We start from the raw sequence: 144,179 nt of genomic DNA on the forward strand, positions 1-144,179 counted from the left end.
GGTGACAATATACAGCCTTGACGAACTCCTTTTCCTATTTGGAACCAGTCTGTTGTTCCATGTCCAGTTCTAACTGTTGCTTTCTGACCTGCATACAGATTTCTCAAGAGGCAGATCAGGTGGTCTGGTATTCCCATCTCTTTCAGAATTTTCCACAGTTTATTGTGATCCACACAGTCAAAGGCTTTGGCATAGTCAATAAAGCAGAAATAGATGTTTTTCTGGAACTCTCTTGCTTTTTCCATGATCCAGCAGATGTTGGCAATTTGATCTCTGGTTCCTCTGCCTTTTCTAAAACCAGCTTGAACATCAGGAAGTTCACGGTTCACATATTGCTGAAGCCTGGCTTGGAGAATTTTGAGAAACCCAAACGTCCATTAACACTGGAATGGATGAACAATTTCTACCTGCAACAGCATGGATGAATCTTAAAAAACATTACACAAACGAATACTCTGTTTTCTCTTTTTTAAAATTATTTTCTTGCTGTTGTTGTTTTTAATTACTTTTTGTTTCTTTTGTTTTTGTGAAGTTCTAGAAAAGCCAAATAGGCAAAGAACACAAACTTTGGATAGTGATTGGTGGCTACTGACTGTTAATGGGTACAAGAGAATTTGCTTGGGTATGGAACTTTCCATATTGTACCTATACATACATAGTTGGATATATAGGTAAAAAGTCAGTCAACTGTACGCTTAAGATCTGTGTTTTGTACTAAAAGTCAATTATATTTCAATTTAAACTAGAGAAATAGAATATATAAAGAAACAGAAATTAGAAAATCAAACAGTGACAGGAGTTAAGGGAGAGAGTTGCCAGTTAGCAATATCTAAATTTTTGACCCATAATTCTATTAAATATTCTATCCCATACTGAAGTAAAATGATTTTAAAAATTTATTTTGATTCCAAATGATGTCACCAAATATCACAGTAATTTCCCAGGCTCTTCCTTTTGCTCAGGACCTGGTCAATGTGCTGAGAAGGCTGAATCTGAGCTCTGGAATGTGAGTGGGCTTCCTGGACATACAGCCTATACAGTTACATGGGATAATGAGCTCCCAAAGAGTCTAATGCTCTGCTGTCACAGTCTTGAAATTCTTAAAAATTTTATCTTTGAACTTGTGTTTTGCAAGAGAAATTTGTTGAGACAATGAAGCCTGTGCGTCAACAGAAGAGATATGTACAATAGATGTGTCTGCTACTTGTTGCTGTTCTGTTTGCACATACAATTTGTGAGGCCCATGGTCACAAAATTTCCATGGGTTCACAATGTGTGAACGTTCCATAAGACTCAAACCAAGGGCAAGATAGCATACTGCATCTATGACTGAGTAAGGAATGAAGCCCCCAGAGCCCAGGTTATCTGCTTGAACTGGAACTAGTTTCCAAAACAGGAAAAAAAAAAAAAAAAGGCAGTGGTGTTCTAAGAAACAATAATCCTTGGTTCAGTCACTAAGTCGTGTCTGATTCTTTGCAGCCCCATGGACTGTAGCCTGCCAGGTTCTTCTGTCCATGGGATTTCCCAGGCAAGAATACTGGAGTGGGTTGTCATTTCCTTTTCCAGGGGATCTTCCCAACCCAGGGATCGAACCCATGTCTCCTGCATTGTAGGTGGCTTCTTTACCAACTGAGCCACCTGAGAAGCCCAATTTCTTGCATAGCCAAGTGAATGGTGGCATAAAAGGAAAAGGAAATATAAGGCAACTCATGTTTTCTTTCTCTTTCCTTCTTAGTCATTCCTTATTTATCAGAAAGCTGAAGGTAGAATGTGTTGATAGACTGTATGCAAATCAAGAAGTGAAATACGGGACTTCGCTGGTGGTCCCGTGGTTAAGACATCATGCTGCCAATGCAGGGGGTGCAGGTTCAATCCTTGGTTCAGAAACTAAGATCCCACATGCTGAGGGGCATAGCCGGAAGACTAAAAACACAATGATAAAAAAATAAAGAAGTTAAATAATTGTGCAGTCAATCTAGTTCTAAGACATTTCTATCATTCCAAAAGAACCTGTGTACTCAGAGAAGTAGTCATTTAGTAATGATCTCTTTCTTCAGATTCCGCTGTCATTCTGGCTTTTTATGTTCTACAAGATAAAGTTTTATTTTATTTATAACCAGAAAAAAGAAAAACCAGCAGCACAAAGAGTGGAGGTCATGCTGAAAGCCCACCTGGCGGATTTGAGCCTGTCAGATAAGTGTGTCATCTCATGCTTCCATTCTGTAACTGTTACTCATTTTATATTACTTGGTAAATTATTAATATAAATGTTATAGATGAACTTAAGATTATGGAAACATAAGTATTATGTTTTTGTCTGCACTATTCTGTACTTTTACCATCTCAAAGTTAAAAATGAAACCCCACAATACCTGTTTATTGTTTGAAATCTGGAAGATACAAAATAGTAAAATAATTACTCATAATTTAACCACCTAGAGGTTACTCTTAAATGTCAGTACACATCTCTTCAGTTCAGTTCAGTTCAGTCACTCAGTCGTGTCCGACTCTGCAACCCCATGAATCGCAGCACGCCAAGCCAAGACTCACGTCCATCAAGTCAGTGATGCCATCCAGCCATCTCATCCTCTGTCGTCCCCTTCTCCTCCTGCCCCCAATCCCTCCCAGCATCAAAGTCTTTTCCAATGAGTCAACTCTTCACATCAGGTGGCCAAAGTACTGGAGTTTCAACTTTAGCATCATTCCTTCCAAAGAAATCCCAGGGCTGATCTCCTTCAGAATGGACTGGTTAGATCTCCTTGCAGTCCAAGGGACTCTCAAGAGTCTTCTCCAACACCACAGTTCAAAGGCATCAATTCTTCGGCACTCAGCCTTCTTCACAGTCCAACTCTCACATCCATACATGACCACAGGAAAAACCATAGCCTTGACTAGATGGACCTTTGTTGGCAAAGGAATGTCTCTGCTTTTGAATATGCTATCTAGATTGGTCATAACTTTCCTTCCAAGGAGTAAGCGTCTTTTAATTTCATGGCTGCAGTCACCATCTGTAGTGATTTTGGAGCCCAGAAAAATAAAGTCTGACACTGTTTCCACTGTTTCCACTGTCTCCCCATCTATTTCCCATGAAGTGATGGGACCAGATGCCATGATCTTTGTTTTCTGAATGTTGAGCTTTAAGCCAACTTTTTCACTCTCCACTTTCACTTTCATCAAGAGGCTTTTGAGTTCCTCTTCACTTTCTGCCATAAGGGTGGTGTCATCTGCATATCTGAGGTTATTGAGACTTCTCCCGGCAATCTTGATTCCAGCTTGTGTTTTTTCCAGTCCAGAGTTTCTCATGATGTACTCTGCATATAAGTTAAATAAGCAGGGTGACAATATACAGCCTTGACGAACTCCTTTTCCTATTTGGAACCAGTCTGTTATTCCATGTCCAGTTCTAACTGTTGCTTTCTGACCTGCATACAGATTTCTCAAGAGGCAGATCAGGTGGTCTGGTATTCCCATCTCTTTCAGAATTTTCCACAGTTTATTGTGATCCACACAGTCAAAGGCTTTGGCATAGTCAATAAAGCAGAAATAGATGTTTTTCTGGAACTCTCTTGCTTTTTCCATGATCCAGCGGATGTTGGCAATTTGATCTCTGGTTCCTCTGCCTTTTCTAAAACCAGCTTGAACATCAGGAAGTTCACGGTTCACATATTGCTGAAGCCTGGCTTGGAGAATTTTGAGCATTACTTTACTAGTGTGTGAGATGAGTACAATTGTGCAGTAGTTTGAGCATTCTTTGGCATTGCCTTTCTTAGGGATTGGAATGAAAACTGACCTTTTCCAGTCCTATGGCTGCTTCCAACAACACAAGAGAAGACTCTACACATGGACATCACCAGATGGTCAACACCGGAATCAGATTGATTATATTCTTTGCAGTCAAAGATGGAGAAGCTCTATACAGTCAGCAAAAACAAGACCAGGAGCCGACTGTGGCTCAGATCATGAACTCCTTATTGCCAAATTCAGACTTAAATTGAAGAAAGTAGGGAAAACCACTAGACCATTCAGGTATGACCTAAACCAAATCCCTTATGATTATACAGTGGAAGTGAGAAATAGATTTAAGGGCCTAGATCTGATAGATAGAGTGCCTGATGAACTATGGAATGAGGTTCGTGACATTGTACAGGAGACAGGGATCAAGACCATCCCCATGGGAAAGAAAGGCAAAAAAGTAAAATGGCTGTCTGGGGAGGCCTTACAAATAGCTGTGAAAAGGAGAGAAGCGGAAAGCAAAGGAGCAAGGGAAAGATATAAACATCTGAATGCAGAGTTCCAAAGAATAGCAAGAAGAGATAAGAAAGCCTTCTTAAGCGATCAATGCAAAGAAATAGAGGAAGACAACAGAATGGGAAAGACTAGAGATCTCTTCAAGAAAATCAGAGATACCAAGGGAACATTTCATGCAAAGATGGGCACAATAAAGGACAGAAATGGTATGGACCTAACAGAAGCAGAAGATATTAAGAAGAGATGGCAAGAATACACAGAAGAACTGTACAAAAAAGATCTTCATGACCCAGATAATCACGATGGTGTGATCACTGACCTAGAGCCAGACATCCTGGAATGTGAAGTCAAGTGGGCCTTAGCAAGCATCACTATGAACAAAGCTAGTGGAGGTGATGGAATTCCAGTTGAGCTATTTCAAATCCTAAAAAAAAAAAAAACCCATTTCTTAGTGAAGGGAAAATGGACCAACCATCTAAGCATTTTATGAAGGTTAAAGTGGTGGCATCTGAAAGCAAAATATCAATGACTAGTGAAGTCACTCAGTCGTGTCCGACTCTTAGCGACCCCATACACTGTAGCCTACCAGGCTCCTCTGTCCATGGGATTTTCCAGGCAAGAGTACTGGAGTGGGGTGCCATTGCCTTCTCCAGGGGATATTCCCAACACAGGGACCGAACCCGGGTCTTCCACAATGTAAGCAGATGCTTTTACCCTCTGAGCCACCAGGGAAGTCCAAGAAGGAAAGTGAAAGGGAAGTCCCATCTGACTCTTTACAACCCCACAGGCTGTAGCCTATGGGCTTCTCTGTCCAAGGTATTTTCCAGGCAAGAGTACCGGAGTGGGTTGCCATTTCCTTTTCCAGCGGATCTTCCCGACCCAGGGATCGAACCCAGGTCTCCCACATTGTGGGCAGACGCTTTACCGTCTGAGCCACCAGGAAAGGAGGTTTCAAATCGCGCTTGACCAGCTAGCTGGAAGCAGAAGCTGCTGAAAGTTAAGCTCCTCAGGCAAATGCCCTCCAGCCCCACCCAGTCCTTGGGCACAGCAACACTGTCCTAAAACATGGTAGGGACTGTGGCTTTTGGCTTTAAAATAGGACTCCATTTTCTCTCTCTCCAATTTCATCCACTGGAGACCAGACTCAGCTGGGTTGGCATCCTCCTGCTTGGTAGTAGAAACCTTCCTTCAGCATTCCACCTTGTCCTCCATAACAGGGTGCCAGGATGCATGCTACTGTAGAAAGCTGTTGCTTTGGCAGGTGAGAAAAGCAAGGAAATGGAAGGATTATACAACTTTTTCTCACTGAAGTAGGAACTGAGGTAGGAACTTTACCAAGAAACATTCAGCTGACATTCAGCTGGAGTGGAATTGGTTAGAGGGTTTGGGGGTCAGAGTTGACGAAGATGAGAGAAGCTGACGTGAGAAAATATGCTGCTCCAAGGGACCTGAAACGGAGACAGGTAAATCTGTAATAAGGTCAGTCAGCACGGTTCTGGGATTTTCTGCAGGAGAGTCCCCAAATACAGACAGAGAATCTCCTAAAAGCAAAATCACTGAAAAGGGAGGGTTGAGAACCTGGGTGACTTGGGGAGTTTTAGGCTTCCTCTGGTGGCTCAGATGGTAAAGTATCTGCCTGCAATACAGGAGACCCAGGTTCGATCCCTGGGTTGTGACAATCCCTTGAAGAAGGGAATGGCTACCCACTCCAGTATGCTTGCCTGGCAATCCCATCAACAGAGGAGCCTGGCAGGCTACAGTTCATGGGTCAGACAGGACTGAGCGACCAAGCACACACAAAGCATCTAAAACATAATCAAGATTTGGCTTTCTGTATAAGATGATCAGATGTCAAGATCTTCTCAATTTTTCTAAAAGAAAAATACTACAAAGTGGTTTCTCTTTAATCCAGAAATTCCCCTTAAACTGGAAAGGTAGGAGGGAGGGGGAGGCAGGAACTGAAAAGGCCAGAGGGAGAAGTGGGACTAGATGACCTTAAAGGGCCCTCCCAGAGCAATAGTACCCAAAGGCAGGATAGTCCCCTGAGGGTGAGCTGGAAATTTGTGATAGTGTTTTTTGAGTGTTACAAAGATAGCATTTAGTAAAGCTAAATGTAATCAATGTAACTTCTTTTAAAAGATAAACACCAAATATTTCTTGCTTGACTTTAATGTACGTTGAATTTTCTGGGACTGCAGCTACTGAATACACTGAAGGAAAATTATACCTCCTTTTATGCAGAACGTTACCAAAAAACATTCAGAACTTTTGAAATAATACCAGTAGTAACATGTCAGCTAATGTTTTTTAAATCAAAATAATGCACTTGTTTTAGTGTGCATTTATAGCTTTTGCAGTCAAAAATTCCACATACAGAAACTGTTAAGAAATTACTGAGCTATATAAAAAATTTTAAGTTTGGGCAAAAAATGCTTAGAATTGGGCAGCATCCAATCTAGCAGATAGAAAAGAGCTCCGAGGAGCTGTACAACATGAAAGATTCATCCGTAGAAGGGTGAAGGAACAAGGAAGTTAGAGGAGGCAAAAAAATAAAAGCATTTTGTTTTGTAGGGTTACTTTCCTTCAGTTGATGGCAGGAGTCTGTCAAGCAGTTTACCCAACTGGTGCTGATCAGATGATTCTTGATTAACTAGTTTAAGATTCCATTTCTGGGAGAACAGAAACTGTAATTAGGTTTTGGTTTGGCAACATGGGCCTTGGCATAACTGATTCCATTTTGGGCCTGTTGTCTTATTTTTTAACACTACAGACATATGACGATTCCATTATGCATTCCAGTAAAACTGTGACTAAGCATTTACACATCCAACTGTGTGTTTTATTACAAATTACTTCCAGTTTTTTAAAGTAAAGGGGGTGACACAAAACACTTATTATTTAAAAAGGGAGGAGGGTGTAGATATGTAGAGCTTAGACCCATTAGCCTAGGGTAAGATTTTTTTTTTTTTTTACTTTGGGATCAATAGACCTTTAAGAGCATCATGAAAACCAGGAGACTTCTTATACATTTACATTTAAGCATAAACACTTGCATAAGCACCTTACCCTTTGAATATGCAAATAGATTCATTCTAAAGGGACATTTGGAAGAGGAGGTACTGGATGAATGCGTGTGAATAGTTTACTAAACTATTAAAATTGGACCAGTGTAAACAGAAAACAACCCTTATTCCTTTGCAGCCTTATGTTTAAACTCTACTCCTGCTGCGTGCTAGGTCATTTCAGTCGTGTCTGACTCTTTGCGACCCTATGGACTATAGCCCTTCAGGCTCCTCTGTCCAGGCAAGAATATTAGAGTGGGTTGCCATGCCCTCCTCCAGAGGATATTCCTGACCCAGGGATCTAATCCATGTATCTTATGTCTCCTGCACTGGCAGGCAGTTTCTTTACTAGCGCCACCTGGGAAGCCCCTTCAACTCTCTAGAATGGCCCTTGTCTGTCTCAGTACAATATCTTGGGCAGTATTTTCACTGTCACTTTCACATGAGTTTTGACGAAGTTTCTCTTCTTGACTACATTTCAGCCAGGCACTTCTGAGCCCTCTCTTGAGTAGGCCTCAACCTTGGCCTGCAAAGATTAGAACAAACACAAACATAGTTTCTAACAGCTCAAGGCCATATCCCTAGGATGAGTCTCACTCCCTTCAAGTGCCTCCCTAGAAAACTCCATGCTGCCAAAAGAATTGACTGTTGCGGCCAACACCTGAAGATAGAGCCTTGCCTCCCTCTCTGTGGGAGAAGAGACTTTGATAAGGGCCAACTAACAAACACAGATGGGTTTCACAGGCACCACCCCACCCTTTTAGCTTTTTATAATTTTTCACTTCCCTGACTCTGCTAAGGCCCTCCCCTCTCCCTATTCCATTTTCTCCCCTTTAACTGCCCAGCCACCTCTGCACAAATTCCACTAAAAGTTGGGTTCAGTTTACACTGGAATCTTCTCCCTATGACAATGCTAAGTCACTTCAGTCGTGTCCGACTCTGTGCAACCCCATAGACGGCAGCCCACCAGGCTCCCCCGTCCCTGGGATTCTCCAGGCAAGAACACTGGAGTGGGTTGCCATTTCCTTCTCCAATGCAGGAAAGTGAAAAGTGAAAGTGAAGTCGCTCAGTCGTGTCCGACTCTTCGCAACCCCATGGACTGCAGCCTACCAGGCTCCTCTGCCCATGGGATTTTCCAGGCAAGAGTACTGGAGTGGGGTGCCACTGCCTTCTCCGCCTATGGCAATAGTGTAATACTAATTAAAATTTGTCCTTACCACTTTAACTAGCATCTGGCTTTGTTTTTCTTTGATAGTTTTTAGGATTCAGGCGACCCACCTTTTTGCTGAAGTCACCACACCCTTTTGGGTGATCATCTTGGGCCAAGTCCAGCTCCCTTCCCTACGTCTACATCTGGTTTTGGGGTCACTTATGCACCCCCTAACCCACCAAACTTCAGGTTCAGGCCATTCCCAGCAGAGTTCTCTTGCTTAACTCTGTTGTCAGAAAAGCAGCTCACCACAACACTGAGACCCTCAGGTCTGAGTCAAGTGTCCTGTCCTCCAAGCTTCCTTCTTGGTTGGTTTCAGAATGGCCTAAGCACCCTCCTGGGATTAGGAGAACATCAACACAATGATACAGTGGACTCTTGCTATTCATTTCTCTTTCCTTCCTACAATCAATTTTTTTTTAAAACTCACCTGGTCTTTATTTAAACTTTTTTTTTCTATGTTTTATTGATATATAATTGATACAGGGTGCTCTGTAAGTTTCAGCTATGCAGCATAATGATTTGAAATGAAAACGAATATCAGGAAATGATTACCACAGTAAGTTCAGCGGGCATCCATCATCTCATATAGAAACAAAATTAAAGAAATAGATATATTTATAGATGTGTAGATATATTTTTCCCTTGTGATGAGAATTCTCAAGATTTACTGTCTTATCAGCTTTTATATATAACATACTTTACCAATCCCTGATGGATCAATGATCCTTTAATTTGGGTCCTTTGCCTGGAGTTGTAAATGCCAATCAAAGGAAACGGAGTTTGGTATAGCAGAGCAGAAACTTTATTCATTGACCAAGGAATGGAGAAGAGAGAGTTCATGCTCTAAAAACACCTTCTTCCCAAGGAAATTTTCAGGGGTAGGAGGGAGACCTGTCATCAGGGCTCTAGGAAAGTGGTGGAGATAGATTTCCTTGAGCAGCCAGGGGCAGCTGGGGCTCACACAGTCTTCCACAATTCTTTGCACATGGTACAAATTGTGCCTAGCAGAGAACAAATCCCTCCTTGGGCAGAGATCTTAGCATGGTAATGAAGCAAAGGTAACTTTCGGATACCTCCAGGTCTCATCTGCTCAGGTATGTTTCTGTGATTAAATCAGAGCCAGCTGGTTCAGAGCAGTTGACCACAGCATTTCTCTTAAAGCACAGATGGAAAACATCTCTGTCAAATGCCAGGTGCTTTAGAAACAAACACAGGGATAAATTAACACAAGCATACTTTAGCTCTCAGGGGCTGGTATGGATGACAATGCAGCAGCGTTGATTATGTTTATCATGTTGCACACTACATTGCTAGGACTTATTTACCTTATAACTGGGCGTTTCTTCCTTTTAAGCACCTTCATCCAGTTACCCCTCCCCCACCTGCTACCTCTGATAACCACAAATCTGACCTCTTCTTCTATGAGTCTATTTGTTTATTTGTTTTGAAATATAATTGACATACAACACTATTTAATCCCTGGTACAATATAGTGATTCTGTATTTCTATACATTTCAGTATGATCACCATGACCTTTATACCATATGAGGACACAGTGAACCAGAAAACAGACTCTCAGCAGACAGTGAAACTTCTGGTGTCTTGATCTTGGACTTAGCCTCTAGAACTTGGGTAATAAATTTCTGTGGCCTTCTGGGAAGGCCACCCAGGTGGGCTTCCCCTGTGGCTCAGCTCGTAAAGAATCCACCTGCAATGCAGGAGACCTGGGTTCGATCCCTGGGTTGGGAAGATCCCCTGGAGAAGGGAAAGGCTACCCACTCCAGTATTCTGGCCTGGCGAATTCCATGGACTGTATAGTCCATGGGGTTGCAAAGAGTCAGACACGACTGAGCAACTTTCACTTTGACTACTTTCAGTTTATGGTATTTTGTTATAATGACCCAAACAAACTACCAGGATTTCAGTTTTTCTGTAATTGTTGAAACTTGCCTGTGATCTAACACTAAATGCTGAGGATGGGTGTATTCAGTTGCTCGAGTGCAGCCCACCAGGCTCCTCTGTCTATGGGATTCTCCAGGCAAGAATACTGGAGTGGGCTGTTGTTTCCTTCTCCAGGGGATCCAGTGATCAAACTCACTTCTCTTGCGTCTCCTGTATTGGCAGGTGAATTCTTTACCAGCTGCACTCAATATGCCAGCAAATTTGGAAAACTCAGCAGTGGCCACAGGACTGGAAAAGGTCAGTTTTCATTCCAATCCCTAAGAAAGGCAATGCCAAAGAATGCTCAAATGACTGCACAATTGCACTCATCTCACACACTAGTAAAGTAATGCTCAAAATTCTCCAAGCCAGGCTTCAGCAATATGTGAACCGTGAACTTCCTGATGTTCAAGCTGGTTTTAGAAAAGGCAGAGGAACCAGAGATCAAATTGCCAACATCCGCTGGATCATGGAAAAAGCAAGAGAGTTCCAGAAAAACATCTATTTCTGATTTATTGACTATGCCAAAGCCTTTGACTGTGTGGATCACAATAAACTGTGGAAAATTCTGAAAGAGACGGGAATACCAGACCATCTGGCCTGCCTCTTGAGAAATTTGTATGCAGGTCAGGAAGCCACAGTTAGAACTGGACATGGAACAACAGACTGGTTCCAAATAGGAAAAGGAGTTCATCAAGGCTGTATATTGTCACCCTGTTTATTTAACTTCTATGCAGAGTACATCATGAGAAACGCTGGACTGGAAGAAACACAAGCTGGAATCAAGATTGCTGGGAGAAATCTCAATAACCTCAGATATGCAGATGACACCACCCTTATGGCAGAAAATGAAGAGGAACTAAAAAGCCTCTTGATGAAAGTGAAAGAGGAGAGTGAAAAAGTTGGCTTAAAGCTCAACATTCAGAAAACGAAGATCATGGCATCTGGTCCCATCCCTTCATGGGAAATAGATGGGGAAACAGTGGAAACAGTGTCAGACTTTATTTTTCTGGGCTCCAAAATTACTGCAGATGGTGACTGCAGCCATGAAATTAAAAGACGCTTACTCCTTGGAAGGAAAGTTATGACCAACCTAGATAGCATATTCAAAAGTAGAGACATTCCTTTGCCAACAAAGGTCTGTCTAGTCAAGGCTATGGTTTTTCCTGTGGTCATGTATGGATATGAGAGTTGGACTATAAAGAAAGGTGAGTGCCAAAGAATTGATGCTTTTGAACTGTGGTGTTGGAGAAGACTCTTGAGAGTCCCTTGGACTGCAAGGAGATCTAACCAGTCCATTCTGAAGGAGATCAGCCCTGGGATTTCTTTGGAAGGAATGATGCTAAAGCTGAAACTCCAGTACTTTGGCCACCTGATGTGAAGAGTTGACTCATTGGAAAAGACTCTGATGCTGGGAGGGATTGGGGGCAGGAGGAGAAGGGGATGACAGAGGATGAGATGGCTGGATGGCATCACTGACTCGATGGACGTGAGTCTGAGTGAACTCTGGGAGTTGGTGTTGGACAGGGAGGCCTGGCGTGCTGTGATTCATGGGGTGGCAAAGAGTTGGACACAACTGAGCGACTGATCTGATCTGAAGACACCTGGGAAGACCAGTTGATGATTTTTAGTGATGTTCAGTATATGCTTGAAAAGAATGTGTAATACTGCTTTTTTCAGTATTGCTACTGCTACTGCTAAGTCGCTTCAGTCGTGTCTGACTCTGTGCGACCCCAGAGACGGCAGCCCACCAGGCTCCCCCATCCCTGGGATTCTTCAGGCAAGAACACTGGAGTGTGTTGCCATTTCCTTCTCCAATGCATGAAAGTGAAAAGTGAAAGTGAAGTTGCTCAGTCCAAATTTATATATAAAGATACATACACAAGTAATCTATTACATATAATAGATCACATAATTATGCATTATAATACTAGATTATACTATTATACAATATATGTGTATAAAATATTATATATTACATATAATATGCTAAAAATTATCACCATATTAAACTTAGTTAACATCTCTTACTATACACAGATATTACATAATTATCAACCATATTTCCCACACTGTAAATTTCATACCCGAGACTTATCTTGTAAGTGGAAGTTTGCACCTCTTAATCTCCCTCACCTATTTCTCTCCTCTCCTCAATCCTGCCTACAATCAAACTTTGATTTTTATAAATATAGATGGTGTTATGGGTATCTTATTCCTTATTGCATCCTCAGCATTTAGCCTCTGCCTAGGTCGGAATAGGCTTTATAGGACTTTGTTGTTTGTTTTTAATGGATGAATGATTATGGAATTGATAAATAAATTTTTTGCATGTAAGTTAAGGCAAAGAACAACAAAGAAAATTCTAAATAAGGTTATTTTTCTGTTTCAGTTTTCTTCTCTCTTATCCAGTTTATTTTCTTATTCCAGTTATGCTTTTCTCTCACTCTTTGAGTCACCAACTTTTTCCCCTTAAAGTGATTGCCTTCCTTCACCTATTCCTTTTACACTCCAGAAGTCTGGCTGAATTCATTCTTTACAGTAGAAAAGAATGCTAACTGTAGGGAGACTTCCTAGAGTCTTTCTCAGATGCCCTTTTCATTCTGTGGAAGTGAAAAGAGTGTCTGCCCTGGGTAATAGAGGAAAATTGGATAGGATAAATTGCTTCCTTTTCAATTTATTTTCCACAAAAGAAATCCTGCTTTAAAGGGAAACTTATTTATAGATAGGATAAGTGAATTTGATTCTTCTTTGGGTTAGCCACAGTGTTGACACAAAAGGGAGAAAAACACCGGAATTGTTACACTTACCCCATTGGTGGTTTCAGATGGCCAGTTCCTTTACCAGAAACTGAAGGTCTTTCACAACTGACTTTGGATATCACGGATGAAAGAAAACATTGCATAGTATCAGCCAGCCTACAGGACAAAGACCCTAAATTCATAGACACTCCTAAACTGAAAGTGACAGAAATGTAAAGCAAACTAGTAAAGCAATAAAGAAAATTTGTTTGCATTACTCTTAAACCTAGGGATGGTCATTATTTCAGGTAGGACTAGGTCTAAAGACTGAAAGGACGTTAGGGTTCTGACTATGTTTACCTGTAAGAGCCACATAGTAGGCAGGATGAGAATTCCAGAGTTTCTGCACTGGAAATTCCAGATTTGGCCTCCCTCCGTTTTTAGTAACCCTAATAGAGAATGTTTTCTTGATAGTTCCTGTAAAAAAGTCTCAGAGAAGGTTCTGATGAGTCTAGCTTGAGAGAGGTGCCTCAAATCAGCACTGTGGCCATGGAGATAGTATTCCGATTAGGCAGGGATAGGATCCAGCTTCATACCTGTAACTGAGGGGTGGGGAGGCTAATGGCTAAGGGGTGGGGTCAGCCCCAAATCGTACAACACAGAATGGGTCCCTTTCGGAACAGACATTCTAGAAGTTTTCAAAAGAAAGGAGTACTGGCCAGCCCCCACTCTTCCATCAATATTTTTTTGATTGGTTTCCACTTTAAACTTTTTTCAAGTTTGACACTTAAAAGATGGCAATTTCTTAAAGTATCCTATTATTAATTCCAATATTTAGTAAATTTTTATCAGAAATCATCTCTATTTCCAATCAAGATTACTCATGCTCTAATTTACTTTTTTGTTGGAATCTTGAGAGATGTCAAACTTTGACAACTTTGTTTTAGCGACTTTATGGCCTGGAAAGAGAGAAAATTAGGAAAAAAAAAAGACACAAATAAAACAGATGTAAAATAACTCCAAGAGTGCAGCAGCATAATTATTACTGAGAAAATTGGTAGCCTTAGTTATCATTGGAGTCAGCACGGGGGATTCTGAAATTAACTGGGATATAGGGCTTTTTGTGGAAAGCTAGCTGAGTTCTCATTGCTGTCCACTGGAGTTTGTGATCTGAGATTCAAATTCACAGTAAGTCTCAATCTGAATTGGGATTCCCATCTTCCACCTAATTTGTTTCTCTGCCTTGATTTCATAACCCAGAAAATGCTACCAGCATCAACACAGATGACCAAATTAGAAGCTAGTTTTTACTTGCCCATCTTCACAAACATTTAAACATAACATTTTCTGCATCCACCCTTGAATCTGTTCAAATCTTTCCCTGTCCATTCACCTACTCCACTCACTCAATTCCTCAAGAAATCTTGAGTCCACTGGGCCAGGTATATATCAAATGAATAACCATAAAAATAACTTTAATTTATAGTTATGATCAGTGCTATAAGGGTGAGTACAAGGGGAACAAGGAGCTCAGGGATGACTACCTAAGGAAGTGACATTTAAGTTGAACCTTGAAAGCTTGTAAGAACTGGCAGAAAGTGGGAGATCACCTGTGTTCCAGCCAAGAGGAAGTTTGTGTGATGACCATTTACACAGTTGTGATGTGTTATACGCAGAAGGCAATGGCACCCCACTCCAGTACTCTTGCCTGGAGAATCCCATGGATGGAGGAGCCTGGTAGGCTGTAGTCCATGGGGTCGCTAAGAGTCGGACACGACTGAGCGACTTCACTTTCACTTTTCACTTTCATGCATTGGAGAAGGAAATGGCAACCCACTCCAGTGTTCTTGCCTAGAGAATCCCAGGGACGGGGAAGCCTGGTGGGCTGCCATCTATGGGGTCGCACAGAGTCAGACACGACTGAAGCGCCTTAGGAGGAGTAGGAGGAGGATGTGTTAGAAGGATCGTGGAGAATTACGGGGTGTAGGAGAAACTGAAAAATGGCTGCAGCAATCTCAAGACATCATTGTCTTTCACCTGGATGACTGCCATAGCATTTTAGCTTTTCTCTTTGTGGACTTTGATTTTCCTAATCTCTTCTTCAGAGGATCACAAGGAGGCTCTTTGTAAAGCATGAATCCAACATGTTTCTTTCTTACTTAAAGACTCTCCAAAGGCTTCGGGATAAACACCTAATCTCCCTAGCACAGAGTCAAGGCCCTTGGGATTTGTTCTCACGTATTTTTCTGCCTTCCTCCCTCATGGTTTCTAGCAGTCTATGTGGTGGCAGTTGCTTCATCTGCGTCTTTGGAAATGACTTGCGTGTGTGTGTGTGTGTGTGTGTGTGTGTGTGTGTGTGTGTGTGTTAGTCGCTCAGTCGTATCTGACTCTTTGTAACCCCATTGCTCCGGCTTATTTTCATCCATGTACCTCTGACTGTGCAACAGATTCTAACTAGGAGGCCCTTCCCTCCTGGAATTATGTTCAACTCATCAGACTCAGTTTTTTAAAGGTTTCTTCTTGGAAAGCCACCTCACAGCACTCTGCATGCCTCTAACATAACACTTGGCACAAAGTCTTGTGATCCATTCATTTGACAAATATTGAGTGGTTACTATTGCTAGCACTGTTTTAGGCACTGGAGGATACAGTAGTGAACAAAACAGATATTAGGTCAGCTTTGCCCCTCAGGTTATGAGAATCCGGAGCACTGATTGTGTCTTAATCATTTCTGTATCCTCAACAGATGTACAACAGTGCCAAATATAATTAAATCTGAATTGAATTGAGCTAGTATTCAAGCCCAGGTCTGCCTAATTTCAAAGTCCATGATCTTTCCACTACTATGTGGAATCCAGATGAATCCAAGTCTATTAAAGTAAAAATAGTAACACTATTAAAGAAAAATGGCATGGATCATAAGTAATCAGGACCTGGTTCATTTTAAATGCTCAATAAATAATTTTGCCAAATCGTCCTTTTAAACTACCATCTTTGGCTCAATGAGTCACCCTCTGGCATATTACCTTAATTTTCCAACACTTCTCTCTCCTTCCTCTCCAGACACACTCTCTAAATTCAGAAACATTTATCACTATACAGTTTAATAGAAGAAAAAATTAGATACAATCTAAATGTTCTTCTATAAGGTACTGGTTACATAAGGTAAATTCTTCCAAAGGATTATTATACAATTCTTAAGTTAGCACTAAGTGCAACTGACAAAGAAAGATGACCATATATTACTAAGTTGAAAAAACAAGTTGCAGAATAATGTGTATAGACCAATTTTATTAAAATATATATGGATATGATACATACATGAATAAGAAAAAATCTACAAGGATCATAACTGTTGACAAAATCTTCATTCTGGAGGTACAGTAGGATCTTCTCATTTATATATACTTTTTCAAAACAAACAACTTTTTACTAAAGTATAGATGATTTACAATGTTGTGTTAGTTTCAGGTATACAGCAAGGTGATTCAGTTATACATACGTGTATACCTGTTCTTTTTCAGATTATTTTCCATCATAGGTTATTATAAGATATTGAATATAGTTCCTTGTACCATGTAGTAGGTCCTTATTGCTTATATGTTTTATATATAATAGGGTGTATATGTTAATTCCAAACTCCTAATTTATCTATCCCCTGTCCTTTCCCCTTGGTAACCACGTTTGTTTTCTATAAGTAGGACTGAGATTCTTAGTTTAGAGACACCCCTGACTCTCCTAGAGCTTTGTCACCTGGGCTACGGGGGACTGACTGTGCACCCTCTGACAGAGCATATACCTTTTGCATGTATGTAGAAATGTGCTTTTTTCCCCCGGGGATGGTGTGCATTATCATCATTAGGTTCTCACAATGATCCTTGACCTAAGATACACTGAACCATCTATGCAGAAGACGGATGCTTAGGAAGTCCTCCATGAACGTCTTTTATCTCCATTAGGTTTTTAAAATTTTTTAATGTTTTATTGAAGTATCATTGATTTTCAGTTTTTTTAAGTTTTTGGTACATAGCAAAGTGATTCAGTTGGTATGTATATGTATTTTTGGATTTTTTTCCATTATAGTTTATTATGCAGGACACTCAGCTTTGATCCCTGGGTGGAGAAGATCCCCTGGAGGAGGAAACGGCAACTGGCTCCATATTCCTGCCTGGAGAATCCCATGGACAGAGGAGCCTGATGGGCTACAACAAAGAGTCGGACACGACTGAGTGACTGAACACAAGATATTGAACATAGTTTTCTGTGTTATATAGTAGGAGATGGTTGTTCAATTTATATACTTTTGTATTGTTTGATTTTAGGATAAACTTGTATCGTTTTCATAATTAAAAAGGAAGATAAGGGTGAAAATATAAAAGATGCTCTGATAACATAAACTATTACCATATTAATTCCTATGATTTTGTTTTAAAAGCTGGTTAGTTTGAGCATAGCTTCTAGTCTTAGCAAAGTTGAAGTGATCTAGTACTCTTGCCTGGAGAATCCCAGGGACAGAGGAGCCTGGGAGGCTGCTGTCCATGGGGTCGCACAGAGTCAGACACGACTGAATTGACTTAGCAGTATTACTTAATTCTGAAACTTAAATGAGAAATCTTTAGTTTTACTTCCAGATCTGTTTGACTGACTTTTGACCAGGCCATTTAGCCTCCAGTCTGTATCCCTATATGCTTATTAGGCAATTAGACTTAGTGTTACAAGTGGCATTAACACATTTAGAATTATTTGCTGGGGTGGGGTGGGGGGGGGCAGTGTTGCCACTCATTTTTACTGGGAAGCTATTGATTCAATAAACCTTCTAAAGTACATGATGGATTTCCTTTCACTGAATGAATATTCAGAGCCAAAAGAGGATGGAGCTACCCCAAGATGAACTTGGAAACCTAAGAGGAAAAAACCAGGGAAATTTCATCATGGAGAATATTCCTAAGCAGTTTCCCACATATTGATTGTACCTAGAGTCAAGAGGTAGCAGAATAGCCCAGATCTTGACTCAGTTTCTCTAAAGTCACTCAGTCAGTAACAAGGTGCAGGGGATGGTGGCTATTGTACCACCAGAACTCCTCATGTTTCATTTTCAGAGATCACAGAGGAACATATTGAAATAGATTCTAAGACTTTTAAAAACTCTACAAAGCGTTTTCTTCACTTTATCATCAGTGATTTACATGCATTTACATGTTATAGCTTTAAATTATAGATACCATGCAAGAAGAGTCTGTGTTTTGAAAGTCACATATTGGAGAGAACATTTAAAAATTTTCTTGACAATTGTGCCCAAGCTAATGGTGTTCCTCCATATCTCCTAGAACAAAGAGAGGAACACAGATGTGGAAGTGCCAATTAGCAAAACTGGGCCACCCATAACTGGAGCCCAGAGAATATTTGTCAATTTACATATATGCTTTGAGTAAGGAGTAAGTGGTCAGTTCTCCAGCAATTAGTTCTATGCTCAGACAGTAAAGAATCTGCCTGCAATGCAGGAGACCTGGGTTCGATCCCTGGGTCAGGAAGATCCCCTGGAGAAGGAAATGGCTTCCCATACCAGTATTCTTGCCTGGAGAGTTCCATGGACAGAGGAGCCTGGCAGGCTACAGTCCATGGAATAGCAAAGGGTTGGACATGACTGAGTGACTAACACTGTCACAACTGAAAAACTCATCAAAAGGAGAAAATACATGGTAAATTTAAATTTATAATCATGAATTGAGTGAAACTTAATAGGAGCAGGGACCTTTTCTAGGGAAAGGTAGGTTAGAAAAGTGGCTCAAAAATAATGACCATCCTTATTGTGTTAAAATAAACAGATCATAAAACTAGATATCAAATGTTATGCTAATCCTGAAAATGAACCGTAGACAAAAGGAAGAATTTTTGAAATGTGGGAAGTTTTGAACATATGGAATAAAAAAGGGATATAAAGGTTAGCTTTACATATATGATGATACAAAGACATACTAAGAACAAATCCTTGAAAGGAATACATTAATAAAACTTAAGAACCATTATTTCTGGGTCATGGACTACAGGTAATTTTTATTTCTTTATACTCTTCTGTATCTGTCAAATGTTCTGCATGTACAACTTTTGTACTTAAAAATTGTTATTGGTGGTGGTTTAGATGTTATGTCGTGTCTGACTCTAGTGACCCCATGGACTGTAGCCTGCAAGGCTCCTCTGTCCATGGGATTCTCCAGGAAAGAATACTGGAGTGGGTTATCATTTCCTTCTCCAGAGGATGTTCCCAACACAAGGACTGAATCTGGGTCTCCTGCATTGCAGGCAGATTCTTTACCAACTTAGCTACAAGGGAAGCCCACAAGTATAATAGTATGTGGCAAAAACAAAGAATAAGGCGGGGAAGCCATGCAGTTAACAAATATTTATGCTGTGGCCAAAACTATACTAGTTGCTATGAATAAACATGAAAAACATAATTGCTGCTTTCAGGGACCTTTGAGTTCTGTGGTAGAGACAAGTAAGGAAATCAGCAACTGTAATTATATGTAGAGGGATGATAAGGAAGTTCCTAGACACTTTCCAGGATCAAGATAGAGGTAAAAATGGGTAATCATAGATATGAACACAGGATTGCATAATGGGAACACAGAAAAGGAACACTGGATATAGTTTGGAAAGATTCAAGGTTTCCTGCAGAAATATTTTGCTTCCCAACTGCTTTAGATTTTTGGCAATTAAGTTTTAAACATCAAATTATTATAAAATAGTATATTCAAATAGCACAAAAGTGAATAAAACAAAAAAATCTTGATCTGATGAATAGTAAAGTTATTCTTTCATTATTGCTATATACATACTTTAAAAAAGATTCTGATGCTATATATATATATATATATATATAGTTTTGTCACATACTTTTACCTCTTGACATATTGAATATCTTTGCATATATTGGCCTACCTTATTCTTAGCAGCTGTTTTCTACTATATGTATGCACATTAATTTTTTAACCAGTACTTGGCTGGTAGGGTCTTCCCAGGTGGCACAGTAGTAAAGAATCCTTCTGCCAGTGCAGGAGATGCAAGAGAGGCAGGTTCATTCCCGAGTTGGGAAGATACCATGAAGTAGGAAATGGCAACCCGCTCCAATATTCTTGACTAGAAAATCCCATGAACAAAGGAGCCTGGTAGGCTACAGTCCCTGGGGTCGCAAAGAGCTGGACACCACTGTGCGTGCACTCACACACACATTTGGTTGGCAGACATTTAGGTTTTCTGGTTTTCACTATTACATATAAGTTGGAATGAATACCTTCATTTACACATCATGTATACTTGAGCTAACATTATTTTGAAGCAAGTTACTTAATCTCTTTATGACTAATATTTATAAAATCACTGAAAGAGTTGTCAAATTTATCACTATTTCTTATATAAAGTGAAGCGTGTGTGCATGCTCAGTTGTGTCCCAACTCTTTGCGATGCCATGGACTGTATCCCGGCAGGCTCCTCTGTCCATGGAATTTTCCAGGGAAGAGTATTAGAATGGGTTAACATTTCCTACTCCAGGGTAATCTTCCCTACCCAAGGATCGAACCTGCATCACTTTAATCTCCTGCATAGGCAGGCAGATTCTTTACCACTGAGTTACCTGGGAAGCCCTTATTTCTTATACGGGGATTGGTTAAAAAAGAATTTTTCAAACTATTATAATGCTATGCTAACTAATAAATTAAAATAATCTATTATGTGATAAATCCTTTGTTTACATTTCACTAAATGAATAAAATAATGGAAACCATATTACTGGTTGAAGACAGATTCTTGTATTTTTTTTAGTTAGCTTGTTTTTTAATGACTGGAAAAGTAACACAGGCCCTTAACAAGTATAAAGATTCTCTACCTGGAAATAAACATTGGTAACATTTTGATATCTATTCAGTCAGACAGTCTTTTGACGTAAAGTTTTTCTAGGTGACAGAAAATGGACAGTCCTGTCACTGATTTACTTTTCAGTAATGTCTGCTGTGAACATCTTTTAATGTTATCATTTTTTACAAAAAGTGTATCATCATTTTAAATGGCTTTTGTAATTATAAGCAATTTATCAATGGATATCTTTATAAGTTGTTGGACACCTTTCCTTTTACTAATAAAAATTCTCAGATGTAGAAAGGCTGTTGATACACAAATGCCTATTCCTTATACCTTCATCTAGTTTTTATTCTTTTTAAATCTTTGCCAGTCTGCTAGGTGAAATGTAGTACAGTAGGTCACTATTAGTATTTTTTCATTTTTTCTGATTTTTAGTGAGGTAGAACATCTTTTCATATAATTACTGACACACGACTGGCTTCTTCATGTACTTTGACCTTTTTAAAAGAGTATGGTTGCCTGTTCCTTAATAATTTGTAAGAGCTCTTAATGTATTTATTATGTAAATTAAACATTATTAGATATTTCGAATAGTAACCAACTGTATATAATTAAATATTAACACTTTCATCATCCATGTTACAACTGTTTCTCCATTCACTATTGGGTTTTCAGCTTTATATCTTTTGCCATATGAAAGGTACAATTCGTGTTTTCAAAGCATCAATATTTTCCTTTGTTGAATTGACACCATGCTTAGAAACAGAAGCAGCAGCAGGTCTTGTCCCAATACGTAAGTTATTTCTATGGAAGCAATGTGGTGTGGTGTAAAGAACGTGAATTAAGACCCAAACACATTTGAGTTCAAGTCTGGTACAGCCAAGTGGTGGCACCCACATTCTATGTTGTGTAACCTGAACCAGTTTCCTCATCTGCAAAAAGAGGAAAACAACACCACTTCAGAGACTAGAGTAATAATTAAGTACTTGGCACAGACAAGGAATCCAGCAAGTGTTAATTCTCATTTCTTTGCACTCAGCGAGGCATTATTAATTGCCAAGTGTTCACGAAAACGAAAAGACTGGGAGGTGTAATTTTTGGTGAGTTTATATTCAAACATTCTTTCAGGTAGCTTTTAGAAGCATTTCATTAAACTACAAACCCCATAATGCACATAAAAGAACCGTAAAGTTTCCGTGTATGAAATCTTCATGGCTTGGAGGAGGGCGAAGAGCCAAGGATTTTTTCTTCTCTGGTTTTTCCCTCGTTAAGACACCCTTTCCCCACATACTTCCTAAAGAAATACGGTTACTTTTCTTACTTCGCGATACCCCTTGAAAGGCTGATTTCACAGGTTTCAACGTGAGTCTTCAGTTTCAAGGCAAAAAGGTATCGCGATTAGAAAACGGTGACGCCCACAAAATTCATTATACCGAATCTTACGAGCTGTGAGGGACCGAGACACTGCTGAAATAATCCTACCCTGCTGTAGATTTAATAAAGAGAAAAACGATAATTAACACGGTCATATCCAGTAGCCACTTTTATCCCTGAGAATCTGGGCTTCGTTCCCAACCAGCGAGTCTCGTCTCCTCAGTCACTGGCTTCGCGTATATTATTTATGCCCGACACTCTCGTATTTGCATACGACAGTGAATCCACTGCTTCACGGCGCCGGATTAGTCCTGCGCCAACTCCGCCGGCGCTCCGCCCGCGCAAGGCTGTGTACCGCCGAGCATGTGATCTCTCAGCCTCGCAGGCCTGAGAGAGGTATCCGGCGCCTCGCGCGCGCCGCGGCTCCTCAGAACATCCAGCCAGGGTAGACGCCGCGGCGCGAGCCACTCGAGCCGGGGCGGCCGCCTCCCGAATCGGCGTTCCCCTCTCGCCCTCCCGCAGCCCCACCATCCCAGGCTCCCCGGCGGCCGCGGACCCGGGGAAGGGCGGGAGGAGGGGCTCCTCAGGGAGCAGCGGGGAATTCCCCCTTCCACCGAACGTTCCCGATTGTTCACCATCCTCACGTCAGCAGCAGGGGGTAATCCCCGACTCCAGCTGCTCCTGACGTCACTGCGCGGAGCCACCGCCCCCCGCGCGCCCCTGCCTCCGGGACCTCCTCGAAGCCCCTCCCCTAAGCATAACCACGCCCTCTTCCCCTCCCCCAGGCGCTCGACGTAGCGGGCGGGGCTTCTTTGGCCGAGGCGTGAGCGGTTGCTTAGGCCAGAAGGTTCTCTGGTGGAGACGCTCCTCCTGCTGCCCCGCCCAGTAGGTTTGTTCGCACCGCTTCTTCCACACCCTATCTCCCTCCTCCTTCTCGCCCCGCCTTTCCCCTCCCTTATCCTCAGCCCTTTTAGTTTCTTCCCCGCCTCGCCACCGTCCACGATCTCGCGAGACTTGGCCCAGAACATTGCGGATCGGGTCGGCGCCATTTTGGGACTGAGACTGGTTGTGGGGGAGGGAAAAGCGGCAAAAGGGGATTATTCAAAGTACCGAAAACCTCCTCCCGGGATCGAGCGCAGCGGCACCCCTAGGCCAGGGGCACCTCTGGTGTGGCAGAAGGTAATAGCGTTCTCTGCGCTCGGCGCCAGGGTCTAGGGATGGGAGGGGGTACCCGTGTCGGCGTTGAGGTTTGAGGGGTCGGGAGCGGCGTTGGCGGCGTGAGGTGTGAAGCTGCCCGAGGACGGGGGGAGGGTGGCGGGAGAGCGAGGACAGAGAGGGAAGGACGGCGCGGCGAGGCCCCTCTAGGTATTGGCTTGGTCCGGGTGGAGCGGAGGTGGCGGTTGTGGGAGGGGGTGGGTGGCTTAGCCCGGGCGGCTTGAGGGTGGGGGGTGTTGTTTGGCGGAGGCTGGGAATGGGTCCGACGCCTTTCGTGCTCGGTCTTCCTCCTTCCGGCCTCTCGCAGGCGCCCGCCTCCTTTTGCACCGCTGCCGCTGTCGGAGGGTTGAGAGAGTCGAGGCCGAGTTGTGGCCTTTGGTGATTTCTCAGCGCACCCGCTCAGTCCGCCTCTCCAGGTCCGTGGCTGTGGACCGAGGCGAGCGCAGCCTTGCCCCTCTGAGTCCTGTAGGGTCTGAGGGGACTCGGTCTGGTTGGGGAGAAAAGCACTCTTAACGTGGTATACGAGAAGGGCTCAGTACCTTCCACCCCCTCAGTGTTGAGAGAAACCTGTTTTCTTAATTCAAGGAAATGGGAACCCTCACATCTCGTGGCTGCCGGGTAAGTCTCACCCTCGGGCGAATTTAAGGAATGTTCTTGTCCCACTTCTCGGCCACTTACCTTCCTACTCTGAATGGGGGAAATGTGCCCCTTTCCTCTGGACATTCTGGTTTGGAGGGAGCGTCTTTCTCTTTATATTCCTCATTCGCTAAGTTGCATTTAGTAATGCTCGGTAGCAGCACACCTGTCTTTGCGTTTTCTTTTGGTAGATTTGAATAGAAAATACGGAAGATCTCTTAGAAGATTGTTTGCTCGTTTGTAACATTTACTCAAAGTATAGGAAGGTTTGCTTATATAATCCCTCTACCTTATATCCGCACACCCTTCCCAGTTGGAATCAGCACTTGTCTTCCATAATACCGTTTCCCACCGTTTTTTCTCCCCCTCAACATATTTTGAAGTCCTTTTCATACAGTAGACCTTTTTTGGGTGCGGAAGTGCATTTCTCTCCAGAGGTTGACTGTTGAGGATGGGGATTGATTTTTAGTTCAAAATTAAAATTCAGTGTGTAATTTAAATTTTTTTTTATAACTTTTACAGGTGATTGAATTACTCAGATATGAAGATCATCTTCTAGGTTTTGTGTAAAAGGCCCCGGATATTTCAAGTGGCCATTTTGGAATTACAATGTTTTTGGATAATTTTACCCCAGAAGTTTATTAAAATTGGCAAGAATCATCTCTGAAGTGAATTGATAGTAGTGAACAGTTCTGCAAGCTACTTAAAAAGAGATCCAGGCATTTCTTCAGTATTTTGGTTCAAACGGATTATATAACTGGTTTAAAGTGTTTTCAGCTGGTGGTATTTTTGCCTTCCCCCCAACCCCTCCCCTGTTGTTGTTCTTCAGCCAAAACTGTAAGATATGTTTGATTTGTGTACTGAGTAGTTTCGGCAGTTTCAAATTACTGTTTAAATATTGCTGAAGTTTCATGGCAGTTTATTTTTACCTTTATTAAAAGTTTTAGGAATTTTTGACCTCAGCCCTTTTCATGTCACAATGGGACCGCTTTTCTAAATGAAGACATTGAATGAATACAGAGTTTTTTTGCTTTTATCTTTTATTTACGTGGAAATTTAAGATGTGGCAGTTTCCCAGCAGCATGGTAGTATTGAGATAGCTGTGTGTCTCTTGTTTATGCTGATGTTTAGGAATGCTCTTCAGATGTGAAATTTTCTTTTTGTTTTTTCTTTTTGACTCATAAATTGGATTATTTCATCTGGAGTGGATAAGTACAACAGTGACAAGTACATGGAATAATAAAGAAGACTTTAAAATCTTAAAATCCAAGGAACTTGGCTAATTCTGGCGATAGCCATATGAAAACTTTAAAACAGAAGTATGGGTAGCTGACTGAAGTAACTCTATGTCAAATAGCCATAGGTTAAGTGTCTTCAAAGAACTTGGATATTATTTCAGAGGATACAGAATAAAAAAACAAACTGGAAAACATAAAGATTACAGAGACAAATCCAACACCTTCCTGTGCAGTCCTGTTGGAATTTGTAAGTACTATATGGTGAGCAAATCAGATGTTCATTTGTAAACTGTAATGAGTCAACTTTATCCTGTGTTATTCTTTGGAAGCCTTTCAGTTTCTTGCAGTACGATTCCTTGGCTTCAATTTCCTGGGCAGTCTGAAAAGAACTGTTAAGTAAATTGAAATGCAGAAAGAATTGTTAAGAATATTTCAGATGAAACTGTTCACATTTGAAGTTTTTGTACTTCTGAAGTAGACAAATCCATATGGTCAGTATGGCTTTATGGATTAATAGAAAGGTAGGAAAAAAATCAACAAATAGTCATTTTACTTCCTAAATATGAGTGTAGATTACATTCTGAATGCAGTTTAGTGTTCCAGTGTAGAATTAGGTAGTTGTTTAAACAAATTACAGGGCTTGACTTTTAATCTGGTCTTTCATGAAGTAAATTGTTTTAAGGGATAACAATTCCTATCCATTACAGAAATTTTTTGAAACACATTTTGAAGTGGCTTTGTATTTCAGATTGTTCCTTAAGTTCCAAAAAGTTTCAAAAAGTCATTACTAGGAACAGAAACTGAGAGGAAGAGAAGGTACACTAAGAACCTTTAACTTTAAAAAAAAAAAAAAAGAGTATACATTCTCTGCCTCCAGAAGGTAATGTTGCCTTAAGTTATAAACAAATCTTGGTTAAAAAAAAAAAGCTGTGAATATTAATTGCTGTAATAAAAATCCTTTGACAAGAGTATCTTTTAATTGTTTATTTGAGGATTGACTGGTATTATGATTTGTTACTGCATTTAATTTTTTTTAGTGAGTCATAGGCATTCAGTAGAAGTGTTTGTTTTTAAAAAATTGACTAAATTTATTTTTGAAGCAGTTTATATTAACAGACGAATGTAGCTAAAGTTAAGGTTATTTTTTTTCACTTAATTATCTCTCTGAAATTAAAAAATACCATAATATTTGCACACTTTGCCAGGATAGCCTAATAACTGGTCATTTGGCTCATTTATTGTCTTGTTGTTGTTATGCTGTTGAATCCTGTTAGCTCCCTTAAAGCAGGAGAGGTAGGAGAGTCCAAAAGATGGTAGGTATTTAGATATACGTGGTATTTTATTTTCTGATACAAAATTGAGATTAGAGTTAAATAAATCTGTCAGAAAAGAATAGGATATTTCTTGTGTTCTTTGTCAGAGCTTTGTGTAGTACTTCTAATTGAGTTTCCACTTTGGTTTATATAAACCTGTGATGAGAACAACCCCCCTTCTGCCCTTTTCTTTGCTTCGGAGAGCCTGTATTTTATATATTCCTCAAACTTAGTGGGTTTTCAAGTTACTTATCTAAGAACATACATTTTGAATGTGATTAAGAATTTGAACTGGAAGTGAATGGCCTTTTTTTTTTTTATAGAAAAGAACCACATAAGATTTACTGTTTGTGATTATTTTTCTTTAAATTTCTCCTGTTGCTCCAAGCAGTAGTATCAGGATAAAGATGACTCTAGTGACCAGGATTTTTAACAATTAACTTTAATCCTTGAATAGTAACATTTGCTTACAGTAGTTGTTCAAGGGCAGCTTTATTCGACTTGAGTGTTTTCATAAATATTTCATTATTTTCTTGGCATTGAAATATACAGTACCAGAGTAATTGAAATAATGGCTGGGTTCTCACCCCTCACCCTAAGTACCTCTATCTCCCTTTCTCCCATTTTTTCCCCTACCTCTGTGCCTGAACAATATATAGGTCTAAAATAACAATTACAATGATTAACATTTATAGATGATGATTGTGTGATACATAGTAGTGTATCGTAGAGAAAACTATTAGTTGTATAGGTGAGAAATTAAAAGTTTTAGAGAGACTGAGACTGGTGTAGGAGTCTTGACCAAGTCTCCAAGCTGGACTAGAGAGACCTAAACTTAATCACTAGCCATGTTTAATACTGTCTTCATGTGGATTTTATGTTTATTAATTCAGTTTGAACATTATCACTGATGTTTTTTTCTTCTCATTTACTGCTTTTCTTTGGTAAACAATGATTACTGGTGGAGCTTGGAGACCAGCTAAAAGAAGAAAAACCACTGTTTTACTATTTGTTAGTAGCTATTTGAGTGCTAACTTTGTTTAGCTAAAAATTAAAATATGGTTTCAGATTATGAAATGTGAACAGAAGAGAGAAGAAAATAAAATTCAACAAGGGAAGGGAATAAGGATGGGAACCTTTAATCTGAAAGTAAAATTACAAGTGAGGATAGAACCTAAACAGGCCAGATTATCTAATTGTCTTTAACTCAACCACTTTTTAATAAACGGGTTTAGATAACAATTTAGATCCAGTTAGGGGTAGTGATGTAGGAAAAGGGTAGTTTTGGGGAATTAGGAGATTTTTGATCTAGGATTTGGAATATTAGAAAAGGGTCTTTGTGACCTTGGGTATTTACTTAAGGGCTTCCCAGGTGGTGCTAGTGGTAAAGAACCTGCCTGTCAGTTCAGGAGACCTAAGAGATGGGAGTTCGATCCCTAGGCAGGAAAGATTCCCTGGAGGAGGGTGTGACGATCCATTCCAGTGTTCTTGCCTGGAGAATCCCATGGAACAGAGGAGCCTGGTGGGTTGCAAAGTAGTCCTTTGGGTTGCAAAAAAAAATAGTCCTTTGGGTTGCAAAGAGTCAGACATGACTGAAGCGACTTAGCATGCACGCACATATTTACTTAATCTCTTGGCTTTACTTTTTTCATAAAAATGATGGAAATAATGTATGTGAAGGCTTTTTTGTTAATTGTGAGGTGTAATTAATATACAGGTAAAGTTTTATTTGTAACATAAAATTCTGTTTAATATATTTTACATGTTAAACTAGTATTATGGGCTCTGAAATTATTTCTGTCTCTTGTTTCTGTTAACAGTATTACCCGCATCCTAGTCACGCTTTCCTCATTTCCAGTTTAATCTGTCGTCCTAGCTTGATCTTTGACTAAGGAAATACCCTACTTTAGTTGAGTTTGTGTGTGTGCGCTTCGTCGCTCAGTTGTGTCCGACTGTTTTCAACCCCATGGACTGTAGCCCACAAGGCTCCTTTGTCCATGGGGATTATCCAGGCAAGAATACTGGAGTGGGTTGCCATGCCCTCTTCCAGAGAATCTTCCCAACCCAGGGGTCGAATCCAGATCTCCCCCATTGCAGGCAGATTCTTTACGGTCTGAGCCACCAAGGAGGTCCTTAGTTGAGTTTACAAAGTCTTTTCCTGTGGCCAGAGAAATCTGCCTAAATTACAGTTCTTGGTTTTGTTACTTTAGCAGCCTTTCAGCTAATGTTTTTGGAATATTTCGGAAAGAGCAAGTTGCAAAGAGATTATCTTATGTCCTCTCCTCTTTTAATGTTTCATGTGTGAGAGGCTCCTAACATGAATTCTTTTTTGGCTATGTGGATGGGAGACTGATTTGAGAAGTCTTTGAAATAGATGTATTTGAAGGTGCTTCCATGTATTTTTTGGGAGAGCAGTTTCAACAGCAGGATCATGAGACACAAAATGTTATAATTACTGATAAGACCTTTTATGATTGGATCTCCTTTTCAGTTTTACCTGCCTGCTTTTCCCCTTTTTGTTAGCTGTCCCACCCAGCAGAATACTTAAAGCTTATGTGCTGTATCTCTTAAAGTAATTGCTGTTTTCTGTGTCTTTTTATATAAGAGATCATACTCAGTTTCTTTAAAAAGTTTTTATTTATTTATTTTTGGCTGTGCTGGTTTTAGTTGCTGTGTGCAGATTTTTTCTAGCTGTGTTGCTTGGACTCCAGAGCACTGGAGTAGCTGCGCTCCTGCTGTGAGGCATGTGGGATCCTCCCAGGCCAGGCCAACCCATGTCCCGTGCATTGGCAGGTGGACTCCCAACCACTGGACCACCAGGGAAGCCCCAGTTTCTTTAGTCATCTTTCTGTTCACAACTTGGGCAGTGCAGTGTTTTCATCTTCATTTCCTACCTGTTAATTCAGTTTCCAGGTTATGTATTTTTAAAATCATATTTAGAAGTTGTTCCATACTTGTTTTTTTTTTTAAGCAAGATCTTAAAAATTCTAGTTAAATGGATTGTTTTGGTTGTACCTTGCAGATGCCTTTAGAAAATTATTCAACTGAAACATTGTCATTTTTTTGGTCTCTACGTATGTATGTATACTAGTAAAAACAGGTTAGCTTTCAGTGAACATAAATAACACAGTTGACTCTTGAATGACACGGGGATTATAGGCACCTGGATGGCATCACTGACTCGATGGACGTGAGTCTGAATGAACTCCAGGAGTTGGTGATGGACAGGGAGGCCTGGCGTGCTGCGATTCACGGGATCGCAGAGTCAGACACGACTGAGCGACTGATCTGATCTGATCTTTGAATTGGAAGATTTGCATATAGTAGGCCAGACGTCTATATCTGACGTTTCTTGATATCTGCAGTTTTGCATGCACAAATTGAACCAGTTTTGGATAGTGTAGTAGTCTAATATTTAATATTGATAAAAATCCACATGTAAGGTGGCCTGCACAGTTCTAATGACTATGTTTAAGGGTCAACTGTATGTTCTTGTTTTTTTCTTTCTAATGTCAAAACTTTTTTTTTTTTTTTTTGCTTAAAACTGTATTCTTTAAACAGGGGAGTTAAAAGAATACTATTGCACGTGGATTTTCTGTGGGTCAGAAATTTGATCGCAGTTTAGCTGAGTGGTTCTGGCTTCTTCTATGTCTTGCATAAAAATCTCAAAGGTTGCTGTCATTTGGAGGCTTGACTGGTGCCTAGAGGATCTCCTTCTAAAAAGGTGTTCCTCTTTGGGCTAGCAGGTTGCTGCTGGCTGGTGTCTAGAGCACTCAATTTCCTTAGCATATGTAGATCTTTAGCTGTTTCCATGGCAGCTGCATTTCCAGAGGAAGTCATCTGAGAAGAAAGGTAGGTAGAAGTGTGCAGTGCCTTTTATGACCTAGTCTCAGAAGTCACTTCTGCCACATTCTTTGCATTAGAAGCAGCCTATTAAGTCTAGCCCACAGTCAAGGAGTGAGAAATTAGGTTCCACCTTGTGTCAAAAGATTTTGTGGACATAGTTAAAAAAAACTAGGGGGTAATTCTTTACAACCTGTTGTTGTCAATATGGGGGCTTCCCAGGAGGCTCAGTGGTAAAGAAATCTGCCTGCCAATGCAAGAGGCAGGGGTGCGTTGGTTGATCCCTGGGTTGGAAACATTTCCCCTGGAGTAGGAAATGGCAGTCCACTCCAGCATTCTTGCCTGGAAAATTCCATGAACCCGAGAAGTCTGCAGTCCATGGGATTGCAAAGAGTTGGATACTACTGAGTGACCGAGGATACCCACATGTTGTCAATATAATTAGCTAAAGTCTTCACCCCCACAAATAGGTTGTTTTAAGTTTAGAGAAGAAAATAGATTCTAAATTTGTATCAGTTTAGCAGGTATAAGTCTTTTCTGCCTTTTGAGCCACTGTATGAGATAGAGAAGTAAAATCTTCGGCCCCCTTTGCACTAATCTCCCAATCTGTGTAATGAGGAACTGTTCTATCATGGTAAACATAAAATTTACCATTTTAGTCATTTTTGAGTGTACACTTCAGTGACCTTGAGTACCTTCACATTGTGCAATTATCACCATCCATCTCCAGAACGTTGTTTTATCTTAAATTGAAACGCTACCCATTAACTGTCCATTTTCCCTTCTCCCAAGCCCCTGGCAAGCACTGTTGTATTTTCTATGAGTTTGACTACTCTGGGTACCTCTTACCTATTGATACTGTACTCTTTGAAACACTTCTTAAATATTTTGAAGGATATCTTCAAGGAAATCAGGTATGTTTATAATAAAATAGACTTTTGGGTTCTAATTAATTTGTGGCAAAATATGCATAACATGAAGTTCAGCATTTCAGTTATTTTTAAGTGTATCGTTGTGTGGCATTTAGGTACATTCATGTTGTTACGCAGTCATTACCAGCACTCACCTCCGGAGCTCTTTTCATTTTGTAAAACTGAACCTCTGTACCCATTAAACCATAACTATTCCTTGCTCCTCCCAATCCTTGGAAATCACCACTCTCCTTATGTCTCTATGAACTTAACTACTTTAGGTACCTCATATAAGTGGAATCATGCAAATTTGTCCTTTAGTTACTGGCTTATTTCCTTTGAATGTCTTTGAGGTTCATCTGTGTTGTACGATGGGTCGATCAGAATACCCTTTTTTTTAAGACAAAATAATCCATTATATGTGTACGTACCACATTTTGTTTATTCATTATCCGTTAATGGACACTTGGGTTGTTTCCACCTTTTGACTGTAGTAAATGCTGCTGTGAACATGGGAGTACAAATATTTGTCTGCATCTTTGCTTTCGATTCTTTTGGATAGATACCCAGAAGTGGAACTGCTGATCATACAGTAATTCTATTTTTAATTGAGGAACCACCATATTGTTTTCCATAGAGGCTGCACCGTTTCTTATTTCTACCAACAATGCACAGGGGTCCCAATTTCCTCAAATTTTTCTCAGCATTTGTTGTTTTCTGTGTATTGTGTTCTAATGGTTGTGAAGTGATATTGTTATGGTTTTGGCTTGGATTTCCCTAATGATTAGTAATGTGATAAGTGATGTCTGGTGTGCTTATTGGTCATTTGTGTCCTTTAGAGCGATACCTATTCAAGCCTTTGGCCCATTTTTAAACCAGATTGTTGTTGAGTTATAGAAGTTCTTTATTCTTGATATCAACATCTACCATAATGGGTGGGTTAATCCATGTTAATGCTTACCGTGTTTCAAGCAGTATTCAAAGCTTCTTAACTATATAAACTAATTTGATCCTCATAGGTGCAGCTTGTGGAAAGGTTCTATTCTCATTTTATAGGTAAGAAAATGAAGTCAGAGGTTTTAAATTGCTTATTAAGGATACACAGCCTATAAGTGGGATTTCTGAATCCGTACATTCTGCATCCAGAACCTAGAACTCCCAACCATTATGGTTCATAATTTTAGGATGACAGTAGGAAGAAAGTAAAATTCTATTCTATTTCAGGAATTTAGAAACTTTATTCTTAAGCAGCAACTAAATTTTATTTTCCTTAATGTGATACAGTTGTGACTTGTTAATAAAATGCTCACATAAGTTCTTTTTCAGGAATATTTTCCTTTAGAATCACCTCATTACTAATGTTTATATAGCAGTTTAATTTAGAAAGTGTTTTCCCCAATTATCATGTAAAATAAATGTTATTTCCGTTCAGTGGTTTAAGAAAGTCAGTCTGAAATTAAATAATTTATGCAAGCTTCTCACTAAGTGAGGGAACCATAATTTGGATTATTTGCATTGTTCTGTTACAATCAGCTTCCTTAGCAGTCTAAGGTTCTAAGTAGTAGGTCTTATTCTATCCAACAGAACTTTGTGAAAAGGTGTAAGATTCTGTGTCTCTTCTTTCAGTATAATAATCACTAGCTATGTGTCATTGGAGAAGGAAATGGCAACCCACTCCAGTAATCCTTGTTTGGAAAATTGAATGGACAGAGGAGCCTGGTGGGCTGCAGTCCATGGGGTTGCAAAGGGTTGGGCACGACTGAGCGACCAACACTTCAAGACTTCATATGTCATTATGGAGATTTGAAATGCATCTAGTGCAGATGTGGATTTGAATTTTAAGATTTGTTTAATTTTTGTTTAAATTTAAATTACAGCCTATGGCCACTAGCTGCCATATTGGACAGCACAGCTCTAGAGCAGTGGTACAGAATTCTGTCAGATTCCTAACCGTTTGTGACAAATACTTTTTAAAGTGCTCCTGAAATAAAATAGCCTATGCATATAGTAATATCACAATGTTATACAGCTGTAATAAGAAAATAGACATTTATGATAATGTATTTGAATGTATAATAGCATAAGTATGATCAGATACCCTCCTCTCTGCCCCCTAATTTCCAGACCATACTCTACAGGTTATTTGCCCTTCTTAAAAAGAAGCAGATGATCTAATAAATACTCTTGTCCTTTAAGGAAGAAAAGTTCCTCAAGTTGATTAATTTTTCCTTTAATAGTATTTACTGCTAGGGTAGTTGAATGGGTAGTTAGCCAACATTAAAGCTATCATACAGTGTAGTAACATGATAAGCATCTTTTAATGTGCTTTGGTGAAGTGTCTATTCAAGTCTTTGATCCATTAAAAGATTATCTTGTTTCATTGTTAGAATTCTTTGTTTTGGCTATAAGTGTATTAGATAATGTATTTTGCAAATTTCTCCCATCTATGGTTTGTCTTCATTTTCTTAACTATGCTTTGGAGATCAAACATTTTAAAACTTGTAGTAAAACTGGTTATGTTTCTTTCATGATTTGTGCTTTTTGTGTCATAAGAAATTTGTACTTAACCCGAATTCATAGGATTTTCTCCTTTTTAGCTTTCTTCTGAAAGTTCTGTAGTTTATATTTTTAGGTCTGTGATCCATTTGGAGTGAATTTTTTTTTTTTTTTACTTGTGAAAGGGTTGAGGTTCATTTCTTTCTTTTTTAAATATAGATGTCCTACTCTCCTGTTTGTTGAAAAGACTTTGTTTCCCATGAATGATGTTGAAATCCCTCTGTTGAATGTCAGTTGACTTTATACATGTGGAACTATTGTGGCTTCTCTGATATATGTCAGTTCCACAAAGCAGTAGTTGATAAATACAAATGGTAGCTTTTGACTTTTTGCTTTATTTTAAAACCTGATTGACATCTTTTATAGGAAATTTGGATTAAAAGGGGAAATTGTTTTTGTGGGGATATGAAATATGACCTGTTGTAAAATAATACCATCTTGAATTCATGGAGCAATTGTCTTTTGAATAGCTTGTGATGTTAGATATTATCTAATTTATACGTAAGCGTACTTGAAAAATAAATGACAACATTTTCATGTGGCAAATGAGAAAGTAAGATACAAGCATATCATCTTATTTATGGTAAAATATTGACTCAACAGTGGATCTGGGATTTTTATTTGAGTGTTAGTCTGTGCTAGAGATGTTTATTGCCTGGTAGATGTTTGTCTGTTATGTGCCTGTACTTTGATTGGTGCTGGGCATTTAGTAGCAAACAAGGTGATAATATAAGATTCCTAAACTCATGTAGTTTGTCTTCTCTGAAGTTCTGTGAATATAGAGTAAACACAGTCCTTAAATTTGAATGCTGATTTCATATCATCTAGTAAATAATAACTGTTTAATGTTGGCCAGGCCAGCCTTTTTAAGACTTTATTTTCTGCTCAGGTAAAACTAGTTTTTTTTTTCCTGTTTCACAAAGTTATCATTACAATCAAGTGAGATAATGAATGTTAAATGCTTTGAAATTGTAAAATGATGGCAACATAGTATTGTTATGGCTGGGCCATATAGATAGTAGTATTTGAGGATCATGTGATCAGCCAGGAGGGAGATTGTAGATAAGGGAAAGTAGGGAACTGAGCAGAAACCAGGTATATTTAGATTGCATTTATGACCTGTTTAAAATTGTTGAGCCATAGTCGTTTCACTCTTCTGAGGTAATTGCTTAACTTGCAATATGGTACCATAATTTTAAATGGCATCTTTATGCAAAAGATCTCAAATTTAAATCTCCAGTCCAGGCCTCCTCCCCATATTCTACGCTTGTAATTTAACCAACCTTGACCTCTTTAACATATCCAAAACTGAACTTGTCTTTGAGTCTTTCCCAGCCCCTTTGTCCCTGCTTCCATTGCTCAATAAATGGATACAGTATCCGCCTATTCAGACTAAATAATCAAGTCTTATGTTTGATTTATTTCCCTCCCATCTAGTCAATTGACTAGATGGGAGGAAGTCTCTTTGCTCTCCCAAATATATCCATTTCTGCTCCACTGTCACTGGGCTTGTTACAAGCCTTGATTTTCTCTTACTTGAACTGCTTGTTGTAGCCTCGTAACTTTGTGTCATTCTTGCATTCTTATAGTTCATTATTCCCAGAGGATGGTCTTTTCATCGGACCTAAGAATAACACGCAGAGGATATAGCCTACAAGCAACTTCATTGTCCCTTCTTTTTCTCTGCAACATTGGTCACTGTCGTCCTAGACCATTGACTTCCGGCATTTTCTTCCTTAAATACACCAGGCATTTTCCTTCCTGTCTTTGGGCCTTTATGCTCTGCCTCTTTTTCCTTTTTTTAGCTGAGTTTTGACTCATATGTTATGTTCTGAATGACTGTCTCTAATCATTCTGTGTGAAGTGGGCAACCCCCTTCCTATAACCTTTGATTTCTCTTGTTACTGTATTACGTTCAGATCAGTCTCTTAATTATCTCCTCTCACCTATCTTTATTGCATAAACTTCTGAGGAGAGGTACCTTGTCTCGTTTGTTTATTGTTATATGCTCCGTGCGTTAATGTAGAGCAAAGACATCTTAGATAATGTAATCCATTCCCCACCTACGTTACCACCCTCAGTATTTTATTGTAGAACTTCTATTTAACTGCCTGGGGGCTAGGTAAAATTTGTTAGGGGATTATTTACAGGTGAATTTCTTTGTTGTCTGACCATTTAGAAGTGGTTTTATCTGCCTGAGAGTAAGTGTTAGTTGCTTAGTGGTGTCTGACTCTGTAACCCTATGGACTATATATAGCCTGCCAGGCTACTCTGTCCCTGGAATTCTCCAGGCAGGAATACCGGAGTGGGTTGCCATTTCGTTCTCCAGGGGATCTTCTGAACTGATGAGTCAAACCCAGGTCTCCTGCATTGCAGGCAGATTCTTTATGGTCTGAGCCACCAGCAAAGTTCTTAATGTGCCTGCTGCTGCTACTGCTGCTAAGTCACTTCGGTCGTGTCCGACTCTGTGCGACCCCATAGACAGTAGCCCACCAGGCTCCGCCGTCCCTGGGATTCTCCAGGCAAGAACACTGGAGTGGCTTGCCATTTCCTTCTCCAATGCATGAAAGGGAAAAGTGAAAATGAAGTCGCTCAGTCGTGTCCGACCCTCAGCAACCCCATGGACTGCAGCCTTCCAGGCTCCTCCGTCCATGGGATTTTCCAGGCAAGAGTACTGGAGTGGGGTGCCATTGCCTTCTCTGCTTTATCTGCCTAGACTTAAATAATTGTTACATGAACTTCTAGTCTGCTTGCTAGATTCAAGGCTAACTTTGGGTTTGCTGTAACCTTTCTGAAGGGACTGCTTGATAAAGACTTCTTTTTATTATAATCCTGGCCTTTTAAAAAAATTTCCATAGTTTTGAAATGTTCAGTCAGAGGGGTTGAAATCTAGTGGAATTGGCCTCTCAGGCTTAAGGAGATAGAACACTTTACATTTCAAGAAGTGACCTTGAAATACGTGGGTAGCCAATTTTGGGCTCATTTTCAGAAATCAGAAAGGCCATGACAATTCATTTATATTAACTGATGTCTTTATTTAAGGAAGAAACATAATCCTTTTACGTTTCGTCCTCAGAGATGGCAAATGCAGATTTATGTCCATAGAGCTTTAATTATTTTTAGTATTGCAGATTTTCTCAGTTTGGTTTTGGCTTTGAATCTTTTAGATCCCTTCCAAGGGGGCTTATTTAATAAAACTCTGGTAGGATGGTAGACTTAAGGCTGCTGTAGCAGATGTCATTAGGTGAGTAATGAAATCATTGCTTCATGAACACTAGCTAGGTTGAAAACTACTTGATTATCAAGATGTCTTAAGGACTTTTCCTATGCAAGCTTAGTTGCCTTAGGGTTTTTTTTTAACTCATAGTTTAGATCTTTCACATTATGTAGTCTTTGATCTACATTTAAAATGAGTTCCTTTTATAGGCACTTTGTGGAAATGGAGAAAAGTGAGTAAAAATGTTTTCACCTTAGTACTTTAAATTAGGGCCTTCCAAGGATTGAATCTGATGAGAAAATGAGTCTTATTTGAAGATAAAGTTGGCTAGGTTAGTGGAAAGCAAGTTGTGACTGTTGTAGAAGTTTAGACTATTTGTCTTCTTTTTGCCACCTAAAAGACTTTTTGTCTGGGAGATTGAGATCTGTATTTTCTATGGTTTGATATAAAGCTATAACTCAAGATGGTGCCTGACAGGTAAGGCAGAAACTTAAAACTCAGAAAATAGAGACTGACTGAAATACTTGTTAAACTTAAAGCTAATATTTTATATAACACACCGTCTCTACCTGATGTACCCTGGGTTATTTACAGTACGTGTAGGGTGTATATAGAGGTTAAGAATTTGAGCTACCACTGATTAGTACTGTGACCCTGGGAACTTCAAAATGTACTTCACATCTAAAAACCTGTTCTTCTTCTTTGAAGAAAAGATAATATCAACCTCCTGGGGATAGTGAGAACTAAATGAGATAATACTTGTAAAATCCTAAGCAGATTGCCTAACAAATTGTGTGCGTGTGAATGTATATATTTATTGTATATTTTGTCTTCATAACCAGTTTGCTGTTGTTGCTGTTGCTAAGTCAGTTAGTTCCTTTAAAAAGTTCCCTGAATTATTTTCTAAAAAATTAATTTTTTACTTTTAGCCATGTTGTGTAGCCTGAGGGGTCTTGGTTCCCTGAGATTGCCCCCTGCAGTGGAAGCAGAGTCCTAACCACTAGACCACCAGGGAATTCCCCAAATCTTTAAATTAAAGATGGATTATATTAAAGTGTTTGAGGAGTCAAGAACTGGTAAAGCTGAGTCAGACTTAAGAGGATTTAAAATTATTTTGAATACATGCACCTAGTGCAAATTACAAATCGTACACGAGTTTTTTTTTTTTTTTTTAATAGAAAAGTCACCTCCTTTTATCCAGCTATAGTTCTTGTCTGAAGAAACTGTTTTCTATGAATTTTTCTAGAGATTTTATAGATATATAAGCACGTGATATTTTTCTTTCTAATACAAGTAGTAGCATGATGTCCACTTGGCTTTTTTTTTTTTTTGGTCTGAGTTGGGTTTCATTGTGGTGTGCACGTTTAGTTGTGCTGCAGCATGTGGGATCCTAGTTCCTAGACCAGGGATTGAGCCTGTGTCTCCTGCATTGCAAGATGGATTCTTAACCATTGGACCACTAGGGAAAGTCCCTCCATCTTGCTATCTAACCTTTTTTACTTAAGGAATTATCTTGGAAGATTATTCCATATTAATACCAGTAGACCACCAGGAAACTCCTGAGAATGAAGATTTTATATATAAGATCTTTTTCTGTGAACTCTTTATATCCTTTTCTCATTTTTCTCTCTTTTCTATGAGTTCTTTTTCTGTTGATTTATAGGAACATTTGTGTATAAAGGTAAAAGACCTTTATATATGCTTTGTGTGACAAGTATTCCCTGCCCTCCTCCAGTATAATGATGTTTTATTTGACATTGATTGTGATTTTCATCAAATAGAATGCTTTTTGAGTTTATATGTAAATATGTTTTTATTCTCTTCTTGTGTGTCATACTTAGGAAGGCCTTTCTTCCCTTTTCTGAGATAATAAAAATTTCTCTTACTTTTTCTGTAATGACTTTGCCTTTTTTCTCCTTTAAATCGTTAATCTGTTTGATTATTTTAAGTAAACTTTGAAGTAGGAGACTTGTCCAGACTTTCCTCTTATACTAAATTTCTGTATGTGTTGTCTATGTGGACTTTTCTTTCTTTCACTGAGGTTTATTTCTGTTCACATATTAATGTTATGGTGCCTTAAAGTCACTGTGACTTTTAAAGTTGAGTTATGTTAAATAAAAAAGGAGTTAAAAAGCCATTTAATCCGTAATTAAGGAACTGCATATTTAATGTTTAATTTTTTATTTCCTAATTTTAGAAAATTGATTTGCCTTTGAAATGGAAATTATCAGGCCCATTATTCTCTAAACAGGACATGAATTCTTCCCTCCCTCTCTCCTGTTCTCCATCCAGTTCTTCATTCATTCCGTACTATTATGTGTTCTTTTGAAGGATGTTCTTTAAAGTGTTGGTTTGGAGTTTTGACTCCCTAGATTTCATTTTTGTTATACGAAAACAAATGTCAGATATTTCTTTATGGGAAGCTTGTTTAATAGAATAGCATATATTTATGCTGAATCTTTTGATAACTTGTGAAATGATAAAGGTTTTTCTTATGAAAAATTTTTATGCCTTTAATCTTTTCTAAGTTTTATTGAGATATAAATTGACATATGTAATTTGTGTAAGTTCAAAGTCTACAACAGCATGTTTTCACTTAACATATATTGTGAAATGATTACCACAGTAAGTTTAGTTAGCATCCATTTTCTCATGTTGTGCATAACATCCTGAGTACTTATCTTGTAACTGGAAGTTTGTACCTTTTGATTATGCTTCTCCATTGGGTTCCTCATTCCATCTCTGTAACCACAAATCTGATCTCTTTCTAGTTTTTTTTCTTTTTTTTAAGAGATTCCACATAAAAGTAAAATCATATAGTATATGCCTTTCCTTGACTTATTTCACTTAGCATCATGCCCTTAAGGTCTACTCTTTTTTGTTGTCACAAATGGCAAGATTTCCTTTTTTTTTTGTACCACATCTGCTTTATCCATTCATCCGTGGATGGAAGAGTTTCTTAGAAAGGTAATAGTTGTTTATCACGTTGAGTTGAATTTTGAATGCTTGATATTTAAAGCACAATTTAAATTATAAACCAGTCTTAATGTATATTTATTTACTTTGCAGTACTGTAGAGTTCATATTGATACTTCCAGTTCAAGTTTAGGACCACTGGGTTTTTGTTTATCGCCTTCTGTCTTACATGTGTATTTTCCTTTTTTCAACATTTAGAATCTTCGTTCTCAAGGACACTTTAGTCTGTGTTGTTTTTTTTTTTTTTAGTAATGGGATGCTTTCATGGTAATTTGTTTAGATTTTCTCTTTACTGGGGATATTTTTAGTAAATTGTCTTTTTCTAAAAATTGTCTATTTCTATATTTTCAGCTTTAATTACATAGAGTTGTTCAGATGGTTTATGATTTTAAATGTTGTCATTTTTTATTTTATATATTTGTGCTAGTAGCTTCTCTACTGATCTGTCCGAACCCCCACCCCACAGCAGTTTTGGATTTATAGTTCTTCAGCTTTTCCAGTTTATTAACTATTGGTTTTGTGACTTTGCTTCTTTTTATTTTGTTTTAAAATTGCACGTGGAAGAGGCTTGATTTTGTTATTTTTTAAGTTTAATTGAATTTTGGTCAGGTAATGTCATTTGTAGGTATGTTTGAAATTTATTAAAGATTTCTTGGTGACCTGAGATGGGTGCTTGAAAAGAAGATATACTTTCTGTGTTTAGGGGTTTAGCATTTGATACATAAAATCTGTTAAAATTTAAATGAGTATGGTTTAAATCTTCTGTATGCTTACTAATTTTTTATCCACTAGGTTTGTATTGGAGTGAGCAAGATGTGTTCAAGTCGTCTGTATTTTTCTTGTATTACCTGTATTTTATGCTTTATGAAAGTGTACCACTGTTATTGGGATCATAAATATTAGAATTACCTTGTTATTGTACATTTCAGTTATAAAGTCTGTCTTTGTCCACTGCTTTCTAGTTTGAATGCTACCCTGTTAGTACACTTACTGATCATTTTCTTGTACATTATCTAATCTGCTGTTAATCCTGTCCAGTGTTTTTCACTTCAGATATTACATTTTTTATTTCTAGAAGCATTATTTTATGTTCTCTATTTTTCCTTTATGTTCCTATTTTCCCTGTCCGTAAATATTTTTATAATAGTTGGTTTAATGTTCTTGTCTGCTAATGCTGTCATATCCATCATATCTGGCTATCTCTTTAAGTAGATTCTTCCTCTTGTTATTGGTAGTATTTTCCTGTGGGGGAGCCACCCCCCCCTTTTTTTTTTTTGCATGACAGATACTTTTAATTATTTTTGTTTTGTTTATTTGGCTTCTCTGGGTCTTCATTGCTGCAAGCAGGTTTCTGGTTGTGGGGAGCTGGGGCTAGTCTAGTGCGGTGCGTTGGCTTTTCATCATCGTGGCTTCTCTTGTTGCGGAACACAGGCTGTAGGTGTGCAGGTTTCAGTAGCTGCAGCATGTGGGCTCCAGAGTGCAGTCTCACTAGTTGTGGCGCACAGGTTCAGTTGCCCCACGGCGTGTGAAATCTTCTCGGACCAGGGAGCAAACCTGTGTCCCCCTGCATTGGCAGACAGATTCTTTACTGTTGGACCACCAGGGAAGTCTTGAGTGACTGATAATTTTTGACTGAATGCTAAAGATTATGAATTTCATATTGTTAAGTGTTAGGTTTTGTCATTGGACTTTGCTTTGGGAAACAAGCTGGAATTAGTTGGATCCTTTCAAGAAAAGTTCTAAGAGGAAATTTATACAAGTAAAACTTTGAATTTTGTGAAAATCCTGTAATAGTAAAATTGAATTGGCATGCAGTTTTTAAATTCTGGCTATGACAGAGTAACAGGTAACCAGATAACCAGATTTACCCACTCATCTCGGAAATTTAAAAAGCCAGACAAAACGTATGTTGCAGGCTTTTATACATTGGATAACAGGAGGTGGTCAGTCTTATAAAAGCCCTCATGGCTTGAAGAAAAGTAATAGGTTATAGCACGGGGCGGGGGAGTGGTGGGTTGAATTCAAACAGTCTGGTGGTCTTACTACAAGTTGAGGAGACAGCTGAAAATTTGGAAAGGTCAAAGTAGATAGAATTTGTGGGGCAAAGTAATAGGAAACTGTTGAGTGGAGAGAGAACTCAGAAGAATCTACTCAAGGCTTGTGACTTACAACTGGACCTGCATGTGCATGTTTGGAAGTGACTGAAGCCAGGGAATACAACCACCAGAAAGGAGTAGGTGTACCAATTCCAAAGATTTACGTAGGGTCAGGAAAAGTTTATGTTTACATCAGCTTCAGTGGAAAACCCACCTAAGATTTGGAGCATAGGCAGTAAGTAGAATATAGGCAAAATCTTCAAAAGGATTAGCTCCAATTAGTGGTGCAAAATTAACTCTAAACTACAAGCTTTTCTGGACCCACTCTAACTGGACATGGAACAACAGACTGGTTCCAAAGAGGAAAAGGAGTACGTCAAGGCTGTATATTGTCACCCTGCTTATTTAACTTGTATGCAGAGTACATCATGAGAAATGCTGGGCTGGAAGAAGCACAAGCTGGAATCAAGATTGCTGGGAGAAATATCAATAACCTCAGATATGCAGATGACACCACCCTTATGGCAGAAAGTGAAAGAGGAGAGTGAAAAAAGTTGGCTTAAAGCTCAACATTCAGAAAACGAAGATCATGGCATCTGGTCCCATCACTTCATGGGAAATAGATGGGGAAACAGTGGAAACAGTGTCAGACTTTATTTTTGTGGGCTCCCAAATCACTGCAGATGGTGACTGCAGCCATGAAATTAAAAGACACTTACTCCTTGGAAGGAAAACTTATGACCAACCTAGACAACATATTGAAAAGCAGAGACATTACTTTGCTAACAAAGGTCTGTCTGTTTTTCCTTTGGTCATGTATGGATGTGAGAGTTGGACTGTGAAGAAAGCTGAGTGCCAAAGATTGATGCTTTTGAACTGTGGTGTTGGAGAAGACTCTTGAGAGTCCCTTGGACTGCAAGGAGATCCAACCAGTCCATTCTAAAGGAGATCAGCCCTGGGTGTTCTTTGGAAGGAATGATGCTAAAGCTGAAACTCCAGTACTTTGGCCATTTCATGCGAAGAGTTGACTCATTGGAAAAGACTCTGATGCTGCGAGGGATTGGGGGCAGGAGAAGGGGTCGACAGAGGATGAGATGGCTGGATGGCATCACCGACTCGATGGATGTGAGTTTGAGTGAACTTCGGGAGTTGGTGATGGACAGGGAGGCCTGGCGTGCTGCAATTCATGGGGGTTACAAAGAGTCGGACACAATTGAGCGACTGAACTGAACCAAGAGTTTTGTAAGTTTGGTAGCTGAGTAGTTCCAGTATTTTAATTTGTTATTAAAATAGCTGGACATCTTTTCCCATCTAATAGTTTTTTTCTTTTTTAATTTGCCTCGGGTTTTTAGTTGCAACATACAGGATCTTTGTTGCATTGTATGTGATTTTTGTTGTTGTGCCTGGGTTTTCTAGTTGTGTGGGGCTCAAGGCTTCCAGGAGTCTTGAGCCACTCTCAGTCTTTAGAAGTTGTGGCAATTGGGTGCTCTAGTTGTGGCACACGGGCTCCATAGTGGACCGGCTCCATAGTTGTGGTGCCTGGGAGCTTAGTTGCTCCATAGCATGTGGGATCTTAGTTTCCTGACCGGGGATTGAACCTTCATCCCCTGCATTGCCAGACAAATTTCTTAACCACTATACCGCCAGAGAAGCCCCTAATGGTTAATTTTTTTTATGAACTGTCCATAAAGTGACTAGAAAATGTTGGTCACTGGTCTTAGTCTTTTTTTCTTTTGGCTGCGCCACACTGCATGTGGGGTCTTAGTTCCTCTATCAGGGATCAAACCTGCACCCCCTGCAGTTGGAACCCTGGAGTCTTAACCACTGGATAGCCAGGGAAGTCCCACTCTTCTTTTTCTTTCCTCCCGGTTGTTAGGAATTGCTTGTCTAAGAATGTATTTATCTGCTTCACTTTTGATACTTTGAGTATAGCTTTCATGATTCAAAATACTTTTTCCCTCAGCACCTTGACTGCCATTTTGTTGTCTTATAGCATGAGATGTTTAAGTAGTTTGATGCCGTATGATTTTTTTCCCCTTCATGTGGAAATGTTTTTATCTCTCAAGAAGTTGTTCTGTATTTTTGGGGTTCTGAAAATTCCATTTTGCTAGTTATTTCTTGAATTATGTGTTTCCTCTGTGTTCATGGTTTTTAGTGGTCTCCTTGCTGTTGCCACTTGTCTTAAAATGTTTGGTTATTACTTCACGTTTAAAAATGATTAAAAAGTTCTTTGGGACTTTATGTGTGTAAACAGTGCTTTTTGAATGGCTGTTATGTTGAAGGACTCTGGAAAGCCAAATATCTTTGTGGTGTTAGTGCCCATTTTAGCTCTTTATTTGGAGAATCTACCCTAATTCCGTTCTTTTCGAGTACTGCTCCATACTCTATGTACATTCGTATACCAAGCAGCAAGCAGTTCTCCAGTTTTTTTTTGTGGATACTCAACTGGGTTTTCTACAATTGAATTCAGTTCGGATTTTCTGACACTTACCACCTGGAGTTAGTTTAGACTGTACAGGTTAAGGGCTCAGTCCCATAGGACTGCCCTTCTGGTCCCACTTCAGATATGAATCTCAAGTACTAGATTTTCAGGTTACCCACACTTCTGTCTGATTTGGTTTTAAAGTAGAGATGCCCATGGACACCCCTCCCACCACCACCAGTTCCCCCCTGCCATCCCCCAGGTTTCATATTTTTCTGTAATGGTTCACGGAATGCAACAGAACACTACTGTTACTGGTTTATTGTAAAGGATATTCTAGAAGACACAACTGAACAGCCAAATGAAGCAGTACATAGGGTGCTGTCTGGAATAGTCCCTTTGGAGTTTGGGGTATACCACTGCCTCAGCAAGTAGGCACATTCAGCAACCTGGAAGTTCTGCAAACCCGTTCTTTTAGGGTTTTTACAGAGGTTCTAGTACCTAGGAGTGAGTGATTAAATCATTGGCCTTTAGTGATTTGCTGCAAGTTGCCCAGTAGTTCTTGAAATTTTTGTTTCTGGTTTTCTGTTGGTAAAAAGTTTTCATTTGTAACACACATGCACTAATGGACACTGCACACAAAATTTTAAGTATGCAGTGTGTTCACAAGTGAACACCCTGTATTAACACCGTTTACCAGCACCCCCAAATGTTTGTGTCCTTCTCATTTTCTAACTTTGAAATGTTTTTCATCTTCCCTTTCTGTCTCCACATCCAGTTTCTGTCTTCACATCCAGTCCTTTGCAATCACCCACCTATAGGTTGTGTTTCTGCAGTCTCCCTCTGTCTCCCCCCCTGCACATCATTTCCATCGTTAATACCCCCTTATTCTTTGTTGTTTTTTTCTTTACTTGAAGTATAGTTGGTTTACATCCTTGTTGTTTATTTTATATATGGTGGTGTGCATCTTTTAATACCGAAATCCCAGTTTATGCCTCCCATTCACCTTTGGTCACTGTAAGTTTTTTCTATGAATCTGTTTTGTAGTAAATTCATCTGTACTACTGTTTTTTAGATTCTACATATAAATGATATATAATATTTGTCTTTCTCTGACTTACGTCACTTAGTTTGATAATCTCTGGGTCCATCCATATTGCTGCAAATGGTATTTCATTCTTTCTTATGGCTGGGTAATACTCCTGTGTGTGTCGGTCGGTACATGTTCTTTATCCTTTCATCTGTATGGATAAATGTCCATGGTTGCCTCCGTGTCTTGGCTATTGTAAATAATCCTTCTATGAACATTAGAGTGCATGTATCTTTTGGAATTAGAATTTTTGTGTTTTCCATATGCATGCCCAGGAGAGGGATTTGCTGGTCATACAGTAACTCTCTTTTAGTTTTTAAAGGAGCGTCCGTACTCTTTTCCACAGTGGCTGCAGGAATTTGTATTCCCAGCAACAGTGTAGGAAGGTTTACTTTTCTCCACAACCTCTCCAGCATTTGTTATTTCTAGACTCTCTGACAGTGGCCATTCTGACCAAGTAAGGTTGATAACTCATTGTTTTGGTTTGCGTTTCTCTAAGAATTATTGTATTGGGCGTCTGTTGATGTGCTTTTTTGGCCATTTGTATATCTTCTTTGGAGAAGAATATCTCTAGATATGGAGGACAAATATCTTATTTAGGTCTTCTGCCCATTTTTTGTTTGGGTTTGTTTGTTTTATGTTACTGAGTTGTAGAAGATGTTTGTGTGTTTTGGAAATTAAGCTCTTGTTGGTCACATTGTTTGCAAATATTTTCTCCCAGTCTGTAGGTTGTCTTTATGGTTTCCTTTGCTGTGTAGAAGCTTATAAGTTTTATCAGGTCCCTTTTGTTTATTTTTGCTTTTATTTCTATTGTCTTGGGAGACTGGCCTAAGAAAACACTGGTACAATTTATGTCAGAATGTTTTGTTTATGATCTTTCCTAGGAGTTTTACGGTGTCACGTATTATATTTGTCTATAAGCTATTTTGAGTTTGTTATTGTGTGTGGTATGAGAGTGTTCTGACTTCATTTATTTGCATGTACTATCTCCTTATTCTTGCTCTCTTTACTTCCATTCTTTATAAGAGAGCTTTGAGTTTGGCTTTTATATTACAGTTTTTAGAAAATTGAAGGAAGCTAGCTCTTTTCCACTGAAATTGGAATTTTTTAAGTAACATCTTTTGAAAGCTTCTGTTATGAGTGAGTGGTAATGGGAACCAATACCTTTCCTCTCAAGGTGATTTTCTGAATCCTCCCTGCCCCCTTTATTTTACAACAAACTGTACCAGATTTGTTTTTTCTAAGCACATTTCCAGACATACAGTTGTAACTTTAAAACTTCTGGGTGCTTCCTTTGCCTGCTGAATTTAGTTCCGATTTCTCATTCCTGTGTGCTGTTCAAGGCAGTACGTAGTGTCCTCAGAGTACTTTCTCTACTTGGTTTTAGATATACTGGCGTGTTGAGTGGTGTTGGTTGACATTTTCATTACTGGGTTGATGTGTTGAGAGTCTATTGGCTAGATTCATTAGTTCAAAGAAGTTTGTAACAGAATGACTTAGTACCATTGAGAAAGGAAACCCCCAGTAGTAGTGGTTGTTTTTTAAATTACTTATTTTTGGTTGTGCTGAATCTTCGTTTGCTGCTCACGAGCTTTTGCTAGTTGCAGCGAGCCAGGGGCAACTCTTTGTTTCGCTGCTCAGGCTTCTCATTGTGGGAGATTCTCTTGTTGAGGAGCACAGGCTCTGGAACGTGGCCTTCAGTAGTTTCAGCACTCGGTCTCCGTGGTTGTGGCCCACAGGGTTAGTTGCCTGCATCATGTGGAATCTTCCTGGACCAGGGATCAAACTCATGTCCCCTGCAGTGGCAGGCAGATTCCTATCCACTGTACCACCAGGGAAGTCCCCCAGTGGTTTTAAGAGACCTGTTTAGAAATATTCTGTGCTTACTCTAAATTATTCACACAAAATGATTCCTTCAGGTTTTTTATTTTTTAGGATTATGTTACTGGCCAAGGTGTGGGGACAGACAAGGAGAAACAGTGATAAATTCCATTTCCTTCCTGTGTCAGTGCCAGAGAGTGTAATTTGTTTTCTGCTTTGTACTTAATTGAAACATGACATTAAACATTATGGTTTTGTGTCTTGGGCTAAATAAATTTGAAGATTTTAAATAACAAGATCTTTAAATCTTAAGGGATGGTAATTTAGAAGCTTCTTGGTAATTATTCTAATTTATAATACCGTTTTTTAAAAATATTCTATATTATATGAAACATTGTCAGTTGTATCTAAGATATATATCTATATTTAACCATAGTTATACATCTTTCTGTTTTTTTTCTCATGTTTATATTCCAGTTGAACTAAGTCATCTTTGGGATTTTACCTTGTTATAGCAGTGTTTTCTCAAACACACGGTTTAAGAAACCTTAAGGTAAACTAATCATCTCTGATCCAAGGTTATTTTAGTTGAATAAGTAACTTAAAATTTTTTATATTGAAACATATATAAAGTACCGTGCAGAAATTTCATGAGTTTGTACAATAGGACTTGAGGACGAGTTGTTTTGGTTACTTTCTGAAAATACATTTTGGAGGGTGCAGGTTTGTTAATTTTGTAAGTAACTTCTGTGGGAAAAAGTTTGAGAAATATACTGATAATGAACAATGAGCATGGTTTTGAGGCAGGAAGATTTGAGTTCATATCGTAACAGGCTCTGTAGTTTTTTTGTTGTTGTTTAGTTGCTAAATTGTGTCTGACTCTCTGACCCCATGGATTGTAGCCTGCCAGACTCCTCTGTCCGTGGCAAGAATACTGGAGTGGGTTGCCATTTCCTTCTCCAGTGGTTCTTCTGACCCCCAGGGATCAAACCTGCTTTCTCCTGCATTGGCAAACGGATTTTTGACTGAACCACCTGGGAAGGACCTAGTCTGGGGGTAAATTATCTCTTCCTATTCTGCGCCCCACCCCACCCCTTTCAGAGAACATATATAAACTGATGCCACATTTATTTTTTAAAGTGTATCTGTTTACTTTATTTGAACTCTAACAATATTGGCATTTTTTTAATGGCAAAACATCATTTTTTTTCCCCTTAAACTGTATATTCTTTTAACAAGGGAGTTAAAATACTTTTGCACGTGAATTTTCTGTGGGCCAGAAATTTGGTAGCAGTTTAGCTGAGTGGTTCTGGCTTCTTCCATTTCTTTCATAAAAATCTCAAAGGTTGCTGTCATTTGAAGGCTTGACACTGCTGCCTAGAGGATCTCCTTCTAAGAAGGTGTTCTTCTTTGGGTTAGCAGGTTGCTGCTGGCTGTTGTCTAGAGCACTCAAATTTCCTTTGCATATGTAGATGTCCAACTGTTTGCCTGGCTTCTGCATTTCAAGAGGAAGTGATCTGAGAAGAAAAGTAGGTAGAAGGGTGCAGTGCCTTTTATGACCTAGTCTTAGAAGTCTCTTCTACCACATTCTTTTCATTAGAAGCAAGCTATTAAGACTAGTCCACAGTCAAGGGGTGACCTGGGTTGGGAATATTCCCCTGGAGTAGAAAATGGTAACCCACTCCAGTATTCTTGCCTGGAAAATTCCATGGACAGAGGAGCCTGGTGGGCTGCAGTCCGTGGGGTTGCAAAGAGTTGGATGGGGCTGAGTGACGAAGTGCACGCGCGTGCGCACACACATACACACACACACATAGTTTGCGCTTTTCTTTGGTTAAATACTTCAGATGGATAATTTGCTTATACCTTAACTTATGAAGGATATGAGGCAGCAACTTTGTTTCCATTTGTTAGCTGTTAAAGAGGGAAGACTGCCCTTTTAAATCTAGTATCTTCAGCAGTGTTTAGTGCTGCTTGTTTTTGCTTACATTGGCTGTTTAGTAAATGAGCTGATTTGAATTAAATTTTATCCTATATAGACCATATTGTTTGCAGTATAATTCTAAATTAAAATGTATCTTTACCAGCCCTTAAAAAAAGATCTCATTCAGGGATGACTTAAACTGTTTAGTATTGTGAGCTTGACAGAGAAGCTCAGTGAGTAAAAATTTGTTTATAGAGTAGGGGTTGTTTTTTTTGTAGTGGTACATTTTGTATGAAAATTGTTAGCTCATTATAAGTTTTGGAGTACTTCAGTTATATTTTGTGTATTAAGCCTTTAGTAATCTAAAATCTCAAGAATTGAAAGCATGCTGTTTCCAGTCTTTTTTTTTCTCCTTAAATAGAATTCTTTTTGTAGGGGTGAAAGTAGCAATTTTCACATGTAGCAATTTAGCAAATAACAATTCTCATAAAATTCTTCTGTTTTGTTTTTTATTTTTATATGTAAGTAAAACAGGTTCTGAGCAACTTAATAAGAGATAAGCTGAGGGAGGTAGGGAACCTAACAAAATTCAAGGTTAAAGCAAGCCAATAATGTGAAGCTTTTTAAAGGATGGAAATTTCTAATACTCTAGATTTCTTGTGAAATTTGCTGATGTTTTATATTTGAGAGTCTAATCTATAATTGAGAGTTTGATAACTAAGAAAAGATACTAGACACTTTGTTTCATAACTGAAACTGCAAAAAACAGTAGAGCAGTAGATTATTTTCCTGTGTTTAGAGGCCATGTTCCTTAGGCAAGAGTTTTTTTCTTGGTAAATATTACAGTACTTACCATCTTTTCCTGATTATCATTACTTAAAGTACTCAAGAATAGAATTCTCAGCCTTAAGAACCGCTGAGTCAGAATCTATAGTGAAAGGATCTTTTACTTTTTATTAGGGAAATCTGGAAATCACCTACGCTTACTAAATGTTAATCAGACTTCATTAGTGGTATTGCAGTAGTGAAGCAGACACAACAGTGGAATAAGATGTCAGAATATACTTTTCAAAAGTTAAAAATATGAAACTTCCCTGGTGGTCCAGTGGTTAAGACTTCACCTTCCAAAGAAAGGGGGGTTCAGGTTCCATCCTGGTTGGGGAGCTAAGATCCCACATGCCTTAGGGCCAAAAAGCCAAAACATAAAACAGAAACAATATTGTGACATTCAATAAAAATTTTAAGAATGGTCCACATCAAAAAAAAGAAAAAAAACTTTAAAAAGTGTTAAAAACATGATGCAAAAATACAGAATAAACATGTCACAGCCTTATCATTTTAGAAAAATGATTTTTAAAAAAACCTGATTCTTGAAGATTTTGAGCTAGTTGTTAGAGTACATACAATGTGTCTCATATAATATCACCGCTCCAGGAGTTGGTGATGGACAGGGAAGCCTGGCATGCTGCAGTCCGTGGAGTCTCTCAAAGAGTTGGACATGACTGAGCAACTGAACCGAACTGAATGTCTCTCAAGTTAGTGCCTCTCCTGTTGAAGACAGGCTGTGCTTTGGTTAGGATATTACAGAAGTGAAATGGTGCCCTGTCTTGCTCATTGGCACACAATTTCAGTTTGTTCTTTTACTGATGATGCTTACTTTGGTCTGTTGATTAAGGATTTCCCAGGCTATGTGCCAGGCCATTTCATTGCAAAACTGTAGTAACCTTTTTTTTTTTTTTTTTTTTGAGGTACTTAGAAATTGTATAAATAACCTCTTCCTTCTAAAATTTTTCAGTTGTATATATATCTGGATTCATAGTGTTTTATTCAGGGGGTTATAATATAGCACATTTATTTTTATGGGGTGAAAGCCATGTTACATGAAATTAACCATTTAAAAATGTATAATTCAGTGTCATTTAGTACATTAACAATGATGTGAAACCAAGTTCCAGAACATTTTCATTACCCTCTAAGAAAAGTCTGAATCCATTTAGCAGCCAGTCCCATTCCTCCTTCCCAGCAGTCCCTGGTTAGGTCTCTGCTTTTCATCTCTGAATTTGTCTGTTCTGGATATTTCATAAAAATTGGGATTGTATAGCATGTGATCTGGCTTCTGGATGTTTTTGGTGGCTTAGCATATTTTCATGGTTAATCATAAGAGAATATGTCTTCTATTGAATACGTACACGGTTTGTTTTTTATTCATTTATCTATAGGTGGACATTGAGATGTTTCCACCTCTGGGCTGTTGTAAATAGATCTGCTGTGGACATCAGCATTCAAGTATTTAAGTATCCATTTTCAATTCTTTTGAATGCAGTGGTATTACTGAGTCATGTGCTATATGCTTTTAGCTTTCTGAGGAATTATCAAACTGTTTCCCCAGCACTTGCATCAGTTTACCTTCCCATTAAAAATGTACCAGGGTACCAGTTTCTTCATATATTTGACGACACTTGTTATTATTTTATATACTTTTAAATTTCATTTTTATATTATTTATATATATATATTTAAATTTATTTATTTTCATTGGAGGCTAACTACAGTATTGTAGTGGTTTTTGCCATACATTGACATGAATCAACCATGGGTGTACAGACACTTGTTTTTTAATTAATTAATTTTTGGCTGTGCTGGGTCTTTTCTGCACTTGGGCTTTCTGTAGTTGCTGCGAGGTGGGGCTACTCTTGCTGCAGTGGGCAGGCTTCTCATTGCAGTGACTTCTCTTGCATTGTGGAGCACAGGCTCAAGGCATGCAGGCTTCAATAGTTGCGGCGCATGAGCTTAGTTGTCCTGTGGCATGTGAAATCTTCATGGACCAGGGATCAAACCCATGTCCCCTGCATTGGCAAGAGGATTCTTAACCACTGGACCACCAGGGTTGTCTAACACTTACTGTTTTACTCTTTTGTTTCCTTTCCCCTTTCTTGGAGGGATGCTGAGAAATGTCTGTTCAGGTCCTTTGCACATTTTTACATTGTCTTCAAGAATTCTTTATATTCTGAACACTGGACACCTGTTAGATAAAATTTGAAAATATTTTCTTCCATTTTGTTGTCTTTCCACTTTCTAGATGATATCCTTTGTATAGAATTTTTAAATTTTAGTGAAATCCAAAGGTGCTGTATCTAAAATTCTATTGCCAAATCCAAATTAGTGAAACCTTACTTCTGTTTTCTTCTGCTAGTTTATAATTTTAGCTTTTGTAGGTCTTTGATCCATTTTGATAGATATCAATAGGAGTTTATTGGGTATCCACTTGTTGAAATCCATTTGTTGTGGTCTTAGCAGTTTGGTTAAAAAAAAAGTCAATTGGCCATACATGTATGACTTTTTCTGGATTCTCAGTTCCGTTCCATTGGTTTATATATCTATCCCTTACACTATACCAGTAAGACATCATTTTGATCATTATAGCTTTGTAGTAAGTTTCAAAATAGGGATTTGTGAGTCCTGTAACTGTGTTCTCCTTTTCCAGTAGTGTTTTGGCTGTTTGGGGTTCCTTGCAGTTCCAAATGAATTGAGAATGGCTTTTCTGTTCCTGCAAAAAGGGTTTTTGGAATTTTAATAGAAGTTATGTTGAATCTGTTATTGCTATCTTAACAATACTTAAGTTTCCCAGTCCTTGAACAAAGCGTGTCTTTATATTAATTTGGATCTTTAAAATTTTCCTGTAGCAATGGTTTGTAGTTTTTAGTGAACAAATCTTAAACCTCCTTGGTTAAATTTATTTCTGGATAATTTTTGAATAGACTTGTTTATTCATTTCCTTTTGGATTGTTACTGCTAGTATATAGAAATGCTACTGAATTTTCTTTGTTGATCTTGTATCCTACAATATTGCTGAGTTTATTAGCTCTTATAGTTTTACCCACAGATACAGAAATCAGGGTTGTTTTCCTTTAGGATTGACTGGTTTGATCTCCCTGCAGTCCAAGGGACTCTCAAGAGTCTTCTCCAACACCACTGTTCAAAAGCATCAGTTCTTCGGCGCTCAGCTTTCGTTATAGTCCAACTCTCACATCCATACTTGACTACTGGAAAAACCATAGCTTTGACTAGATGGTTGTGTGTCTTGGTGTGAATCTTTTTGTGTTTATCTTTCTTGGAGTTCAGTTAACTTCTTGGATATGTATATTTTGTGTTTTTAGCTAATTTGCTAAGTGTTTAGCCATTATTTCTTGATTTCTTTTTCTGTCCCCCTTCTTTTCTCTCCTGAAACTTTTGTTATGTGTATGTTGGTATGCTCGATGATGTCCCACAGGTTTTTGTTCAGTTTTCTTTTCTTCTAGCTCCTTAATCTGGTAATTTTAATTGACCTCTTCACTCTTCAGGTTCTCTGATTCTTCTTTCTGCTGGCTCAAATCTGCTATTAAACTGTGTAGTGAAATTTTCATTTCAGTTAACGTACTTTTTAGCTCCAGAATTTGTTTGGTTCTTTTCTGTATTTCTTATCTCTTTATGATACTGTTTGTTGAGACATTGTTCTGGTTTCCTTTAGCCCTTTGTATTTAAGACAATTGATGTCTGTTTCTCATCAGTGGCAGTTTCTGCTAATGTCACAGCTCCCCCCCGGCCCCCCCCCCCCACCCCCACTGCCCCATGGGCTGTACTGTGTTGTTTCTTTGCATGCTCTGTAATGTTTATTAGAAAATCAAGCATTTTGAATACTGAATCAATAAGTTGGAGACTCTAGGAGTCAAATATTTTTTTCTTCCCATCGTTGGAGTTGCTTACTATTGGGTTGTGGTTGTGTGTTCATTTAGTGACTTTTCTAAACTATTTCTGAAAGTCTGTATTCTTTGTTTTGGGTAGTTTCTGAGGTCTCTGTCCCTCAGATTGTAATCACCTAGTGTTTTGTTGTTTGAGAGAAATAATATTTTAATAAAGTTTAATGCAAAAAGTCCATGGTGAATAAGAAGTTATCAGGCTCAGTATATTGTCTAAAGGTTGCAAATCCTTCACACATAGGCAAGCAAGAAATCAACTTAGTGCTCATAGCACAGCTGAGACAGGTTGCAGCCTTTCATAAGACTTTACTAAAGGTTCAGTGGTTATAGAAAGTAGTTTCAAGGCAATATAATAGTTTTATTTCAGCTGTCCGTAGATATGGCTGTTGTCAGAGCTCTTCAAACAAGAGCCATTGTTACCTTGTCCAGCTTGTGTTTTGTTGCAGATACGTGTCTGGAGCCTAAAGGGAATGAAAATGAAAGAAATAAGAACTCTCCCAGTCATTGTTTATTGGATCTGTGTTAGGGTACTCTGTCTTTCCTTTAAATATTTATTTATTTTTGGCTGCATTGGGTCTTAGTTGTGGCAGGCGGGATCTTTCTTTGTGGTGCCTGGGCTCTTATTTGTGGTATATGGACTCAGTAGTTGTGACTGTAGGCTTAGTTGCCCTGCAGCATGTGGCATCTTAGTTCCTCTGTTGTTCACCCGCTAAGTCGTGTCTGACTCTGCAGCCCTACAGACTGTAGCCTGCCAGGCTCTTCTCTCCATGGGATTTTCTGGGCAAGAATACTGGAGTGGGTTGCTGAGCCTGCCACCAGGGGATCTTCCCTGACGCAGGGATCAAACCCATGTCTCTTGTATCTTCTGCACTGCAGGCGGATTCTTTTACCCCTCAGCCACCAGGGAAAAATTTCTTTTCTCCGTTCCTGTGTTCTCTGGCTGGGGCTCTGTAAATTAAACTGAGGAAAGACATATTAACAAGAGAAAACAAACAAGTTTATTAGCATGCGGTCACTTGGCAGTACCTCTCACCGTGAGTAACTCAAAGAGGATGAGTAGAACTTGGGGTCTGTGTGTATACGTAACTTCACAGGGGGAAAGAATACTTAGTAGAAGAAAGCAAATGATTTTTGAGACAAAATGGATAACGGGGTCCTTAGGCGTTTGTGGCAGTGTCTGAGTATGGTGCTGAATTTTTTTTTTCTTTTTTGTTCTCCCAAAAAGAGAAGATGAGTTGCTCCAGGAGAGGGGATTAATAAATTCTTTTGGCAGTTTCTGCATTTAGGTTGATAAGAAATTTTAGGAACTCGCATGCCTTCAGCTCAGTTTTTCTTATATCAAGGTGGCTTGTTTAGGGGATGGCATAAATGTGATATTAACTAGTATTGCTCTTTACCTTTTTTCAGAACAGGAAAACTTATACCATTAGCTATCTATGCTTTATTATTTAAGAATTGATTTAAATTAGAATTCATAAAGACACACAGAAAGAGATAATAGTAGTGGTGTGTCTCTTAGGAATAAGTTTAGTGTGTAACTTACCATTTAATCTTTGGTTTTCTGTGGTTCCCGGGGCTACTCTCTAGTTGCTGTGTGCAGGCTTGGTGTTGTGGTGGCTTCTCTTGCATAATGCAGGCTCTAGGGGCGCAGGCTCAGTAGTTGCAGCACGCAGGCTTAGTTGCCTTGTGGCATATGGGATTTTTGAGGACCAGGGATCAACCAGTGTCCCCTGCATTGACAGGCAAATTCTTAACTACTGGACCACCAGTGAAGCCCTGCTCATTTAATTATGTAAACATTTTCTTTACCTTAGTGAGTTAACCAGTTTCTGTTTCTTATATCTGACGTTTGTTGACCTTCACTCCGCCCCTTCCCCTTTCCAGTACATTGGATAGTAGAAGTGGAGTTTTTGTGTAGTATCTCGAGAATTTTTATTTTAGGAAATACTTTGGTATGACTTAAATTCTGCCATAGCACTTACATTTGAAAGAATTTTGAAAAAGGATGATTATCAGTAGTATTGATACTTTTGCTTCTTAAAATTTCCCTTTTGAGATTATTCCGCAGTTGTAATTATAAGACATTAGTAAATTTAGACATTAATGTTCAGAAAATTTGATTTCTTCATTGACTAATTTCTAAGCTCTATATTGAAATGAGTACAGTTGCCCAGTTGGCTTCTTCCCCATTTTAAAAAAATCTGTGAATTTACTGTGTTTAGATTGGGCTGGTGACTTGAAATTTTTGGTGCAATTGAGAAAGGCTTCCAAAAAGTTAAATTTAGAATGTAGAAGAGTAGTGGATGCCCATTGTGATGATTGTAATTTTAAAAATCATTTTAACTGTGGAAATTTTCAAATATACATGCAAGTAGAGAGACTACTTAGGTACCACCTTGTACTAACATTTATAACACACGGACAACTTTGTTTCAGTGACTTCCATATTCCTTGTTTTTTTCCCCTAAAGCAAGTTCCAGATACATGGATTTAATTGCAAAGACTTCAGTATATGTCCTTTTATATACAGTTGACCCTTGAATAGCATAGAGGTTGGGGTGCTGTCCATCCACGCAGTTCAAAAGTCTGATTGAGAAATCAAAAAATCTTTACAGTTGGCCCTCCCCACTTGCTGCTCCACATCTTTGGATCCAGCCAACCTCAGGTCATGTAGTGCTGTATTACATATTTAGTGAAAAAAAATCTGTATATAAGTATCTCAAACCATGACAGTTTGAGACCTTATTATTGAAGGGTCCACTGTACCGTCATTGCACTAACAGTTACATCTACAGTGACTAATAATTTCTTAAAGTCATTTAATATTCAGATCATGTTCAAATTTTGGACTGTTTCATAATTTTCACTTTTTGAATTTGGTTGGAATAAGGATCTATGTAAGTAAGGTCCACATGTATTTGATTGATCTGTCTGTGAAATCCATGTATTTGTTGAAGAAGCCAGGTCATTTGACCTGTAGAATATCATGTCATCTCCATTCGATGGGATTACTTCCCTCAGTTGTCCTTTAACTTATTATCTGTGTTGAATTTCCTGCAAATTGGTAATTAGATCAGAATTCAGATTCTGTATGGGCCAGGGGGGAAGAACATGTGCTGTGTACATAGGTAATGCTGTGTGCATCATATTGTGTCACATCAGGAGACACTTTATAACTAGTCTGTTTCAAGACTATTATAATTTCAAAACTAAGCTTCATTGAGGTAGTTTATAATAAAATTATCCAGTTTTAAGTGCATAATTTGGTGAGTTTTAACAGGTGTCTACATTTGTATAATAACCTTCACCACAATTAAGATAAATACCCAGTTACCCTTGAAAATTTCTTTCTTCCCTTTGTAGTCATTTCCCTTCTCTCCAGGCCCTTTACCCTCCACTGTGCTGATCTGGTTTGTCACTATATTTTTGCCTTTTCTAGAATTATAATTGAAATCTTATAGTAGTCAGATCATTGTAATTTAAAGGAGGTATAAGATACTTTGGCCAGGAACTATATAGATCTAATGTTTTCCGCTTTTGTATGACAGGGACTTGCCATGAGGTGTTGAAACCTTGTTTCGCTGAGTTGGAGAGACTGGACCTAAATGGCGCAGCATGACTTTGCTCCAGCCTGGCTTAATTTTCCTACCCCACCATCATCAACAAAGGTATTCTTTCTTGCATCTCTCTTTTCTTTTTGTCTTTCTATCTGCTTTTATTTAGTTCATGTTGTGCACAGATGTAGTTAAACCAAAGCTTAATGTTTTGCAGAGAAACACCTAAACTTTCTAAATTATTTCATATTTAATGTGTTGGTTTATCTATATATGTCAATTTTCAGTATACCATCAACATTCTTAAACCATTTACTTCAAAAGTTATCTTTTGTGCTAAAGTTCTGCATTTTACAATTCAAGCCAGTTAAATACATTGCACTTTACTTTTGCGGCTTACCTCTCTGTGTACTATTCTTCTGATAACTAACTTTGCTTACTTTCCTATAGATAACATTAAAAAAAATCAGAAGTTTTTTAAGTCTTTCCTTAAAACTGGAAGAATTCTTTTTCAAATAATAAGACTTTGGCATATTACTCAGTTTTAGGAGTTATGAGAACATTGCAGTGTTGCTACATATCAGATGACTCACTGATTTTAAAATGTTCATTTTATATAACCGAAACAGAACTTAGTGTATAAGACATGCTTGACATGCTTGAAATTGTCATCTGCTTATAAGCCTTGCTGAGAGGGATGTTGAAATGGATTAGAATCAATCTATCTGGCTCCATACTATCTTCCACTTCGTTTTTTCCATAGTGCAAAGGAATCAAGAGGGAGGTCTTAATCATCTGCTTACCTTTTAATCAGTCTCTACCATGCTAAAGCATTCATCTAGGACCTTTTGGGGGTCCAAGCAGTTCTTATAGAACAGTTTGCTGAAACAGCTTTTATGGGAACAATTTTAAATTTGTAGAGTTGTTCCCCAGTAAGGACTTGTCAGATCATAATATATTGGAAAAGTTGCATTGGAGAAACAGCGTGTGAACTGACTTTATTTTATGCAGATGGATTCTCTGGAAGGCTCATTGACTTGCCTCTTTTCATATGATTAGTGTGAGCCTAGACTAGAATCTAGGATGCATTTTCTATTTTGTAGTATTTTCATTTGTGAATTTTGTAAAATGATTAAACATTTTATTTCATAGATTATAAAATGGGATCACAGTTGTTAGGAAATGGGAAAACCATTTCTTAGTTACAGACTCTGTTTGCCTGCCTTTCCTCTTCTATTTAGGTCTCTGAAATTTGCTTTGCTCTTGTTGTTTATGTCTACCCCACCCCCCTGGTTGCTGTCAGCTATGCTTTTCCTGGATTCAGTTTTTTCCAGACCTACTTCAGAGCCTGGAAGTACATGAATTTCTTGCTCCTCCGTTTGTTTCCCTTTTCTCTTTGAAATGAGTTAAGATTTGTTTTCATTTTTAAACATATCAATAAAAATTATCAGCACCTGGAAAATTAGTTACAAACATTATTGAGGATAATTCTTGTCTTCATTGAAGTGTTGATTAAGGTTGATTAAGATTGACTTTGTTTTGTGTGGTGGAATTCTTAATGTTTTCTAGAACCAGACATTTGATCTGAATATAGGCCCTCATGAAACGAAGTCTTGATTTTGCCAATTCTAAATTTTCAATTAATTCTAATTTATTTTAGCTTACCTACAGAAAATAATGTCACTTTGAACTCTTAGCTAGCAATATTTGAAATTACCTTCTTAGACCTTTCGCAAAGTGGTTTTAACAAATAAATAAATACACACATCATTAGGTGTTAATGCTGTCTGTATCACTCAAAATCACTATTCGTGGGTTTTCAGTTGTAATTCTTGTTTTCTGACAGAGCCCTTTTAATCTTTTCCTGAATAAATGGGATAGTCATAAATAACTGTTGGGTTCTCTTTTTCAACTTTGTGTTAAGTCTTTTCTTTTATTATTTGAAGAGATGATAAGAGTACTTGAATTAAGGGTTAACAATGTTTTCAACACTGCACCTGAGCAGTTTTCTAAGGTGTGCAGAATTTTAGCCCCATCATGTGGTGAAATTTTAAACTGCATGTGGTTGTTTCTGTCTATGAAATAGACATACTGGCATTTGAACTGTTCATTAGGACCCAGTAAGAAATTTTACATCATGTTTTCATATTCACATAGCTGTAACTAAAAAGTCATTTACCTATGTTCTTCTTTCTCTTGGGGTCTTTTTATTCCAATCAAAAAAAAAATGCTAAAAACAAATTGTTACTAATTATGTGTCTTATTTATAATGAGACCTCACCTGCAGTTTGAAAAATAGAATTGTAATTACTTGCCTTCAATAATATAAGTAGTATCAGTTTGCATTGAAACTGTGCTTTTTAAACTTTAGGCTAAGAAAGGATGAGAAAATTTAGACTGGTAGCTGAATTCATTGAAACTTCTTGTTTACTAAGTAGTTTTTAACTGTTGATTCACATATTCTGGGAATCAGAAAATTATGCTATTATTTTTAAAAATTCAGAAAAAGATTTAAAATGTGGTAACTAATATTTCTCAAGTCATTACTGTATACCAGTCACTGTGTAAAGCGCTTTATAAGAAGGCAAACAAAAGCATAAAAGGTAAAATACTGTTCGGCTCTTCCACCACTACTTGCCCCAATCCATGTAAACAGATGGGGAACTGAGGTTGACAGAGACAAGTAACTTGACCCAAAGTGCTTGCGTTAGTGTAGGAACATATGTGTGCTTGACTTTAAATATTTATGTTTAATAACTTCCTTTTTTTGATTATTAAGAAATAGACTAATTTTCAGAAGTGAAATACTGGGATGTTTTAATATATATATATCAGAATATAATTTTATCTTGGTTTGGGTAAGCGAATGAAATTGCTTTTATTTTTCCTTCAAGGGTAGCATCTCCAATAATCTATTTCTGAAAAAAAAAAAAAATCTATTTGTGTAGTTAGTACATGGGTGTCTTCACTCTGCAGTAGCTGTGTACAGTTGACCCTTGAGCAATATGGGTTTGGGCTATTTATGTCCACTTATGTGGATTTTTTCTCCCCAATAAATATATGTACTGTACAACTCCGTGATCTGTGGATACTGATTTTGACCATACATAGAGTTGGCACTCCTAACTCCCTGCATTTTTCAACTGTCAGCCTTAATCTTTTATTGAGTGAATCTACATAGATTAATTGGACCTATTAATGGACTAAGTTGCAGGAATGCTTGGCCATCTCTTGAATGTATTTGTAGGGGAAATTCCTAGCAGCAGAATCTGTGAATTAGGAAGTTTATACCTTTTGGTAGATAGTGCCTAATTGTTGTCTAGAAAGATTGTACCAGTTTATAATCCTATAAAAATTATATGGAGGGGGGCAGATTTTTCCCTATTGGCAATGCTGGCTGTTGCCCCATTTTTTCATATTTGTGAAATTCAATGAAAAACGACACTTCATTGTTTTGATTTGCATTATTTAATTATGACTGAGCATAGTTTTGTCTTACAAAATGTTATTCATGTAATTTATTTCTTAGTGATTTATTTGTAATAGCTCTTTTCATATTGAGGGGTTTGTTGCATATTCTGCATATATTTTCGTACAGTATATTTGTCTTAATAATTCTAAAAGAACCATGTGGATAGTTCTAAAATATTTAAACGTACAGAGAAACATGGAGAATAAGTCACATCATAACATTTTGCAGTTTTATCTTTGTGTCTCTTATGGAAATAAACAATTGAAGTCTGCTGTTGACTTCTTCACAGTCCTTTTTCTGTCTTCGTTTTTTCCCCAGAGATATTCTCAGTGCATGTTCTTATATTGTTACTAGGTATGTGAGTATCAAAAGAGTTTTCTGTATATATAGAACATTAATATAAATGATTAACATTTATATTCTGAACCTTGTTTTTATATTTGTTATTTATATCTTTTAGATTTCCCCCCATGTTGATATCTGCAGATTTGCTGTAATTACCTTAAAAACTGTTCCCGAGTCTCCTACATTTCAGGTGGATTCTTCAGTCTGAACCACCAGGGGAGCCTCAAAACTCTGTATTCTATTTTTTGCCTCTGTATCACACTGTGTTTATCTCATTAAGTTGAGATTGTTTATATCGCTGGGAAGGATTGAGGGCAGGAGGAGAAGGGGACGACAGGATAAGATGGTTGGATGGCATCACCAACTCACTGGACTGTGCTGTGGTTCATGGGGTCACAAAAAGTCGGACATGACTGAGCGACTGAACTGAACTCTATAATGAATACTGTATTGACTATTCTTTTACTGTCTCCTAGCATGCATAGATAAGAATTCTTTAGACTCCTTCTCAGACTTTAATGGCTATGAAAGTAACCTGGGGATTTTGTTAAAATGCAGATTCTAATTTCAGTAAATCTCTAATGGGGTCCTAGTCCTGACAATCTTCAAAGTATTGTTGATTCTGCTTGTCTCTGGACCACATTTTGAATGGCAAGGCTCTTACCTATAGTTAGAAGAAAAATTGCTGGAATTCAGTTCCATACTGCCAAATTTCTTTTCCATCTGGTATACTGATTTATACTCCTGTATGCTGTACATCGGAGAAGGCAATGGCACCCCACTCCAATACTCTTGCCTGGAAAATCCCATGGACGGAGGAGTCTGGTAGGCTGCAGTCCATGGGGTTGATAGAGTCGGACACGACTGAGCGACTTCACTTTCACTTTTCACTTTCATGCATTGGAGAAGGAAATGGCAGCCCACTCCAGTGTTCTTGTCTGGAGAATCCCAGGGATGGGGGATCCTGGTGGGCTGCCGTCTATGGGGTTGCACAGAGTCGGACATGACTGAAGTGACTTAGCATAGCATAGCGTGCTGTACATAACTATTCTTTTTACTTTGTACTCTTGTCAAGACTTTGTCAGATTATCAGGGTTAACATTTTTGCCGGTCTTTGTTATGAAATGTATTTTTACTGTTTCTTGGACATTGGGTTATATTTCTGTGAATTGCCTATTCACGTTCTTTGTTTATTATTTCTTATGGGCTGCCTTTCTGGGGGGAGTACTGGTTTGGCGGGGGAGAGAGAAAGAGAGTGTGTGTGTATGTATGTCTGTGTGTCATCTTTAACTGTTTTACATAAAGTTGCATAGTTCTTTTTCAGTCACCCAAGTATTTCTCTCTCTCTCTCTCTCTACACACACACACATGTACCCACCATATTCAATTGCTTTATAGTAGCTGTTCCTTTTTTTTTTTTCTTTCTGTAAAAGTCTTATTTATTTGGCTGTGCTGGCTCTAAGTTGTGAAATGCAGGATTTTTGGTCTTAGTTGTGGCATGTGTGATCTAGTTCCCTGACCAAGAATGAAAGCTGGGTGCCCTGCTTTGGGAGCATGGAGTCTTAGCCACTGGACCACCAGGGAGGTTCCTATTTGTTGCTACCTTAAATGCTATTTTAAAACGCTTTCTTATTAAGTCTTTCTAGCATATATATTGTATCTTGAAGTATTAATGTTGTTGCTAGCAACATTGGTTAATTTTTACTTGAATGCTTTTGGAATTTTTAATGTGGAAAATCAATCATTCACAAATAATATCAGTTTTCTTTCTATATTTTCAATCCTGTTTTGTGTTTCTTATTCATATTTTACTATGCTGGCTATATGTCAGAGTCTGAAAGGTCTGAAATTTTATCCTGCTTTCAAGATAACTGTAATAAGCTAGCTTGTTACTGTCATGGATGCTGGCAGAAGATGAGACTTCCAGGTCTCATGAGATGAAGTGCATTATTGCTGCTATAAAGCCTGCCACCAGATGCGGCCCTGTTGTGACTTGACATTCACTGATAGGGTTTTGATGATAATCTGCAAGCAGTTGATTTATTATGGTCTCTGTGCAGTCAGGAGTCCATACCTTGTGGCTCAGCTGGCAAAGAATCCACCTGCAGTGCGGGGACCTGGGTTTGATCCCTGGGTTGGGAAAATCCCCTGGAGAAGGGAAAGGCTACTCACTCCCGTATTCTGGCCTGGAGAGAATTCCATGGACTGTATAGTCTGTGGGGTCACAAAGAGTTGGACAGGACTGAGCAACTTTCACTGTGCAGTCAGACCTCTCTGCTAATGGTAATCTGTATTTGCAGATGCTCCCCAGTGCTAGCATCACCATCTCAGCTCCACCTCAGATCATTAGGCATTAGATTCTCATAAGGAGTGTGAAACTTAGGTCTGTTCTGTGCGTGGTTCGTGGTAGAGTTCGCAATCCTATGAGAATTTAATGCTGTCACTGATCTGACAGGAGGTGGAGCTCAGGCAGTAATGTGAATGATGGGGAGCAGCTGTAAATACAGTTGAAGCTTCTCTCACTCACCCACTGCTCACCTGCTTGTGGGTTAGTTCCTTACAAGCCATAGACCTGTAGTGGTCCGTGGCCTGGCGTGTTGGGGACCCTTGTTCCAAGGGATAAGGAGATCATTAATTGTTCTCCTTTGTACCTGTGCTTTCTGGTGTTAAAGATGTTTCTTCTCCCAATTGCTAGGGTTTTTGCTCTCCCTGTATAGCCATGTAATCTGTATGCAGTGTGTCCCATTCCCATAGCTCTAACTTCACTTAAAAACTCTCCTTGTACCTAGATATTTTAATCTAGGGGAACTGGATGTGAGTGGGACAGGGGCATTTTTAAATAATTTTCAGAGACCCCATTTTAAAGATATCTCACCCTCACCTTCGTCTGCTTTGGATACTGTAGGCAGGGACTCTGTGAGAAGTGTACACAAGCAAATGGCTGTTGTCTACATGTCTAGGACCATGCCAGTTCAACAGGAGAATCCAGATGGCCAAACTAGATTTGTTTGAATTTCATTTTGGTTAGCCATCACCCTGTGGGTTGGCCTGGCCTGTAGTTGTTCTTAGGGAAAAGAAAGAAACATTATATCTAGGGATAATCAGAGCAGAATTTTTAGTGTAAGTCTTTTTACTGTCATAACTCTTCCACTTCTGTCATCCTGATTACTACACAAGAAGTGGCCAAGAGGAGATGATCCCCTTTTGGTTATGCTGCATTCATTCATCTTACTAAGATGTGGGAAGAGATGAGGGGTGTAGAGGTATAGTATAAATGGTTCTGAGTTGAATTTTGAGGGGACTGTTAAAATGCTTGTCTATACTTGTGAATAATAGTATGAAACATCCATTGAGTACTTTGAATATTGATTCATTGCAGGATGACCTTTGACAAAAGATGCACTGTTTAATGGACTGTTCCTGGTCTGAATATACCCATTACGTGAATTAATTTCAGGAGACACAATACTGTGACCAGAGTTAGCCCATCAGACTGCAGCAGTAATAATGTAACCTGAAAAAGTTTCAGTAGTGATATAACTCCGTTGAGGACTCCATGAAGAAGTCAGATCTTTGATGTAGTTCCGTGTGATGTGGTGTTCTTTACAGTGAGACAGATGGACCAGCTTTTGGCAGGAGTCACAAGCTGGCATGCAGTAGAGGTTTCTGCATCAGAAAGATAAAGTCCTTTCTTTTGTAACCAGTCTGTGATAGTGGGTGTGTTCCATGTCTGGTGTGATAATGGGTCTAGGTGGTATGCTGAAGATTTGATCAGCATTCTAATTTCAGTCACTCTCAATGCCATTCACTCTCATCAGATAGCAAGCCTTACTGAATCAACATAAATGACTCAGATTGTCTCAGCAGCAGCTGCAGTTTCCCATCATGTGTGACCCCAAGAGATGTTTTTAATTGGCTAGTGATAGATGATGAGGCCATTGGCAACAACACAAGAGTTAGAAAAATATAAAATGTCTTGTCCTTAAGAATATCTAAGGCAGGGATCATAGCTTTATTCCATTGAGGTGATTGGCACTTAACCATTTGGTTTTCCAGAGTTGTTGGGGCTGGGTGGCTACTGTGTGTACCAGCGTCTTTTAACTTAGCTGAACTATCAGTGAACCAGGCTCAGTCATTTAGGGGAACTTTTCTGATTTGAGAGCTTATTGAAACACTGGCTTGTCATGGTGGCAGGAAGGGGAATAAAGTATACTGCAAATTTATGGTTGGCACTTCAAGGGCGAGGCCAGCTGTGTTGTTGAACACATGATTTCCATTTGATCAAGAGCCCTCTTGGGTTCTTTTATTGGTTAGTCCTTAGTTTAAGTTTGCTTTCAGTAAGAGCTCAGCATTATGGCAGGAGCCACATTCTTTTTTTTGGCTGACTAGGGATTGAACACTGAACCTTGGCCATGGCAGTGAAAGCCTGGAATCCTAACCATTAGGCTACCAGGGGAACTCAGTTTTTAAAAGGAGTGTGTACTTGGTGTGTGTGTCAGGCAGATGGTATTGCTGTACTGGAAAATAGTCTTTCTGAATACTGCAGAGCCAAGTCTTCAGCCACATATGATTTTATTTTCTTTCCTTCTGGAAGCTGTACTTTTTATTAGACCATTTTGAAGGGGATGGGAATCATCTTTCAACCTGTGACATTTCCTGAATGGGAGAATCTAGAGCATTTTTAGTACAAGCATGTAACGTTAGCACCAACTATAAAACACACTGGTACATTGAATTGGCCTAGTGGCTCCACCTGCAGGATCACTTTAATTTCCCACTCTTAATGCTGAGATTTTTTCAAATTTTTATCAGCCATGTTGGGATACTAGGGTCCATTCCATTCCCACCATGGGCACACAGACTAAGGTGTTTGTTTATTTATTTCTTTAAATTAATTTATTTAATTGGAGGCTAATTACTTTACAGTATTCAGTGGTTTTGGCCATACATTGACATGAATCAGCCATGGGTGTACATGTATTCCCCAAACTGAACCCACCTCCCTCCCCATCCAATCCCTCAGGGTCATCCCAGTGCTCTAGCCCTGAGCACCCTATCTCATGCATCAAACCTGGACTGACGATCTATTTCCCATAAGGTCATATACATGTTTCAATGCTGTTCTCTCAAATCATCCCACCCTCGCCTTCTCCCACAGAGTCCAAGAGTCTGTTCTTTACATCTGTTGTCTCTTTTGCTGTCTCACATATAGGGTCATCGTTACCATCTTTCTAAATTGCACATATATGCATTAATATACTATATTGATGTTTTTCTTTCTGACTTCACTCTGTATAATAGGCTCCAGTTTCATCCACATCATTAGAACTGAATCAAATGTATTCTTTTTAATAGCTGAGTAATATTCCATTATGTATATGTACCACAGGTTTCTTATCCGTTCGTCTGTCGATGGACATCTAGGTTGCTTCCATGTCCTGGCTATTGTTAAATAGTGCTGTGATGAGCATTGTGGTACATGTGTCTCTTTCAATTCTGGTTTCCTCAGTGTGTATGCCCAGCAGTGGGATTGCTGGGTCGTATGGCAGTTCTATTTCCAGTGTTTTAAGGACTCTCCACACTGTTCTCTATAGTGGCTGTACTAGTTTGCATTCTCACCAACAGTGTAAGAGGGTTCCTTTTTCTCTGCACCTTCTCCAGCATTTATTGTTTGTAGACTTTTTGATCGCAGCCATTCTGACCGGCGTGAGATGGTACCTCATTGTGGTTTTGATTTGCATTTCTGTGATAATGAGTGATGTTGAGCATCTTTTCATGTGTTTGTTAGCCATCTGTAGGTCTTCTTTGGAGAAGTGTCTGTTTAGTTCTTTGGCCCATTTTTTGATTGGGTCATTTATTTTTCTGTAATTGAGCTGCATGAGCTGCTTGTATATTTTTGAGATTAATTCTTTGTCAGTTGCTTTGTTTGCTATTATTTTCTCCCATTCTGAAGGCTGTCTTTTCACTTTGCTTATGGTTTCCTTCGTTGTGCAAAAGCTTTTCAGTTTAATTAGGTCCCATTTGTTTGTTTTTGCTTTTATTTCCATTACTCTGGGAGGTGGGTCATAGAGGATCTTGCTGTGATTTATGTCAGAGAGTGTTTTGGTTATGTTTTCCTCTAGGAGTTTTATAGTTTCTGGTCTTACATTTAGATCTTTAATCCATTTTGAGTTTATTTTTGTGTATGGTGTTAGAAAGTGTTCTAGTTTCATTCTTTTACAAGTGGTTGACCAGTCTTCCCAGCACCACTTGTTAAAGAGATTGTCTTTTCTCAGTTGTATATTCTTGCCTAGACTAAGGAGTTTAGTATGTATATGCATATCAGAGTTACAGTCTAAGCTTTCAGGACCGCTCATGATTTCTTTAGCATGGAATGTGGGAAAGTTCAGGGTGGAGGGGGAGACTGTTCCTTTGGGGGTTGCATGGGTGGCCTGGAGGCTGTTTTCTTTTGTGGCTTCTCAAGCCAAGATTGGTGTTGATTTCTCTTTTATGTACCTCCTGGCCCCAGGAAACACCCCAGGCTGGGACCTTTCATGCCCCCGTGTACCACAATGCCATGGCTTTGCCCTGTATGGAAAAGTTTGAGTTACTCTTGTGCTTAATGCTGTCTCCCCTCCATGGGAGTGGGTAGGATGGTAACTTGGGTACCTGTGTGTAAGAGAACTATAAGAGTTTGTTTCTTTCTTGCCTTAACTTCTGGCGCACACTGACTTTCTTGTTAAAGCAGCTGAGTTTGATGTGGGGAAGAAAGGAGTCAGAAAGTACAAAGAGCACAGAATACATCCACTCCAGAAAGCTAGGCTTTGCATTTTTCTTTGTTTCCAATGTCAGTAGCAGTTTGGCCTTAACAGATTTACTTCTAATATTTTCAGTCTTTCCCAAACTCTCTATTCTCATTGCTGTTCAGCTTTGGTGACCTCTTGACTTCAGCGGCTGAAGCTGTATTGCCTTTCAGATGGGACCCCATCTCATGATAATACATCTCTTCCTTTTACTCAGAGGAGAGTTTCATCATTAAAGCACTATTGGGACTATCTTGTTTCAGTCCTGCCCCTTGCCACTTACTTAGTTGCTAAACAGTGAGGAACCTTTACTTCTACCCATCATTTGGATGAGAACAATTGTTGCCAGGTCCTGAAGAATCTTATCCTGTGCCCCCGTCTGGCCTAAGAGACCCTACCCTTGTTTTTCTAGAAAGTTTTAGCTTTGAGAGCATGGTATCTTCATCACCATAACTGGTAGGGTTGTGAAGTGTTTGGGTTTTTACCCTACTTAAAAGCTTAGCAAGCCAGGTTGTCACTGTTGTTTCATGGATGCTGGTGGAAGACAGATGAAGGGCTTTGTCCTTCATGCACAGAAGCAGCATGAGGATGAAGCCAAGAGCAGTAGGGGAACTTGCACCAGTAAGTCCCACAGTGGCCATGTGGAGGAGCCTAGTTAAATGTAAAGAGTGTGTGCAGTGTGTTTGTATTAAAACTGAGGAGCTTTTCTGTTTGTCCTGGAGAGAATTGTAGTAATTGTTTTTACAACATTCTTCCTTTGACAGATTTTTTAAAACACTTGTTTTGGGGAAGAGCAGTTTGGAAATAAATCTATAGAGAACTTAAAATAGAACTGTAGCTTCATTCACCATAATTTTCTGATCTTGAAGAAAACCTTGAGCTATTTAAATCAAAGAATGTGAAATACACGATACTATGTTTTATTTTAAAAGAAGTGTACTATATTTGTCTTGACGCCTTTACAGTGGCTTTACCTTTAAAGTTTTCTGGTGAATGTAGTTGTTAAACTCTTTAAGAATGGTGCTGTCATTTATCTTAAGTAGAAAAAATAGATGAACAGTGGAATCCCTCTTACAAGTTTTCAGTTACCAAACACATTGAAATAATTATAAAATATTCTTCTTAACCATTTAAAATTCTTGGGAATTAATTAAGCCAATTACTAGTTTCTAAAGTTAGTCAAGTTTTATATGTATGTTTATCTGTATGCTTATACTTTGTTTCAGTCGTCATTGAATTTTGAAAAGCATTCTGAAAACTTTTCATGGACAGAAAATCGTTATGATGTGAACCGCCGACGACACAACTCTTCAGATGGCTTTGATTCTGGTATTGGACGTCCTAATGGAGGTAAGTTGCTAAGAAATAGTAGAGTTTAAGAAGAATTTTGTTCACATTCTTGCAAGAATTGTTTTGATTGTGATTGAGTCTTTAAGAATAACCATCTTTGAATTTGTAATACTTTGCCATTATTTTTCAAAGGTAACTTTGGAAGGAAAGAAAAAAATGGATGGCGTACACATGGAAGAAATGGTACTGAAAACATAAATCATCGAGGGGGATACCATGGTGGAAGTTCCCGTTCTCGTAGCAGTATTTTCCATTCTGGAAAAAGCCAAGGACTTCATGAAAACAACATACCTGACAGTGAGACAGGGAGGAAAGACGACAAGAGAGAACGCAAGCAGTTTGAGGCTGAGGATTTTGTAAGTTGCTTGTAATTTTAATACGAATGAGGTTTCTACAAGTGCTATTTAAGCATCAAATCTCTCAGGAGATTTTATCAGTACATATCATTTTCTCCAGAGATCACACTTGACAGGTTCAATTATTTTTTAATTTTTATTTATTTATTTTGGTTCAGGTATCTTTAGTCTTTACATTTCGTGAGACTTTCTGTAGATAACTCTTTCATTCCCCAATCTTCTTCATTCCTTACATCTACTTATTCCTGTGTCTCACCATGTGGTTTTTTTAAACTTTGGATAAATTTGTCATATTATTCTTCATAGAAGTTTAAATTTCCCTTTTCTAAAGAGCAAACATCTACTAAGCTAATCTTAGAGTACACATTCAGCGCTCAACTCAGTTTCCTTTTAATAACCTGAGCATCACTATTTGAAGTAATAAACTTGTACTTTGCTTTGAGTATGAGCTTGTTAACTAAAGCATTCAGTGATGCAAACCTAACAGAAGAATTAAGGAATGGTCTGATTTCCTCTTGTCTGCTCTTAACCTTATGCTAAGAAAGGATGGTTTCTCATAATGATGCAAAGACTGCATTCTCCTACATTTGCTTTCTTCTTTTTTTTAACAGTTTTTCTTCATGTAATTGAGGATGAGGAGAGCATTTAAAGACACTTACCTTGTTTTTTTCAACTTAGCTTGAGTATAGATATTAACCATTTTAATTGTTACAATAAGTAGAAAGTAAGGTTTATGAATAATTAGTGTTTAGTTGTTAAGAGTTCATTATGTCAAATTTGTCAGTATATTCTTGAGATTACTTTTAAAAGGAATTTTTTTCTTAAATAGGATTAGTTTAAACATTTGTTCTTTTTATTCCACCTTTTTTTTCCCAGCCATCTCTAAATCCTGAATATGAGAGAGAACCAAATCAGAATAAATCTTTAGCTGCGGGTGTATGGGGTAAGTAATTTTTGATCTATTGTTGAGGGGTATAAAATGTTATTTTTAGGTTTCACATTTGTGTTTTTTAAAATAGTAGGCTAGAATTAAACTTTATCTTTTAAATACCTGTTTTTGATGTGCTAAGCTATAAAAAAAAGGTAGCACTTTAAAAAAACAAGATATTGGGGACAGAAGAAAAGCTTGATTTGGATAATTATACATATTAGTACCATTAAATATATTCAGATATGAGTTTTTTTAAAGTAAGTTAAATGTAATGAATTGATATCATTTGGAGAGCAGCTTGATAATCTGTTGAAACAAAAAATTTACTTTAACTCAATTTATAGTTTTTCAAAGTTGAAAACTTAACTGGAAAGATAAGTACTTTTAATCATAGTGTGCTATAAAAATAATTTTTTTACTTAATGAAAATGGTTCTACATAGACAGTATTAAAAGTAATTGTATAAATTTTGCCTAGAACTAGTCTATGTTTGAAATTATTTGCCTTTTTGGTTGTCAAATCTTGACAGTTTTTCTGGTAATGACTCCCTTTTCTTTAAAACTGCTGAAAGTTTAATTTGATAGCATCTACAGAAGATTAAACTGCACTTAGAGTAACTTAATTAGCTTTTTAGAGATTCAAGTGAAGTTTAAAATAATGGAATAATTTAAAATATGAAGATTTGATATCTGAAAAATAAATTTAATTATTTGATACCAAATTCAGAGGCGATGCATCCGCTTTGGAACTTGTACACACGTTCTTGTGTTTTTCTGTTGAAAATAAGCAATTTACCAAAACAAAAGGATCGTGGCTTATGACAGCATAATAGTCCTAATGATAAAGGCATTATTTTAAACTTTGCCACTTCCTGTGCTGTTCTTTATTGTATTTGGGGGTGATATGCTGGGGGAATTATTTTGTTTCTTTTGATCTCCCAATATATTTAAGGGCTTCTTGAGGGTGGGGGTGGGGGTGGTCAGACACTTTTGTTAGAACCATGTGAATGGCATTGTTTTTTCTGTATTGCAAATTAGTATTTCTACCACTCTCCCCAGGCCTACACGCCCAGACACACACATACCCAACCAAAAAAATCTCCCAAGCTCCTCTCTTAGGTATGTTTCCTTATTATTCAGTTTTTCTGGGAACAGCTGATTGCATAAGAATATAGAACCACCTGCAAGGTGTTAAATAAAATCTCTTAAGAAATTAGGAATAATTTGGATTTGATTAAAATGAAAGTAAATAAAATCAAGAATGTTAGTGAGCATTGTCATATAAAACTACCTATAGATACTACTGGTACTGATCCTTGGTTAATAATTTTAGAAATGATTTAGAAATACATTTTTGAAAATATTGAGCATAAAATGTATTAATATAAAGATTTTGGTACTACTGTTTCAGAGTTGGTCTAAGGATTTTGAGCATTAGTTGAAAAGATGTTTAAAAGGACGATGTACTCTTTACTGTGTCTTAGGTAAACTAAAAAGTGTGTCTGCATTAGGAAAAAAAACTGTGACTTGATTAATTGTTAAATTCCCAGTACTTCCCATAGGAATACAATGAAACTTTCACTGTGTTACACTTCACTATTCCTTTCTTAATTTATGCCCTGGGTTCCCAAATATTGTTATCCCCATTGCAACATTTAAAATAGCTTTGTTCCTGAGGAAGACAGAAAATTTTCAGTAGAACTTTTCTAGTGCTACTTCCTTCCAGGTAAGTCAAAATTTAATAATGGAAATGTAATATATATTAAAAACAAATACCACCAGTTTGTCCCTGGAACTGTCCTTTTGTAAATCAAAAATTGCAAGAGTCTAAACATAATATCCCAATTTAAAAAAATAGTTTGAATGAAGTATTAATAGTTAAGCTGTTTAAACCTGTTGTTAAATATGTTTAATTCTACCTAGAACTTAGTTTTATTGGAAACTCCTTGTAGTTTGTAATTGACTTTTGTAGTGTTTTTATCTTAACCAGGATTACTGTTGCTTGATTCATACTAAATTTATCTCCTATATCTAGCAATTTAAATCTAAAACAAAAAATCAAGGCACTTCATTGTTCCTTTGAGAATTTTAAAATAATTTAGCTGGGTGATTGATTTGAGTAGTGAGAAAGAGAGAAAATGATAAGTGTTTGTATGCAGTTTGAGACATTAGTAACTGTCAAATTGACTTGTGTTTTTAGAAGTCCTACTGGCTATTCTGTGTTGACATAATATGTTAGCAACATAGTATTAACAGATCTAACATTTTGTGCTTAAGATACTAAATAATGAAAACCTTTAGTCACTATTAATTAGTTTTGTTGCAACTCAGCATTTACATTTGTGTTTATCCCTTGATAATTTGATGAACTTCCTAATTTTTGCTTGTTTTTGATACAGTACTATGAACTTTATTTGTTTAGCCTTCTAAATTAAAGCAAATTGTTGACCAATTCTTAAAGATGGATTGTTTTCTAGAGAATTCTAATGATACTAGCCACTAGCATACAGGTTGAGTGACATGATAACACTAAATGAGGTTTTAGGTCATGAAAACAAGTGAAGTGTTTAAGGTGACTTTGTAAAGGGATTAAGAGAAGGGAATAATCTTTATCAGATTGCTCTATATAAAAGTATTCTGTAGGTAGATTATATATTGGTATGAGTCTATGTTCCTTCAGTGTCTCTGGTGAAAACAGTTGTTAACAGTAAGAAAAAGGTAACTACAACACATGTTCAAAGTTGAGAAGGGAAAATTAAGAGTTTGATTAGATGACTTGACATAAGTAAGAGTTAGAGTTAGAAATAGTGTTCGTCAGTTAAGTTGTTTTTGTTTTAAAAAGCCTGCTCTTTTTCATATGAGTAATGTGGGTACCTTGTTAAAGGAAAGAATATCATGCCCCTTCTTTGACATTATGTTAGTGAAACTCATGTGACTAAAAGCCTCATACTACTGTGAAACAAAATATTTGTACACTATATAAAATATCAAAAATAGCAATATTCAAATAATATCAATCTATAGAAAAATAATCTTTAAAATCTTTTTGTCTTTTAAAATTAGTGTTCAGATGGCTTTATTGCTATGGTACCGATTCTTATGCTTCTGATATTTGTATGTTATTATGTCTTATGTGATTGAGTTTCTTCTTCAAATTAATGTGAAAACAATTAAAATACTATTTATCCTTCACTTGACTACTATTCACACAGTAAAGTTGCCTCTTATATCACTACAAGGAAGCTAAACATAGTAATTGTCATCACTGTGATGAGGGGAAAGGTGGACCCTGACTTGGTAGTGTACACTTTCAAGCCTCCTATTTTGACCATTCAGTATAGACTTACTAGTAGTATTTTAGTTGAGAATCGTATACATTTTGAACTGTTTGACCTAGCCAATACTCTAATCCATTTTCTCCAGTAATATAATATAGTGGTTAAGTGCATTATCAGATAGTTCTGGGTGCTAACATTAGGTCTTTTACTTTTTAGTTATTTAGACTTTGGGAAGGTTACTTAATCTCAGTGAATTTTCTTGTCTCTGAGATGAGGATGGAGCACTATGCTAATACTAATGAGAAAAGCATTGTTAATATTAAGTTGTCTATTAAATTGGTATCCTTGATCATGTTAACAGCTGTTTAATATGAGTTAGCTAATTAAGTTCAAATCTAGTAAGTGAGGAAGATTCTTATAGATTTACGAAAAGATGAAAAGTGATAGATTCAAAAATAAAAGTGAAAACTGATTGACTCAGAATATAAGCCAACTGTATGGAGAGCATGAAAACAGAAAAGAGAATAAGGAATTGAGATGTCAGCTCTGACTTATGCGTGTGGCCAACTTACTTTGTATTATACGTGGCAGTGTTTTAATTCTAATTTTTCTTCAAAAGATTGAGCCTCTCCCCTCCACTATTGGCTTTGTATTTAAGGAACAAAACTTAACACAACATTCAAAGATACTGGGAGAGCATGAAATAACAAGATGATAAAACAATATTTAAAGCCAGGTATCATCAGATTACAGTTGTTGGTGAGGATAGAAGGAAGTAATGAAATGAAAATCCACAACTCATATTTGCCTTTAGGTATTTTGAAGGCAATTTGAATATTTGCTTTATATGAGCTTGATAAGTAAGCATATATGATTTATAGAAGGAAGTCACCGAAGTCACTAATTCTTCCTTATAAGTGTTACTGTCTTTCATCAATGCATAGATTTTCTCTTTAAAAAAAAAATGAGCAGTTTGAATCTTTTTCAGGAAGTTTACCAGTTGATAAAGTGAAGAAAATATAGAAGGAGTTATTGGATACTGTTTGAATCCAACAGATTCAGCACCTAGCTCAGAAGGTTCATGTCAGGAGAATTTGTAGAGATAATCTATGAATAGATAAGCCAGTTTATAAGTAATAGAAATGATGCAGATTTAAGTTACTAGTGCTGCCATCACCTTTGCTATTGTTTAGATGTGATATTACCATCAAGAACCAGCTTTCCCATTCTTCCTGTTTCCCTTCTTCCTTCCTTCTCCCCCTCCCTCAGACCTCTTCCCCACTCGTCTTTTTGGCTCCTGTGTTCTTGTATTGATGTTTAACACATTAATTTGAGCGCTTATCAAAAAGTAGGGATTCTGAAGTCTGAATTCTCAATTTTGGTCAGCCAGTTTCATGATACCAGCAGTTCAATAACCAGCATCTGCTGCTCTTGGAGAGTCTCCCAGAGCAGCAGGGAAGGCTGGTGGGAATTGCCTGCAGCTCACCCTGAGGACACAGACACTGGTGGCACACACAGTTGGGAACACTTCACCAGGTGAACACCTCTGCTGGCGGCCGCCATGCCATCCTGGCCCATCAGACTAAGGACACATTTCTTGTTAAGCAGGCAGGTTTATGTAGTGTGTTCAGCATAGATATATAGGTTAGTCTTTATTTTGTTTATTTCTGTTGTAATTTTTCTCATCTTCTATACTCTTGTGGTTGTTCAGTTTAAATTTTAGGTTTAAAATTCTTCAAAAAGACACCTTTAATTTGAAATACAGTTACCTATTACAGTGGAGATTGTATATGACTTTTCTGGACATTTTTCTTTAAAGAGACCATTTCACTGTAACTCTTGAGACAAGAACTGTTGTTTTTCATTTTATAGATGAGATTAACTAGTGATGTTGGAGCAGGTATCAAAATTCTGTAAATCTGGTACAAAAGCACATGGTCTTAATTTCTGTACTACTTGAATATGAATGCTTAGTAAGTAAATCAGCACTGTGTCTGCTTTCTTTTTCCTCCCAGTCCCTTTCATCATCTTTTAGGTACATTTATTATCTTTTACTTTACTACCTCTTGTCTGTGATTGATTTCTTAGGCTTCATCTTTCTTTGTAGGATTTCCTTTCATTCTTTGCACCAAAGACCTCTTTGAGGAAACTGTGAAAGTATTTCTTAGGTATCTAGAAATCCAGTTTTAGGAAAGGTGAACTTTGTATTCAGAAATTATATTGAGGCTTAATCATCCCTGCGTGCTTATCTGTTCTCCTCTTCTGTCTTCTATTTTTGATCAGTGATGACTTATGTACAAAAATATTATTTCTTATCTTGTATCCTCAGCCTTCAATGTGAAATCATTTACTTCTCCCTAAAGTGCATTGTTTAGGATTTGCTTTAGTAAAGATTTTACTTTAGTAGATTTACTTTACTTTTCTTGGTGATTAACTTTTGTCTGAAAAGATTTGATTTCCTCCTTTTGCTTTATATGGCATTTCCAAGTCCCACTCTACAATCCACTCTACAGCGGAAATTAGTCTCCTCCTCAGCTGTTGAGTTCTTTGTGCACACACTAAGCTGAAGTTTCTTTACTTTATTTACTCTCTAGAAATATGGGTTGATATCATTCATTGCTGAGGAACCTCCTCCTGTTCTTCATTGCTGTATTTGTTTACTCCCGCATAGTTTGGGGGGCTTCCTGGTAGCTCAGATGGTAAAGAACCTGCCTGCAGGCAATGCAGGAGACCTGGGTTAAATCTCTGGGTCGGGAAGATCCCCTGGAGAAGGGAATGGCAACTCACTCCAGTATTCTTGCCTGGAGAATCCCATGGACAGATGAACCTGGCGGGCTACAGTCCTTGGGGTTGCAAAGAGTCAGATGTGACTGAGCGACTAACACTCATTATGATAATTTTAACATAAGGATCTAAAAGGGAAGGAAGATAAACTTGTGTGCTTAATTGACGATATTGGAATAGAAGTCTTTGCCAGTCATATATGAACTTATTGTGGTGCACAGATAAGACCACCTCCTACTTCAGCACTTGGATTTTTCTGAGATCAGACCTTAGAGACTTAGATTTTTTGCATTTCCCAGCATCAGTCAGTCATCCCTCAGATTCTTGAGGTTCATTAACTTAGATTTTGAGTACTAGACTGTTAAGATTTTCTCTTATATTCTAATTTAAAGAATTGGTAATTTCAGGAGTCTTTTTATTATTTTATTTATGGTGTCACCTTCTGCTTACCAGAAGTAATCGTAAAACTTAAAATTGTTCAGCACTATTTCTAATGTTCTTCATTGGATCTCTGTGTAAGAACATTATTCTTCATTTTCGTTTTGACTTCAGTGTGTTAGTTTTTCAGAAAAACTATATACTGGTGATGTAATTAGTGTCCTTGTGTGCCTGAAAATATTTTTCTTAGCCTTCATATCTTGGGCCTTTGTAGGTAGCTGAGAAGTTGGAATGTTTGCCCTAGTAGATAAACTTTCAGTGTTTAACTTTCAGAAAGATGAATCTTTTCTCAGTTGCTTTAGGTTCTTGGGTGGTATGTTTTTTCATTTGTTTGCTTGTTTTTGCTATACCACAGGGCTTGTGCAGTGAAAGCACTGAGTCCTAACCATTGGACCACCAGGGAATTCTCAGGTTCTTTTATTTTTTTAGCATTACAATAAATGAACTACTTTATCAGCTCTATAGTTTGAAGAGTTAAGTTTCAGAGGGACTTTGAGAATGCCTCTGTATCCCTAGTAGTCCTTGTTTAGTTTCTGAGATAAATCAGTAGAAAGTTTGTTTGATGTAGGCCATCATTATGTACATTTGTATTACTCACTGTTTCATAGGATCATATCTTAAACTAATTTTAATTTACATTTTCTGCAGTTTTGTTTCCAGTTAATTCTTTTCTTCAAAACTCTTCAGTGGCGAAACTGATGGCTTTCAGAGTATTTCTATAGGCAGAAAGACATGTCACTGCCATTGTTGGGAACGTGCTCATTGTAACACCTGTTTAATTACACATTAACTGTTTGGTTACACATTAACTGATTAAACTCTAGAAGTTATATTTCATATTTTAGCAAATTCAGTTGTCTTGAGAAAATCTTTCTAGTATAATCTTCAGAAGCAAAGATTGAGTTGGATCCCCTACAGCTTGCACAATGCCTTCAGTTTAGTTTGGATGGCTAGTAAATATTTGAATGAACTGGTATTGTGAAAACATAGTTCCCTTTTTCATTCGTCATAAATTAAGCAGGAATTTAGAAATAGAGGGACTGTAGATCCTTTCTTATTGGTAGTAATTTTATGAATGAAATAAAAAGAATTAGGAAAACTCTTTTCAAAATAGAAAAGAGGAAAATGTATCTTGTATTTCAAGTCTTAAGAGCTTGTTAGGATGAAATTTATAATCTAAAAATATACTCAAATGTAATTAATTTTGGCTTGGTCATAGCATTCTAGGCTACTATCTAACTGAATTCATCTCTGAATGTTACTTGACATTGCTCAGTTCCTTGCTGTGGTCTGATGATTGTTGAAGCTTTATTTCTCAAGCAAGGATATAATTCATACTTACATAGCTTAGTCATTTTATCCAAGAAGCAGCTGTTATTTTTAAATATAGTAAAGTTTGGAATATGCTTTTCTTTGGTGATTTAATTTTATGCTAAAATCTAAACTGTATAACTGTTGCTCGTGCTTTATTTATACAGAATATCCCCCGAATCCTAAATCTAGAACTCAAAGGATGCTGGTCATTAAGAAAGGTAATACAAAAGACTTACAACTATCTGGATTCCCAGTAGTAGGAAATCTTCAGTCACAGCCAGTTAAGAATGGGACTGGTCCAAGTGTTTATAAAGGCTTAGTTCCTAAACCTGCTGCTCCACCTACAAAAGTAAGTTCTAAATTGTTTAACATGCAAGTTACAGGTTGATATCAACTGAGTTACTTTGGCCAAATGTTGAAAAATTCACATCAAAGTGGGGAGGGTATTGATGGGCTGCTGATTTCTCAGTGGAAAGTGTTGGGCCATTGTGTATCCTTAATTATCTTTTAAGTGGTTTGTGTGTTTGTCTGTGTATGTTTTCTTGTTTTAGTAGTCAGTAGTAAATGAAATCTGTAAATACGTGTTTGCCAGATGGGTTTGCCACGTGTTTAATAATGGTATAAAATGCTGTCCTTCATCTTCAGTTTTAGGCTTTTGAAACTCTCACTTGTGTTCTCTTGGTATTAGGCAAAGGAAACCTAACTTAAGGTTTATAAAAGTTGGAAAAAAGGCAAGGTAGTTAAATGTTTTATCTGAATACCAGATTTTGATTTTATTTGTTTAAAAAAAAGAAGAGAGAACCATGTAGAAATGATTAAGATACAAAATAATTGTTTTTTTAAGTCATATTTAGTCATCTTTATTTTATAGTTATTCATTTTGTTCTCTCTTTGCTCTATGTAATCTGTTTAGATACACATTAATTAATGTTTGTGTGTTTTTTCTTCAGCCTACACAATGGAAAAGCCAAACTAAAGAAAATAAAGTTGGGACTTCTTTCCCTCATGAGTCTACATACGGTGTTGGCAACTTTAATGCTTTTAAATCAACTGCCAAGAATTTTAGTCCATCAACAACTTCAGTGAAAGAGGTATGGCATTTAATGAAAAGTAGTCCTGAGAAGCCAAAGGTATCTCAATCATGGTAATTTAATTAACAGTGAACAAAAGGCATAGATTCATTGAACAAAAGGCATAGATTCATTGAACAAATTCATTAAAGTAAGAGACTTTAGTTCTTCTAGAATTCAGATACTTCTCTCTGTTTGCTAACTAATTTTGCAATTTAAGGAGGATTAATTTAAAAAATTTCTAACACAACGTCCAAATAACCTAAAGTGTAGAAAATTCTATGGTAAAATAAACATGTGTAACCCATTAACCAGAAGGAGTTTTTAAAGTATTTATTTTTGGTTCTGCTGGGTCTTACTGCTGTACAGGCTTTTCTTGAGTTTTGACAAGCGGGGGATACTCTCTAGTTGCAGTGCCTGGGTTTCCCTTGTGGAGCATGTGCTCTAGGGTGCTTAGGCATCAGTGTTTGCAGTATGTGGGCTCAGTAGTTGGAACTCCTGGGCTCTTGAACACAGGCTCAATAGTTGTGGTGCACACGTGTCGTTGCTCCTCGGCATGTGGAATCTTCTAGATCGGGGTGGAACCCGTGTCTCCTGCTAAGTCTGTGTCCAACTCTTCATGACCCCATAGATGTAGCCCACCAGACTCCTCTGTCCATGGGATTTCCCAGGCAAGGATATTGGAGTGGTTTGCCATTTCCTTTTCCAGGGGATCTTAACCAACCCAGAGATCGAACCCACGTCTCCTGCTTGGCAGGTGGGTTCTTTACCACTGAGCTACCAGGGAAGCCCCAGAAAGAGTAGTTTTTAAGAAAAGAATTATGAAAACAGATGTTTTTACTTTTGTCATAAAGTTATGCTATGATGTAGGATTAAACCTTGACTAAAACAGGATTTATATACTCTTCTTTTGGGGATTATGGACATTTTATTAGTATCAACACTCAGGATGGAGAGGAGGAAGAAGAGAGAAAGATGTATATTTACTGACTTTGAATACTTAATAGCTTACACATTTCTTTCTCATTTGGCCAGCTTTCTGAAACTTTTAGATGAGGGACTTTCCTGACCAGTTCAGGGACAAAAGACACTTGTGACTATATTGTAATAACTGAGATTGTTCTGGGTACTATAATGGAATATTATAACCCCTCATTGACTAGTTCTCAGTCATAGAATTTTAGAGCTGTGCTAGAAGGACCCACATTACCAGCTGGTTAATTGTGGCTTCAATTCATTATAGTCTGCAGATGTTATTGCTAAGTTAAGCATTTTGATGTATTCCCAAGGCTTAAAATTCCTGTGACACAGAATTCCAACATTCTCTTTCCTTCTGTATTCCACTCTCAATATATGAAAAATAAAAGGACTCCAATACAAGTCCCTTTACCACGCTCCTCTGCTCTTCCACAAAACTTCCCTTGTGAAATTCTATATGATAAACCCTTAGTGTACCTGTGCATAAATAATTATACTAGTTCGTTTTGGAAACTATTATTAGAACCTTCGAACTCTGTGGAACACAGTTTTAAAAACTGCTTTTTAAAAAATATATATAAAAATATTTAAACAATTTCAGGATCCATTTTATAAAATAGTATTTAAAACTCCTAATTTAGAATCATAGGTCTTAGTATTATCAGACTTTGTTTCTCAGATAAGAAAGATTTTATATTTAGTCATTCAGTGCGATAGATTAAAAATAACAAGGATAGGAGAAAATACAATTTAAAATCAATTTTGTATATTGTGAAGAAAGTGAAATAGAAAGTCATTATAGTTGTGAACTTTATGTTGATATTAGTTCTCTATGTATTTATCAACATTCTAAATTTTTTTCTTAGTGTAATCGCTCAAATTCTTCTTCACCTGTTGACAAACTTAATCAGCAGCCTCGTCTAACCAAACTGACACGAATGCGCACAGATAAAAAGAGTGAGTTTTTGAAAGCATTGAAAAGGGACAGAGTGGAAGAGGAACATGAAGATGAAAGCCATGTAGGCTCAGAAAAGGTAATTGAACCTGTAGTGTAATTCTTGGGCTTGACATTAGCATGTCATTCGAATAGTTGGACAGATATTATTTAGGATCTTTGAATATTTTCATATTTATGAAAGCAAGGCCTAGTTAGCTATTTGCATAAATAATGAATTCCTTTCTTAATAGATTTTTCTTACTCTAGTTGATGTGCAAAAATGAAATTTAAAAGATTGCTGTTCATATTTGTATTTTTGGTTTTCCCCATCTTGCCTGCCTTTGTCCTTTTAATTTTTGGTTGAATAGATGTGAATACTTGAAGTTAGTAAGTTGCCTTCACAACTTAGTTTTACATCTTACGAAACTGTTTTCTACATGATTATATAAACATTACAGTTATGTTTTATCCATGAAAATCTAACCAGGATCTATTAAAGTTTCCTTTTTTAATAACTATTCTCTAATTTTTTTTTAACTCTTCGAAAATCAGGATGACGACTCATTTAATTTGCATAACAGCAATAGTACTCACCAAGAAAGGGATATAAACCGAAACTTTGATGAAAATGAAATTCCACAAGAGAATGGCAATGCCTCAGTAATTTCCCAACAGATCATTCGGTCTTCAGCCTTCCCACAGACTGATGTTCTTTCTAGTTCACTTGAAGCAGAACACAGGTCAGTGTTTTTACATTTTTCTCTACCCAAACTTTTGATTTTACATGGAAAATTGATTTTTTTTAAACAACTTCATTGAGATATAATTTATATACACTCTTAATTTTTTTACTCGGTTCATTAATTTTGGGTATATTTGAAGTTGTGTAGCTGTCACCACAGTCTAATTTCAGAACATTTCTTTCACTCCATAAAGAAACCCCATGCTCATTTACAGTTACACCTCATTGTTACTCTCTTTCCTGGGTAACCACCAGTCTACTTTCAGTAATACTTTCAAGGTTCATCCATATTGTAATGTGTTTCTCTGAAAATTGAGTGCTATTTATTTTCCATGGCTTCAGATTTTCTGTAAATCTCTTGGCGGGGAGCGAGGGGGAGGGCTGTGGGATATGTTTCCGGACCTGGGATTGAACCCAGCCCACAATAGTGAAAGCGTTAATCCTAACCACTAGACCACTAGGAACCTCCCTGTAAACTTTCTTAAGTTACATACATATTTAAGTACTCATGTTGCTTGATTTAAAAAGTTAGGTATCAGTGATACAGTTCTCATGGATGACTTTTTTTGTTCAAATGCGTAAATTAAAATTTAAAATGAAATAATTTGGCATATATATTACTAGTTATTAACAAATTTCAGTATATCATCAAAATATTGAGGATAGTTTCAACATCAGAGAGGTAATTGTTACCTTGTCTAAGTACCAAATGATTTAATAGAAATGAGTGCCAGAAAAATTCAAAGGGATTTGGGGTTAGATAGCATTATGGCTTGAGTACCAGTTAGAAAGTTTTAATTGGGACCTAAATTAAATCTTAAAGGCTGAGACAATACAGGCAAGGGTACTGGGTAGTCATTTTTAAATGGGGGTATGAAAGGATGTTTAGAATAGAATACATGCATGGTTTGTTTTAGGGGTGATGTATAGCATAACTTGACAAGAGTGTGGAGTCCTAAATTGAGTTAGAGATACATTGCAAAGACAGGGTCTTAGAGATCTAGTCAAACTCTGAATGCTTTAGATGAAGAAGGAGCTCTGTCTTATACCTAGTTTTTGATAGAGTAGGATTTGTGACCCAGGTCTTCCACTTCTAGTGCTGTGCTTTCTCTAAGGAATTTGAATTTGTGGTCATTGTGTGTTACGGAGTTTGCTCTTTTAGGAATTGGGGAGCTGTTGAAAATATTTGGCAGAGGATGGTCATTGTGAAAGTGGTATTAGAGTGATTTGATAATAGTTTGAAAGAGAATGAGAAGAAATGCTAATGAAAAGGGACAGTGCAGATCACTGTTATGATCTGTTCCTAAGTGTGGGTTTAGTCCAGAGGCCACAGAGTTTGGTGTAGTGTATATTAACTTGGGAGGCAGAAAACCAGAATTCTGCTTCTTTGCTATCAAGTAGGCAAAATTTTTTACTTACATGATCATGGTTCTTGATCTATAAAATGTGGGTATAGTGTGGTGGTGTTCAGTTGCCAAGTCATGTCCGAGTTCACAACCCCATGGACTGCAGCACTCCTTGTCCTTCACTGTCTCCTGGAGTTTGCTCAAACTCATGTCCATTGAGTCAGTGATGCCATCCAGCCATCTCATCGTCTGGTGCCCCCTTCTCCTGCTTTCACTCTTTCCCAGCATCAGGCAGGGTCTTTTCTAATGAGTTGGCTGTTCGCATCAGGTAGCCAAAGTATTAGAGCTTTAGCAGTAGTCCTTCCAATGAGTATTCAGGGTTGATTTCCTTTAAGATTGACTGGCTTGATCTCCTTGCTCTCCAAGGGACTCTCAAGAGCATTATCTAGCACCACAATTTGAAGGCATTGATTCTTTACCACTCTGCCTTTATCATCCAGCTCTCGAATCCATGCATGACTACCGGAAGGACCCTAATCTTGACTATATGGACCTTATCAGCAAAGTGATGTCTTTGCTTTCTACTGTACTATCTAGGTTTGTCATAGCTTTCCTGCCAAGAAGCAATTGTCTTTTAATTTTATGGCTGCAGTCACCGTCCACAGTGATCTTATAGCCCAAGAAGAGGAAATCTGTTATTGCTTCCACCTTTTCCCCCTTCTATTTACCATGAAGTGATGGGACCAGATGCCACGATCTTAATTCTTGTAATACTGAGTTTTAAGCCTGCTTTTTCACTCTCCTTTACCCTCATCAAGAGGTTCTTTAGTTCTTGTTCACTTTCTGCCATTATCATTCGCATATCTGAGGTTGTTGCTATGTCTCCTGGCAGTCTTGATTCTAGCTTGTAACTCGTCCAGCCCGCCATTTCGCATGATGTTCTCTGTGTATAAGTTAAATAAACAGGATGGCGATAAACAGCCTTATTGTACTCCTTTCTTAATCCTGAACCAGTCAGTTGTTCCATAAAAAGGTTGTAACTGTTGCTTCTTGACCTGGATACAGGTTTCTCAAGAAACAGGTAAGATGGTCTGGTATTCCCATCTCTTTTAAGAGTTTTCTACAGTTTGTGATGCTCCACATAGTCAAAGGCTTTAGGTGAAATTGTGGGTATATTTCAAGTCTCTGAGCACTGATTTTTTATGAGATTGTTTGACAGTGTGTAAAGATCTACAGAGTAGTCAGTTTGTGACAGGTTCAGTTTGAAAAATGAGTTAGGTATAAAAAGGAGTAACAAGTGCTTAAGGGATGTAATTATTAAAAAAAAAAAAAAAAGTAGAAAACCTAATGAATAGCTAAGAACATGACGAACTGTAGTGGCCCTAAAGAAAATGGGGAGGTGTATTGCTTCTACTTTTAGTGTAAGAATTTAGCAAATTTTCTTCAGTTTTTATCCTAAAGAACCTTTTGCAGGTTTCCAGCCTTAGAGAACCTCTTACACCAAAGATAAAGTAATTAGGCATTTCATTCTGATCTTATTATTTAAAACAGTTTATTGGGCATAATCTTACCTATTCATTTTCAGAAAGATATTTAAAGCATAAACCCTAACATCTTTTGTGTGGACTTCGTATAATGGATCATATTTTCTTGCACAAAATATAAAATATAAAAAATGGATCATATTTTCTTGCATATAATGGATCATATTTTCTTGCACATAACATCTTTTGTGTGGACTTTGTATAATGGATCATATTTTCTTGCACATAATATAAAATATGGACTTAATTTGGGTGAAATTCTAAATTAAATGTATTCATTTCCCCTTTCCAGATTGTTAAAGGAGATGGGTTGGCAAGAAGACAGTGAAAATGATGAAACATGTGCACCCTTAACTGAGGATGAAATGAGAGAATTCCAGGTTATTAGTGAACAGGTAAGAACTGAATCATGTAAGCTCACTTTAAAAATAGCCCTTCCTTAATCAGAACAACATATAACTAAGCATTTTTAAGGGGTAAGATAGTTTTATTTAGGGATTTGTTGAGCATCACATTATAGGGCAGATTTGCCTTTGTTTTAAATAGGTCTTCAAGGCTAATTTCTTTAAATCCATGGATCCACAGTACTTAGAAATTAGTGTAAAGAATGTGTCTGATTTATCATTTTCCAGGCATTTAAAAAATGACTTGGTGATAAGTAGAACACAACAGTAGCTTTCTCAAATGTACTTTCACTTTTATCCTTTTCTTGGCACAGGAATTTTGATATCCTATAACATCTTATATATATTTTAATGTCTGCATAGTTGCTTTTTTGCAACTATGTTGTTTAGTTGCTAAGTCGTGTCCGACTCTTGACCCAGTGAACTATAGCCGTTCTGGCTCCTCTGTCCATGGAATTTCCCAGGCAATAATATAGGAGTGGGTTCCCATTTCCTTCTCCAGGTCATCTTCCCAACCCAGGGATCAAACCTGATCTGCTGTGTTGCCAGGTGAATTCTGTACCACTGAGCCACCAGGGAGTGTTTCTTAGATGTATGGTAGAGTTGAGGGAAATCTGAGGGAGTTTTTCAAATTTTTTTTCAAATCCGTTATACTTTTTGAAAATAGTTCTGGTCATACAGAAGTGATTTTCAAGTATTATTAATGTTAATAATCTTCCAAACACTTTTCACATGCTTTGAATGAAATTTTTGAGGAAATTAGTTATATTAGTAGATTCATCATCCTAAAAAAAATTTGTGCCAAAATGCAAATAGCATAAATTTTACCATTTAGATCATTTTTAAGCATACAGTTCTGTGGCATTTAGCTACATTCACATTGTTATGCAGATATTACCACCACTCACCTCCAGAGCTCTTTTCATTTTGTAAAATTGAACGTCTGTACCTATTAAACCATAACTCCATTCCTTGTTGCTCCCAACCCTTGGAAACAACCACTCTGCTTTCTGTCTCTATGAATTTGACTGCCTTAGCCCCTTATGTAAGTGAAATCATGCAGTATTTGTCCTTTTGTGACTGGCTTATTTTACTTAGCAGAATATCTTCAGGGTTCATCCATGTTGTAGCATGGGTCAATCAGAATATCTTTTTTCCGAGACACAATAATCCATTATATGTGTATGTACCACATTTTGTTTATCCATCGTCCGTTGATGGACACTTGATGTGCTTCCACCTTTTGGCTGTTGTAAATAATGCTGTGTGAATATGGGTGTATAGATATCTATCTACATGGCTATAGGTTGATAAGTAGTGTCTCTTTCTCTCTCTCTCTCTCTCTCTCTCTCTACACACACACACACACACACACACACCCCAAAACATTAGAATATATATGTGTATATATATAAATGGTTTGGTATGCTGTAAATGCAGCTCTCCCAAGAGTAGTGATTTATTCCTAGGAAATATTTTGTTATATTGGTTTGATCTATAATTACCTATATAGCTAGTTTTTCAGAAATGATACCATAATCTGTGGAGTTCTATTTACCTTTACTGTGTTCTTGATTATGTTTAATTACTAGAGGATTCTTAGTTTGTAGTAACTCTTGGAGGATAATTTATTTATTCAGTTTATTTTTGTTGATATTTTAGTTACAGAAGAATGGTCTGAGGAAAAATGGTATTTTGAAAAATGGCCTGATCTGTGACTTCAAGTTTGGACCCTGGAAAAACAGCACTTTCAAACCCACTATTGAGAATGACGACACAGAGACAAGTAGCAGTGACACATCAGATGACGACGATGTGTGAAGGATTTCCTAACAGCTTTAGAAATTTTAGTGTGATACATCTCTCATACAGTTTGGGGTGAATTGTAAAAATGAAGAACTATAATTTATGTAGTAAAATACCCCATTAGAAGATGATTTTTTGGGGGACTTCAATATGAAGAAAACCAAGAATGTTGTGTTGGGCTGTGTTGAACATTATTTCTTTGTAAATGAATGTTGTAGAAATGAGGACTTTGGTTGATCCAACATTGACTTTCTTCATCACTGCAGCATTTCTCTGACTAGCAATGTGACGATGTAACAAATGAGAGTTTCTCATTTAATAATAAAAAAATTGTGTAATGTTTTGCAAAGCTTCTGTCTTAAAATGTCCAGGTCTTAAGAAAAAAGGCAGCTTACACTGTTCTGCTTGCAGAGTCATATCTTTTCGTACAATGGAAATCCTCAAGTCCACTTTGTGTGGCGCTGTCCCCAGCCTTCCCCCTCGTCAAAAAAGGACAATGTAGCATGTTGGCTAAAACTGGAGCAAAGTGCACTAAAACGTTAATTTCCTGAACTCAACTGTTGTGCTAGTCACGTTTTAAAACATAAATTGCTCTTTAGCCATTTGTAGTTCAGTAAATATAACAGGAAAGACTTGCCACACTTTCTTCCAAATTTAAGGAGGTGATTTTCAAGAGCTTTATTTGGGTATGTTGTAAGACCAGGATTTTCAGAGTTGATGGAAAAGAGTCTGTGGGAAAACTTATTTTGATAAATTATTACACATGCAGAAAACTGATCACACTGACTGGATCTGTCCACATGGAAAATAAACTGGATTTTCAGAATATTGTCGTTCTCTGTAGTGTTCAAGATATTGGTCTCTAAACACATTGTGGTTTATTCACTTTTTAAAACAAAGTTATACTTTATTTATTTCTTTATGGTGATTACTTTTGAGTTTAGAAAAAGAAAACTACTTAAAATAGCCCTTTTATTATCAACTGCTTAACAAGTTTATTAAATGAATGGTAAAAAAAAAAAAAGACACTTTATTTTTCATTTGCACATTAATTATAGAATTTTCTCTTTACTGCTCACTGTAAGAGTAATTTTGTTCTCCTTTTTTTAGTATTTTTGACTGTTCTAATTTTGTTTACCCACATTTGCTTTTAGCTTCTTCCACCCCGTTTCCATGTTTAAATATATTCTGATTGTAAAGAGCATAATCTGAAAGCAAAAATGTTTAACATCCTCAAGATGTCTTCTCAGAAAGCTGCAGTGTTTTTGCTGTTTTCCATTTTAGAAATCCTTTGCAGGATCCCCAGCTTTCACCAGAAGCCAGATTTTTTGGTTCACGTTGAGACTGCTGGTGATGGGGAAATTGAAACAAAACACAAGTTTCACCCCCACAAAACTTCTGAGGATGGATTAAAGTGGATATTAGTATTAAATATATCTTAAAATTTATCTTTTATAATAGGCTTTTATTATATAATATGCCATAAATCAGTCTAATCACTTAAAGTGAATGGTAGCATTAGCCACAGTGAAACTGAAACAAAGCTTTGTCAGTATCGAATGTTTTTGGAACCCTTAGATTGCACTGTTTGGTTTATGGCTTAATAAAATTTATCAGATGCAAGTTGTATTTGCTAACACAAGCTCGAAGGGATCTGAAAAATGTGGTTTATGTTTGAAATTAATTTATTGTTTTCTAAATAGCTTTTTGAAAAGATTCTATAATTTTCAATTTTTTGTCGTTTTCTGCTTTCCGATAATTTTGCCTTAAGTCTCATTTTTCAGCAGTTACTGTTTATTGTGCATTCACATATTGTGATATTGAATGTTTCCATTGTGGTAAGATACAATGGTATGGTTATTCTGTGTATTTAATGATAGCATTAACCAGTTTGGCTATGGAGTAGATGGAGCCATATGGATGTATTTTATTTTGATAGAATGTTTAAAGCATAGCATGATTTAAACTTGATTTTGAAATATGGGCAGCTGGTAGAGTTTGGACTATATTGTTTGAAAGGGAACCCGTGAGTATTATGGAAACTAGTTAAATTGTACATCTAGTGTGAAATTGTCAAACCCAGGACATGGAGGCCTGGGGGGAAAAGTTACTGCTTTTAATTGCTTCAAACTGTTTCTCTGTGGTAAGTTCTTTTTTACAACCACTTTATTGTGGTATAAATTGGCATAAACTACATATTTAAAGCATATAGTTTATCTTTGCCTTGTGGAAACCATTGCTGGAGTCAGGGTACTGAATATGTATGTCACGCTGAGAAGTTTTATGTTTCCTCCATTGTAATCTTCCCCTTTTACTACTACTACTACCCCCTCTTCCCAGCCTTTTTTTAATGAGCAAAATTCTTACACTAATGGATTTTAAATAGCATTTCCAAAACTGTATCTTGTCTTATATTCAGGATTAGGGTAACTTATTTCCATAAATATATTTTTATTAAAGTTGAAATGAATATAGAAATGTTGAGCTAAAAAAAATCAGATTTGAAAGCATCAGGTATACCTTATTAAAATACAGTATGTTGAAGGGCTTGGTATCTATAAACATTTCAAATTTCTTGGCTAGTGTTTGTACTCTTGTTAGAATAAGATTACATAAGCATTTTAAAATTACTTAAGGATAAGTTTAAATACTAATGTCCTAAATGTCCTAATGTCACTCAGTCGTGTCCGACTCTTTGCGACCCCATGAACCGTAACGCCAGGCCTCCCTGTCCATCACCAACTCCCGGAGCCCACCGAAACCCATGTCCATTGAGTCAGTGATGCCATCCAACCGTCTCATCCTCTGTCGTCCCCTTCTCCTGCCTTCAGTCTTTCCCAACGTCAGGGTCTTTACAAATGAGTCAGCTCTTCACATCAGGTGGCCAAAATATTGGAGTTTCAGCTTCAACATCACTTCTAATGAACACCCGGGCCTGATTTCCTTTAGGGTGGACTGGTTGGCTCTTCTTGCAGTCCAAGGGACTCTCAAGAGTCTTCTACAACACCACAGTTCAGAAGCATCACTTCTTTTGCGCTTAGCTTTCTTCACAGTCCCAACTCTCACATCCATACGTGACTACTGGAAAAACCATAGCCTTGACTAGACGGACCTTTGTTGACAAAGTAATGTCTCTGCTTTTTAATATGCTATCTAGGTTGGTCATAACTTTTCCTTCCAAGGGATAAGCGTCTTAATTTCATGGCTGCAGTCACCATCTGCAGTGATTTTGGAGCCCAGAAAAATAAAGTCTGACACTTGCCACTGTTTCCCCATCTATTTGCCATGAACTGATGGGACCAGATGCCATGATCTTAGTTTTCTGAATGTTGAGCTTTAAGCCAATTTTTTCACTCTCCTCTTTCACTTTCATCAAGAGACTCTTGAGTTCTTCACTTTCTGGCATGAGGGTGGTGTCATCTGCGTATCTGAGGTTATTGATATTTCTCCTGGCAATCTTGATTCCAGCTTGTGCTTCGTCCAGCCCAGTGTTTCTGTACTAATGATGTACTCTGCATATGAGTTAAATAGGCAGGGTGACAATATACAGCCTTGACGTACTCTTTTCCTATTTGGAACCAGTGTGTTGTTCCATGTCCATTTCTCACAGTTGCTTCCTGACCTGCATACAGGTTTCTCAAGAGGCAGGTCAGGTGGTCTGGTATTCCTCTCTCTCGAAGAATTTTCCACAGTTAACTGTGATCCACACAGTCAAAGGCTTTGGCATAGACAATAAAGCAGAAGTGGACATTTTTCTGGAACTCTCTTGCTTTTTTGATGATCCAGTGGATGTTGGCAATTTGAATCCTGGTTCCTCTGCCTTTTCTAAAATCAGCTTGAACATCTGGAAATTCATGGTTCACATATTGCCGAAGCCAGGCTTGGAGAATTTTGAGCATTACTTCATTAGCGTGTGAGGTGAGTGCAATTGTGTGGTAGTTTGAGCATTCTTTGGCATTGCCTTTCTTTGGGATTGGAATGAAAACTGACTTTTTCCAGTCCTGTGGCCACTGCTGAGTTTTCCAGATTGCTGGGTGATTGAGTGCAGCACCTTCACAGCATCATCTTTCAGGATTTGAAATAGCTCAACTGGAATTCCATCACCTCCACTAGCTTTGTTTGAAGTGATACTTCCTAAGGCCCACTTGCCTTCACATTCCAGGATGTCTGGCTGTAGATGAGTGATCACACCATTGCCATTATCTGGGTCATGAAGATCTTTTTTGTATAGTTCTGTGTATTCTTGACACTTCTTAATATCTAATGCTTCTGTTAGGTCCATACCATTTCTGTCCTTTATTGAGCCCATCTTTGCATGAAATGTTCCCTTGGTATCTTTAGTTTTCTTGAAGAGATCTCTCAGTTCAGTTCAGTCGCTCAGTCATGTCCGACTCTGCGACCCCATGAATCGCAGCATGCCAGGCCTCCCTGTCCATCACCAACTCCTGGAGTCACCCAGACTCGGGTCCATCGAGTCAGTGATGCCATCCAGCCATCTCATCCTCTGTTGTCCCCTTCTTGTGCCCCCAATCCCTCCCAGCATCAGAGTCTTTTCCAATGAGTCAACTTTGCATGAGGTGGCTAAAGTATTGGAGCTTCAGCTTTAGCATTCCTTCCAAAGAAATCCCAGGGTTGATCTCCTTCAGAATGGACTGGTTGGACCTCCTTGCAGTCCAAGGGACTCTCAAGAATCTTCTCCAACACCACAGTTCAAAAGCATCAATTCTTCGGCGCTCAGCCTTCTTCACAGTCCCAACTCTCATATCCATACATGACCACAGGAAAAACCATAGCCTTGACTAGACGAACCTTTGTTGGCAAAGTAATGTCTCTGCTTTTTAATATGCTATCTAGGTTGGTCATAATTTTCCTTCCAAGGAGTAAGCGTCTTTTAATTTCATGGCTGCGGTCACCATCTGCAGTGATTTTGGAGCCCAAGAAAATAAAGTCTGACACTGTTTCCACTGTTTCCCCATCTATTTCCCATGAAGTGATGGGACTGGATGCCATGATCTTTGTTTTCTGAATGTTGAGCTTTAAGCCAACTTTTTCACTCTCCTCTTTCACTTTCATCAAGAGGCTTTTGAGTTCCTCTTCACTTTCTGCCATAAGGGTGGTATCATCTGCATATCTGAAGTTATTGATATTTCTCCCGGCAATCTTGATTCCAGCTTGTGCTTCTTCCAGTCTAGCGTTTCTCATGATGTATTCTGCATATAAGTTAAATAAGCAGGGTGACAATATACAGCCTTGGAACCAGTCTGTTGTTCCATGTCCAGTTCTAACTGTTGCTTCCTGACCTGCGTACAAATTTCTCAAGAGGCAGATCAGGTGGTCTGGTATTCCCATCTCTCAGAATTTTCCACAGTTGATTGTGATCCACACAGTCAAAGGCTTTGGCATAGTCAAGAAAGCAGAAATAGAGGCTTTTCTGGAACTCTCTTGCTTTTTCCATGATCCAGCAGATGTTGGCAGTTTGATCTCTGGTTGCTGTGCCTTTTCTAAAACCAGCTTGAACATCAGGAAGTTCACGGTTCACATATTGCTGAAGCCTGGCTTGTAGAATTTTGAGCATTACTTTACTAGTGTGTGAGATGAGTGCAATTGTGCAGTAGTTTGATATCTCTAGTCTTTGCTAGTCTGTTGTTTTCCTCTATTTCTTTGCATTGATTTTGAGGAAGGCTTTCTTATCTGTCCTTGCTATGTAGAACTCTGCATTCAAATGGGTATATCTTTCTTTTCCTCCTTAGCTTTTTGCTTACCTTTTCACAGCTATTTGTAAGGCCTCCTCAGACAGCCATTTTGGTTTTTTGCATTTCTTTTTTTTGAGGATGATGATCCTGTCTCCTGTACAATGTCATGAACCTCTGTCCATAGTTCTTCAGGCACTCTATCAGGTCTAGTCCCTTAAATCTATTTCTGACTTCCACTGTATAATCATAAGGAATTTGATTTATCCTTTATGATTATACGTAGGAAGTGTATATTACTGACTCCCAAAACATAACTAACCTTGACCTTCAGATTCTGCCTAAATGATTCATAATCCCTTACTCTAAAACTTTGTAAAAGATGTTTTATTAAATGTGTTTTATTAGAATTCAGCTACCTGGATTAGAAAAGGTACTTGTGAAATTTTTCATTAAAGTGAGGTTTTTATTTTGCCATATAAATTTAGGAATATATTGCTTCTGCTGCTAAGTTGCCTCAGTCATGTCCAACTCTTTGCAGCCCTATGGACTGTAGCCTGTCAGGCTCCTTTGTCCATGGGATTCTCCAGGCAAGAATACTGGAGTGGGTTGCCATGCCCTCCTCTAGGGGATCTTCCCGATTGGATTGAACCTGCGTCTCTCTCTGTCTCCTGCATTGGCAGGCAGGTTATGACCACTTGTACCACCTGCCCATGCGATTCTCCCGGCAAGAATACTGGTTACCATGCCTTCCTCCAGGGGATCTTCCTGACCAGATTGAACCCACGTCTGTTATGTCTCCTGCATTGGCAGGCGGGTTCTTTACCACTAGCGCCACCTGGGAAGGCCTAGGGATATATTGCTAGGTTTTTAAATAAGAATATCACTAATTGTGAGAGGTGGGTATTATGATTTTTTCTTTTGAAAACAGTTACATTTCTGGAGGTTGTAATCATTACTTGGCTCTTCAGGAGTGAGTGAGCAGGACATTTCAAGCAATAGCAAAATCCATTAAAATCTCCGAGGGCTGTAAAGAAGTTTCCATTATTCTATTTTGCTACTTAATGTAAATTTGCCTTAGGGCTGAATGCTAGAATTTAGAAAAATGATGGGTCTCCCAAGAGAACTTTTGATTATTTTAGTAGGTAGTTTTATTTGCTGACACATGGACCCAAAGTGTTACTACTTAAGGGCTTGAGAATATGTATAACTCACTTATCTACTTTAAAAGGTTTTCTAATTGAAATTCTGTCCTTATGAGATATAAAGTGCAGTTAATCACTACTTGTGCAGTTCATCACTTGCTGACATTTAATTTATCCTGTAGATTTCACTCTACCTATCCATTTATAATCTTTGTTTTGTAGAAACCTAATCTGAAACTGAAATTCATAATGTTAAATCATGTTAGAAGGGCATTACTGTAGCATGTTTAATGGCAGCAGTGTATACCCAACCCTTGGGTATACATAAGACCCCCTGTAATAGTAGTTCTCAAATTTGTCTACACATTAGTGTTACTAGAGAACTTAAAAAAGATTCTAATGTATTGACATGCAGTATGGTAGAGTAGTCACACTTGGATTTGAAACCTGGCTTTACCCTTTATGTGAGCTTTGATCTTAATCCAGATAGTTAACTTCTTGAGATGTTAATATCTCTTCTGTAGAATTACCGTAAGGATGAAGAGAATCACTAACACCTAGTGTAAATCCTGGGTACACAGTAGGTGTTCATGAATTTTAGCTGTTAATCACTACTGTTAATACCACGTAATTCAACAGGATCCCAGTAGCATGTAGTTCAGTCGCTCAGTCGTGTCCAACTCTGCAACCCTGTGGGCTGCGGCCTGCAGGGCTTCCCTGTCCATCACCAAACCCCCAGAACTTGCTCAAACTCTTGTCCATCGAGTCGGTGATGCCATCCAACCATCTCATCCTCTGTCGTCCCCTTCTCCTACCTTCAATATTTCCCAGCATCAGGGTCTTTTCAAATGAGTAAGTTCTTCACATCAGGTAACCTTCAATATTTCCCAACATCAGGATCTTTTCAAATGAGTAAGTTCTTCACATCAGGTAGCCAAAGGATTGGGAGTTTCAAGTTCAGCATCAATCCTTCCAATGAATATTCAGGGCTGATTTCCTTTAGGATGGACTGGTTGGATCTCCTTGCAATCCAAGGGACTCTCAAGAGTCTTCTCCAACACCACAGTTCAAAAGCATCAGTTCTTCAGTGCTCAGCTTTCTTTATAGTCCAACTCTCAAATCCATACATAACTACTGGAAAAACCATAGCTTTGACTAGACAGACTTTTGTTGGCAAAGTAATGTCTCTGCTTTTTAATATGCTGTCTAGGTTGATCATAGCTTTGCTTCCAAGGAGCAAGCATCTTTTAATTTCATGGCTGCAGTCACCATCTGCAGTGATTTTGAAGCATGTAGTACATATTTTTTAAAGTTACATGTTAGATTAAACAGAAACTATTCTAAATGGTTATATGTGGTGTAAAACAACTGGTTGAGTTCTTACTAAACTGACTTCCTTTCTACTTCATTTATTTGACATTATACTCAGTTATGAACTAAACTTGATATATTTTTTTTTTACTCTAAGGAGAAGTTTACCAGTTTTCTGAAATGCAGTCATTAAACTTTAGTGGTAAATCATATTCTTGTCAACTAATTACAAAGGTGGGCTTCAGTACTTTCAAATTTTTAAAAATAGAATTGCATTTAATAGTGACATTTTTTGTAGAAATAATTTTAAGCTGGAGTTTATTTCTCTCAAGGTTTTATCCTTTTACTAGGATGCTAAAGATGATCAGAGATAATGTGGAGAATTTTGATGAGAGGAATATGACTTTTTAAAAGCTGTTTACCCTTAAATGGACACTAGATCATGGGACAAGCTTACTAGGTCTGGGTCACAAGAAAATTAAGATTATAGGTATCAACTTTTAAGAAGTTTATGATTCTGTAATATTTAAAAATTTTTTATTGGAGCATAGTTGATTTACAATGTGTTTCTGCTGAATAGCAAAGTGAATCAGTTACACATATATCCACTTTTTTTTAGATTCTATTCCCATATACATCATTACAGAGCCTTGAGTAGAGTACCCTGTGCTACACAATAGGTACTAATTATGTATTTTATTATAGTGTTGTGTATATATCAACCCAACCTTCCAATTTATCCTTCCCAACTCTCCTGCCTTCCCCCTTGGTAACCATAAATTTGTTTTCTACATCTGTGACTTTCTGGTTTGTAAATAGGCTCATTTGTACCATTTTATTAGATTCCACATATAAGCAGTATATTTCTTTTCTTTGCACTCAGTATGACAATCTCTAGGCCCATCCATGTCACTGCAAATGCCATGATTTCATTCTCTTTTTCATGACTAATATTCCATTGTATGTGTATGTATATATCTAGATAGATATCTATATATTTAGATATAGATCTAAATATATAGATAACTATCTAGATTGAGGGCAGGAAGAGAAGGGCCAACAGGATGAGATAATTAGATGGCATTGTTGACACAACGAACATGAATCAGAGCAAACTATGGGAGTTCATGAAGGATAGGGAAGCCTGGTGTGCTGCAGTCCATGGGGATGCAAAGAGTTGGACATGACATAGCAACTAAGCAGCAACACACACACAGTGGAGTGGACACACACAGACATACAGATACACACACAGACACGCACACGCACTCTGGTTCCAGTCTCTTAGAGTATCTTCCTGAATCTGGTTCTCCTACAGGCAGATTCTTTATTGTCTGGGCTACAGGGAAGACCTATGTATATGTATTTACCATATTTTTTTAATCCATTCTTTTGCCAGTGGACATTTAGTTTGCTTCCTGGCTATTGTAAATAGCGCTGTAGTGAACATTGGGGTACATGTATCTTTTCGAGTTATGGTATTCTCCAAATATATGCCCACGAGTGGAATTGCTGGATCATATGGTAGCTCTTGTTTTTAGTTTCTTAAGGGACCTCCATACTGTTCTCCATAGTGGCTGTACCAATTGACATTCCCACCAACAGTGTAGTAAGGTTCCCTTGTAATGACATTTTAGATATTAGAGTATTTTTTCAGTAAGGGATTTACTTTTGTTGTTACAACTTTAATGCAGCTTTAACATGGTTTTGTAATGCTCAAAATTCTCCAAGTCAGGCTTCAGCAATACATGAACTGTGAACTTCCAGATGTTCAAGCTGGTTTTAGAAAAGGCAGAGGAACCAGAGATCAAATTGCCAACACCCGCTGGACCATGGAAAAAGCAAGAGAGTTCCAGAAAAACATCTATTTCTGCTTTATTGACTATGCCAAAGCCTTTGACTGTGTGGATCATAGTAAATTGTGGAAAATTCTTTTTCTTTTTTCATAATTAATCCATTTTTATTGTAAAAAGAAATATAAGTAAAAAGATCTTAGTTCTTTTTAAATATAAGTCAAAAGTAAGAAATTCATTTTGCTGCTGCTGCTGCTAACTCGCTTCAGTCGTATCCGACTCTGTGCGTCCCCATAGATGGCAGGCCACCAGGCTCCCCCGTCCCTGGGATTCTCCAGGCAAGAACACTGGAGTGGCTTGCCATTTCCTTCTCCAATGCATGAAAGTGAAAAGTAAAAGTGAAGTCGCTCAGTCATGTCCGACTCTTCACGAGCCCATGGACTGCAGCCTACCAGGCTCCTCCGTCCATGGGATTTTCCAGGCAAGAGTACTAGAGTGGGGTGCCATCGCCTTCTACAGGAAAATTCTGATAGAGATGGGAATACCAGACCACCTGACCTGCCTCTTGAGAAACCTATATGCAGGTCAGGAAGCAACAGTTAGAACTAGACATGGAACAACAGACTGGTTCCAAATAGGAAAAGGAGTACGTCAAGGCTATATATTATCACCCTGCTTATTTAACTTATATGCAGAGTACATCATGAGAAACGTTGGACTGGAAGAAGCACAAGCTGGAATCCAAGATTGCCAGGAGAAATATCAATAACCTCAGATAATGCAGATGACACCACCCTTATGGCAGAAAGTGAAGAGGAACTCAAAAGCCTCTTGATGAAAGTGAAAGAGGAGAGTGAAAAAGTTGGCTTAAAGCTCAACATTCAGAAAACGAAGATCATGGCATCTGGTCCCATCCCTTCATGGGAAATAGATGGGGAAACAGTGGAAACAATGGCAGACTATTTTTTTGGGCTCAAAATCACTACAGATGGTGATTGCAGCAGTGAAATTAAAAGATGCTTACTCCTTGGAAGGAAAGTTATCATCAACCTAGATAGCATATTAAAAAGCAGAGACATTACTTTGCCAACAAAGGTCCGTCTGGTCAAGGCTATGGTTTATCCAGTAGTCATGTATGGATGTGAGAGTTGGACTATAAAGAAAGCTGAGTGCCAAAGAATTGATGCTTTTGAACTGTGGTGTTGGAGAAGACTCTTGAGAGTCCCTTGGACTGCAAGGAGATCCAACCAGTCCATCTTAAAGGAGATCAGTCCTGGGTGTTCATTGGAAGGACTGATGCTGAGGCTGAAACTCCAATACTTTGGCCACCTGATGCAAAGAACTGACTCATTGGAAAAGACCCTGGTGCTGGGAGGGATTGGGGGCAGGAGGAGAAGGGGACAACAAAGGATGCGATGGCTGGATGGCATCACCGACTCGATGGACATGAGTTTGTGTAAACTCCAGGAGTTGGTGATGGACAGGGAGGCCTGGTGTGCTGCGATTCATGGGCTCACAAAGAGTCGGACACGACTGAGTGACTGAACTGAACTGAATGTGGTTTTTTTTAAAGATAGGAGGGATTTGCAGACTAGCAATTAACTGGTGTTTTCCCTGGTGGTTCAGATGGTGAAGAGTCAGTCCACCTGCAATGCAGAAGATCCAGGTTTGATTCCTGGGTTGGGACGATCCCTGGAGAAGGAAATAGCAACCCACTCCAGTATTCTTTCCTGGAGAGTCCCATGGACAGAGGAGTCTGGTGGGCTATAGTCCACAGGGTTGCAAAGAATCCTGGCAGACTAAGCACACTTAAAACGCCTCCTTCAGTTAGTCTGGGTACTGAAATAGTAGTAGTTGCTTTACAAGAAGCTGATTTGGTGAGGTGAAAAAGTATTTTATTTGGAGTTAGTACTTTCTCCTCAAAATTGAGCTGAAATGTCCTGACAATGGCACTGCTATTTTTGGTGAAGTGAGTTGTAGAGCAGAGAGTCATTTGGTGGAATAGATAAAACCTGGGTAGTGAGAAGTGAGGCATATAGGGCCCATCTTTATGCCCAAATAGAGATGTAAAGGCTTCATGCCACCCATCAAGATATCTATAATTTCCTTATGGGGGACTTTTTTTTTTTAAGTTGGGTGTTGGCAGACTTTCTATAAAACGGCAGATGGTAAATATTTTAGGCCATATAATCTGTTGAAAAGTGTTAAGTCGCTCAGTCATGTCTGACTCTGTGATCCTGTGGACTGTAGCCTGCCAGCCTCCTCTGTCAATGGAATTCTCCAGGGAAGAATATCAGAGTGGGTAGCCATTCACTTCTCTAGGGGATCTTATTGTAAGTGGATTCTTTACCATCTGAGCCACCAGGGAAGCCCCATATGGTCTGTTGCAACTACTCAAATTTGCCATTATAGCATGAAAGCAGTCAGAAAATACCTGAATGAATGGATGTGTCCTGTGTTCCAATAAAACTAGCTATCTAGGGGCAGTAGTTGGCTAGATTGAGGGCAGGAGGAGAAGGGGCGACAGGATGGGATGGTTGGATGGCATCACTGACTCAATGGATACACGTCTGAGCAAACTCCAGGAGATAGTGAACAACAAGGAATCCATCTGGCGTGCTGCAGTCCTTGGGGTCACAAAGAGTCGGATATGACCTGGTGACTGCTCAACAACTTTTCAGTCTTAAGGACCAGAACTTTGGAAATGAGTAAAAGTTGGATTGTGGTATTTGATCTTTGCACCATTACCTGGATGATTTTTTGTCTTGTTAAAAAAACCTTTAAAATATTTTTCCTGTTTTTGTAAAGATGATTGTAGTAATGTATCTACGCAGGATAAAATACATTGCATCCTGAATCACATCGAAAGAAATGCAGATTTATCAATACCATATAAGTAGAGACTACTGAGAAAATGGAAAAACTTTAGTAACACATGGAGAGTTTTAGAAGTACAAACTTTTTTCTCCTCTAAAAGTGCAGTAATTTCTTTCCTGACTTCTGTTACTCTGCCAGCATTCTGGACTTCATGTGTTTATAAACATAAAAAGAAACTTTTTTTTCATTTTTTATTTTGTCAACAGTAATATGAACCATTTATTTTAAAGGAAAAGCCTTTAGGCAAAGCCTTCGGTAGAAATTAGAATTTTTCTCTGAAGCGGCAGTTTATGGTGAAGAATAGTTTATCTGTTAAACATGAGAGAAGCAACTCTTTGGTACTGGAAGTTACTATTACAACACATCAGGTTCCCATTAGATTTTGGGTCCCTTCATTTGAAGTATGGTGGCTGCTTAGATGACTGCCCAGATAACAACTTGGATAATCTCTCGTTAGTGCATGTTCAGAATAGCAGTTTGGCACAGAAAAGAGGACAGTACAAAATTATTCCTCAAGTTGGAGTGAGGGAAAGGTCTCAGGTCTCTAACAGGGAAAAAGGTAAGACTAGTGTATTGAATCTGAACCCAGAAATTCATGATAGGAAACAGCTTCCTCAGCTAGTAAAGCTGCAAAACAGTGCAGTCAAGCCACTGCACAGATACCGCATGGGGTCTAAATCCATAGAAAAGAATAAGGAGTAAGTTCCTGCAGCAGTGACTGAACCCAGCCATAACTCACAAGAGACAGGACTAAATGGTCTTTAACTGGCTCCAGGTTTAAATACTCTGTCATCCAACCTAGATAAGAGGGATTTGATCTAAAATGGAGAATGAAAAAATGTGGAGATATAAACTCTTGTTAGCTTACATTTAAATTTGACCAGTGACTTATTTAGCAGTAAATACTCCTTATATCTGGAACTTCCCAAGTTAAAACAAATAGAAAAGTCAGTAAAAGGAGGGCCTGCTAGGCCAGGCCCTGTGCTGAAAGTACAAAGAATAAAGATAACCCCTGTGCTGAAATTGATCACGGCTTTGTAGGATAAATTAATGTAAATGAGTTTTCAAAATATGTGCAGTGTGTAGAGTTAGGGGTAGGGTAAGAGGTCTCAGGGGAGGCTTTCCAGAAGATGTCTTAGCTTGGTTTTAACGAATAATAATTTATAAGGCACACAGAGGACAGAAGGGAATTGTAGGCGAATTATGGGAATTGGCCCATACTGAGTTCAGGAAACCTTACGGGGTTCAGTGTAAGCTTGAGCTTTAAATCTTTTTACGTCAAGGTTCATATGTATGCTTTCTTAAATCTCAGGGACAGGTAGGAGGGAAAGCTTGCCAATGTCTCATGCAGGTTTGCGTACATAAAGTCATCTAGGTTGAGGGGTGCATGTTAGCAATAGAAGAGGCAAACTAAAACCGGCACGTTGGGAGAAAGGTTGAACAGGGGTCTGATTTGCACAAGAGAAGTTCCCCAAGGCAGCCCATCAATAATACCATGTTAGATAATGACCCCAGAAAAATGAGGTTCTAATGAATGATTTTTCTCTTTCAATAAGTAAACTTCTTCTCTCTCCTTTGTACAAAGTCAGTTCAGTTCAGTCACTGAGTCGTGTCTGACTTTGCAACCCCATGGACTGCAGCACACCAGGCCTCCCTGTCCATCACCAACTCCCGGAGTTTACTCAAACTCATGTCCATTGAGTCGGTGATGCCATCCAACTATCTCATCCTCTGTCGTCCCCTTCTCCTCCTGCCCCCAATCCCTTCAGCATCAGGGTCTTTTCCAATGAGTCAACTCTTCACATCAGGTAGCCAAAGTATTGGAGCTTCAGCTTCAACATCGGTCCTTCCAGTGAATATTTAGGACTGATTTTCTTGAGAATGGACTGGCTGGATCTCCTTGCAGTCCAAGGGACTCTCAAGAATCTTCTCCAACACCACAGTTCAAAAGCATCAATTCTTCGGCACTCTGCTTTCTTTATAGTCCAACTCTCACATCCATATGTGACCACTGGAAAACCATAGCCTTGACTCAACAGACCTTTGTTGGCAAAGTAATGTCTCTGCTTTTTAATATGCTGTCTAGGTTGGTCATAAGTTTTCCTTCCAAGGAGTAAGCATCTTTTAATTTCATGGCTGCAGTCACCATCTGCAGTGATTTTGGAGCCCAAAAAGATAAAGTCTGACACTGTTTCCACTGTTTTCCCATCTATTTGCCGTGAAGTGATGGGACCAGATGCCATGATCTTTGTTGAGCTTTAAGCCAACTTTTTCACTCTCCTCTTTCGTCAAGAGGCTCTTTAGTTCCTCTTCACTTTCTGCCATAAGGGTGGTGTCATCTGCATATCTGAGGTTATTGATATTTCTCCTGGCAATCTTGATTCCAGCTTGTGCTTCATCCAGCCCAGCATTTATCATGATGTACTCTGCATATAAGTTAAATAAGCAGGGTGACAATATACAGCCTTGATGTATTCCTTTTCCTATTTGGAACCAGTGTGTTGTTCCATGACCAGTTCTAACTATAGCTGCTTAACCTGCATCGCATTCCTCAAGAGGCAGGTCAGGTGGTCTGGTATTCACGTCTCTTTCAGAATTTTCCACAATTTATTGTGATCCACACAGTCAAAGGCTTTGGCTTAGTCAATAAAGCAGAAAAAGACGTTTTTCTGGAACTCTCTTGTTTTTTCGATGATCCAGCCAATGTTGGCAATTTGATCTCTGGCTCCTCTGCTTTTTCTAAAACCAGCTTAAACATCTGGAAGTTCACGGTTCACGTATTGTTAAAGCCTGGCTTGGAGAATTTTGAGCACTACTTTACTAGCGTGTGCTGCTCCTGCTCCTGCTAAGTCGCTTAGTCGTGTCCGACTCTGTGCGACCCCATAGACGGCAGCCCACCAGGCTTCCCCGTCCCTGGGATTCTCCAGGCAAGAACACTGTAGTGGGTTTCCATTTCCTTCTCCAATGCATGAGGGTGAAAAGAGAAAGTGAAGTCGCTAAGTCGAGTCTGACTCTTAGCGACCCCATGGACTGCAGCCTACCAGGCTCCTCCGTCCATGGGATTTTCCAGGCAAGAGTACTGGAGTAGGGTGCCATTGCCTTCTCCAATTAGCGTGTGAGATGAGTGCAATTGTGCAGTAGTTTGAACATTCTTTGGCATTGCCTTTCTTTGGGATTGGAATGAGAACTGACCTTTTCCAGTCCTGTGGCCACTGCTGAGTTTTCCAAATTTCCTGGCATATTGAGTACAGCACTTTCACAAAATCATCTTTTAGGATTTGAAATAGTTCGACTGGAATTCCATCACCTCCACTATCTTTGTTTGTAGTGATGCTTCCTAAGGCCCACTTGACTTCACATTCCAGGATGTCTGGCTCTAGGTGAGTGATCACACAATCGTGATTATCTGGGTCGTGAAGATGTTGTTCATACAGTTCTTCTGTGTATTCTTGCCACCACTTCTTAGTATCTTCTGCTTCTGTTAGGTCCATACCATTTCTGTCTTTTATTGAGCCCATCTTTGGATGAAATGTTCCTTTGGTATCTCTAATTTTCTTGAAGAGATCTCTAGTCTTTCCTATTCTATTGTTTTCCTCTATTTCTTTGCATTGATCACTGAGGAAGGCTTTCTTATCTCTCCTTGCTATTCTTTGGAACTCTGCATTCAAATGGGTATATCTTTCCTTTTCTCCTTTGCTTTTTGCTTCTCTTCTTTTCAAAGCTATTTGTAAGGCCTCCTCAGACAGCCATTTTGATTTTTTGCATTTCTTTTTCTTGCATTTCTTGGTCTTGATCCTGTCCCCTGTACAATGTCAGGAACCTCCGTCCATAGTTCATCAGACACACTGTCCTTCAGATCTAGTCCCTTAAATCTATTTCTCACTTTCACTGTGTAATCATTAGGGATTTGATTTAGGTCATACCTGAATGGTCTAGTGGTTTTCCCTACTTTCTTCAGTTTAAGTCTGAGTTTGGCAATAAGGAGTTCATGATCTGAGCCACAGTCAGCTTCCGGTAGTCCAAAGTAACTCATACTAAAAAGCAAATAGTTGAAAATTATTTGACAATTACCATAAACAAAATGTAGGAATAGTGAATGAGGAGACTCAACATATAAAGACATGGTCCTTCCTCGAGAGACATGCTCTTTTTACCTAAATATCTGTATTTTTAAGACCAGGGAAGATAAGTCTGATTCTTTGTATAGCTTACTTAGATACATTCTTAGTATCTGAACGTTTGTTTTAAAAAAATCTCTTTGAATACGTATTTGTGTTATTTCCAAAAATAAATTGAATTTACACTTAAAGCTTGTTCAAATTCTTCATATGTTGTATGTAATTTTCTGTGGTTTATTTCACAATTGAGAGGAAGAAATTCACAAAGTGCTAAGCTGTATCCTCTAAGGCCAAGAAGTGTTCCTATCAAAGATTATTTAAAATAAATACATGTCTTGACTTTGGAGGACAGAACCAAAAGAATTCCAAAAATGATCTAAGTAATGGCAATATCACCAAAATCATTTGCACATCTAAGCAACTTTGGTGTGTCCAGGTCCTCTCCTGAGTCTTCCGAAGTGTACAGCCTACCAATGTGATTACTCTGAAACAATAGTCATTTGGATGGTCCAGTTCCAGTGTGCTTGTTAAAAAAAATAAAAATCACATGTTTTATAAGATGTAATGTTAATAAAAAAATTCCTAGAGTATTACTTGTTGTTTGCCTTGAATTTTAGCTACTGATTTGGTAGACAGGAGTTTTGCTGAAATTGCAGTTGCTAACTTTGGCAAATTTCCAAGCTGTTGTTTTTGACTTGGAGATAATTATGAAGAGAGGTTAGATTTTCCTAGCATCTCTCTCAATGCAGGCTGGGTGACTCTTCATAGGCATTCATTCATCTTGTTGAATCTAATTAGCACAGGCATTTTTGGGTCTCAGAAGGTCCATCTATCAATTGCTGAGACTCCAGGCTATTTTTAGCAAAAGATAAATGTGTGTGCAAGGGTCCCCCAAAGATGAGGCAAGTAGAGAGCAAGTAAGAAGGCTGGTTTTAAGAGTTTGCAGGACTCTTGGAAAAAGAGGGATTAATTAAATAGTTTTTGTGCAATGTTGGTCCAGTTACCTAACTTGTATGTACTTGTTTCCTTAGGTAAAAAATTGGATACTATTTGGAGCTGTCTTATAAAATTTGGGGGAAGACTAACAAAACCTCTCAAACATGTAAAGCCCTTTTAAGAGCTTGGCAGGTAGTCAACAACCAGCAATATTAGCTTTTGCTATTGTTTTTCCCCTATGTAGCTTATTGAGAAATCTAGCAAGTATTTTTCTAAATAAATGTGTCATATGAGTAAACATTATTTTTATGTTTAACAAGTAGTTTTAAACATATTCTTCACTGGTCCTTACACCAGTTGCTGGAGTGTAGTTGAAAAGACTAAGTACTCTTATTTTTACAAACTGAAATCCAAGGAGATTAGTAATTTGCCTCAAGTCACCCTCCTAGCACGTGGGTACGCTGGAAATTATGAATGGGGCTGTCTAATTTCCTAATTCAGTGTGCTTTCTACTAGGTTAAGGGCCAGTCCGAGAATGTTGGATGAGGGATGGAGGTTTCAGCTCACTGAATGAAAAATCTTCCTACTAGAGTTCTTACAAAGTGGTTTCCTTGAGAAGGTATGAGCAGTGACAGTAGTCAAGCAGGAGCTGGGTGACCAATTTTGATAGATATTATTAAGGGCTTTTTGTATTTGGGAAAATCTTGACCTAGATAACTGAAATGGCCCTTTTGACTTAGATTGTGTGGTTTCATGTAGGGGAAATTTGTTAACTTGTGCTCTTTAAATTGCCATTTTTCACTGTGACTCATTACAAGGTCATAAATAACTTCAGCTGCTTCTCCCTTGGATGCTCTGTGTAATTCATTTGCCTCATGCTTTCTAATAGCACTCTATGACTAACATGACCTGGAATATTTAGCCTTAGGTGTGTGTCCCTTTGCATCACACAGAATATTAAAAAGACATGTATTCAAGAATTGAAATCTGGTAAAAATAACTTATTGTTTTATGCAGAACATTTTTAAATGAAGCTGGTGTTTTGTTTTGTTTTCCTTTACTGTTAGTACCTGGGAGTGAAAAGATACAATGATTACTAATATTGTTTGGTGCCTCCACCTCGATTCATGCTGAAGTACTATTGGTGTACACATTCAACACAATTGTTCTACTATGAACTATATATTTTAAAGAAATCATTCAGTGTTTGACTGTTTAAGCACTGAATAATTTTTTTGTTGGCAAGCATTTACATGAAAGAAGAAGATATTCTTTGGTAATTAATTGATATTGATACCAGGTGAATATAAGCAAAACAACAAATCCCAAATTCAGTCATTTACATGGCAAGTACAATTTTAAAGATAAGCTATTAATTCAGTCTCCATGTTTGCAGCTAAAATTTTAATTCAACAAATTACCATATCATTGGAAAATAGCACGCTTGTGATTTCTTTACTTAATTTTCAGGCATTCCATATTGTCTGTTCTATCAGGGCTTGAAATTAAATGCCTCTCAGCTAATGTGTGAGTTTCTCTAGTTAGTGGAATACAAAAACCTGTGAGATGCTTTGATGACCTTTTCATTTCCAGTCTGGAAATGCCTAAAGCTATTTTGGCTTTTAAAGAGCTCATCATGTCCATGTTAAAAATAATAGGGCTGCTATAACAAAGTGCCACAAATTAGGTGGCTTTTAACAACAGGAATTTATTGTCTCTCAGTTCTGGAGACTAGAAGCCTGAAATTAAGGTGTTGGCAGGGCCATCCCCTTCCTGAAGTTTCTAGGGGACGGTTCCTCCTTGTCTCTAACTAGCTTCCGGTGTTTTCTGACAATGCTTGGCATTCCTTGCTTTGTGGCAGTAACAAGAAGTAACACGAAATCTCTGTTTGCATCTTCACATGGTTCTTTTCCCTCTGTGTATCTAGTATCTGTCTTCTTTTAGGACATCAGTGATTAGATTAGGGCTTAAGCTATTATGATTCATCTTAGTTGATTATGTCTGAAAGACCCTGCCTCCATCAAATGACATTCTCACTTTCAAGGTAGACAGGAACTTGAGGGGCGGCACACAACTCAGTGGGAACTCAATCCCTTTTTCTTTAAACTCTTTATATACTTTCTTTAAACTCTGGTCTCAAAATGATGTTGCAACTTAAGTAGCACTATAAAACTATTTGAAAAACTATATGAAAATATTCTCCTGTATAAGGCACAATAAGGCAAGTTATAAACATCTGTAAAGCCAAGGGGAAGATAGTTTTAATTGTACTTTTGTTTGCTTATAGTTTTGCCCGGTTTCTTTGGAGTAGATGTAGATTCTTCTCCCTTCCATGAGATAGGACCCTTCTATGGGTGTCAATTTCATCTCTTTCAACATCTTTAAATGTAGATGGCACAAGTGTGGATTGAAAAAAACAGTCTTTCAATCTCCCTATTTTAAGGCATCTATGCTAAAACATAAGAAAAATATATAGTTAATTTTCATATAAAATATTAAGCTACCCTAATATTTTATGTAAAACTCTAAAACAGTTTCAAGAATTTTAAAATATTGAATTTTATATTCAATATTAAAGAATATAAAAATATAAAATTATACTCAGTAGTGTTGTTTCCACAGAGTTACAAGAAAATATTGTGGGCTTCAGAATCATGATTTATTGGTTAATGAATTAGCAGAAAACATAGCAAGTATAACTGAAGATAGCTAGCAAGAGCCCTGTAGGAGAACAGAGGACAAAATTAATCTTTGAAAATGCAGGGATTCATACCCTAAACCAGTTATGCCTTAGAAATTTCTAAAAAAAATTACAATATACAAATACACATTGCATCAGTCAGCAGAGCAGTAACACTATCATGTGTCACGTAGCCTCTGGAAAACTCCACTGTACATGTATGGAAAAATGAAAGTTACAGAAGCAAAAACATGTTAGTATTACAGTGAAAGGAATTCTGACTTTTCCCAACCTGAAAAGGGAGTCATAGCCTCAGGAGTCTGGCCCCTACTTAGAGAACCCCTGTAAAGGCTAGATTAGATATGCTTATACCTAATGCCAGTAGTTAGTTCACCAAATTACGTTCTCCATTATCTTAATAGTGCTAAGGCCACTCCCACCAGACCTTGAGCTCAGTCACCAAGGAAGTGATCATGTTTTGTTTATCTTTGCATCTTTATTATGGCTCCTTGTCCATAAAACATATTAACAGTCTTCAATAAATGTTCATTGAAAAAATTTGAGAATTTTTAATTTCATCAGAAAACATGGTCAAAGTATTTAAAAATCTTTGGTGCCCTCAAGAGGCATAGTAGTGCAAAGCAGCTTATGGAAAATACTGCATGCATTATTTTTTAATTTTGAGCCTAATTTGGGTTTAGGTTGCTACCTCTCTGGATTGATAAGAGTTTTCTTCCACTCCAAATTATCTTACAAGTGTCAAACAGATTCTTGTATTCCACTTTTTATGTCCCATTTCATGTTGATACAGGTTGAAATGATAATATTCTTTACTGAATAGTTTCTTACTAGCATTAAGATGCTGACCAATTGACTATACTCCACGGTTTCTTACTTTCCTGTTGCCAAGAAAAGCTGATCATTGCAGCTAGTTTTCTCTGATGAGAGAGGTGAGTTTTGTACCTGATATTCTGAAATTACCTCTTGCCTTTGATTCAAATCTTTGTTATTTCACCCTGTTATGGGTCTATATTTCTTTTGAGAGCAGACATTATTTCATATTACGAATGTCTGGCATATTTAAAATTTTCTTTTAATTGAGTTTAATTATTTTATCTTGTTATACCTGTTCCAAAATAAATGAGTTTTTTTACTCTGTGGTTTTGTAGGTGCACATACTTGTAACCAAAAGAGCAAAGGTGACCACATTTATTTTCAGGGAACTCTTACATAAATGGAAAATGTGGGTGATCTCCCCAGTTATTATTAACAAATTTGGCAGTTCTGATATGCCTTAGGTGTATTGAGTTCCTTATAATACCCAAATTATTAAAAAGACTTTCGGATCACTCAGTCACACTGATGGTCAATGTAGTAGAAAGAACCAAGAATTTTATACTTGCTTTAAGGTTGAATGCCATGTGAGGACACTGAAGAGATTTTTTTGTTTGGTTTTTGGTGGAAGTTCACCAAAGTGTTAAAAGTTTGGAAGAACTAAAATTTTTATCTAGATAGAGAAAAGTCTAGGATAGATGCATCCACAGAGTATATTTACAACATGACCACCCTTCCATTTTTAAAACATTTTATTTCATTTATTTGTTCAAATATTTATGGAGAGTCTAATATGTATCAGCCATTATCCTGGGCTGTGGGAACACGGATATTGAAAAGGGAGTCTCGTCCTTCACGAAGCTCTTCTCCTAGAGAGGCCAGCAAAGTTAAAAACAAGGCAGCGTCGTAAGTGCTGTGACAAGCATATAGGCATGTCAGAAAATCCTCTGCAGACGTAAAATTCTGATCCTGTCTTGCAGAACAATTAAGTGTTAGTTGGATGGTGGAGGAAAGGATGTTTCAACAACGGGGCTAGTGTGTGGATGGTATTGGAAGACTGTGTGGAGGAATAGCTGTAAGAGGCAGGCAGAGATCTTGACTATTCAAATAAACATCTGGCAGGTTTTCTTGGAGGCAACAAACTGCCGAAAAGTTTTAAACTGGGGAGTCATATGAGCAGGTACACACATTTCAGAAAGTTCACTTTGGCCACTTTGGCCAGTGTGAAAAGAAGATGAGAAGGGGGTAAACTGAGGAGTAGGGAGTGAATTTGAAATGTTGCATTTTGGCAACAAATGGAAAAGAAGTGAACTCAGGCAATTCAATAGGAATGAAATGGAAACGTTAAGGAGAGAGAATCAGTAGGATTTGGTAGGTAAGGGAGTGAAGACGTCCAGGACGCCGGCCCTGTGTTTGGTTTAGATGGTTGTGTCATCACTAAAATCAGAAATTCAGAAGGAACAGTGTATTCTGGGAATAAGGATGACTGCATTTGAGATATTCAAATAGCAATGTCTTGAAGGCAGTTAGTCATCAGATTTGGAGGGCGGAAGACTAGGGCTTCTTTGTGGCTCGGGTGGTAAAGAATGTCTGCAATTCAGGAGACCTGGGTACAATCCCTGGGTGGGGAGATCCCCTGGAGAAGGGAATGGCAACCCACTCCAGGATTCTTGCCTGGAGAATCCCATGGACAGAGGAACTTGACGGGTTATGGTCCATAGGATCACAAAGAATTGGACACGACTGAGTGACTGATACACAGAGGGGCACAGGCAAGAGACCATCCAGAAACACCTGGATGGACGTTGGCTCTGAAAAAATGGATAGCACTGTCTGAGATTTCTGTTTTCTGGCATCTAGCCTGAGTCAGGCCCTAGTTACGAACAGCTAGAACTCCAACAGAAAACCTGTATTCTTTCTGGCTGAAGAACCACAGGACAGAAAGTTAAGGGGGAAATTCCAGAAGGAAAAGACCCACAAAAGAGAAGCCCCGAATCCCATCTATAAAGTCTGTTTAAATCTTTCAACAGACTTAGGTTTGAGCCTTGGTGGATGACCGGGGGCAAGGTATTTCCCCTCACAGAGCCTTAGCTTATTCATTTTTAAAATGCAAAAACTAATATTTTTTGCAGAATGGTTATGAGGATTAAAAAAAAATGCAAGTGCGTGGGAAGTGTTTCACAGTGCTTTCCATATAGTAGACTCAATAAATGACTGTACTATTAATCAGGGTTCTGCTGGTGGCAAGTGACAGAAACTGAACTCAAACTTGCTCAAACGGAAGGACAAGGAAGAACAGTGGGCGGAGTCAGGGACTTGGTGTGACCAGGGCTTGTGAATGCTTCCTCCTTCTTTCCCTCTCTCCTTCTCCCTCTCTTCACTGCACACCTTGCCCACCTCCTGGGGTTTATTCTTGTTTTCTTTTTTGTTGATGGCTTTGGCCTTTGGGGATGGGTGTGGAGAAGTCTGGTGCACAGTAGTCCAGACTGACAACCCTCTGTGGAAGGCAGAAGAATAAGTCCCAAAGATGTCCACGTCCTGAGTCCAGGAACCTGTAAACATGTTACTCACATAATAGTAACAGGGAGTTAAGATGGCAGATGGAATTACAGTTGTTAATCAACTGACCTTAAAATAGGGAGACATCCTGGATTATCCAGGTTGGCCCAATGGAGTCACAAAGTTCCCTAAATATGGAAGAGTGAGGCGGGAGGCTAACAGGGTGCTGTGACTACTGAAGGTCGGAGTGATGCGATGTGGGAGGGCTTGACTGTCATTACTGGCTTTGAATACGGAGGAAGGGCTCACAGCCCTCAGAAGACAGAAATAGCAAGGGAGCATATTATCCCCTGGAGCCTCCAGAAAGAATATAGCCCTGCTACTGATTGTAGCCAGTGAGACCCGTGTGAGACTTCTGATCTACACAATTGTAAGGCAAATCTGTGTCGTTTAAGCCTCTAAGTGTGTGGTAATTTGCCTGTACAAAACTAATATACCATTTCAGCTTAGTTGGGGTGATTCAGGTTTTGTGGTCTAAAACTTACGCAATTTGGGGGACGTTAAGAAAAATTCAAAATTACAAAAGAGACTATTTAGAATGAGAACAAATCACAACAGATCATAAGTTTTAAAAAGATGACAAATGCTACAAACTGAAAATGTCCAGAAAGATAATATTTTAAAATTATTAATAGTTCCCAGACATACCTCTATATAACACTTCTCCCAGTACAGTTTTTGGCTGCTTTTTCTCTGATCTCTTTTTCATATGATGCCATTTTCTTATGTTTTTTAGTGGAATAGAAAGGTAATCCCCTCTTCCCTCTAATGTCATTAACTGAAATTTATCTTTGACTATTGAGAAACTTGTATGCAGGTCAGGAAGCAACAGTTAGAACCGGACATGGAACAACAGACTGGTTCCAAACAGGAAAAGGAGTACGTCAAGGCTGTATATTGTCACCCTGCTTATTTAACTTATATGCAGAATACATCATGAGAAACGCTGGGCTGGAAGAAACACAAGCTGGAATCAAGATTGCCAGGAGAAATATCAATAACCTCAGATATGCAGATGACACCACCGTTATGGCAGAAAGTGAAGAGGAACTCAAAAGCCTCTTGATGAAAGTGAAAGTGGAGAGTGAAAAAGTTGGCTTAAAGCTCAACATTCAGAAAACGAAGATCATGGCATCCAGTCCCATCACTTCATGAGAAGTAGATAGGGAAACAGTGGAAACAGTGACTGACTTTATTTTTCTGGGCTCCAAAATCACTGCAGATGGTGATTGCAGCCATGAAATTAAAAGACACTTACTCCTTGGAAGGAAAGTGATGGCCAAGCTAGACAGCATATTAAAAAGCAGAGACATTATTTGCCAACAAAGGTCTGTCTAGTCAAGGCTATGGTTTTTCCAGTGGTCATGTATGGATGTGAGAGTTGGACTATAAAGAAAGCTGAGCACCAAAGAATTGATGCTTTTGAACTGTGGTGTTGGAGAAGACTCTTGAGAGTCCCTTGGACTGCAAAGAGATCCAACCAGTCCATTCTAAAGGAGATCAGTCCTGGGTGTTCATTGGAAGGACTGATATTGAAGCTGAAACTCCAATATTTTGGCCACCTGATGTGAAGAGCTGACTCATTTGAAAAGACCCTGATGTTGGGAAAGATTGAGGGCAGAAGAAGAAGGGGACAGAGGATGAGATGGTTGGATGGCATCACTGATTCAATGGACATGGGTTTGGGTGGGCTCTGGGAGTTGATGATGGACAGGGAGGCCTGGCGTGCTGTGGTTCATGGGGTCACAGAGAGTTGGAGACGACTGAGCGACTGGACTGAACTGATATTTTAGCAAAGTTTCCTTTAGTTTCATGACTTGTAAATTTTTAGAATTGCTAAATTGAGAAAACTTCTATCAAATGTGCTTCACCAATGAGAGAACTATCAGGTTTTAGGCATTACAACTTTTCTTATTCAGGGGCTAATCTTAAATAATCTTTAAAATGGTGACACTTATAAACCAGGTTGTTGTCTCTTTTCTTGTCACGATGATATGTTGTAAATTTTCTTTAGGTTAGTATTTCATTTGAACTCAGCAAGAAATTCATGAGGATTTGTGTTGAGAGAACTGGGCCGGAAGAGGAGCATGTGCAGAGGTGTGGCCAAGCAAAGGAAGACCAGGTGCAGGGGATGTGAAGCAAGTGGCCAGTGGCCACAAGAAGACTAGAAAAGTGTGCTGGAGCCAGGGAGGAGGGTGGAGGATGGTGTCAAACGCTGGCAAGTGGCCGAAGAGAGAAGGCCGTGTTTTAAGTTAAAGTGTCAGAAGCCTGAGATGATTGCTAACCACCATGGGAAATGGTAAGGTCATTAAGACTAGAGTCGGGAAAGCTTTGGTTTGAACCCTAACTCTGCCCCTGACCCACCACCCTGTTCATGTCATGTCAGACAGTGCTGCTTCCCCTGGCCAACATGTATGATCTGTACAATCAGATCAAATTCCTAATGCCGCCAGCCTCCCTCTCCTCAAGGCCAGGTGGTCTCTGTTCCATTGGTTCCATCATTTGGCTGCTCCACTGGCCTGGAGGGCACGACAGCACACAGGGAAGCTCTGATGAAATTCACCAAGTCTTTAGTGATAGCTACCAAAATCTGTTCTTATGCAACACTGAAATGCCTCTAACAAGGAAAGCTGTCCTTTAAAATAGGATGGCCTTGGGACCTCCCTAGTGGTCCAGTGGCTAAGACTCCATGCTCCCAGTGCACGGGGCTGGGGTTCGATCCCCGGTCAGGGAACTAGATCATGCATGCTGCAACTAAAAAATCCAGCGTGCTGCAATGAGAACTGAAGATTCTGCATGCTGCAGCTGAGACCTGGTGCAGCCGAATAAAAAATAACTATTAAAAAAAATAAATAGGATGGCCTTGGACACTATGACTGCCTCACTGAGAAACACCTGTGCCATCATCCAGATGAAGTGCTATGTGTTCATAGCTGATGAGTCTGCTAATATATCATTTTGTAAAATCACACGCAGACACAAGTGAACATCCCAGTTGATCTGACCCCCAGCCCAGTGGACTAAGTGATCAGTGGTTTAGATCATGGAGCTCTTGGTGGAAAAAATTACTTATTTGAAAATCATTATCTTGATCTGTGTTTTCTCTTGCATGTGCCTCTATTGCTGCTGTAGGATCTGCCTCCAGTACAGTCAGAGATCCACTAGAGGAGGGGCCTCTAATGCTAATACTGAAGGATCTGTGTAAGGTTATAAGAGCCTGTCTGAGAGATGGAGTGTTGGAGGAGGTCACAGAGAGGACATGACTGCTGGTTGACCTTCGTGCTGGACCCGGGCAGCCGGAGGCCCCTCCCCCATCCCCTGTCCTTGGCACAGGTGTCTGCTTGCCTTTCCTGCACTAAGAGCTGCCCCAAGGACAGGGCCTTGAGATGGCGATGCATGGCTGAGACCATCTGGACAGTCCTTATACAGGACTCAGTTCAGTTCAGTTCAGTCGCTCAGTCGTGTCCGACTCTTTGAGACCCCATGAACCACAGCACACCAGCCCTCACTGTCCATCACCAAGTCCTGGAGCCCACCCAAACCCATGTCCATCGAGTTGGTGATGCCATCCAACCATCTCATCCTCTGTCATCCCCTTCTCCTCCTGCCCTCAATCTTTCCCAGCATCAGGGTCTTTTCAAATGAGTCAACTCTTTGCATCAGGTGGCCAAAATATTGGAGTTTCAGCCTCAGCATCAGTCCTTCCAATGAACACCCAGGAAGAATCTTCTCCAACACCACAGTTCAAAAGCATCAATTCCTCAGCACTCAGCTTTCTTCACAGTCCAACTCTCACATCCATACATGACTACTAGAAAAACCATAGCCTTGACTAGATGGACCTTTGTTGGCAAATAATGTCTGCTTTTTAATATGCTGTTTAGGTTGGTCATAACTTTCCTTCCAAGGAGTAAGCGTCTTAAATTCATGGCTGCAATCACCATCTGCAGTGATTTTGGAACCCTGAAAAATAAAGTCAGCCACTGTTTCCACTGTTTCCCCATCTATTTGCCATGAAGTGATGGGACCTGATGCCATGATCTGAGTTTTCTGAATACAGGACTGAACCCCATTAAAGCCGTTATATACATTTTAAGATCCTGCCGACCAGTGTGTAGGTCTGCTCATCTTACAGCTCCCAGGACCAGCCTTGTACATAAGTTCCATGCTTATTAAACCTGCCACCTACCCATCTGGAGTGAGTGACCAGTCTCTTCCTTTGGTCTCTCCTTACCTACAGTGTACGGGGTCAGATTTTGAAGCAATACCTTCTTTGCTTTTTCCTAGGAAGACATCTTGGAGAAGGCAATGGCACCCCACTCCAGTACTCTTGCCTGGAGAATCCCATGGATGGAGGAGCCTGATAGGCTGCAGTCCATGGAGTCGCAAAGAGTCAGACATGACTAAGTGACTTCACTTTCACTTTTCACTTTCATGCATTGGAGAAGGAAATGGAAACCCACTCCAGTGTTCTTGCCTGGAGAATCCCAGGGACGGGGGAGCCTGGTGGGCTGCCGTCTATGGGGTCGCACAGAGTCAGACACGACTGAAGTGACTTAGCAGCAGCAGCAGCAGGAAGACACCTGGGCTTCCCAGGTGGCACTGGTGGTAAAGAACCTGCCTGCCAATGCAGGAGACATAAGGGAAGCGGGTTCAATCCCTGGGTGGAGAAGATCCCCTGGAGAAGGGAATGGCAACCCACTCCAGTATTCTTGCCTGGAGAATCCCATGGACAAAGGAGCCTGGTGGGCTACAGTCCGTGGGGTTGCCAGGAGCCAGACATGACTGAAGTGATTTAGCACAGCACAGCACAGGAAGATACCTACTTCTCAAGGCGTTGTTTTTGTCTCTTTTTCCTTCCCTTCTTTTCTCTTCTCTGTGCCTACAAGCCTTTTAGTGTTTCTTTATCCTAAAACAAACTCTTTCTTGAGCCTGTCTCTCTCTTCATCCTTTTGCTCTTTGTATGTTAGAAACACAAGGAATCCTTCATGGTTGAGTCTCAGATGCTTTAAGAGAGTCTTCCCTTCTGCAATTGCTAAGCCTAGGACTTTCAGATTACTCGCTGCACTCTGACAAAACAGGTATTTTTCATACTCACAGGCTAATTATCCACGCCTGGAGTCATGCTATTCCTTCTTGCTCTGTTGCTTCAGAGACTAAACTGGAGAAAACCCTCTGACCTTTGTTTGGGTTAGGTAGCTCTCAGAGCATTTGGGGAGTTACAGTAAAAATTGTTAAGTAGCTCTTAAAAGTTAAGAGTTACTGGTGATGGGAGCAACTGGCTGTGGGGAAAGCTGGGTCTTGCTCTCGTGGGCAGGGCCATGCTAGGTAAATCTTTCATTCAGTTTTCTGCTGATGGCAGAGTAGAAGGATGTGTGCTCATCTTCTGTCTGTGAGTGTTTGAGGGTCTACTGCAGAGGTGTGGGTCAGCCGTGGCCTTCTGTGGGGACAGAAGGCACTGGCAGCAGCAGTCCTGGGAGGTGTGGCATGTTGGCACAAATCCTCCTGGAGGAGGTTGCCACTAGCCCTTACCATAGAGCTGGCAGAGTCCATTGGCATCACTGACTCAATAGACATGAGTCTGAGCAAACTCCAGGAGATAGTGAAGGACAGGAAAGCCTGCTATGCTATAGTCCATGGGTTCACAAAGAGTCAGACATGGCTTAGCAACTGAACAACAAAAAGAGCTACCATCTATTAATTGCTTACAAACTACCGCACAATTGCGCTCATCTCACACGCTAGTAAAGTAATGCTCAAAATTCTCCAAGCCAGGCTTTAGCAATACGTGAACCATGAACTTCCAGATATTCAAGCTGGTTTTAGAAAAGGCAGAGGAACCAGAGATCAAATTGCCAAGATCCGCTAGATCATGGAAAAAGCAAGAGCTCCAGAAAAACATCTATTTCTGCTTTCTTGACTATGCCAAAGCCTTTGACTGTGTGGATCACAATAAATTGTGGAAAATTCTGAAAGAAATGGGAATACCAGACCACCTGACCTGCCTCTTGAGAAACCTGTATGCAGGTCAGGAAGCAACAGTTAGAACTGGACATGGAACAACAGACTGGTTCCAAATAGGAAAAGGAGTACATCAAGGCTGTATAGTCACCCTGCTTATTTAACTTATATGCAGAGTGTGGGGAGCTGGCGGGAGGACCTCCACCCATGGCAAAGGTTATGAGGAAGGAGGCTTGACATACGCAAAGGCGGGATCAAGCCTCAGGAGTCCCCCTGGAAATTCTCGAGCATCTACCCCCATAACCAGAGCCTGCCTACTTTACTACTTTGTGCTCTCACCTACACCTCTGACTTTACAGGGGGCTGTACCCTACCACCTCTTTCGGAGAGGAGTTAACTTAGAGCTCCAGTTAATAAAAACTCCTGGGCGTGACAAGAGTGTTTTAACCTACAAACTCCTCTGAAGGTTCTCTAGCCTGCCTGACAGGCTTGTCCGGCCACATGTGATTGCTCACAGCCTCCCAACTGTGAGAGGCATGAGATGCTTTAAATCTTCTAAAAACAGGTACCTTAGAAAAGTTAGAAAACCATTAGTATAAGTATAGTGGGCTGATTAGAAATTGTATTGGTGAAGGGTTTTTCATTTGTTGAGCCCATGTTTGCTAAGACTCCACATCCCCTGCCCTTACACACATTAATGAATATATAGAAGAAATAAGTATTAACCTTTGATGTAAATCACGTTAGACCTTAGGCTAAGTAAATTCTTTCCTTAACTAAAACCCACTACACCCTCACCCTATAGGAATGTAATTTTATTTGGGTGGCGTCTGTTTTAAGAATAATCACCCCTGGAGAAAAAAGTGTTGACTGACCGCTGTCACAAGGAGAGGGTCATAAATTGTCAGCAGGCCCCCCTGGCCAGAAGATGAAGTAACACCCCTAAGACCTCTGTATACATTTGTATGAAGCACCTGACTTTAATAAAAGTCAGGACTGCTGTCCCTGCGTGACTTTTGTATAACATCTCAGTGTATAAAAACAGACTCTGGAAAATAAAGAATTGGGATCAGTTCCTCGAAATACTGGTCTCCCCATGTCTCTCTCTCTCTCAAACTCTGGCTGAGTTTCCATCTGGAGCGTGGAGCCCGCCATGCTTACTAATTATGCCTGGGCTTCTAAGATCCAACCAAGGAGGCCTCAGTGTCTCCTCTCCTTCGGGAGAATGGAAGGACGCCTGCGGCCTATGTAAGTGGTGCAAGCTTCTTGTCTTGAAGTTTTATTGGTTTCTCGCATAAACCAAGCTACTCAGCCTCTTTTCTCCACTGAATTTTCCTGCTGAGCTATCCTCATTCTATTACTCTTTACATCTCTAATTAATATCTAATTGAAGCTATTGTATCCTGATCCTCGCCGATGCCGTCCCCTGGATCAGCCGGGGCTGGACCCCGGCAGCAGAGTACATCATGAGAAACGCTGGGTTGGAAGAAGCACAAGCTGGAATCAAGATTGCCAGGAGAAATATCAATAACCTCTGATATGCAGATGACACCACCCTTATGGCAGAAAGTGAAGAGGAACTAAAAAGCTTCTTGATGAAAGTGAAAGAGGAGAGTGAAAAAGTTGGCTTAAAGCTGAACATTCAGAAAATGAAGATCATGGCATCCAGTCCCATCACTTCATGGGAAATAGATGGGGAAACAGTGGAAACAGTGTCCGACTTTATCTTTTTGGGCTCCAAAATCACTGAAGATGGTGATTGCAGCCATGAAATTAAAAGACTCTTGCTTCTTGGAAGGAAAGTTATGACCAACCTAGACAGCATATTAAAAAGCAGAGACATTATTTGCCAACAAAGGTCTGTCTAGTCAAGGCTATGGTTTTTCCTGTGGTCATGTATGGATGTTAGAGTTGGACTGTGAAGAAAGCTGAGCACCGAAGATTTGATGCTTTTGAACTGTGGTGTTGGAGAAGACTCTTGAGAGTCCCTTGGACTGCAAGGAGATCCAACCAGTCCATTCTAAAGCAGATAAGCCCTGGGATTTCTTTGGAGGGAATGATGCTAAAGCTGAAACTCCAATACTTTGGCCACCTCATGCAAAGAGTTGACTCATTGGAAAAGTCTCTGATGCTGGGAGGGATTGGGGGCAGGAGGAGAAGGGGACGACAGAGGATGAGATGGCTGGATGGCATCACCGACTCAATGGACATGAGTCTGAGTGAACTCCAGGAGTTGATGATGGACAGGGAGGCCTGGCGTGCTGCGATTCATGGGTTTGCAAAGAGTCGGACATGACTGAGCGACTGAACAGGTATTAGGCACTGGCCAAACATTCTCTGCATGTTGCTTTGTTTAAATGCATCTCTCAAATCCCATGTCATGCTGTGCTGCTTTTGTTTATGTATCTGTGTTTTCTTGGAGACAGAAGACTCCTCAGCTCCTAGAGGTCAGGGCCTGAATGCTCTTCATCTTTACACTCCCAGCACTAGCACAGTACCGCACACAATAGGCACTCCAGCATCGGGGAGTGTTTGGTTTGATGTGAGGTCTAACCCTTCTGGTAGACTGGTCTAATTCTTCTTCTTCTTTTCTATTTGGTTATATTGATTAATCTGTTTCATTTTTTTAGGTTCAACATATAAGTGATAATATATGTATGTCTTTTTTTGTCTGACTTATTTTACTAAGCATAATACCCTCCAGATTCATTCATGTTGTGGCAAATGGCAAAATTTCATTCTTTTTTAAGGCAATGGCACCCCACTCCAGTACTCTTGCCTGGAAAATCCCATGGACAGAGGAGCCTGGTAGGCTGCAGTCCATGGGGTTACGAAGAGTCAGACACGACTGAGCGACTTCACTTTCACTTTTCACTTTCATGCATCGGAGAAGGAAATGGCAACCCACTCCAGTGTTCTTGCCTGGAGAATCCCAGGGACAGAGGAACCTGGTAGGAGGCCATCTATGGGGTCGCACAGAGTCGGACAGGCCTGAAGCGACTTAGTAGCAGCAGCAGCAGCATTGTATATACATATCATAGCTTCTTCATTCATTCATCAATTGATGGACAGTTAGTTTGCTTCCCTGCCTTTAACCATACTTCTGATGAAGCCATATTTCCCAGCCTGACCCAGAATAAGGCAACTTTCTAGTTCAAAGGTTGGCAAATGTTCTCTAAAGGTCCAGATAGTAAATATTTTTGGCTTTGTGGACAGCTACTCAACTCTACTTTTGTAGCGGGAAAGCAGCCATAGACAATATGAAAACAAGTGGGTGTGGATTTTTTTCCAATAAAACTTTATTTACAAACTACCTGGCTACCCCTGCTCTATCAGGTTTATATCTGTAACCAACAGGCTGGTTTAGACCATGACTTTCTTTCCAAGGGTCAGACAAAAGAGCAAGAGGTACTTACTGTTCCCCCTGGTATTTGTCCCTAATTGGCTTGCATGCTCTTAGAGATTTCTGGAAAACATTGTTAATTTTAGAACATGTTCCTATCTTACAACCATGAAGTCCATAAGTTCTTTTTTTCCTGTGTCAAACTTCAATTCATTCTGCTTTTAACTGAAAGTGATGCTCCTTATTACACTTGAGGAAAGGAACTTAGGACCCTGGCATCTTGGCTAATGCTGTATTAAATAATTATTAACCTTGTGCTTGTAGATAGTTCTATGGTTTTGTATCATCTTCTAGTATGTCAGTTGCCTGAAAAAATAGCTCAAAATTCTCTTCAGAAAGAATCATAATAACAAAAGACTGAGAATTTGGTGAACTAGGCAGAATTGTTTTAGGCTACAAACAATGAAAAGCAGACTGAAATTGTCTTCATACTCAGATTGATCAAGTGTGTAAACAGCACTGGGGAGGGAGCTGTTACGTGCATCTCTTGGTTCTGTCCATCATTCATCTCTGTGCTGTTCTGTTCTCAGGCAGGCTTCCCTCTCATAGGAGCCCTGGGAAGTTCCAAGCTTATATGCTTTCAGGTAAAATCCAGTGGAAAATAGAAATTCTGTTTAACAAACAGTTTCAGTACAAACTTTGGGTCTGGCTCTCATAGGCTAGTATTGTCGACCTGCTGATCCAAGTCACCTTGGCCTGAGGCATGGCATATGCTGGTTACCCAAGCCTGGGTAATATGCCCTTGGCTGACTTTTCCACATTCCCCATCTAAACTGAAGAGTTGGTGAAGAGGAATATAGTACCAAGCTTCTAAATGATTCATACTTTTGCAAAAAGAAAAATGAGGTATGGGGAAAAGTTTCACCTTTGTTATAAAAATTCAACTAAGGTCAAAGTAAATACTGTTAGATTTAAATTACTTTCCTTAAAAAACATTGATTACAATGTAAAATCACAGAAAACTCAGATTTAAAAACATTAAGCTTAAAGTACTCAATAGCAACAATGAAAGCCTTCTGTCATCCTAATAGCAATGGATTTGTAATATTTCTGCTAACTAGAATTAGCCATCCCTGGAAAGATTCTAATCCAATGCTGAATTGCTTATAAAATGCCCTATTTATTGTAATGTATTGTAAGTAGTCAAATCTTGTATATACTGCAATTTTCTGTGTCTCTTCTTTGTTGTGGACTAATGTATATTCAGTTCAATTCAGTTCAGTCACTCAGTCAAGTCCGACTCTTTGCGACCCCATGGACTGCAGGACGCCAGGCTTCTCTGTCCATCAACAACTCCTGGAGCTTGCACAAGTTCATGTTCATCAAGCCGGTGATGCCATCCAACCATCTTATCCTCTGTTGTCCCCTTCTCCTCCTGCCTTAAATCTTGCCCAGTATCAGGGTCTTTTCCAAGGAGTCAGTTCTTCATAAAAGGTGGCCAACGTATTATTTGAGTTTCAGCTTCAGCATCAGTCCTTCCAATGAATATTCAGGACTGATTTCCTTGAGAATTGACTGGTTTGATCTCCTTGCACTCCAAGGGACTCTCAAGAGTCTTCCCCAACACCACACTTCAAAAGCATCAATTCTCCTGTGCTCAGCTTTGTTTGTAGTCCAACTCTCACATCCATACATGACTACTGGAAAAACCATGGCTTTGACTAGATGGATCTTTGTTGGCAAAGTAATGTCTCTCCTTTTTAATAGGCTGTCTAGTTTGGTTATAGCTTTGCTTCCAAGGAGCTAGAGTCTCTTAATTTCATGGCTCCAGTAAACATCTGCAGTGATTTTGGAGCCCAAGAAAATAAAGTCTCTCACTGTTTCCATTGTTTCCCCATCTATTTTTCATGAAGTGATGGGACTGGATGCCATAATCTTAGTTTTCTGAATGTTGAGTTTATTAGTGAAATTAAAATAACTACAGAGTAGGAGGAAGCTGGTTCTTTCCCCATATTTGTTTCTTTCGCTGCTATAACAAATTAGCACAGTGTGGTTTAAAACAACACCAGTTCATTATCTTACAGTTCTGGGAGCCAGGATTCTGAAATGAGTCTCACTGAGCTAAAGTCAGCAGGGCTACATTCCTTCAGGAAGCTCTAGGGGAGAGTGTTTCTTGCCTTTTCCAGCCTTTAGGGGCCGCCTGCATTCCTTGGCTCATGGCCCTCTTCTACCTTCAAAGCTGGAAATCTTATCATTCTGGCCCAGATAAATCCAGGTTAATCTCCCCATCTCAAAATCCTTAACTTAATCACACCATGAAAGTCCCTTTGCCATGTGAGGTAACACGTTCACAGTTCTGGGGATTAGGTCACAGATTTTTTTGCGGGGGCGCCCAATATTCCACTCACTACCTTCCCCTCAGTCAGGGAGCTGTTACTAGATAAAGGGGGGAATGGATACTAGGCAAGTGACTTGGGTTCTAGTTTCCAGTTCATTTATTTAGGTGCTGTGTGATTTGGGCAAATACGTTCATGTCTTTGGGTCTTAGCTTCTGTACCTGTAAAGCAAGAGGTTGTGGTAGATGAACTTGCTTAGTTCTTACATGCTCAGTTGCTCAGTCATGTCCAACTCTTTGTGACTCGCATGGACTATAGCCCATCCCCTTTCCCTGTTCATGGAATTTTCCAGGCAAGAACACTGGAGTGGGTTGCCATTGCCTACTCCAGGGGATCTTCCCAACCCAGGGATCAAATCCTTATCTCTTGTGTCTTCTGCATTGGCAGGTAGATTCTTTACCACTGAACCACCTGGGAAACTCTTTAATTGATACATGTGTATATATCATACACTTATGTGATATGGTAGCAAAAAAGTCACCAGAACAACTGAAATGTTCATAGATAAGGGAATTTTGAATAAACAATGATATATTCATACTATGGATTATAGTGAAACTATTAAGCATGAGATATTTCTATATATTACCTGGGAAGGTATCTTTGAAATATTACTAAGTGAAAAAAGAAAACTGCAGAGTGTTATGTATAGTCTGATCCTATTTTAGAAAATTAGAAAACAATGTGTGTGCATGTATATTTGTATGTCTTTATATGGAAGTAGAGCAAGTTATGGGAAGACTTTTAAGATTGATTATTTCGGGGGATGTGGGATTGGATGAGAATGGAGAGATGATGATCTTTACATTAATTTTTGATTACTCAAGTAATTAATGAACCCATATTTTGTAAGTTGGCCCTTTTGAATACCACTCCTGGCTCTCCTCCCTTCTCTTTCCCTTCTTATGTATTTAGTATTGCATAGGAACCTGGAATGTTAGGTCCATGAATCAGGGTAAATTGGAAGTGGTCAAACAGGAGATGGCAAAGAGTGAATGTCGACATTTTAGGAATCAGTGAACTAAAATGGACTGGAATTGGAGAATTGAACTCAGATGACCATCATATCTACTACTGTAGGCAAGAGTCCCTTAGAAGCAATGGAGTAGCCCTCATAGTCAACAAAAGAGTCCAGAATTCTGTACTTGGGTGTAATCTCAAACATGACAGGATGATCTCTGTTTGTTTCCAAGGCAAACCATTCAATGTCACGGTGATCCAAGTCTATGTCCCAACCAGTAGCACTGAAGAAGCTGAAGTTGAATGGTTCTATGAAGACTTATAAGACCTTCTAAAACTAACACTCCAAAAAGATGTCCTTTTCATTATTGCTATTGCTAAGTCACTTCAGTCGTGTCCGACTCTGTGTGACCCTATAGATGGCAGCCCACCAGGCTTCTCCATCCCTGGGATTCTCCAGGCAAGAACACTGGAGTGAGTTGCCATTTCCTTCTCCAATGCATGAGAGTGAAAAGTGAAAAGTGAAAGTGAAGTCGCTCAGTCATGTTTGACCCTCAGCGACCCCATGGACTGCAGCCTTCCAGGCTCCTCCATCCGTGGGATTTTCCAGGCAAGAGTACTGGAGTGGGGTGCCATTGCCTTCTCTGTTTTTTCATTATAGGGGCCTGGAATGCAAAAATAGGAAGTCAAGAGATACCTGGAGTAACAGGCAAATTTGGCCTTGGAGTACAAAATGAAACAGGGCAAAGGCTAACAGAGTTTAGCCAAGACAATACACTGGTCACAGCAAACATCCTCTTCCAACAACACAAGAGAAGACTCTACACATGGATATCACCAGATGGTCAATACAAAAATCAGACTGATTACATATTCTTTGCAGCCAAAGATGGTGAAGCTCTATATGGTCAGCAAAAACGAGACCAGGAGCTGACTGTGGCTCAGATCATGAACTCCTTATTGCCAAATTCAGAATAAATTGAAGAAAGAAGAGAAAACCACTAGACCATTCAGGTATGACCTAAATCAAACCCCTTACAATTATACAGTGGAAATAGTGTAAAATTGTGACAAATAGATTCAAGGGATTAGATCTGATAGAGAGAGTGCCTGAAGAGCTGTGTATGGAGGTTCATGACATTGTACAGGAGAAAGTGATCAAGACTATCCCCAAGAAAAAGAAATGCAAAAAGGCAAAATGGTTGTCTGAGGAGGACTTACAAATAGCTGGGAAAATAAGAGAAGCTAAAGGCAAAGAAGAAAAAGAAAAATATACCCATTTGAATGCAAAGTTCCACAAAATAGCAAGGAGACATAAGAAAGCCTTCCTCAGTGATCAATGCAAAGAAATAGAGGAAAACAATAGAATGGGAAAGACTAGAGATGTCTTCAAGAAAATTAGAGATACCAAGGGAACATTTCATGCAAAGATGGGCACAATAAAGGACAAAAGTGGTATGGACCTAACAGAAGCAGAAGATATTAAGAAGAGGTGGCAAGAATACACAGAAGAACTATACAAAAAGATCTTCATGACCCAGATAATCATGATGGTGTGATCACTCACTTAGAGCCATACATCCTGGAATGAGAAGTCAAGTGGGCTTTAGGAAGTGTCACTACAAACAAAGCTAGTGGAGGTGATGGAATCCCAGTTGAGCTATTTCAAATCCTAAAAGATGATGCTGTGAAAGTGCTATACTCAATATGCCAGCAAATGTGGAAAACTCGGCAGTGGCCACAGCACTGGAAAAGGTCAGTTTTCATTCCAATCCCAAAGAAAGGCAGTGCCAAAGAATGTTCAAATTACTGCACAATTGCACTCATCTCACACGCTAGTAAAGTAATGCTCAAAATTCTCCAAGCCAGGCTTCAACAGTACATGAACCATGAGCTTCCAGTTGTTCAAATTGGATTTAGAAAAGGCAGAGGAACCAGAGATCAAATTGCCAACATTGGTTGGATCATCAAAAAAGCAAGAGAGTTCCAGAGAAACATCTACTTCTGCTTTATTGACTACATCAAAGCCTTTGACTGTGTGGATCACAACAAACTATGGGAAATTCTTCAAGAGATGGGAATACCAGACCACCTTACCTGCCTACTGAGAAATCTGTATGCAGGTCAGGAAGCAACAGTTAGAACTGGACATGGAACAACAGACTAATTCCAAATCAGGAAAGGAGTATGTCAAGGCTGCATATTGTCACCCTGCTTATTTAACTTACATGCAGAGTACATCATGTGAAATGCTGGGTTGGATGAAACACAAGCTGGAATCAAGATTGCCAGGAGAAATATCAATAACCTCAGATACGCAGATGACACAAAGAACTAAAGAGCCTCTTGATGAAAGTGAAAGAGGAGAGTGAAAAGTTGGCTTAAATCTCAACATTAAAAAAACTTAAGATCATGGCCTCCAGTACCATCAATTCAGTTCAGTTCAGTCACTCAGTTGTGTCCGACTCTTTGCGACCCCATGAACCGCAGCATGCCAGGCCTCCCTGTCCATCACCAACTGCCAGAGTCTACCCAAACCCATGTCCATCGAGTCGGTGATGCCATCCAACCATCTCATCCTCGGTCGTCCCCTTCTCCTCCTGCCTTCAATCTTTCCCAGCATCAGGGTCTTTTTAAATGAGTCAGCTCTTTTCATCAGGTGGCCAAATTATTGGAGTTTCTGCTTCAACATCAGTCCTTCCAATGAACACTCAGGACTGATCTCCTTTAGGATGGACTGGTTGGATCTCCTTGCACTCCAAGGGACTCTCAAGAGTCTTCTCCAACACCACAGTTCAAAAGCATCAATTCTTTGGCGCTCAGCTTTCTTTACAGTCCAACTCTCACATCCATAGATGACTACTGGAAAAACCATAGCCTTGACTAGATGGACCTTTGTTGACAAATTAATGTCTCTGCTTTTTAATATGCTGTCTAGGTTGGTCTTTACTTTCCTTCCAAGGAGCAAGCGTCTTTTAATTTCATGACTGCAATCACCATCTGTAGTGATTTTGGAGCCCCCCAAAATAAAGTCAGCCACTATTTCCACTGTTTCCCCATCTATTTGCCATGAATGGGACCAGATGCCAAGGTCTTAGTTTTCTGAATGTTGAGCTATAAGCCAACTTTTTCACTCTCCTCTTTCACTTTCATCAAGAGGCTCTTTAGTTCCTCTTCACTTTCTGCCATAAGGCGGTGTCATCTGCATATCTGAGGTTACTGATATTTCTCCCAGCAATCTTGATTCCAGATTATGCTTCCTCCCGCCCAGCATTTTTCATGATGTATTCTGCATATAAGTTAAATAAGCAGGGTGACAATATACAGCCTTGACATACTCCTTTTCCTATTCAGAACCAGTCTGTTGTTCCATGTCCAGTTCTAACTGTTGCTTCCTGACCTGCATACAGTCCTAGTACTTCATGGTAAATAGATGGGGAAACAATGGAAACAGTGAGAGACTTTATTTTCTTGGGCTCCAAAATCACTGCAGCTGGTGACTATAGCCATGAAATTAAAAAACACTTGCTCCTTGGAAGGAAAGCTATCACAAACTTAAGACAGCATATTAAAACGCAGAGACATTACTTGCCGACAGAGGTCAGTCTAGTAAAAGCTATGGTTTTTCCAGTAGTTATCTATGGATGAGAGAGCTGGACTTATAAAGAAAGCTGAGCACTGAAGAATCGATGCTTTTGAACTGTGATGGCATCACAGTTGGCATCACCAACTCGATGGACATGAGTTTGAGCAAGCTCCGGGAGTTGGTGATGGACAGGGAAGCCTACCGTGCTGCAGTCATGGGGTTGCAAAGAGTCGGACATGACTGAGCCACGGAACTGAACTGAACTGATGTTGCCTTCCTGATATTTTCTGTGTATTTACATGGTTATATCATGGAGAGAATTTATCGTATTAAAACTATATGATACCATGTTGTGTGGATCTTTCTACAATACACTTTTAAATTCCATAGTATTTTAAAGAAATGTATCCATGTTAGTATATGTAAACTACCTTATTCTTCTAACTTGCAAAGTAGGATGCCATAGCATGGATAATAGATGATCTGTTTAGCTATTCTTCTGCCAGTGGGCAACTAAATTGTTCCCATTTTTTAGCAATTACAAGCTGCCCCATCGGCCATTCTTGTGGACTTGTACATGTGTTCCTGTTTCTATAGGAGAGTCACCAAATAGTGAAATGGATCGATCATAGAGTATAAAATTTAAAAAAAGTTTTAAAATAGATCCTGTGGAATTTTCTTTAAAAGAGTTGTGCCATTTAGAATTTTTTTTTAAATTAAAAAAATTGTCTAACTTTTAAGGCAAGCATATATTACTTAGGCATTCAAAAATAAAGAAAATCTGTAAAGGTGTTCTGCAACTCTGTACGTCCTCCAGATACTGTGGGTGAGACTAGGTAGATTTCCATCTGTCTGGACTCTCTCCAGGGAGCCCTCCTATCTGAGGCAGGTGATGGAGAAAGTTTCGTCAAACAGCAAAGACTAACAAGCCTTCAGAGAGCTTGTTTCTGTCCACTTGGCACCTGGAACTTACCTGACAAGGGTGAAAATTTTGTAACTTTACAATTTGATGTTCTCTGTACTGTTCTACCACAAGAGGAAAGCTTCTCTGAATACCAGAAGACAGGGTTTTATTTAAGTATGTGAAAATATTGATTGAGGGTAAGAAAGGTTTTGGAATTCAAAGAAAAGTATGAAATTTTTTCTTCTATGACCTCACCAGTGAATGTGGAACATAGTCAGACAGCTTAATGGGGTTTTTAACAGAAATGAAACTATTCATCTAATGAATTTGTTAGCCTACCAGAGGTTCTTAACAAGACTAATACACTTTTACAAGAGTATCTCTTACCAGCAGAGGGAGCCAGCGAGCTTTCCACTGTTTAGAAACTTCCTGACTACAGGAAGAAGCTCAGAATTACCTTTGCCTGCCTTAAGGTACAGAATATACAGTGTTTAATCTTTGTGTTCAAGAAGCAATTCCATAGCTTCCATTTAAAAATTAAAAAAAGTTTACATATAGAATAACATGTACACTGTTTAAAGTGTAATACCAGAAATTAATACAGAAAGCTTTTTGTGTATAAAACCACAAAATGATATAAAAGGTCCTTACCGTTTCCACCCCTTCACTCTCTCCAGTCCTACTCCCAAGAGGCCATCATTTTCAACTCTTGTTTCTGTTCCTTTGGGGAAAAATTTGTATCTTTTTAATAATTCGCTAACAAAGTACAGATTTAGAAAGTACAGCTCCTTTCACCAGTGGCAACCACTATAATTAGCTCATTGAATATCCTGCCAGAGAGATTCTATGTGATGAGTCTTTTAAAAAATGTAATAATTCTAGAAAAGCAATACCATCACATGATTCAAAACCTTCCAATAGGAATTCAGAGAAAAGTCTCCTTCCCATCTATGTCCCTCAGAATTTACATATTAAGTCCTATTTCTCCACTTAACCTGAGAATTTAGCTACTGACTTTATAACATGTTAGATGAAGGTTTGGTCTTGTACTCCTCATGCCATTCCCTTCCCCTACTACCTGATATAAACATAATAAACACATTATTATTATTATTTGGCTGTAGAATCTTGGTTCCCTGAGCAGGGATCAAACCCACACCTGCTTGGAAGTGTGGAGTCTTAATTGACTGGACTGCCAGGAAAGTCCCAATAATCATGTTATTTTGGTAGACAATATTTTTCACTGCTGAGCGAAATACTGCAGTAATTTCCCCCCACCCTTTTTTTTTTTAAAATAAAACATTAGGTTTTCTTGGAGTCATTGCTTCATTGGATTAGCTTTTTTCATGCACTTATCACTGATTTTTCCATGCACACCATCAGATTTGTCAAACACCAATGATATTTCCCAAATTACCAAATATATTGCATATCTTGATCCATGTTTTGTCTTTTTACTCTAAGCATAACTGCTTGTGCTCGTAGCCTGCAGAGCTCTGACCCTCCCACTTACCTCTGACCCCTACCCTGTGGAATAGTCTCATGTCTGGGTCCCATGTGTTAAGTTTCAAGGAGGCCACCAGATGGAGGGGCCTCTAATGCTTTGGTACCTACAAAGATGAGCAAACCAACATCTAAGCCTGTAAATGCCTCAAGGTTAAGAAATCAAAACCAAGGACAGCCCACCACAAACAGCTGACCAGGCTTTCAGCTATAGCCAATCAACAATCTTTTAAAAAATTTTTTAAAATTTATTTTATTTAAGGATAGTTGATTGCTACTGTATAGCAAAGTGACTCAGTTATACATATATATATATTATTTTTCATATTCTTTTTCATTATGGTTTATCACAAGATATTGAATACAATTCCCTGTGCTATACGGTAGGGCCTTGTTTATCCATTTTATGTATAATTCTTTGCATCTGTTAATCCCCAAACTCCCAATCCATCCCTCTGCCGCCCCACCTCCTCCTTGATAACCAAGCACGAGTCTGTTCTCTGTGTCTGTGAGTCTGTTTCTTAGAATAAGTTCATTTGCATAAGGTTCCACATGTAGGTGATATCATATGATATTCTTCCTTCTCTGTCCGACTCTCTTTTCTTAGGATGACAATCTCTAGGTCTGTGCATGTTGCTGCAAATGGCATTATTTCACCCTTTTTGTGTGTGTATGTATGGATATGTGTGCAGTTGTGTCCTACTCTTTGCGACCCCATGGACTGTGGCCCACCAGGCCTCTCTGTGCATGGGATTTCCCAGGCAAGAATACTGGAGAGAGGGCCATTTCCTCCTTCAGCAATCAATAATCTTGCTTCTGCACCTCCTCTGTATAAGTCTTTTATTCCTGGCTCCTATAGGCAAAGTGCTCCTAATCACTTTGGGTGAGGTTTGGCTCTGCCCAATTTGAATAGGCTGTAGCTCCAGTCAACACTTAAAATTGTAATAGGCTCAGTTTCTCTTCTACTACATGTTTCCCTTTTCTTGGTTTATTCCCTCTTTGCTAGAGCACATCTTTTAGGAACTTCTCAAGATAGGGTCACAGTTACTATTTTGAGTTCCTTGTGAGTCTGAGCATGTCCTAATTCTTGATATGCACTTTGGTGGGCTATGTATTTCCAGGTTGGTAATCTTTTTCCTGCAGAATTTCTCCATTGCCTTTCAGTCTCTCTTATTGTAATTGAGAAGGTTATGGTATTCTGATTTCTGATCTTCAGTATGTGACCTGCTTTAATTCTTTTTGCTTCCCTGGTGGCTCAGATGGTGAAGAATCTGTCTGCAATGCAGGAGACTGGCGTTCAATCCCTGGGTCGGGAAGATCCCCTAGAGGAGGGAAAGGCTACCCACTCTAGTATTCTTGCCTAGAGAATTCTATGGACAGAGGAGCCTGGCAGGGTCTCAAAGAGTCAGACATGACTGAGCAACTAACACTTTCACTTTAATTCTTTCCAAAAGGTTTGTTTATCTAGCCCTGTGAAATTTTGTGAAAATATTACTTTGAATGAGTCTCTTGTTTATTCTGTTAGGCAAGAGGAATTTTTTACAGTTCTTGGAAATTTTCTTGTGTGTTTTTTCTTTTCTTCTCTCCAACAGGACGTCTGCTGTTATGTCCTCCCCTGGAACATTGTCCCTGCCGATTTATACCTCTCATATGCCTTTCCTGTTTTTTTTTTTTGCCAATTTGCAAAAGAATTGAAGAGAAATATACACGTTCAGTTGGCCACAAAAACGAGGTGCCTTTATGCCATCACTTTTTGAAGGTTTATTAAAAGAGGAGTCTAGTGTGAAGCTGGGGAAATTATCCTTTAAAACACACAAAATGGAACCAGCAGAATATCTTTAAGTAGGAGGTTTTGTAAAGAAAATATTTTAGAACAGACCCTGTCTCCTTTGACCTTGGTTCCTGTCTAGATATCAGGATTAAAGTGGCAACTGTAGATACGGAAGGGTCACATTTCAGAGAGATCAATGAATGGTATCATATGATATCCTTGTTTTGACTTACTTCACTTAGTATGATCTAGGTGCATCCATGTTACTGCAAATGGCATTATTTCATTCTTTTTTATGGCTGAGTAGTATTCCACTGTAAGTTCTCCATAGTAGCTGTACCAATATACATTCCCACCAACAAGGTAGGAGGGCTCCCTTTTCTCCACACCCTCTCCAGCATTTATTATTTCTAGATATTTCGATGATGGCCATTTGAACCAGTGTAAGGTAATACCTAATGGTAGTTTTATTTGCATTTTTCCAATAATTACTGATGTTTAGCTTCTTTCCATGTGTTTTTTTTTTTTTTTTTAGCCATCTGTATGGCTTCTTTGGAGAAATGTCTACTTAGATCTCCTGCTCATTTTTTGATTGGGTTATTTGTTTTTTTTGACATAGAGCTGCATGAGCTGTTTGTATATTTTGGAGATTAATCCCTTACAGCAGTGGTCTCCAACCAGGGACTGGTTTCGTGGAAGACAATTTTTCCATGGACGGGGGTGGGGGAGATGGTGTTGGTTTTTACCGCTGTTTACTTCCTGCTGTGTTCATAACAGGCCACAGACAGTACTGGTCTATGGCCTGGGGGTTGGCACCCCTGCCTTGCAGGACTCAGGATTTTATTTTATTTTAAATAGTTACTTATTTGGCTGTGTTGGGTCTCAGCTGTGGCACGTGGGATCTTCCCTGTGGCACGCAGAATCTTTTGTTGCTACGTACCGGCTCTAGAGCTTGGGCTCAGTAGCTGTCCCCTGCATGGTAAGGCAGATTCTTAACCACTGGACCAGCCGGGAAGTCCCAGGACTAGGTGTTTTAAACACTGCCCCCTAGATGCCCTACCTGATATGAGAACCACTGGGGTCGCTGATGGCTTTCCTCAGGGAGAGAATTACACTCTCCTTAAATAGACGCAGTTGGAGTAACACAAGGGTGACTTTGTAGTTCTGGCTTTGTCGTGCGGGTCCTTGGGTTCCTTCCCACCAGTGATGGCTCGGGTTTGTGAGTGGTGACGGGAAGAGAGGCAGAACATCTGTCACGGGTGTGATATGAAAGCCCTTGTCTGTAGGTCAACTTGGTCATCATTTAATTTGGCTACTGTAGTGACAGTCAAGGGATGATTTTTTTTTGAAGAGACTGGGAGGGAAAGGAAAATAGACTAATGATTTGTGAATTTTAGTAAAAGAAAATGGACACTAGGGGGCAGCAAATCGCCATTCACAGGACAGGCTGCACAAAATTCAGTGGGGCGAAAAAAGACGGTTTCCTTGAAAAATATGATGTGTGTGATAACTGTCTTCTATAAAGGGCAGCCCCGAGGTCAGAGCTGCTCTAACCTGAGTGGCAGTTTCAATCTTTTCAATATTTCCCTCCATGTTATCCCAGTATCCACTTATCTTCTCATGAAGCACAGTCACATACTATGCTCAATGTTTCCTTACCTGAGTGTTTCTTTATGCTTTCCTGGTGGCTCAGACGGTAAAGACTCAACCTGCAATGTAAGAGACCTGGGTTCTATTCCTGGGTCGGGAAGATCCCCTGGAGAAGGAAATAGCTACCCAGTCCAGTATTCTTGCCTGGAGAATCCGATGGACAGAGGAGCTTGGCTGGCTACAGTTCATGAGGTTGCAAAGAGTCAGACACGACTGAGCAACTAACACTAGCCCAGTAACTCCTTACCTTCTCATGAGGCACATTCATATACTTCGCTCAGTGTTTTCTTACAGGGCACCCTCCTAGCTCTTCTCTCACAGACTCCTAAAGTTGATCCTCAAGGACACACCACCTCTTCTGGAAACAGTCAGCTTGACAAGTACACTTCCTGCATCTTGAGGGATGAAGAGCCGGTCTCCAGCTGTGGGTCTCTCAGTTAGCACATTATCTCCCAGAACCTCCTCACAGGTGCTAAGACTCTAGGAGACAAGTCCACGGTGCGTTCACTGGGGTGACCAGGAGACGCTGCACTGTCCCGAGGGAACTTCTGTACACTCAGAGGCTAACTTGGCTTGATATTTTTGTCTATAAATTTTGCTCTGAATCACTGAGGTCTGTTTCCTCTGCTAAGTCTAGGAATTATTCATATTTACCCAAGATGTCTTCTTAACGAGAACTTTGCATAGTTCATCCAAACTGAAGTAAAAAAGATGTGCTGCATTTGTATTGTTCAAGTGGTCAAATATAGTTGTTTTTGGCAAGAGAGAGGAGGTCTTCATCTGGACTCACAGAGGATTTGGTACCATGTGATGTTTTCTGGTTAGTTCTTCTAAAGGCGGTTCCAGCATGACCTGGAGTGGTGGGCTATGGTGGTGTGCGCCCACGAGCTGTGTGAGGTTGGGCAGATCATGGGACCTTCATTTCCTCATTTCTTAAATGAAATGACCTTTATTTCCTCCTTTTAAAAACTATGTACTGTTGGCTTAGATAGTAACTCTTAATTAGAAGCACACCTCTGCGTCTGATTTGAAACCAGTAGCTCCCCAGACCCTGTCCTCTCCCACAGAATCACGGTCTCTGGGGCTGGGCTCCTGGCATGTGTATTTGGGTGGTGGGGGTGAGGAAGAAGGGGAACTCAGCCCATTCCAGGTGATTCTGGTCAGGTCACCAGGATATGAGCATCATAGCAAGTATTCTAACCTTCTTTCATTCATTCACTCATTTTTAATTCACCAAAAATTTAGTAAAAAAAAATGCTGATGTAAAGGTCTACATGAGTCCATTTGGAATTCAGATCCAGTAAAAAAAAATGAAGGAAGACTATATTAACTATTCCAAACACACACACAGTTAAAATTTGTATAGTAACAGGTACTTGGTTAGGTTACATTAGTATCATTACTTATTTATTTTCTAAGTCTCCTGACCTGATAGTAGCTGACAAAATGAACCCCCCTTAGGACATATGAACCGATAAATGAGTGACATAGAATCAAGTAGCTGATGCATGAAAAGTTCTGGAGAGAGAAGCTGATGTTCTAGTGCCAGGAACTTCCCTGCCACTGACTCTCCCTGCAATCTTGGCAAAATGTCTTGAGTTTCTTCTTCTTTACTCATGATCACTTTCCAAAGGGGATTATAAATCTCTACTGGTTATTGCTCAGGATGAAGATTAGGATCAAATGAGATAATGTGACTTTGTAAATTATAAAAAGCCATAAAACCTTAATAATAATATTGCCATTATTGCTATCACGAATTCTATTGAGCGGAAGTGTTGGAATTTTGCCTCTCAGGCCAAATGTCTTAAAGGTAGCAAGAGACCAGGTTGGGCTTTAGCTTGTCCATGGTGAGTGACCTCTCTGGGTTTTCTCTTTCACTTTCCATGAACCATAACAGCCCACATCTTCATAGGCTTGGCCTCGGCTGACTCCTCTCCAAAGCTCCCTTCACACGCATGCATCTCATCTACCAAAAAATGTTCCTTGTGGTCCAGAGTGCCTCAGCTGAAGCTTTCCCCAGTACAGTTGTTTACTTTCTCTGTAAATGTTAGGTTTTATGGCGCACTGTGGCTTTGGAGATACAAAAGCTCCGTCTTGGTTTATTTGGGATAGGCTTTCCAAGAAAACAAAGCCTGTGAGTCTGAGGAACGCTGACCCTAGTGTGTCCTGTGCCGTCCTTTTTATCCCTCCCGCTGTGGGCCAGGAAGGCTTTCATTTATCCATCTGGTTGTTGTTCAGTTGCTCAAGTGTCCGACTCTTTGTGACTCTATGGACTGCAGCACGCCAAGCTTCCCTGTCCTTCACCATCTCCCAGAACTTGCTCAAACTCATGTCCATTGAGTCGGTGATGCCATCCAACCATCTCGTCCTTTGTCATCCCCTTCTCCTGCCTTCAATCTTTCCTGGCATCAGGGTCTTTTCCAATAAGTCTGCTCTTCGCATTGGGTAGCCAAAGGATTGGAGCTTCAGCCTCAGGATCAGTCCCTCCAGTGAATATTCAGGATTGATTTCCTTTAGGATTGACTGGTTTGATCTCCTTGCAGGTCCAAGGGACTATCCATCTGGGGCTTCCAGTTAATCCTTTACTTGCTTCAGATATTCAGGGTCCTTTTCTATGCTCCTTTCTAGACTAAGGAGAGGGGTTGATGCATTTGTGTCCTGTTTTACAAGGAGAAGGGAACACAAACACCATGTTTATTGGGAGAGGCCCTTTGGGATCAGATAGACCAATGAAATAGGCTTGCAGGTGCCACAGCGACTGCTGCTGTTCCTGAGGGACGCGGTGCCCTGTCCCCGTATAGTTTCATTTCTCGGGGGAAAGGAGAGGCATTAGATGACCTTATTCAGGTTCACTTGCAGTGACATTCTTATGGATCTCTGCAGGATATGAAACACAATTTATTCCTAAAATGACATACCTACTGTAGCAGGAGAGTTCAGGGATCACCAAAGAGAATTTAAGATGACCAGCCTTGAACCCCTGTACTCTCAACATCCCCAGCTCCCATGTCTTCTCAGTGGTCATTCTCAGTGGGCAGGTGGCTCTTTCACAGGACATGAGCTCTGCCACTAAGAGCAGTTCCTGCTGGAGACAGAGGGAAGCCAGTGTCCTGATCATTAGCCCTGAACCTGAGGGCTCTCTGAGCTCTGGGACCAGTCTTCCTCCCACTGTGTGATGCTGCTGCTGCTAAGTCACTTCAGTCGTGTCCGACTCTGTGCGACCTCACGGACTCCAGCCCACCAGGCTCCTCCGTCCATGGGATTTTCCGGGCAAGAGTATTGGAGTGGGTTGCCATTGTCTTCTCCATCTTTGTGATGAAGGACCTGCTTTTATATTTTAAAGCAAATAGATATTTATCTTTATTTATAAAACATTTTATTGGGGTGTATTTGGTTTACAATGTTGTGTTAGTGTCAGATGTACAGAAAAGGGAATACACATTTTTTTAATATAAATTTATTTTAATTGGAGGCTAATTACTTTATAATATTGTATTGGTTTTGCCATACATCAACATGAATCCGCCACGGGTGTACACATGTTCCCTGTCCTGAAGCTGCCTCCCACATCCCTCCCCATCCCATTCCTCTGGGTCATCCCAGTGCACCAGCCCCAAGCATCCTGTATCCTGTGTCAAACCTGGACTGGCGATTTGTCTGGCGATTTGTTTCACATATGATATTATACATGTTTCAATGCCATTCTCCCAAATCATCCCACCCTCTCCCTCTCCCACAGAGTCCAAAAGACTGTTCTATACATCAGTGTCTCTTTTGCTGTCTCGCATACAGGGTTATCGTTATCATCTTTCTAAATTCCGTATGTATGCGCTAGTATACTGTATTGGTGTTTTTCTTTCTGGCTTACTTCACTCTGTATAATCGGCTCCAGTTTCATCCACCTCATTAGAACTGATTCAAATGGTGAATACACACGTTATCGATACTCTTTTTTAGATTCTTTTCCCACGGAGGCCATCACACAGTGCTGAGTAGAGTTCCCTGTGCTGTGTAGTGGACTCTTATTCGTTATCCATTTTATGTGCAGTGGTGTGTATATGTCAATCCCAATCTTGCAATTTATCCCTTCCTCTTCTTCCCCCCATAAGTTTATTTTCTCCACCTGTAACTGTTTCTGTTTTGTAGAAAAGTTCATTTGTAGTCTTTTTTTTAGATTCCACATATATGTGATCTCATATGATGTTTGTCTTTCCCAATCCATCACAGATTGATACTTGTTTAACAAGAAAATTTTACCTTTGTGAAACATTACATTAAAAACCCAGTACAAGCCTCACTTAAAAATGATCTGATTTTAAGAAAGATAAGATTACTCTGGAGCACGTTTCTATAATAGTCTCAGAGGATTTACTTGCAGTTGATATCAGAAACAAAGAGTCCTCCTCCTGGGACAGGTGTGTGGCCCATGTTCTGGGAAGCACTGCTGAAGGTCTTGGCCGGCAGCCTGCAGCCCCGGGCCGACCGCGTGACTGTGGCTGGGCGCCCAGCCTGTGCCTTGGTGTCCTCACCTGTAGATAGTCAGGGGTAATGATGGTGGTCCTTCATGGAGTTGCTGTGAAGATAAAGGGGGCTTAGGCAGGACCATCGCTATGACTCTTGAAGTGTGAGCCCAATGTGATCAGTCCCAGTTGGCAGCTAGCTCCTTACGTAGGAGGCCATTAGAGTCCCTGGGAAAGAGCCAAGCTGGGAGTAAGGGTAGACCCACCTGCCTCGTGATGTCCTCTCTGGACAGCAAGACTTTCCTTTTCTCACACATACTCATTTAGCTAAGTTGGAAATGCAACATTTAAGGCCTTTGCTTTTTCTGCGTCATTTACAGTTTGCCTGTAGTTTTGCTTGAAAATGAGAATCTATTGAGCCAATGTGTTTATCTCCTTTATTTTTGGCTAGTTTCTCTTTCCAGTTAAAATATACAACAATTTTAGGCTCACAGTACAGCAGGGGGATGTTTAGATCTAAAATAAACTGTTTCATCAAAACTAAAAAACAGCAAGAACTCATTTAATCCATGTACCTTTTCTGTAGTGATCCCAAATTTTCTCTTAGACTAAGAGCACGGTTTCTTTTAGTATAAATGGTCTTCCAGTGACATTTGAGGTTTTGATATGTTCTAAAGGAGGAACATACTAATGAGATGTTTTAAATAATGGAGTTATTCTTATCATCAGCCTAAAGCTGAAATCTATAGCACAAGACCTCTAAACACGACCATTTTACCATACTCCATCAGAACTTGGCCTCATGTTTGCATTGGATTTTCCCTAAAATATAACAACAACAAAAAAAGGGTGAGAAATTTCTGTTTACATTGTGGATCTGCTTTCTCTAGTGGCTTCTGTTTTGCTTCCCAGTTGCTTTTTCACTGGAAGTGTTTTGACGTGAGCACAAAATAAAGGCTGGGCAGTATTTCTGTATTAAAATGTCCCATTCAGTCCTTGGGAGGAAAGTTGGTCAGATGAACAGTTGATCTCTGGCTCTCTGTACACTAAACAGAGTAAATGCACCAGAGTAAATAAATCACAACAGCGAATTCTAGGGGATCTTCTTTTCCATGGTGGTTCCTCAGCACCTCACTGGGGCATTGCTCGCCTCACCTGCTCTCAAGTTCTAAGGGTGCTTATTCACACTTCCCCGGAAAAGGCAATGACACCCCACTCCAGTACTCTTGCCTGGAAAATCCCATGGACGGAGGAGCCTGGTAGGCTGCAATCCATGGGGTCGCTAAGAGTCGGACACGACTGAGCGACTTCACTTTCACTTTTCACTTTCATGCATTGGAGAAGGAAATGGCAACCCACTCCAGTGCTCTTGCCTGGAGAATCCCAGGGACGGGGAGCCTGGTGGCTGCCGTCTATGGGGTCGCACAGAGTCGGACACGACTGAAGTGACTTAGCATAGCATAGCATTCACACTTCCCAGGGTTGTGTGTTCCCCGCAAATGCAGGAGGGCGCTTGTTTCACCACGGCCACTGCCCCTGCTGAAGGCTGCCCCTGGAAGGCTGTGCAACCAGCTCTCTGTTTGCTGGTCCCAAGTTGCCAACTGAAGGCCCCATTCCTGAAGTCCTGCCTGAGGAAATGCCAAGCCCTGTTCCTTGATGAACTGGGGACTGCCCACTGCCAACTCCGAGCTCCCTGTCACCCGTATATACAGAGCAGTCTGCTGTGTCCTTCCTGAAAGCAGTTCCTTCAGCTTCCTCGCAAAGGCCCTCTCGGACTCAGCCAGTCTGACACCGGCTTGAGTCCCGGTGTCAGACTGTGCTGATGGCTCCTCCTCTGTCTTTTCCCTCAGACACTGTCTCCGGTGCACTCATTCAGCGGCTAACCCACTTCCAACCAACCCCTTCAGAGCCTTTCTTCCAAACTGGAGTGTTTCCTTTTTGGATAATGTGATAATCAACCACTGGTGTTGAATTTGTTATTTAAAGCCAGCATTTAAATAATTTAAACATTTAAATTGTATTGGTTGAAAAAGTATTTATTTGAAATGGATAAATGTGAGTGGTTCCCCTACGCCCTACCCCACCCGCTTCCCAGACACAGCATCTGCCACTTAGTGGTTGATTGTAGGGTCAGTTCCAAGAGCCCGTGAGAGAGATTCACTTCACCTGACCGATTAGGATGTCACAGCAGCATGTCGTCTTCTGGCCCCTTCTGGCCCCTTCTGGCCTCCAGTTAAACACACTCTTGATTTTCTCACTGTGATTTTTTTTTTTGTCTCTTCTCCATGCCTCTTGTATTTCATTCATTTTACTGTTTTTGTTTCTATTTGTTTATAGTATTATCATCATTATACTATTCTGCTTTTTCTGACATATCTTCCAGTCCATGCATTCTGTATTCAGTTTTCTCTAATCTGCTGGTAAACCAGCATGTTGTTTTTAATTTTTGTCATTGTATTTTTATGTTCCTGAATTTCACCCTGTGTCCTTTTTAAGTCTGCAATGTCAGTTTTATTCTTTTTCCAGTTCCTTGCTGAAACTGATTAGTTTTGTTTTTCTTTCTTTGAGCACATGAGTCACAGTAGTTTTAGAATCTGTGTCTGGTAATTTCATCATCTGGACAACCTGTGTGTTCATTTCTATTGTCGTTTGAGCTGGTTGTTGTTCATAGTGTCTTGCATTCTTGAGACCTGGTTATATTTGATTGTGTGCTGGACGTTGTATTTGAAAACATTATTTGTAAACATAATTTGAGGCCTAGAATGTTATCTGTCTCCAGAGAGAATTTTCTTTTGCCTCTGCTGGATGCCTGTGGTACATATCAGGATCCTGTGGATTTAATTTTAGGATCTGAGACCCTGTGGGCACCCAAATGACTTGCAGTCCAGCTACAAATGAAAGCAGGTTTATCTGGAGCTTGCACTTATTTCTAGAGTTCAGTTTGCAGGAAACTAACCCCAGGCACTGGGTGGTTCAGTAGAGCCACCTCTTGGCAGAGTCTAGATTCTTCTTTTTGCCCAGCTATCCTCCTGAACTGTCAGAAGCACTAACAGGGAAAGTTTGTTATGACGCAACCCTGACCCACCTCCCCCAAAGACTTTGGTTCCGTAGGTCTGGGCTGTAGCTTGATAATCTGCATTTCTCAGAGTTTCCATCTGATGCTGTTGGTTTGGGGATTACACATTGAGAATTCCTAATTGACTTCATTCTTGAACTAGATTGTATGTCTCTTGAAGGTGAGACTATGACTTATGCTCCTTAGTTTCTCTCCCCAACTAGCTTAGTGCCATGACCCACATGGAAACTGTGTATGTAATTCTCACAATGGAATAAATTCAGGTGTTGCTGTTGTTATTGGTTTTGTGTGTTGGAGGTTCTTAAAGTGCCAGGTACCTCCAGCCACTGGCAGTAAACAAGAAAATACAACATAGTCTCTGTCTTTTCATTCTAATGGGAGATGTGGGGCACTGTGGCAGGGCAGGCAGGGGACAAGAATGAATAAGTTGACTGTGTACTTCTTCATCCAAATTGTGGCAGTGAAAGAAGACACTCAAAAATCCCAGTGGAATCACTATATCCCAGGAGCTTTGGGAACAAGGAGAAGGGGCTATTTAGTCCAACCTAGCCACTGGGTTGAGGGGTGAAAGTTCAGAGGGGAATTCCAAAAAGTTACTTCAGGGAGACTCTGCTTGAGTTGTGTCTTAGAGCCTGAACTTCTGCACTTTAAAGCAGGAAAAGGTGCAGCTGTTTTCCTCAAATGCTAATTAAGGTGGAATTTAGGGTGATAAGACCCCTGCAAGTGCACGGGTGAAAGTGTCCAAGTTATGCTACTTTAGGGGACCAGACCTTCTTTGCTTAATAAGCATTTATCATTTGTCAGGGCAGCAGAGGTCACTTGATAGTTCACTATTCCTCATTTCAGAAAAATAAAAGGTTGATTGACTTCAAGCTCTTACAAACAAGGAGAAGCAACTTGCTCTCCCCTGCTTTCCTCAGTCTTCTCATGCTTCTCTCTCTTTGTAAAAAGTAAGTAAAGCTGACCTTTGAGCCAAGGTTGTAACAAGGGCAGTCCCAAGCTAGTAGACAACTGATCTCATGACAGTGAGCTCAGTATTTAGACAAAGCTAAGTTCTTTGCATCAGAGGTAAGTGATGTCTACTCAGAGGCTGCATTCCCTCACCTGTTCTCTCCCGAGGGCTACCTTCATTGCTAGGTTTTTTCCTAATCACCTTGCCTGGGCTCACCTTCTCACCTGCAAAGAGCACATTCTCATAGTAGCACAATTGCATAGCTGTGGCTTATACTTTGCTTCTACTTTGGGTGCAGTTTCCTGCAAATAAGGACATTTACAGTCCCTGGGAGATGTTGAAATAGTCCCAAAATAGCAGACTTGCAAACATGATGCCTGATGAGCTGCTGCTTATTAAAACATATGGCTTAAGGACTGAGTTACCAATTTTATGTTTCCATAAAGTACCGTATGGTCTTGTATAATGAGGAAAATTGCAAAACACTGATGTTTATGGGGCAGTCAAAACTGTAGGCTCTGCAGGCACAGACCATGAATTCCAGCTTGGAACTTCATGTTAATATAAGCTTTTTGCATTATGTATTTTTTTTTAACACTTTCAAGCCTTCCTCAGTGATCAATGCAAAGAAATAGAGGAAAACAATAGAATGGGAAAGACTAGAGATGTCTTCAAGAAAATTAGAGATACCAAGGGAACATTTCATGCAAAGATGGGCACAATAAAGGACAGAAATGGTATGGACCTAACAGAAGCAGAAGATATCAAGAAGAGGTGGCAAGAATACACAGAAGAACTGTACAAGATAATCATGATGGTGTGATCACTCACCTAGACCCAGACATCCTGGAATGCAAAGTCAAGTGGGCCTTAGGAAGCATCACTATGAACAAAGCTAGTGGAGGTGATAGAATTCTAGTTGAGCTATTTCAAATCCTAAAAGATGATGCTGTGATAGTGCTGCACTCAATACACCAGCAAATTTGGAAAACTCAGCAGTGGCCATAGCACTGGAAAAGGTCGATTTTCATTCCGATCTCAATGAAAGTTCATGTCAAAGAAAGCTCAAACTACCGCACAATTGCACTCATCGCACATGCTTGCAAAGTAATGCTCAAAATTCTCCAAGCCAAGCTTCAACAGTACATAAACAGAGAACTTCCAGTTGTTCAAGCTGGATTTAGAAAAGGCAGAGGAACCAGAAATCAAGCTGCCAAAATCAGTTGGATCATCGAAAAAGCAAGAGAGTTCCAGAAAAATATCTATTTCTGCTTTATTGACTATGCCAAAGCTTTTGACTGTGTGAATCACAACAAACTGTGGAAAATTCTTCAAGAAATGGGAATACCAGACCACCTTACCTGCCTACAGAGAGATCTGTATGCAGGTCAAGAAGGAACAGTTAGAACTGGACATGGAACAACACACTGGTTCCAGATTGGGAAAGGAATATGTCAAGGCTGTATATTGTCACCCTGCTTATTTAACTTATATGCAGAGTACATCCTAAGAAATGCTGGGCTGCATGAAGCACAAGCTGGAATCAAGATTGCCAGGAGAAATATCAATAACCTCAGATATGCAGATGACACCACCTTTATAGCAGAAAGCAAAGAAGAACTAAAGAGCCTCTTGATGAAAGTGAAAGAGGAGCGTGAAAAAGTTGGTTTAAAACTCAACATTCAGAAAACTAAGATCATGGCATCCAGTCCCATCACTTCATGGAAAATAGATGGGGAAGCAATGGAAACAGTGAGAGATTATATTTTTGGGGGCTCCAGAATGACTGCAGATGGTGACTGGAGCCATGAAA

At 39.1% G+C, this 144,179-nt stretch overlaps 1 protein-coding gene and 1 long non-coding RNA gene across 17 annotated transcripts; both read left to right on the plus strand.

Annotated features, from left to right (window-relative positions):
• The first annotated feature begins 9,317 nt into the window (after positions 1-9,317).
• On the plus strand, positions 9,318-17,377 carry LOC147350390 (uncharacterized). Its single transcript, XR_015148808.1, has 4 exons — positions 9,318-9,617; positions 10,043-10,156; positions 10,649-10,723; positions 17,290-17,377. It is a non-coding gene; the product is annotated as an uncharacterized LOC147350390 (long non-coding RNA).
• A 5,805-nt stretch (positions 17,378-23,182) lies between these two features.
• GPBP1 (GC-rich promoter binding protein 1) lies at positions 23,183-88,684 on the plus strand. 16 transcript variants are annotated; one of them, XM_086361810.1, is made up of 14 exons: positions 23,461-23,613; positions 24,235-24,267; positions 24,808-25,784; positions 57,977-58,096; positions 69,808-69,931; positions 70,064-70,287; positions 71,164-71,230; positions 72,277-72,336; positions 79,196-79,380; positions 79,982-80,122; positions 81,946-82,113; positions 82,569-82,756; positions 85,941-86,043; positions 87,715-88,684. In XM_086361810.1, the coding sequence occupies exons 4-14, from the start codon at positions 58,034-58,036 to the stop codon at positions 87,871-87,873; spliced, it is 1,482 nt and encodes a 493-aa protein (XP_086217936.1). In that variant the 5' UTR covers positions 23,461-23,613; positions 24,235-24,267; positions 24,808-25,784; positions 57,977-58,033; the 3' UTR covers positions 87,874-88,684. The 16 variants fall into 16 exon arrangements, with proteins under 16 accessions (XP_086217935.1, XP_086217944.1, XP_086217934.1 ...); XM_086361807.1 differs by having other exon boundaries at positions 24,808-25,770; XM_086361809.1 differs by lacking the exons at positions 23,461-23,613; positions 24,235-24,267 and adding an exon at positions 23,183-23,319 and having other exon boundaries at positions 24,808-25,770.
• Positions 88,685-144,179: the final 55,495 nt, after the last annotated feature.

The sequence above is a fragment of the Bos grunniens genome, chromosome 20, assembly GCF_055505025.1.
Source record: "Bos grunniens cultivar Pamir isolate PY7600 chromosome 20, Bosgru_T2T1.0, whole genome shotgun sequence".
In the NCBI taxonomy this organism is placed as follows: domain Eukaryota; kingdom Metazoa; phylum Chordata; class Mammalia; order Artiodactyla; family Bovidae; genus Bos; species Bos grunniens.

What these genes read in the sequence shown, in the direction of transcription:
- GPBP1 (XM_086361809.1), top strand. Translation starts at nt 58,034, where the DNA reads ATGGCGCAGCATGACTTTGCTCCAGCCTGGCTTAATTTTCCTACCCCA. An exon ending in CTGCTGCTCCACCTACAAAA is followed by an intron (nt 79,381 to 79,981) that starts GTAAGTTCTAAA and finishes TTTTTTCTTCAG; the next exon opens with CCTACACAATGGAAAAGCCA. An exon ending in TCACTTGAAGCAGAACACAG is followed by an intron (nt 82,757 to 85,940) that starts GTCAGTGTTTTT and finishes TCCCCTTTCCAG; the next exon opens with ATTGTTAAAGGAGATGGGTT.